The sequence below is a fragment of the Thamnophis elegans genome, chromosome 1 (assembly GCF_009769535.1).
Source record: "Thamnophis elegans isolate rThaEle1 chromosome 1, rThaEle1.pri, whole genome shotgun sequence".
NCBI classification, from domain to species: Eukaryota; Metazoa; Chordata; class Lepidosauria; order Squamata; family Colubridae; genus Thamnophis; species Thamnophis elegans.
In genome coordinates this window covers 91,039,625-91,183,803 of record NC_045541.1, presented here as the reverse complement: position 1 = coordinate 91,183,803, position 144,179 = coordinate 91,039,625, and the positions used below count along the sequence as shown (strand labels likewise).

General features: G+C 37.9%; 1 protein-coding gene across 1 annotated transcript; it reads left to right on the top strand.

The window, feature by feature from the left end:
- The first annotated feature begins 27,275 nt into the window (after nt 1-27,275).
- Nucleotides 27,276-123,591, top strand: KIAA1549L (KIAA1549 like). Its single transcript, XM_032209558.1, has 20 exons — nt 27,276-27,405; nt 30,199-30,783; nt 33,258-33,370; nt 34,541-34,760; nt 36,478-36,611; nt 39,375-39,537; nt 48,466-48,525; nt 50,200-50,351; nt 51,278-51,449; nt 57,300-57,463; nt 68,520-68,710; nt 70,027-70,154; nt 83,249-83,427; nt 87,048-87,262; nt 96,934-97,063; nt 104,003-104,353; nt 106,706-106,803; nt 108,083-108,231; nt 116,849-117,000; nt 123,310-123,591. Exons 1-20 carry the CDS (start codon nt 27,276-27,278, stop codon nt 123,589-123,591), a joined length of 3,768 nt encoding a protein of 1,255 aa, XP_032065449.1.
- The last annotated feature ends 20,588 nt before the right edge of the window (nt 123,592-144,179 follow it).

Here is a 144,179-nt window from a genome sequence, read left to right as displayed (position 1 = left end):
AATAGTAGAAAATCAGAGCAAATAGAGATCCTATTTGATTTTATTATGCTTCACTTTATTCATAGATACTGCATTTTTTTACAAGACCCTCTACCAGCAAAAAGTTGCTGAAGCCCAGATGATATTTAGCATTTTAGGAATAAAATATTTTTTAATTATGGTATGTACACCATATTTTAGACATACTGCTATTGCACACTTAATAGACTGCTGTATAATGTAAACATATACTAAACAAATCCCCCAAAATAGAGCCATGATAAAAATAAAGAGTATAAGTTGTACATGAATTGGATGTAATAAAAGCAAGGGTGTTTTGTAAAGAGGCACATATTGAATGATGTTGGTGTAAACTATATTTAACAATATCTTTTATGTGGAATCCTTCTGGAGAGAATGTGTTTTGTTGTTCTGGGTTTTTTTTGTTTCCTTCTAATCCCAAAATGCTAGGGAATTCCTGGAAAGTGTCCATACCAATTAATAGGCATAAGGATAAAGCACATTTACAAACCATTCAAAAGACAATAGAAAAAGAAAAAACAGGATACATTCCCTGCAGCCAATATCCAGATAAGCAGAGATTAACACCAGACCACCAATCAAGTAGAAAATAATGCCCTAATCTAGGAACTACCAAGGAGAAAACTACAACCTTACCAAATTGGCAGGGCAAACCAAAACACGTTTGCACCGATGATGTTACCTAGCAAGCAAATGAAATGTCTGCAAGAGAACACTGAGGATTCCACAGTTCAACCCTGAACTACATATACTGTCTTCTCTTTTTTTTGGATGATCTTTTCCTTTACATAATCCACACTTTAATTCACTTTCTTTATGTCTCTCACTGTGTTTTTTAAACATCAAAATTGTGACAATTTTGTCTGAATATTTTTCAGATATTTTTAGCTAGGAAAAATGGATCTCAGAGAATATACCATTTTCCTGTAGTTTTGGCGGGAGGGAGGGGCTACAACAGGGTTTAGTCACAGGCTGATTGGTCCAGAGACTGAGGGATTTTTCTTAAATATCCTCCTTTCCCTCTCGGCTTCCAGTTTCCTCTGTCTTTGGTCCAAGCACTAGCTGTGGCTCCAGTGAGCTACGATTAAAGTATTGATTCGATTAATTGGATATCCTAAATTTGATTAAAACAGATTGTGGCCAGAAGAGACTGTTTGAGTCTCCCGGAGAAAGAGGGGGGGCTTGCCTCCTACCTTGCGGCCAGTCAGTAAACTGCCGGCTCCTTCAGAGCTCAGCAGCGGCAGTTTCTCAAGTTACAGTCTCCGCAGCTCAAGCGCGGCCTCTAGCGACTTAAGATTTACTGCTTGGCCGATCTGCTTTCAGTGCCGCTGCCGGAGCTTTGCCGTGGCTTCAAAGAGCTGCCGTGGCCTGATTTACTATCGAAGGCCGTGCCTGTTTAAATTAGCCAAATGGTGTGGCGCGGCACGTGGAGACTGGTGGACAGCGAATCTGGGCGCAGGAGTCTCAAGGACTCGGCTCGTTGCGAGGCTAATCCCTCAGAGCCAATTTTCAGAGCCCTATGATCGCCTGTTTCACCACCCATGAGATGCGGTGGACATTTTTGGTGTGACCTCGTGGGCGGCGGCCTCTTGCTGCAATACCAGCAGCGGCCTGCTTCGGGGCTGTGGATCGGGGCCCGCAGGCAACAAGATTCTCTTAGTTTCTGCAGCGCGGCAAGGGATCAAGGCTGCCAGACAATCGCAGTCCATCCGATAGACACGTGAATGAGGCATGGCCTTCACAGTTCCAGAACCACAGGCCCAAGGAGATCTAGCGAAGGAGGGCCAGGGCAGACTTAGGCCCAGGGCAGCGGCCTCCAGGCCCACAGCCGATCAGTGCTCTTCCAGAGCAGCCTCTAGAGATAAATCCAGAAGATAAAAAGCCCTGGAAAAACTGGTGGTTAGGGCAGAAAGGCTGGTGCAGGCAACTAGGCCTGAATCCCCCAGCAGATCTAGATTTCCGATTGGGCCCCATTCTCAAACCTCTGGATTGCCCCCTAGGGGCTTCAGTCTTTCCTCTCCCTCTATTTCCCCTGCAAGGCCCCGCAGGAGGTGGCTTCTCCTTATCCCCCATCTCACCTAGAACCTATAGGGAAAGGATGGAGGACCCAGGAGAAGGGGGATCCCAGGACTACCTACCGGCAGCCCAACTGGTCCCCCGAGGGTCTCCATCATGGGGCCCTTCCGAGGAGGATTTAGAGGATTTAGACCAGTTGCCTGATAGCATCAGGAGACTCATCTCTGCAGCTATATCTAGGGGTATTTCCTCGAGCCCAGCCCAGAGGGATAGTTCCTCCCAAGGGGTGCCCAGACCACCAGCGGATTCCAGGTGGAGGTTCCCCTCTTCTTCCACAGGACACGATTATCCTAGGACTCCCCCTTCAGTGGTCTGTGAGGGTTCCATCTTGGGGAAGGTCACACACCCAGACTTGGGGTTTTCATAGGATGAGGATTCCGCTCTCCCAGAGGCCCCAGCATTTCCGAGGCTTTTTCCTCCCCCCACTTTCAAGCCTATGTTACACAAGGCCAAAAAGACTACTCAGATTGGCACGGGGGCTCCGCCAGTCTCCTGGCACAGGGATCCCAACTTAGCCATGTTTTTAAATCCCAACATGGATAAGAGGAGGTTCTAGCCCCTTCCATTTTCCTGGAAGTGGTACAGAATCAGTGGGCGAGACCTTCCTTGCCCAATATCGGAAGCAATGATAAGCGTTATTACAATATGGAGCAGGCCTTTTCTCAAGTTTTGCAACTTCCCAAGGTAGATGCCCTGGTGACCCTTTTGGCTAATGCATCCACAGTAGTCTCGGGTGACATGGCCGACAAGCTGAAGCCAGAGGACAAGCGTGTGGAGCTTACCGTTCATAAGAACTTAAACGCTTCTGCCTGGGCCATTAAGACGGCTGCAGCAGCATCCTATTTCAACCACACAACGGTCATGTGGCTCTGGCAGCTACAAGACTGCATCCCGATCCAAGATGAGCGTCTTCACCAAGACCTCACTAAGATCATTTCAGCTACCCAGTTCTTTTCGGACACCACCCTGGATTCCATTAAATTTGCGTCCAGAGCTCTATCCACCTCTGTGACTGCAAGGAGACTCCTGTGGCTGCACAATTGGCAAATGGACAAGTCCAAATGGAACCTGGCGGCGGCCCCATTCACTGGCCCTACCCTTTCTGAAGCTTCCCTGATCCCATCCTTGTGGAAAACAAGGATAAAAAGGTCCTACCTTCAAATGCTAAGAAGCCGGACAACTGTTTGTCTTCATATCGTAGGCCTTCATCCTTCAGGCCGCCTGACCAGGACTACTGCCAACAGCAGTAAGCCCCCTACAGGTATGATAGACAGAGTCAGCGGCTGTTCTACCAAGATAGGAATAGATTTCAAGATCAATCCAAATGGCCCTTTCATGGAGGGGGTGGCCGCTCTTTCTGCAGGGGGAAATGACTCCTACCCGAGTCAACCCATAGGCGGCCACCTAGCATCCTTCGCGGACCAGTGGGAATCAGATAACATCAGATGCTTGGGTCAGGTTGACAGTCAGGGAAGGTCTCCGTCTGGAGTTCCTCTCCCCTCCCCCGATGCTCTTCAGGGACCAAGAAAGGCGCCGTCTAATGATCCTGGCAGTCCAGCATCTGCTGAACATTCAGGCAGTCGAGCCGGTTCCTCTGGAGGAGTATGGGCAAGGCATGTACTTGAACCTCTTTGTCGTCCCGAAGAGCTCCAGGGGATGGAGAGCGATCCTAGACTTGAAGCGTCTGAATTCATTCCTGGTATACTGGCGCTTCAAGATGTCCTCTCTCAAATCCATATTACTGGGGATAAGACAGGGAGACTTCATGGCGTCAATAGACTTAAGCTAGGCATACTTACACATTCTGATTCGGCCAACCCACCGCAAATTCCTTCATTTTTCCCATGGAGGTAATCATTTTCAGTACAGGGCACTCCCATTTGGCCTTGCCTCTGCCCCCCTGCACGTTCACAAAAGTCCTGGCGGTGATGGCGGCTCATCTGCACCCTGCTGGTAAGACACTATTGTTACCTCGATGACGTGCTCGTCCTAGCCCACTCCCGAATGCAGGCAAATCTGGATCTGCAGATCACCATCTGGACACTACAGTCCCTGGGGTTTTCCATCAACTTCCCCAGGAGCCATCTCTCTCCATCAACAAAAATCCTACACTTAGGCACAGTGATAGACTCGAGATCAGGGCTAGTCCATCTTTCACCAGAATGTCTGACAAGTCTGCAAACCTAGGCACGGCATGTCCGCGCAAGTCAGTCAGCTTCCATCCTGCCCTTGGCACAATTACTGGGCAAGATGGTGTCGTGCATAGGGATCATCCTGTGGGCCCACCTACACTCTAGAACACTTCAGTGGATGCTCATTCCATTCCAACGACAGTGGATGAGCAACTCCTTGCGTTCCATTCATCTACCACTGGGCCTCCGCTTGTCCCTGAGGTGGGAGTTGTCCCCGTCCTTGAACTGCGGGTCCGAATTCTGAGAACTGGACTGCATCTCCAACACGACGGACACCAGCCTCTTCGGCTAGGGAGAGGTGATGGAGACTAGCCTGGCGCAGGGACGATAGTCAAAGTCCAACCTTCGCCACAACATCAATTGGTTGGAGCTGAATGCGGCCCGCCTGGCCCTTCTTCACTTTCGAGACTTGATAGCCAATTGACATGTCCTCCTCCTGATGGACAATGTGGCAGCAAAGGCTCACATAAATCGTCAAGGGGGGACTCATTCCAAAAGCCTGTGGCAAGAAGCTCGGAGGTTTGGCTTATAGGCAGAAAGGAACTTGGTGACCATCACGTCAAAGCACATCTTGGGCATTGCCAATCACCAAGCCGACTGGTTGAGCCAGAGATATTTCACAAGATCTGCCTCCATTTTGGCGATCCGCTGATGGACTTGTTTGCCAGCCCGACCAACGCCCAACCCTTCCTCGTTATCTCCACCATCGAGGCAGCCAGGCGCCCGTCATCCACTCGAATTTATAATTCCACATGGTCAACGTTTGTGTCCTGGTGTGGGAGGTTCTACATTTCCCCGGCTTCAGACTCGGTCGCCCAGGTCCTCAAATTTTTACAACACGGTCTGGACTGTGGCCTCTCTCATAACACCCTACGGAGGCAGATGGCTGCCCTCTCTTCGGTCTTAGCGGGGAAGGGTCATTGGTCACTAACTCAATCAACGTTGGTGAAGTGTTTTCTCAAAGGGGTAGCGAACCTATGTCCTCCTCCCATACACAGGTTCCCCACGTGGGATCTCTCACTGGTTCTTAGAGCCCTTATTGGAGCCCCCTTCGAACTATTGAGGATTGTACACCTTAGGTTCTTAACCCTGAAGGTAATCTTCCTTGTCATTGTCACCTCGGCTAGATGGATTTCCGAATTCGGCGCCTTTCATCCAAGGAGGATTTGTGCCATGTCTACCAAGACAGGGTTGTCCTGAGGCTAGATCCAACCTTTCTTCCAAAGGTTAACTCTCTGGTTCCATAGATTGCAGGAGGTTGTTCTTCCAAACTTCTGTCCTTCCCCTTCCCACGAGAGGAGGTCCGCTGGTATTGTCTAGATGTCCGCTGCCCCCCCATGCATTTATCTGACATGTACATCTCCTATCAGACAGACCCTGTTCCTGTCCTTCCAACCTAGCACGCTGCGGTGCTAGGGTGTCGTCGGCCACCATAGGCATGTGGCTGCGACGGCCATCATGGAGGGCCTATCAAGCGTACAACCAGGTCCCACCGCAGGGCATTCTGCCCACTCCAGTAGAAGTGCAGTTACCACAGCCGCATGGGCTACCAGGTTCCGCTGGAGGATATTTGTAGGGTGGCCACCTGGGCCTCACCATCCCCCTTTATTCACACTATCGACTCGATCGTTTCGCTTTGGGGGACGCGCCCTTTGGCCATTGGTGCTCCAACAGGTGGTGACCCCTCTCCCCCCGGAGTCAACGGCCTGCCTTGGACTTACCTTGGGTATGTCCCGGTTGTAGCCCCTCTGCCATAAATTACAGGAAAAGGAACGTTGGTCCTTACCTGAACGTTTCTTTCTGGTAGTAAAGGCGGGAGAAGCTACTTCCCACCCATGATTGATCAGATGGTGGTCGGGATAGTCGATGTCTTTTCTCTGTATGTGTGATGTGTTTTCCTTGCATCACATTGTCAGCTTCTCCATTCGACCTCGTGAAAATAGGAGCCGAGAGGGAAAGGAGGATACTTAAGAAAATCCCTCAGCTCTGGACCAATTCAGGCTGTGACTAACCCCTGTTGTAGCCCCTCCCGCCTTTACTGCAGAAAAGAACGTTCAGGTAAAGACCAACGTTCTGTTTTGACTTATATGGCTCTTGTGCAGTCTGGAGGAGTTTTCAATGTTTCAGCAGCCTCCACTGGTGTGGTTAAAAAAATTTAAAAGCCCATAAGTTTATTACTGAATCATGTATTAAACAGTTGCTGCAGTAATTGAAGATGCTAGCATATAGTATGTAGATTTCAGGCAGCGTATGCATGATCTGTCTTTTGTTCATGACTGTAAAACTGCAAAGGAAGAAGTATGGCAAAGGAGAGAAAGCAAGTGCACAATGAAAGCAGGGTGATTAACCAGAATCTAATGTATTTAATTCTCAGATTCAGGTGTTGCATAAGAAATCTGAAAGAGTATCCAGAGTTACAAAAAACTGGGTTGAAGTACAGAGAATCATAACCATGACTAACAGTCAAGCAGCTATCTTAGCCCGTAGGTTGCTGATAACACGAGACTGTCAGACAACCAGCTTAAATACTGCAATAGAGAATTTTTGTCTGAGCTAGGAGTTGTTAATTTCCTAGCAAAAAGTCTTAAATCATGCAAGATCTGTCCCAGTTTTTACTGCACATTATCTCTGCAGTCCAGTATTTTCCTAGACTTTGGGGGAGAATGACTGACCTTAATATCTTCATCTTTGGCAGCATTGGTTTGGTTTGCTTCAGCTTGTGAGCTGTGTTTCAGCTGAATCTTCTGAGGCTTTCTTCCAATGACTTTCCTCAGATAGAATTCCTCAGATGAGATTCATCAAATGTAGGCACAACAGTGTCTTAAGTTGCATAAGGTAGTCCTTGACTTACAATAGTTTACTTAGTGACTGTTCAAAATTACAACAGCAGTGAAAAATATGATTTATGACTGTATTTCACAAGTTACGACCTTTGCAACATCCTCAACGATCATGTGATCAAATTCAGATGCTTAGCAATTGGTTCTTATTTATGACAGTTGCAGTGTCCCAGATTCATGTGATCCACTTTTGTGACTGACTGGAAAACAAAGTCAACAGGGGAGCAGATTCATTTAACAACTGGGCTACTAACTTACTAACTACGTGATTCACTTAACTTGTGGCAAAAAGATTAAATGCCTCACTTAGCAACAGAAAATGTTGGGCACAATTTTGGTCGTAAGTTGAGGACTACCTCTAGTATATCTTCAGAGTTACTTCTCACCTCGGTTAGGTTAAGATGCTTCTGTTTGGATAAAGCATCTCTCAGAGGAGAAGAATTTGGACTGACGTTCAATCTTGGTAGATTTTCATTTTTTTTGCCAAAAAAATCCATTTATGTGATTTCATAATTTGCTAGGGATCATATATTAATATGGAAAGCGCTTGGATTATTTTTTTATATCATGCACTCTTTTATGAATGCCCATTAAAAACACTTTGCACTGAGCTTCAACAAAAATAAATGTCCTTTAGGAAGCAGAGGCTAAATTAAGAGTGCTTTAATTGACACTTAGGCCAATAGAGCTACAGAAAGTTTGTCATAGGTAGTAATACTTGTATTATTACAATTAATTAATACTTATGACTAATAAAAGTAATGTTCTAAATAAGCCAGAGTGCTGTAAAGATTGAGGAAAAGTTATTCTGAGTGAATCCTAATTTACTTATTGTTGTCAATGGAAATCTAGGCAACCTAGTAATAGTTGTACTAGCTAATCTTAGTGGGAGTTATGTGTAGGTTTGGGACTTAAGGTTTATACTGGACTGAAAGAGAACAAATCAATATAAACAAAATATTACAAATTAGTTCCAGATTAGTTGCTTTGTCACTGCAGCTTTTATAAATCAGGACCATGGATAGTCCCAGTAAGTACTGCTTACTGATCTAAAGGACGAAGTCTCAGAGAAGGGAATGAGAACAGTTATGCATGAGGAAGGCATCATGATCAAACTTTGGAATAGGTGCCCATGGAAGAGATCTGACTGTAAAGTCTCCTGCTCTTTTTGTTGCCTGGAGTAATATAAATGGTGAATTGGAAGTAAATCATGGGTCTGACATTGAGGGAAAACTCTGGCAAAGCGGTATAAATGGACTGTTATACCCCATATATGGATAGCACTGTAACCATCTGAATTTGAATATTCCTTGAACAATAGTGAACTGATATGGGAATATTAGGTTCCAGAATGAATGTACAAGCTTATGAAAGAGGTTTTTTATATTACTAATGGAAGGACAAATAATCTTAAAAAAACAACCTCTCCCACAGTTGTAGAGTCTTCAACTTCAGCCAAAGGTTTTTGAAGATCTAAGAAGTGTGGAGAAAATAAATAAGTAATCAATAAATGCCACTTCCATTTTTTCAGCATTTGAATCAAGGCTATATAATTTATTTCAAAATATATTCATTTTGATTAGCAATTTCAATTATTTATTTTCACTGTTCATGACCTACAATGAAAATGCGGGTTCCATTATGGTCATAAGTTGAGGACTACTTGTGTTCTTATGAAATAAACCAATGCAAGGTGTTTGAAGGCAGTATTTCTATTAGGTAATAGAAAGTGTTTGGTCCCTACAATGAAATGCTTACTTTATATAGTTTCAATATTTTTTGTATATATCTACTATATGTAGTTACTTATGCATATATTAAGGGTCTTGGATAGTAAATTAGGTAAAGTTAAAAAGTAAAGGTTTTCTCTGTACAGTCATATCTGATGCACATCTCCATTTCTTACTTGAGGATCCAGTTATTCTGAAGATGCTTCCATGGTCATTGTGGCCAGCAAGATTATATTCCAAGCCATACAGAATGCTGTCACCTTTCCACCAAGTGATAGCTATTTCTTTTGCATTGCATGCTTTTGAACTGTTAGGTGGACAGGAGCTGGGGCAAGGAAGGGGAGCTCGCCCCATCATGGGTTCAGGGGTTCGAACTGCCAATCTTCCAGTTTACAAGTCCACTGTCTTAACACTAGGTCACTGCATCCAGTGGATAGTAAATAAGTAAATGAAATTATTATTAGTGGTAGTATATATGTGGACTTTTAAAAGGATTGATTTAATATGTTGTTAATTTGGAGATTTCTAAAGCATGAATAATTATTTCTAGTATTAATAGGTACCTTAGCAATAGGTATTTATTTTAAACCTTAAATACAATAATATCTTACATACTATATCTAACCAGTTATACCCATTATTTTTCTGATGGGGCAGCTGACATACTTCTGAATTATGATTTTGTTCTATAAAGTCTAAATAAAATAAAATAATGATTATATATCAAAAAACTTTTGCATTGTTCATTGCCAATGCTTTGTAATTTTCTGCCTGCTTCGGCCAACTGGCTGCCCTTGGCAGTGCCAGCAAGAATTAGGGAAGCAGCCTACTAATGATGCCTTTGGGAGAGGACATCAGTAGTGCTGAACGGAGCTTTAAGTTTCGTGCTATAAGCTCAAATTCAATGTCATTATCATCTTAAGGAGAACAGTTCCACTTGGTTCATACATTATTAAGATGTTGCCTATGCAAATACAAAGCAATCCCAAAGCCGTACGTTGTTTGCATTTGTCATTATATACAGGCTACTTGCTACTTTATGAGCAAGCAATGGAGAAGATTACGCCATAACAACAGCACATCTAGAATCCCAAAAATTAGGAAATACAGTCGGTGTGCCTGTGTCAGATACCTTGTTAGGGCTAGGAGGAGCCTTGGTGGCACAGTGATTAGAATGCAATATTGCAATCTAACCTGTCAACTGCCAGGAGTTTGATCCTGACCAGCTAAAGGTTGACTGACCCTCTCATCCTTCTGAGGTCGGTAAAATGAGGACCAGACTATTGGAGTCAATATGCTGACATTGTAAACTGTTCAGAGAGTGCTATAAAGCACTATGGGTCAGTATGTAAGTCCTGTTGCTATTGCTGTTGATAGCGGAGGAGAGGAAGTACTAATCCTTGGGCTGATTGGTAGCAATGTGCTTAAAAGGGTATGAGATGAGACATAGGGGAGGCGATAGCTGGTATTAGTCCAGCTGAATATGAGAAAGGGCATTGCTTCCCTTCTTCCAGCATTTGAATTTAGTTAAAAAATAGTCTCTGGATAAAGAAAAGTCAGAGTAGGTAAGGCTAACTTTAAAGACGTCTAAGAAGCAGAAGTTATGCATATGGGACTGTTCAAGAAAGATTGAATGCTCATGAATTTATTGATTTGGACTAGTCTGGTAAATGATTTTCCAGCAGGTCAACTATCCATCCTTTTACATGTAAATTGGAGTTACATCAGTGACTGGATATAACAGCCTTTATTTTTTAGAGGTTAGCACATTCTGCGAATAATAGCAAAATTACAGATTCAAATATTGTCTTCCCCTCTACAATATAGATAGCTGAGCTGCTTCTAATTCTTCAATTTCTTCTTTGTTAGCATTCTTATGCATTTAAAAATGGGACACTGTGAAGTTTTGAACCAAATATTATTTCAGAAAAAGAGAGCCATTGCTTTTATTTTTGTATTTTGAAATGGATTTCAATCTTGAAATGTATTGAATTAATTTACATTGTAAGAACAATTCAAAGTGAATCATATAACAATTAAAATGAAAAATAGTTTGCTTTTCCATTCTGGGAAATGTAAAAGCTAGTTAGCATATCTATATATACCTATATATCTACATTTGGAGCTGCAAGAATTCACTGACAATTAACAGGGGTCCTGACAAGGATTTTTAACATCTCCCTGCAATAGGCTAGAGTCCCATCATGCTTAAAAGCAGCCAACAATTATCCCAATTCCGAAAAAGCAGCCATAAATAGCTTGAATGACTATAGACCCATTGCACTGATGTCTATAGTGATGAAGTGCTTTGAGAGACTGGTCCTACACCTCAGGTCCTGTCTTCCACCAAATTTTGATCAACACCAGTTTGCTATAGAAGCAACAGGTCGACAGGGGACGCCATCCCCACTGTTCTACATATTGCACTGAGCCACCTTGAGAAATCTGGGAATTATTTTATAGACTATAGCTCGGCCTTTAACCACCATTCTCATTGGAAAAGTGACTGAGCTGAATTTCCCTCCCCTCACTTGTGAATGGATCAAAGACTTCCTGACGGATTGTCCACAAACAGTAAGGATTGGGTCCTTTACATCTTCCACGCTGAAGCTCAGCACAGGCTCCCCTCACGGCTGTGTGCTGAGCCCCTACCTGTACTCGTTGTATACATATGACTGCATATCCTCTGATCCATCCAACATCATAATAAAGTTTGTAGATGAAACAACGGTGCTGGGTCTCATAACTGGAGAGGATAAATCAGCATACAGGGAAGAAGTCCAGAAGGTATCCGCATGGTGCTCAAGAAACAACTTACATCTAAATACTAGTAAGACAAAGGAGATGGTACTAGATTTCCGGAAGCACAGAGAGGAGCCTGCCCTACTGTTTATCGAGGGGGACTGTGTAGAGAGGGTTTTTTCTTTTAAATTCTTGGGAGTGCTTATTAGTCAAGATCTCACCTGGAAAAACAACACATCTCTGGTGATTGGAAATGGCCCAACAGAGACTTCATTTCCTTAGAGTCCTGCAAAAAAATCAGGTGGAACAACGGCTGATGACCTCTTTCTATCGGTCCACCATAAAAAGTGTCCTCACATATTGCATTATAGTATGGTATGCTGGTTTAACTGCTGCGGACAGGAAGACCCTACAGATAGTGATCGATTTGGCACAAGAAACCATTGGTTTCCCTGTGACACCACTGGATATCACCAGGTCTCGTTGCTTTAGCAGAGTAAGGAAGATACTCAGAGATGATTCACACCCTGGTCAGTGTCTCTTTGCACTTCTACCATCGGGCAGAAGACATCAAAGTATAGCCAGCTGAACAAATAGGTTTAAAGATGTTTCTATCCTTGGACTATCAAACTTTTAAATACAACCACAATCACTCCATGCACACGCTAGTTTTTCTTTCTTTCTTTTTTCGTTTCTGCTATAATTTTGCACCAGTGAGGTTAAAACCAATTTCGTTGTATTTAAGTACAATGACAATAAAGATTATACTTATACCTATAGAGGAGGATTGTAGATATTATGTATTATATATATTATGTATAATTATGTGGGGCTTACATTTTGTCTAGCTTTTACTCTATCCCCTTTTTGTCTACTATCTTTTCTTAAGTCCCTTATCTTCAGATACATTGAAATAGGTCAAACAGACTGAGAACTCTGGGAATTGAAGCTTGTACAGTAGAGGTTGGGAAAGTTTGGTGTAGAGATAAGCCCCTACTAAAAGTACAGATGGATTTTCTCATTTCTTGTTTGCTTTATCTGTGTTCATCTTTGTATGCCACATTTTTGGTTCCATTTCATTTCCAAAAGCAGTTAATTATACAGTTCCATTCCCTCCCCCCAATTGCTGTCATGTTAATAACTTTAATAACATTGGAAACATAGGATTAATGTACTGGCAACTTGAAAATGGTCTGGTATTCCCTTTATTATGAAAGGTTGATGGCTTTCTAATTATTAATCTGTTATCTTGTCTTCCCTGCCAGCTTTCTTAAAATGAGTCCCTGCCTTCAGTGACAGAGTTGCTTAGGCAGAGACAGTAGATTTTCAGATGCATGAGATACCATCATAGAAAATAAAACTACCATTCCAGTTATTAATCTGTATATTTCTTGCACATTAAGGACATGATCAAGCATATTTATGTTTTATTGAATAAAGTAAAGGATTGTAGATTTTAAAGAGCTTTAATTTAGCTGGATTGTGTCAGTGTTCTGAGATAGTGTAACTGTAAGTAGAGAAATTAAAATGGAGTGTTCTTTATATTGCTGGATAATCTTCTATACATTTTCCTTAAAAAACATTTTTATTGAATTATTAGATATTGTAAAATACAAAACACACAAGTAAATAGCATGGAGAGTAAGTAAAGCAGTGGGGAGGATAAGAAGGGAAGAGAAATGAGAAAGGATAAGAAAAAGTAAAAGAAGCATTGAATTCCGACTCTCTGTTGCAGTAAAATAAGGCATTAACATCAAATCACAACTTTTTGCTTTTTCATAATAATATGAACAAGCCATTTCTGTAAAGATCTATCAATCTATTTGATAAAACCCCAAATCAAAGTTTCATTCTTTTCTACTTCAAGCACGAAGTTCAGAAGTGGTTTCCATGTGGAAACAAAAGTACTTATGTTCTTTTCTTTAATCAAAGTAGTCAATTCTGCCATTTCAGCCAACTCTATCAACTTCTGCAACCATTTGTCCATAGTAGGAATCGAAGTGTCCTTCCATTTTAGTGCCTACAATAGTCTTGCTGCTATCAACATATATAATAACAAAGTTCCATTTTTTTATCAATTCCTCCAGAATAAGAGGTTACTTGAATTAGAGGGCCATGAATTAAGGTTTGGATGACACGGCTCTTTATGATATGATAAAAGTAAAGTTAGTGTTGATTTTGGTAATCATTTTGTTAGATATGCCATACTAAGAGTTTGGAATAAATATAAAATAAGGCTCTCTACAAAGTTGCCCCTTTGAGTGTCATTCCAGAAGATTTCTAAAGAAAAGAAATGGTAGCAAAGCCAGACAGGTGTATGATAAAATTTTATATCTCAGCTCTGATGGCCCAATACTAACATCGAGGGAAGAACTTGAATCAGAAGGTTATGTTTGCCATTGGTTTACTTATCAATGACTGAAAGAAAGATTTAAACTGGATAAAAAATGCTATGGATTTTACTTTGTTAAAAATGAACTGGAAATTTCATTATGTGGCAACCATGAACATATTATCACTAAGATCTATAAAATATTATTGCAATTAAAATTGGAAAATGGTCATGTAAATATTATATGATTCAATGGGCAAGGGATTTTGGATTAATGTGATGCTTGAACAATGGGAAAATATGTGGACAAAGGTTTGAAATTTACATTAAATTATAATCTAAAAGAAAATTTCTATAAGATGAGGTATCATTGGTATTTAACACCAGATAAGTTATCTAAGAAGTATAAAATGTATGTCAAATGAATGTTGAAAGTATAAAAGTAAAGAAGGGACTTTTTATCTTCTATCCATTTTCCTGTTTGGATTTCTAAATTGTTTATTCCAAAAACTCCCCGAAAGACTTTTGATTGTTGAGATCGCATTTGACTAACATACGTTCACAATGCCAAATTGTTTTTTAATTAAGATAAAATATGAACATTCCGTCCTTCCCAGCGCTGGTAGGAATCCACCCTGCATTATCTGCACATAGAAATATTTCTGGATTGATATTCATATTTATGTTAACACCTTATTTTATTTATAAAAGCCAGCTTATGCCTAATATGACTAAATCCTTCAGTTTTTCCATTAATATTTCTATTCCTTCTAAGGGATCTTGATTCAAGATTATCAGCAAACTCTTGTAATGTATAAGTTACTTTTTTCCTGTGCACTGCTTGGAGAGTCCAAGCAATGGGTTAAATTAGTCTGGTTGTCCTAGGACTGAGGCATCTTTTCCTTGGCCACACCTCCTGGTGCTGCTCAATGCCAGATTTTTTCATCAGCCTGGCCCGTTTAAGGACTAAAACTGTTAGCTCCAGCTACAACCAATTTAATCCAGAGTTTGGACTTTCCTTTTTTTGTTTTTCTTCTTTTTCCTTGTTGCCTGTGATTTTCTATCTAGCCTAAATCCATTTTTTTCTTTCAGTCTTATTCCTTTCTGATTGATATCCCTTTAAACTACGCCGAGGTGGCACAGTGGTTAAATGCAGCACTGCAGGCTACTTCAGCTGACTGCAGTTTTGCAGTTCGGCTGTTCAAATCTCACCGGTTCAAGGTTGACTCAGCCTTCCATCCTTCCGAGGTGGAGATTGTTGGGGCAATATGCTGACTCTGTAACTGCTCAGAGAGGCTGAAAGCCCTATGAAGCGGTATATAAGTCTAACTGCTATTGCTATTGCTAAACTTCATGGTTTTGCTGCCTTCTTGCTGTTGAGACTCGGAGGTAGGAGCAGCATGGGTGGTGGTGTGCTGCTGTCTGCGCAGTTAAAGGATAGCAGTGGTCAATTAATTGGCTTCCTGGACAGGCCAGCGCTAGTGGCAATCATCGGCGATACTCTGAAGCGGCGCCGGCCGGAGGAGTCGCATGGCCGCTTCGTTAAGCTCCCGGGTGCCATTTTGTCAGTTCTCCTTCATCCCCTCAAGCAGTGGACATTTTAGATCAGCTTTTTTGCATCTTTTTAAAAAGGACAAACTGCTGACAGCCGCGCTCCTGCAGATTGCCGCTGAGTGGCCAGCTGACCTTCGGGTCTCCGGAAGGGTCACTGCCATTCAAAAAACAGCTTCGAAGGCAGCGTTGGTGTTTTGGCAGCCTGACTGTCATCCTCCGGCACAGAGAGGACTGACTTGCCTCTCAGCTGATTTGCCTCTCTGCCTTATCTGCTGGGACTCACAGTCAGTCAGGTTGCGTTTCACCTCTTCAAACCTCCTGCCCCGGTTTTCCTTGGTGGATTCATTGCAATTAACCTTGGCTGTTCACAGACTTGGGAGGTTTCCCCTTGTCTTTGAGTGGGATTGTGATTGCCCTGGGTGGAACCCACCTTAACTCACACCTGTTCTCTTTTTTTTTTTTTTATTAAATATTTTTTTTAGTTTTAGTTTAAAACTGATACAACATCTTTCTTAATATATCAATCAATTACAGATAATACAGAAAAAGACAAAAACAACAATCAGAAAGACAAAACAAAACACAGGTGTCTATTATGAAAAAAATAAGAAGTATATCAACTGGTTACAACATGTTTTGGTGCTTCTCTTCCATTGACTCCTATTAATTCAAGTATCTTAACTCGAATATTTGCCATATCAACATCATTATACCTCCGGTTTTAATTATTATAATTATTTAAACATCCTTCATCCTTAGTTATGCTAGGGGATTAGTCCATAACACATGCTGGCAGTTCATTTACTTATTTGTAAAATCCTCTATTATCATCAAATCCTCATATTCTATTTTAACTAAACATCCATAATATTCAATTATATCATATATCCTAACATTTTCCCAATATTGATTAACATTTAATTATATGGGTTTTATTTAGTTTTTTAATAGTGCTAATTATTATAGTTAATACTCTTTATGTATAACCTAAAGGTGTTCTCATATCCAATTGTTAGTTATCATATCGACTCCACATTATACACATTACTATTAATATCAATTATTATTCAGCAATATCTGTTACACAAAAAAGCAATTATTTTAGCTAAACATCCATAATATTCAATTATATCATATATCATAACATTTTCCCAGTATTAATTAACATTTGATTGTACGGATTCTATTTAGTTTTTTAATAGTGCTAATTATTATAGTTAATACTCTTTATGTGTAATCTAAAAGTATTTTCTCATATCCAATTGTTAATTATCATATCAACTCCACATTATATACATTGCTATCAATATCAATTATTATTCAACAATATTTATTACACAAAAAAGCAATTAGGTTTAACTAGTTTTCAATTGTATTCAACAATCTATCAGCCAGTTCCAAATTATATATATTGCTATCCATATCAGTCATTATTCAGCTATATCTATTACAAATTAAAGTAATCCAATCTAGCTAATTTTAAATTATATTGTCCCATCTGTCAGCCTGTGTCCCTCCAGCCACAAGGTTTCCTCCGTCCAGTAACCATTCGTTGAATAAGTTTACCAAATGTTTCCATAAGCAAGTCCAAACAAAAATATTTCGGCACCTTTGGATTCTGAATGTCAGTGATGAAATAATAAAGTTGTTCTTGGCTTATAAAGCTTCCCAATTTAACTTTAATTCTCAAGGGTGGATTCTCCATTCCTTCTGCACACTGTTTCTTTAAAAGAATTGTCTTTATGGCTTCCCCCTCCTTCTCTTCCTCTGAGATAGACCAGACACCATTTCTCATATTTTCCGTTTGTGTTTCAGGAACATTTAAGCATTCGACGTTCTCAGTTTTAGCTTCATATTTTAGAATCAATTGATCCAATTTTCTTTCCAATCTTTGGTAAGAATGAAAAAGTCCTCTACACGCAGAGAAAAGAGTCTGAAATGAAGTCTTAGAGGTATCTTGGGACGCCATGATGTGTCGTAGTTAAATAGAGGCTCTCTTTTTTTTTTTTTTTTTTTTCCCCAGAGGCTTCGAAGCACTTTTTACTTTTTTTTTTTTTTTAGTCTCTTACCGGCCGTCAATCTTATCTAATTGTAAACAAAGCTGGATAGTAAAGTAATAAAAATGTCGAATCGTGACGGACTAATTAGTAGGAGATAAGTTTTACGATCCACTTAGGGAGATTCAGAGGGGGGAGGGTATCGCGGAGTTTCTTGAAGCGTTTAAGAGGTAAAGTAACCACCAGTCATAAATCCATTAGAAAAGCTAATTCGCCGCTGATCTTCTTGTTGTTTGGTTTTGAATTAGCTTAATTTTTAACACGAACAATCTCTCTTGGATAATAAAATCAGCTTACCAGATGATATCACTTCTTCCATTCTTAGGGGCAACTGCAGTTTCAGTTAGCACGCAGCTAATCCAAAAAGGAATTGGCACGGGGAGTTAATACCCTCCCCCAGAGATTTGCGATTATCTCTGGGGTCCTGGGTCCCTCCCCACCTCCACTGTCGTCTTCGGGACAGCTGGGGTTCAAAGAACCCGTCCAAAAGTCCTTTGGTATAGAGGAATTTCAGGAGTAGCCTAAAACTCCATCTTCTCACTGCTAAGCCCCGCCTTCTTTCTTCAACTCACACCTGTTCTCAATTTGCATTACCACCAACCGTGCCTGTTCCAGCCACCGGAGTCTCCATCATTCCTGCCATTTTCCTACATCTGAATCCTGTCAATGGAGGTCCCTAGTACTGCAGCTATGGAGAAACCTGGATCCTCCTCTCCTCCTGACAGTAGACCAAGACCCTTCCAGGGCCCTAGCCAGGATCCATCTTTAGGCAAGGGCAAGGAAGGGCAGGGTGGCTAGTCAGAGTAATCACTCTTACCAACCATCATCCACAGCCGCAGATAGGGACGCAGCACGGAGGCAAAAGGCTCTCGAAAAGCAGTTCGAGAAGGCCCAGCGCCTCGCAGCAGGGGTCATACAGCAGATTCCCTCTGGGGCTGAGCATACCATTCCTCTGGTTCCTAGGGAGGTTCCGATGAGGATCATTGAGGAGGAGGTTGAGTCGCAGGATCTATCTCCGGATTGGTCCTTGCTAAATCCAGGATCTCCCGCACCTTATTCATCCTCTGAACTGGCTTCTGAAATTCCCTCGGGGGAGGCCCCAATACCATCTTCCATCAATCAGGGCTCCTCCTCTTCTAGGGGGAATGATCCTAGTGAGGCTCAGGAGCCGGAATTGTCCACCCACATGCAGGTGGTCATTGCCAGGGCCATTTCCCAAGGTATAGCCGAAGGCCTTCAAAAAAGGGACCAGGCCTCGGGCATGCTAGCCCCTCCTGTTCCCAGTCAGATGGCACCTATGTCCAGTAAGGAGGCACCTGCCCCCAGAAAGGAGGTGCCTGGCACCAGCAGCCGAACCCGACATCCTTCTCTGGAATCCTCTATTGTCAGAGAGGCCTCTGCTCTGGAGGATGCAGAACAGGAGGAACAGGAGCTCTCGGAGGATGAGGACCTTCCTCCAGAGGCTCCTGCCTTTTCCGGACTTTTCAAACCTAGCTTATTTAAGTCTATCTGGCACAAGGCCAAGAATGCTACCCAACTGGGGGTCAAGCCCAAAACAGGTCAAAGATCCTCAGATACGTCTATTTCCAACCCTAACGATAGCATTTTTAAGGTGCAGGCCCCTACACAGGACCTTGTGACTGTCTTTTCATGGATATTGTGCAGCGACAATGGGTCCAAGTGATGGGGACAAAAGACTATTCGGTCGAACCTGCACTGGAGGATGTCCTGGTCTTCCCTTCTGTGGACCCTCCCACAGCAGCCGTTATCTCAAACCCGGTCCTTCCTGCAGACCTAATGGAGGGCCTCAAGGCAGAGAACAGAAAGGCGGAGAAGGCCTGACATAAGACCCACCTAGCGGCAGCTTGAGCCATTAAGGCTTCTTCTTCCACATCCTTTTTCAATAGAACCTCCATTATATGGTTACAGGAACTACAAGCGAAGCTTCCGGCAGGTGACACTCGTCTCCGCCAGGATATGACAAAAATTATAGCTGCGGCGCAATATTCTGCCGACGCCTCCCTTAATGCGGCAAAGAGCACTGGCCTCCAATGTGATCTCTCACTGACTTGTTTGGCCTTTTCACTGGCAAGCTGATCAGAAGGCCAAGTGGAAGCTAGCTTCCGCCCCCTTCAAGGGAACCAAATTATTTGGGGAGGACTTGGACCCCTTTTTAATAGAATCAAAGGATAACATAAAATCCTGCCCAATCTGAACAAGAAACAGGATCGCAAGACCACTCCCTATTTCAGGAGGCAGTCCTTTCGATCGAATGACAACTCATTCAATTCCTCCTCAACCAGCAGGTCCCAGGACAGGCAGTCCTTTCGGGACAGGGACAGGCAGCAGTTCAACTACCGCAGGTTCAACCGCGGCGGGGCCTCTCACAGGCCTTTCCACAAATCCAAGTGACCATCAAAGTCCCCCTCCCATAGGGGGACGACTTCAACTGTTTGTCTCCCAATGGGAACTGACCACGAAGGATGCCTGGGTCCTGCAGATGATCAGGGAGGGACTTTCATTAGAGTTCATCTCCCGTCCTCCCAGGAACTTTATCCGATGCCCAACCCCCTCTTGTTCCCTCAAGAAGGAGCTCATGACCCAGGAGATTCACCATCTCCTGGAGATCAATGCACTAGAGCAGATTCTAGAATGGAGATGATTCTACTCCATCCTCTTTCTAGTACTCAAGAGCTCAGAGGGGTGGAGGGCAATCTTGGATCTCAAGAATCTCAACCATCACATTGCATACAGGAGGTTCAAGATGCAGTCCCTGCAGACGTAGGGATTTGCCTGGGGGAAATCTCCTAACGTCTATCAACTTGAAGGAGGCATACTTACACATCCCAATTCAACCTCAACACTGAAGGTTCCTGCAGTTCTTTTATGCCGGTCGATATTTGGCCTGTCGTTGGCACCCAGGACCTTCACAAAAATCTTCTCAATCCAGCGCACCTCAGCCACAGGCCCGTAAGGCTACAATGTTATCTGGATGACATTCTCTTCCAATCATCGTCCAGGGAATAGGCCTTAGGGACCTCCAGCTTACCATGAGGTTCCTCCAATCCCACAGGTTCTCCTTGAACCTGGAAAGAAGTCATATTTCCCCTTCAACCAGGATTCTCCACCTGGGGGCAGTGATAGACACCTCCACCTGCAGGGTGTTCCTCTCCCAGGACAGAATAGACAGTCTAGTCTCCCTAGTCCAAGAGATCCAAGAGTTGAGACAGGCTCCTGTGATTCTCCTCTCACAACTGTTGGGGAAGATGATTTCATGCATCTCGGTTGTCCCCTGGGCGTGCCTACATTCCTGGCAGTTGCAGTGGCTCCTGCCTCATCAGAGGGCCAACAGAAGCAACTCCCCTATGAAGGTCCACCTTCCTCTGGCTGTGAAGAGGTTCATCAAGTGGTGGCAATCAACTGCCTTGCAAAAAGGTCATCTCTTCAAGGAACCGATGAGAGTGGTCATCTCGACCAATGCCAGTCTAGCCAAATGGGGAGCTCACATGGGACATTGTGTGATCAGGGCAAGTGGTCTCCAGCTGAAGCCCATTTCAGCATCAACCTCCTAGAGCTACAGGCTACGAGACTCGCTCTGCGTCATTTTCAGAAGGATATTCGACACCAGCATGTGCTCCTGATGACAGACAATGTGGCCACCAAGGCACACATAAATCGCCAGGGCGGCACATGATCCAAGAAACTCATGGCGGAGGCAGAAGCCCTGGGCAGGTGGGCAGAGCATCACATCATGTCCATCCGCTCTAACCACATCTCAGGGGTCGACAACACCCAGGCGGATTGGTTGAGCAGGACCACCATAGACAATCTCCGCATCGATCCGGTCACTGCACCTATTCCCTGTATATTGGACTTTCTACAGGAGGGGCTCGCTCCTAATACCCTCCGATGCCAGGTGGCCACCTTATCCACCATTTGGTCTCGGGCTTCGGCCCAACCTCTCAGCAAGATACCAAAGGTTTGGTGTTTTCTCAAGGGCGCCTCCAACTTGCGCTCTCCAGTGGTCCATCAATATCCGACCTGGCAGTTGTCCAATAGTACTGCAGGCTATGACATCAGCTTCCTTTGAGCCTCTTCATATACCCTCAATCTGCCATCTGACTCTTAAGACAGTTTTTCAGTTGCAATAACATCTGCATGGCACATACCAGAACTGGCGACATTATCAGTCCAGGGAGACCTCTGTATCATACACCTGGATAGAGTTGTACTGCACCTGGATCTTGCCTTCATCCCAAAAGTTAACACCTGGTTCCATAGGGTGCAAGAGGTCATCTTGCCTGACTTCTGTCTGCGCCCCAGACACCCAAGGGAACGGGTCTGGCACACATTGGACATTAGACGGGCTCTGCGGACATACATCAAACAAACTGCTGAATTCCGCAAGTCAGAGGCCCTCTTTGTGTTGTTCCAGCCTGCGTCCATGGGTAAGAAGGTAACATCTTCTACTGTTGGCAGGTAGCTGAGAGCGTGCATCACAGCTGCATATGAACATCAGTCCAGGTCAGTACCTTGACACATCACCACTCATTCTTCGAGGAGCACAGCTACCTCTCCGGCCTGGGCAACCCAGGCTACCATAGACATCTGCAGAGTGGCTATGTGGCCATCACCATCACCCTTTATCAGGAACTATTAACTGGACATGTTTGCCTCGGCCGAGGCTTCATTCAGCAGGCGGGTCCTCCAGGGGGTTGTTTTTATGACCGAACCCCAGGACAGAACTTCTTTCCACTCTAGTGACACGTAACGTGGGTATGTCCCATTGCTTGGACTCTCAAGCAGTGCACAGGAAAATGATCATTGGCTTACCTGAAGGGTCCTTTTCTGTTCACTGCGGGAGAGTCCAACCCACCCTGGTTCTTCATGTCCAGGAATTCGAACTCAACTTGGACTTTCATCTTTTACATCATCACACTTCTAGCCTTCACTGGTTCCAGAACTCGTCAAAAATCTGGCGTTGAGCAGCACCAGGAGGTGTGGCCAAGGAAAAAGATTCCTCAGTACTAGGGCAAACAGACTAATTTAACCCATTGCTTGAACTCTCCCACAGTGCACAGAAAAGGACCCTTCAGGTAAGCCAATGGTCATTTTAATTTTCACTCCAGAAATTATCTCATCTCATCTTATATCTCAATTGAATACTTCCAAGACTAAAATAAATAGCAATGGTGACAAGGAGCATCCTTCTCTACTCCCATTCTGAATTTTATAAGCTTTTGTTTATTCGTCATTCACAATTACTGGTACCTTTGGTGAACTATAGGTCCGTTTTGCACATTGATAAAATTCTCAAAAAAACATATCTTCCAAAATGTTAAACAAGAAAGTCCTGTTAAATTATCAAAGATCTTTTCTGCGTCAAGAAAAATCAATACTGCTTGTTTTTCATTATGTTTCTCCAAGTATCCCAAAATATCCAATACATTTCTAATATTGTTTCTTAACTGTCTTTTGCATTAAAAAGACAGATTTTGATGAATAGTCCTGCAAATTAATTTCATTCTCTCAGTTAGAATCATTGTAAATAATTTATAATTACTATTCAGTAATGATATTGGGTGGTAACATTTTGTAGAGCTCAAATCTTGACTTTCTTAGTTATTAGTACAACTTTGGCCTCTATTCAACTGTCTTAAATAGAGTTCATCATATGTTGCAAAGGTTGTAGTAGTTCATCTTCAAAATAATTATATTGGTAAGACCATCTGGTCCAGGAACTTACTCTATTTTGACCTTTTTACAAAGTTTCCTTATTGTTATTCATGAATTGTTTCTGTTTTTCTGTGATCTTTGGTGAATTTTGTTTCTTTAAATATTCATCAGTCTTTGCCAGGGAATTTTATTTTTCTCCTTTGTATAATTTAGATTAATGTTAAGGAAATGTTTGTTGTATCTTTAAACTAACAGCTACTATGGTATTCCCATCTTGCATTTTTTATAGATTTTTTTGTTCTTTTTTCCTCAGTTTATATGCCAATCATTTCCTTGGTTTATTTGCAATTATTTTTCTTTTGCATAATTCATTTTTACCTCTATTTCACTTCTGCTTTCTGTTAATAAGGGCAACTGATGTTTTAAAAATTTAATTTGTTAACATCAAAGAGCAAAAGGAATTGATAGACAAAATAGTTTTAAAATTGAGAAAAAGTGAAATAATTGGATATCATTATGACTAATATGAATTTTATGTTATACCATACTAACTGTGTTGGGACATGAAATGAAATTAAGAAAGAATGTTAAGGTGGGGAAAAATTCCAGTTGTCATTCTTGGGGACATTTTCTTTGATAAAAATGAATGCTGTGCCATTAATAACATTTTTGTTTCAAACAACATCATTTTTGGCAATTGATGTACCATTTAAACAAAAGCAAAAATATATATCTAAGTTTATAGGGCAAGGGAAAAACCAAGAGTTAAATATAAAATATTTTAAGATGTGAAGTAATGCTGAGAATTGGGACTGCCTGATCTGAAATTTCACTTTGCAGTCTGCAGCTTAGTCTGGATGAAAGAAAAGAGTGGTTTTTCTACTAAGAAAAATGACAGTGTTAGAATTAAAAGCAAACAATCTGAGATTCAAACAGTGGTTTCCAAATATACAACTAGGAGCAAAATTTAAGGTAGATAATAGAACATTTTTGAATTTAGCGCTAGAGGACAGAGTTTGAAGTTGCACTATGTATAAATGTTGATGTGATTACTAAAATGTATAAATGTTTATTGAAATTTTAAACCAAAGAAGAATAAGTGAAGACTGTATGGGCTTTTGACATAAAGTATTGAAAGAACGGTGGGAACAGTGTTTAAACTGAAATTTACATAATTTAGGATTTTATAAAAATATTTGTATACTACTCTATAAAAATTATCTAGCATATATAAAGATATGTTGGAAATGTGAAAAACATAGAGCCGTGATGGTGAACCTATGGCACACTTGCCACTGGTGGCATGCAGAGCCATTTGTTAAGGCATGCAAGGCATTATGCTGTCAGCTCCAGCACACACAGCTGTTTTTTGCCCTCCCAAGGCTTTTCTGAACCCTCTGGAGAGCGAAAAACAACACAACGGACAAATCGGAAGTTTGTGAACGGACTTCCGATTTGCCCATAGGGCCGTTTTTCTTCCATTGGAAGCTTCAGGGAAGACTTCTGAAGCCTCCAGAGGATGAAAAATGGCCCCATGTGCTGTTTTTCTCCCTCCGGAGGGGGCAGGGAAGGCGGTTTTTGCTCTCCCCAGGCTCCTACAAAGCCTCTGGAGCCTGGGGAGGGTGAAAAATGGGTCCATCACACGCCAAAAGTGGGGGGGAGGTCAGGGGTCACACGCATGCACAAGGGGGTCACCTGCACATGCGGGAGGGCACGCACACATAGAATTATGGGTGTGGGCACGCCCATGCACGATCCCCCTGCACTCCCCTGCTTTTGGCACTTGAGAGTCGTTTTATCATGCCTGGTGCACTTATAAAAAAGCCATACATTTTTAGGTTCAAATACATATAATGATCCAAAGAATTTCAAAAATCAACATCAAACTGAAACAAAAACTTTTCTTGCTGGAATTAATGGACAGTCAATTAGAAAAGTGGGATAGATGAACAAAAATGGAGAGAATTTGAATTTCGCACATTGGTGGATTGATTGATGAAAGTGACAGAACTATCAGAGATGATAAAATCAACTTGTTTGATTATAGGAAGATCAATAAGTATATTTATTAATGGCTTGAAACCTCTTATGGACTTTTTGCTGAAAAAATTGAACTTGTGATTTATGTATTTGAAGATTGGAAAGGGTACTTTAAGAAGGAAAGAAGACAATTATGATGTTTTCTTAGAGAGGGAAGGTAAAATATAAATGTATCTGTAACTGCTGTCATGAAGACTGGAAGCCACTTTTTTTAGCATTTTCCTTTTCCTTGATTTCTTTTTCATGTTTCAACTATATTTCCTTATTCTTCTTTAATTTAAAATGTGTTCTGTTTTTAATTCTGTTGAAATTATATACATAATTACTGCTGGCAAGATAACACCTACAGCTGCTCTGTGAGGGAACCCAGCCAAGGCTGACAATATTCCTAGGCAGCATTGATTGCCAAGTCACCAATATATACTAGTCAGCATTTCTTTCATTTGTTTGGCTTTTGACTCCAACTTTCTTAATATGTTGGCATATTGCAGCTAATACAACATTGATAATTTTTCAAGAGCAACCTGGTCAAGGCTTTGTAGTTTATATAACTGATAACAGGGTTTGCAGTCATAGGCCTTTTAGGTATGTTAACTGCACTTATATTCACCTGTAATTTATCCTCGCTATCATACATTTTACCTTTTTGTACATTTACCAGTATCAATGAAACTGTGGCCCAGAACTTTATTATTATTATTATTATTTATCCCAGGAGCATTCTCTACTCTATAAGAACAATCTGTTCTCCCTGAGGAATAGCAGTAGACTTATATACCGCTTCATAGGGCTTTCAGCCCTCTCTAAGCGGTTTACAGAGAGTCAGCATATTGCCCCCAACAATCTGGGTCCTCATTTTACCCACCTCGGAAGGATGGAAGGCTGAGTCAACCCTGAGCCGGTGAGATTTGAACCGCTGAACTGCTGATCTAGCAGTAGCCTGCAGTGCTGCATTTAACCACTGCGCCACCTCGGCTCTTATAGGATTACTTACCATATCTTTTTATCTACATCTTGCGGATATACTTTGAGCCTCTTGTTTCCAACTTGTTGTGGCCCATCGGCTCTCAGCTAGCTGCAGAGTCAGACAAGGAGGAGGTGGAGGGAGAGCCTGGGCCAGCTTCGGAGCCTTTGGAAGGCTGTGATAAGGAAACAGCATCAGAAATAGAGGAAGAGCTGGGGCCTTCCATCTTCTCCCAGGTGGAGAGGCAGCGGAGCTGAGTGTGGGAGAGGAACAGATGGGATCCATCCCAGATGCATGTATACCCAGAGAGGAAAAGAGAGGAGAGCAAAGGAAAGCAATAAGCTGGCTCTCAGAGAAGGCAGACACAGACAATAGCCAGCCCCTCCCTGGCTGGGAAATAAATAGGAGGTGTATGGGAGTGGCTGGTTGTCATAGAAATCCGTTCACCGCTAGTATACAGCAAGCAATTTGCATTTCTTGGCTAAACCCACAATTGTTGGGACTAATTATGTTTGATTTTTGGTTTATCCATGTGAATAAAATACTGTTACTGCCCTGTTATAAAAACAGGTTTGTTTTACTCACGACTAAATGTCTTATCACTACTTGGGTCAGAACACAACTATGTTTTATTTGCAACATGACTAGATCCTGATGAATCCAGGAAACTGGATTTTTATGCTGATATAATCAATCCTTGACCAGTCTATGTTCCCATGTGATCTCAAATATAACTGTTCTATCTGAAAGAGAGCTAGAGATGGGTGCAATCCCTTTCTAAATAAATTCAAATGCATGTGTTCTGTTTTAATAGAAGTTTGGAAGGTTTTCATTACAAATGTATTATCTTTCAGGTGCTGAGCAACAACGGATAAATGTTGCTCCCTCTTCAGAACCTTTTACTAACTGGAGAGCTGTATTATCACCAACATGGCCTTCTAAAGAACTTGAGTCTTCCTCAGTGGGTGACATTTCAATGAGGCAAGCCTTGGAGAATGCTAATTTGCTTCAGATAATAAAAAGTACATTAGCGGGAACTCGGACCAGAACTATGGACCAAACTAGGCTTTTACCAACTCTCTATCAAGGCAGTGGCAGCAGTGCATCACAGGAACCTTCTGAGGTATCAACTGAATCACCAACGAAGCCTCAGGAAGCTGATGAAATGACTATTGTATCAGGTTTGCCTCAAATTAGTGTGCCCCCTGCATTGTCTACATCATCATCAGTGACACATACAGCTACAACTTTGTCATCTCAGATAATTCCATGTACAACATCTTCCATTTCAAGTGAAATCACATTAAGATCAAACATACTTCCAAACTTTCCATTATCACCCCCTTTGTCTTTGATAAAAGATACTCCTCATATTATTGTTGTTTCCAAGTCGTCTGTCTCATCTACCAAAATGCCTTTGTCCATAAATGTGAAACATTTACTCAGCACAAACACAGCTAAATCTAACTCGAATAAAAAATCAGGAAATTCATTGAGCACAACAAAATACGTGTTACCCAGAAAGGTTGGCAATGAATCTTGGGTTGCTACCCCCTCCTTTAGTTATAATTTTGAATTGATTAATAAGTATCCCATAGAAACAGCCAAGAGATATAGATATCCAAAGGATAGGAAATGGCATCCATTTGCTTTCCGTGCATTAATACCCAGTCAGATTTTTGATGTACTACCTACTCAGAAAGGTGCACTGAGTTTTAGGAAAAATAATTCTTTTTCTGAATTAATTCATAAAGCATCTTTTACCCCACCATTCACAAGTAAACCAATGGATATCACAACATCTCCAAAAAAAAGCAGCATGTATGTAACCACATTATACCCAATTCTTAAAAGCAGGAAAACAAGTCCGTGGATTTCTGCATCAGCTCCACATATCTCAGGTGCTCTGTCTTCATTATCAGAAACCATTACTGGTGCGTCCTCTATGATAACATCAATATCTACAGGAGAGAGAGCATTAATATCTCCTGAAAGTCAAAGGCTTTCTCATTTGAATAATATGTCTTCCCCAACAGTACAAACAATAAGAAAAGATAATGCAATAGTTCAAATACCAACATTGGCAACTGTTCCCACCTCCTATTCAATGGATGAGGTTCCTTCCTTAATTATGAGGACAAATTGGCCACCCTACATTGCAGCTCATTCTACTGTTTCAACCTCAGATCCTAAGTTTGTTTCAGAGACTAATTTAACAAATTCTCACATTACAGAATTAACCTGGGTTTTAAAAAAAGATACTCCTGATAGAAATTATGAAGCTACTGTATGGCCTCCTAATTTTTCTGTGGAGAAATTGTTGCAACAACAGTCTTTCACAAAGGATTCTACAGCGTTCACAGTTCTTGGTGCAAATAATATCCCTCTATACTGGTTTTGGGAGACACCGTCCACAAAGTTTCCTTTAACAATTCAGGTCAGCAAACAAGCACCTTGGCAAAAAATGCTTCCAAATGTTTTTTCACAAGAAAGAACAACCTTTACAACTTTTCCAGTTTCTTTGCCAAATTCTTTAAGAGACCTTTTGAAATCTCACTCTACTGTCACATCTATAACTCCACTTAATGATTCTATGAAGCTAAAACCAATAGAATCTGAAGAACAAAGCCCAAATCTTAGTTTAACAAAACAAGAGAAAAATTCAATAGTATTGACAACTTTAGGCTCACATTCAAAACATTTATCTCAGCCACTTTTCAATAATTCTGATGATGAACTTTCACATATGGCTGACACAACTTATAAAACTGCTATGACAACTTCAGACGTATATGATTTGGTCTCAGTTATCTCATCAGATGATCATTTGAGAACCCCAGCAACATTTTCCATGGGCCTTACTGATGACACTTCAGAAAGCAAGTTAGATATGTTAAATAAAGCTTTAGTTCCTCACTGGGACAATAGAGATTGGCAGTCCACTACCGATGGTAGGGCGTCTTTAGGAAAGAAGACAACTCAGATATTCCTAACCACAAAAGATATTGCAAGTCACACATCTTTAGAAAGAACATATTCAAAGATTCCTGCCTGGAAACAATCAACAAGTTATGTAAAAAACAAACCTTCAGGTTCTTCAGTAGCATCCATTAATACAACTGTAACATCTGCTCGGCAAGTTACAATTGTACCTTTCACTAAAATGAAGTCTAAAGGTTTCTCAGAATTTAATATACCGTTATCTTCCATAGAAACATCATATTCACCTTCTTTTCAAAACCAAAGTACCTTGTCACAGATCACAAAAATGCCATTATTACAATCAGAACGAAACATATATGCATCTCAAAGTTTTCTGAAAAATTTCACAGTTGGGAATATTAATTTCACTTCAGGTTATCAAAAACAGTCCTATTCTACATCTAAAAATTTCTCAGCTACTAGCATTCGAACATATAATCTGGATACATTTTCTACAACTTTGTCAACACATCCTCATTTATGGCTGTCTACTGACAAATTTCACAGGACACCCAAACCTCAGACAAATAACTCTGAAAAGTTGTTTGCCTCAACAAATACATTTTACACCTCACTTCCATTTTCATTGGCTTCTGAGTTCATTACTAAATTAACTGTTCCAGTAAATAATGAAGTTAGTACAATTAGTAATAAAAAAGTTCCCCCTAAATCAATTGTAAGCTCAGTGCCAACGTTAAATGTCACTGAAGAATACTCGATCATAAGAAAAACAACGGACTTTGTAAATAACTTTAACTTAGAAACACATAATCAATTGGGCAAACCATCTACAACATTAACTACTAGAATGTTGCACACAAACAATAAAAATAATGCCCAAGGTACAGTTAAAATACCTAATGAGATCACCACGATCACTCCATTGCAGACACATACCACTTTTGCAGCTATCATAACTTCTACCCATGCATCACAAACGCAGCTAACTTCTTTGTTGCCAACAACCAACTTTACTCATTCTGTCATTACAGTGTTACCGTCTGTGTCTCCTGGTGTATTATCATCTCTAGCAACTTCAGAAGCAACACCAGTTACAGGAAAATCAGCTCCAACATCACCAATGCTGACTTCATCCTTGTTCTCACTGAGTACTGACAATTCACCATCTGTGATGGCATTAAGCACGTTAAAGTCAACATTAGCAAAAAATAACACTGTCACAAAAATGGCACCAACTTTAAGCCCAGTAGTAATACATGCAAATTTCCCAGTTGTATCAAGGGATGGTTCTGTAATATCTGAATATATCACTAGTTCATCCCCAATTCAGAAATTTAATACAGCTTCAGTGCCCACAACACATGCACCCAGACAAACTGAAACATTACTTGACACCAAGAAATCCACAAGCCCAGACATCAGTAAAACATCAACTGCATACCCATTAACAATGACAGCAGCTTTGACATCTATTACAGCATCAGCGAAAACAGCTAGACTTCTCCCTACATCTGCTGAAAATGCTTCTGTTGCTGCTACTGAATCAGCTTTTGTTAATGTGACAACAGTTCTCCCTCTGGAATGCCAGCTGTCCAGAAACCTGCTTGTTAAGACAGGTATGAACATGTGTACATTTGGATGCTAGATATTGATTTTCATTATGAAAGTATAATGATTATTTCAGGATTTTTTTAAAAATTAGCATAGAAATTGAAAAGGATCACTACCGTAGTTTTTGGAATTTAAGATGCACCAGAGTATAAGATGCACCAAGATTTTGAAGAGGCAAATAAAAAAAAGGTGTTGCACTTTGCAAACCTCCCAAAAATTGTCATTTTTTTCTGAAAACGAGCCTGTTTTTTTTTTTAAAAAAAGGCATGAATAGCTTTTAGGAGGCTTGTAGAGTGCTCTTGGGGGGTGGGGGCCCAAAACCAAGAAAAAACCAGCCCATTTTTCGCAAAAATGGGCCTGTTTTTTTGTCAAAAAAAGGGCATGCATAGCCTTTAGGAGGCTTATAGAGTACTTCTAGGAACAGGGAGGGGGCAAAATTGAGCATTTCTGCCCTCCCCAGCACCCAGGAGCACCCTGAAAGCCTTCTAAAGGCTATGCACGGCCATTTTGGTGAAGGGAGTAGGGTTTCGGGAGGCAAAAATTGCTGTATTCAATGTATAAGATGAACCCAGATTTTCAGCCTCTTTTTTGAGGGGAAAAGGTCTGTCTTATACTCTAAAAAATACGGTAGGTGGATAGATAGTATTTTTTAAATCTTTTTTTTTTTTTTTTACACAGCATAGCTCAAAGTTCTTAAACTAGTGGTGCTTCCATTAATGCTGAATGGCTGAAAAGTCTGCTTAATCTCAAGGCCAAGAGTTATCTAGTACAGTGGCCCCCAACCTTTTGGGCACCAGGGCCTGTTCCTTGGAGAGAGTTTTTTCCATGGACCAGAGGAGTCATGGGTTCATGGGCTTCCGGCATCCTGCAGATGGGGCTTTGCTTGTTTGTGCGAAGCGGTTTCTGGCATGCTGTGGACTACTGTCAGTCCATGGACCTCTGATTTAGTAGATTGAGAATGTTGGGTATATTACATAGATGGGCACTATTTGATGGATAAGGGACAAAGTTTGATGTCAAGGAGTTCAGGTAGGGTATGTCCATATTATGCAAATAGGAAGGGCTAGGTTTGGGGAGATCTTTTTCTAATTCTGATATCCTTGTTATAAAGATTCCCTTACAATTTTCTTTACTTTCTCACCTTGAAATAGCAGGAAACTCCTTTCAGGTTTTAACAGTTTTGCATTCGACATGATGCCACATGTTTCCTAATTGTGTGAGATAGAAAGCGAACTGTCTAGCAAAGATTTTACAAACATACATGGTTTGTTCATCAAGCTTAAGACCTTTATAAATAATGTTACTGCCTCATTCCAACCATCAACTTTCTTTTAACTGAAACTAGACTTGGAATCATATTGATAAGGGTTCAAAGACACAGGTCTTTAATGAGTAAGGTATTACAAGAATTATTGAAGCAGTTAAGAATGGGTTTCAGCAATTGCTCAGTATAAAATATAAACCCTATTGTTAATAAATTCAATATTTATTATGTCTACCTCTTTCCCCCACCCATGTATTGCTGGTGGCTTGAGATCTCCTCCTTCAAGGAGCAGTTTTCATCTGTCCTCTTAACTTTACCTTGTTTGGTTCTGATCTTGCCAGAAGTCTTATACCTTCCTAATGTATAAGCTTATTAGGAAGATCCTAATTTGAACTGTATGAGAAGCATGCCTTCCCATGATTATGGGTAGGATTTGGGAATTGGGAACATTGTGTTTCTAGATGGGAAATTATGTCTTTGATTCTAGGCTTCTGTTTGAACATACTATTACCTCTGTTCCTGTGGATAATCTATGCCTGGAGATAAAGGATGGGACCAGCTAGGGAACATTGATTTCCTGAACCTCCGGATTCCACAAATGGCATTTTCTAAGGTGCTGGCAATATCAAGATCTGCTTAATTCCCCTGTATTGTCCTCTTCTTCCTCCAAGGCAGTTTTTCTCAAGCTGGCTCCTAGATTTCTGAGAGTTGCAGTACATTTGGAGAGTTTCAGGATAGGAGAAGTTGTTCTGAGGTCACACCACCAGATATTCTATTCATGAGAGCATTTGATGAAATGGATCCAGAACAATTACAAAATTGGAATTATGTATAAAAGCCAATTTTATTAAAAGGCCAAAATAAGGAGAGAAGACTTTGTCATCAAGTAGCAAATTAGGAAATCTCTATGAGAAGCTGCAGATTCTTTTAGGACAGAAATATTGCTCTAAGAAACGTTTATCAATAAGGATTTCTAATTATTTAATTATGATTATGATGACATAGTTGCTTTTGTTGGTTTAAAAGATTAACAATTAATAATGGTCTTTGATTGTAAACAATAATCTTTACCTGCGTTCAAATTTTCAGTACTGAATGTAAATTCCCTTGCAGAATTCAGTTTGTTTATAAATTATATGGCCAGGCATTGTAATTTGGAAAAAGAAATGGAGAACAAAGGATACTTGTAAATAAATATGCATCTTTACATTCTAGTATTGTTTCTGAATACAAGAAGACTGCTGCTGAGTGGCTCCTTGAAACAAAATGTCACTAAAGGTCTCACCCTGGCATTGCGTCAAGCTTTCAATCAAAATGTCAATGCACAAGTAAGCAAGTGTGATGTCTGTTTTATAATCAGATTAAGGACACAAGATAAGAGTTCTTTTTAATATCTTTGTGAAAATGTATAGAATTGGCAGAATTGTTGTGAATTACAAATATGAAAGCAAACTATTTTTATTTACCAGTTTCTTTTAGAATATATTTCCTTGATTTTAGGCAGATCAGAGCAGGAGCTTTGATAATTAAGATTGACAAATCTGTGCAGTTTGCAATGAACAATCTCTGGTTGAAAATGCAGTGTCCGGAATGGAACATGCAACTCATTCTAGTGAAATGGGACTTCTATTATTTTAGATATATATTTTAGCTAACAATTAACCAGTGGACTGGTTTGCCTTCAGAAGTTGTGATCGCTCCACCACTGGAGGCTTTTAAAAAGAGGTTGGGCAGTTAATTATCTGAAATGGTATAAGGTCTCCTGCTTGAACATAGGTTTGGACTAGAAAACCTCAAAGGCTTCTTCTAACTCTGTTATCCAGTTAACACCAGTTAATTTGTAGGCGAGGCAATAGATAAATCTGAAAAAGGGGAACACCATACAAAATTTACTTCCACAATATTTAAGGAGATACAATAGAGAGCTATTACTGTTATTAAGCTGTTCTCTGGTTTGCATAATATTTCGGTTTCTACAACTTTAGTATCCCTTCCATTTCTGTTTTTCCGTTATTCCAAAAGAATAATGGTCTGTATGCATTTGTAAAATGCATAGTTAGTATTCCATTCCAATGTTCCAGTGTCTTGTAAGGCAAGCTCTTAATTCATATTTGCATATAGTATAACATAGAACCAAGAAACTTATCATATGTATTTTGCTATAACAACTTGCATTTTTCCAAGACACTGTAACTGGTGCAGAGTTAGTAATATAGGACTAATGAATACTAAATTAGTCAACAAAGGGAATAATCCATTTGAAGTAAGTCAAGTCACCTAAGGCCAAGTGCTTTTCATTTATGCTCATTCTTCAATGAGTTTAAATTATTCATAATTTTATTGAAAGGGCAATTTTATCTTGATCATTTCTTTGAGATTAACAGTTTAATCTTTTTAGTTCCTTGAACAGAAGAGTCATACAGTTCTCTTAGTGATCTGAATCAAAAGTCTTAATTGTGAAGAATATGAAATGCATATTTATCTTTTTTATTTTTCAGATAGAAATTCTGGAACAATCAAACAATGTGACAGTTGGTTACTATGTTACTCAGGACAGACTCGTTTTCATACCTGCTGTGGTTATTGAAATGCTAATTGCTTATGGTGTTACTAATGCCACTTTAGATATTAGGAAACATGTGCCAAATCTTCATTCTGTTGCTGTCTTAGCCTTGCCATGGAACCCATTGCCAGCATATCATTTTCAGCTGAAAACAGGTAAACTTTCTCTAATATACAATCTCAGAGGTAATAGGGTTGTATCTGTTAGTACAGCTTCCAAATTGCATTGTTAGAACAGGAAGTAAAAAGGTCTTTGTACACCCAAGGTTCTTCTAAATTGGAGTGGGGAACTAAACTTGGCCCCAAAGACACTGTGCTCCAGTAATCAAAATACATTAGAAGTGGGTATTCCTCCCTTCCCTGTTTAAGGCTTGTTCTTCTGTCAGATAGTACTTGAGAACAATTGGGTCAATCTGCCCCTTGAAAATTAAGAGAGTGGCATTTAATTAGATAAAATTAGCTATTTTAATTGTCACAACGAATTAGCTAATAGAATTGCTTAAATTTGTTTTAAGCTACTAGGTCTGAAGCAACAAAGCACACTTTTTATATGTGTTACATCATTTGATTTTTGTTATTCTTTGTATCACACTATTTTCCTGCTCTTTAAAAAAGTTTTTAACACTCTTCAAAAAGGTTCACAGAATGGTTAACAAATATCACTATTAAAAGTGTCTGTTTTACATTTATCATCTAAAAACATGACACAGAAAGCAAAAGAGTTAAAGAGGAAGGAGTGAAAAAATCCAAACAATAGTACTGATATCATAATTAGTTGGATTAGAATTGATTTACTTGAAATAGAAACATAATACTTCATACTACTAGCATTACTAAGGTAGTCCTCAGGTTGTGACCAACATTGGGAGTGCAATTGCTATTGCTAAGAGATGTGGTTATAAAGTGTGATATCACATGACAACATCACATAGCGACAGCAATCCCAGGCACCCCGGTTGCCATTGTAACTTCAAGACATACAAGTCATTAAGCAGGGAGAGGTAGGAGCCTCAGGTAAGGAGTGTGGGGGTGCTGTGCGGGATGGCTGACACAGGTTGCATGCAAGTTGTGAGAGGGCTGGCATAGGCTGTGTGCAAGTCAGGGGAGGATGTGGGCTGATGGGGAGTATGGACAAAAAGTGGGAGCAACTTGTGACCTTTTTTGCTGGCTTCCCCATTGACTTTGCTTATGGAAAGCCAGCGGGAAAGTTTGCAAATAGTGATTATGTGACACAGCTTCCTATGACTAATCATGAACTGGGCACCTCAGTACCTGGATCATGACCATGTGATTGTGGGGGTGCTGCCCTGGCCAGACATTTGAGGATTGGCCATAAGTAACATTTATTCAGCACTGCCATAATTTCAAACAGTCACTGAACTAATGGTTGTTAAGCAAGATATACTTGTACTATATATTTAATGCTCTCTTTTAATGCCATAGTATGATAATCTTGTGCAATGAATTTTTTTCTGTTTATTTAGAAGTAAGTTTTGCATTCAGTGGGCTTAATCCTGATTAGTGTGAATGTGGCTGACGTCTGGGCTTGGAGCTAAGCATAGCTGGGAGAGCTCCATGAAATATCAGGCTAGGTAGGGCAGTAAAAATCATTCTAGAAGAAAGAAATGGCCAACCACTTCAGTACTGTTGCAAGAAGACTACCTGTTTGTGTTGATGAAGTCATCAGGATAAAGTCATCCTAATAAAAAGACGTTAATGGAAAATGGATGCCTTGGACATTATCTCAGGGGAAATATTACTTGGAAGCTTGACAATACGTTTGAATTGAAGAGACTTTGTTCTTCAAGATATGTGTAGAGTTGCAAGTTTTAACAAGGCAGAGAATAAAATGCAATGGCTCTTGTTCATCTAGAATTACAGTTTGTGGATGAATCAGACAACGTACAGTCATGCAGATTTGTTCAGACAATGGAACAAAGATTGCAGAGGGCATTTCAAGATGCTGAGAGGAAGGTCTTGAATACCACTAGCAAATTAAATATTCAGGTAAAACTTCTTATCTTTATCAAATTATTACTTCGTACAACAGGTGACGATTCTTTGCAGGTCTTATTTTTATCATATTGTTATCAGTATAATTGGAAGGGCAATATAAATATATTATATTATTACCATTTATTAAGAGAAAATTCATGATTCATATGACAGTTGTAATTTATTATTCATTTATTTTATTATCCATTTATTATCATTCTTCATTTATTTAATAGGTTTATATTCTGCCTCCTTTTTTTTTGTACAGGGGCTCAAAGAAGTATTCATGATGCTCTTTCTTTCTATTTTGGTCTGAGAGACTATGACCAGGCCAAAGTTACCCCAGTGAGATTTCATGGTTGAGAGTGGACTAGACTCTAGGTCTCCCTGTTCCTTGTCTAACACCTTAACCACTGCATATATGTATGGAATCTTACTTCCATGTTTATATAAACATGTACAAGGGCAGCTATTCTAACAAAATTGTGTTTCATTTCTATGCATCTCTCACACTTTTCCGTTCAATAAGCCACTTTCTTCGGAGCCCAAAGAATATTGTTGGTGGATTTAAAGGAATACTGTATGTGTGTCTGCTCTGGCAAATAGAATTTGAGATTTTGAGCTGCATTTTGTATTAAAAAAGATTCAGAAATGTAGAAATTTATTTATCCTCTCTGCAATTATTTATCTGCTAAGCAGATTGCATGAATGAGTGTTGATGATGGATTGGATGCCTGTTTTTTCTTGGTTTTCTTTTCTTTGTGTTTATTTTAGCCTCCCAGAGTTGTGTTCTACAAGATGTGTGGCTATATAAATATGTTAAATGAATGAATGAATGAATAAGTTAGCTAGCTGTTGTAGGATTCCCATGCATAGTAATTAGCAACAACAGGATTCATCTCAAAGTGGTCTCCTTAAAAAATTACAAAAATAACATCAAAATCCTGTTCAGTATCTGCAAAACCAATTGAATTGTGTTAACTGGCCAGTTCACAAAACAGATGGCATCAATTAAAGTGGTGTCTGTTTCCACATTTAAAAGTAATTTGTAGTTATTATTGAAAGATTACTTAAGAATATAGTGGTAAAATTTGCTGCATTTCTCAGATGCTGGTAAAACTGTACCAGTTACTTTTATTTCATGGATATTGGAATCTTTTAAAAGCTATAACTAAGTAAAATATTTGTGCCATCATAATTCTTTTTCCCCTAAAACCACCTACTGATTGATGAAGGAATCTTACAGCAATGTGTGTTACTAAATGGAGTAATGGCAGAATTCAATTATCATTTCAAACATTTTTCCAAGTTCAGTTAATTATATATTCAGTTCCAGATATGTAGTCGTATTCTATATACTGAGTGATAAAAATCAAAATAAAGTTTGATAGGATCCTTTCTAGTTGACTAGTCATGCCAGAAATCCACAGGGACATGCCAAAGGAAAGAAGTGTCAAAAATTTGGCTTGATAAGCTTGACTGGCAGAAGTGAACTGTTTCCTTTGTGTAGAAAGAGTATGAATCATATACAGTAATTGCTTTATGAAAAAAAAATCCTGAATTCAGAACAAGAAATAATTGATTTGGCATTTGAATATTTTTATATGAGCAAACTGATCTATATTATTATCAGTTTGAACTTTCAACACTTTTTAGTATCATATAAATATGTTCCTTTTGAAATATAATTTAATGATACTTAGAATAATATACCCTCAAAGCAGATAGAACAAGAAGCCAGCAATGAAGAAGAGTGATTAGGAGTGATTGGACCTGATACCTGTATATTCCCTCCCTTATATGTTTGTCCTTCATCAGTACAGAATCTTGTAATAGCATCTTCCTATCATAGATGAGATCTTTATCTCATTGTATTAAATCTGTTTGAGTTTTCTTACATTTATAATGTGCCTGTAAGCAAGAATTTGTTTGGTTGTTCCTTCAATTCATGCATGATGCACAGCATATTTTTGGGGGCATTTTTTAAATTAATAGAGATGAGGAAGAGTTATGTGTGCTCTTTTGCTTCTTCTTTGAGCATCAAGAAAGGATGGCAGTCTTGTCTGCCCCAGATGTTTGCTGCAGGTCTGTGTAATTAGACTTGCATAATATGCACTGAAAGCATGTGGTAAACTTTGTGGGCATAACATTACTCTGTTGAAAATGGCATTACCATGAAGACAAGACACATTTCCCATTTGAACTTCCTCCACTCCCTATTTGTTTTAATGGAAGAAACTTGAATGAAATATTGTCTCCCCCGTGCATGGAACATGCCATTTTTACTTCTCCTGCTTGTTCCCTCTCCCATTTCCTCCCAATTCTACTTTCCATAGTATAAAATTGGTTGTAATTTGTATAGTTGATAGCTCTGCAGATTAGATGGGTGGGAAAAACTATAAGAACAAATGAGATTTGAATGTTTTGAATGCTCAGATCTTAAAATGTAAAAATGGAGCAGAATCAAACATAACAACAGAAAAGTTACCATTTTCTTTCATATATACAGGCAAAAGGCCCATCATTATAAATATAAAGAATGTGCTTCCAAGATGAGTTTTTGTTTGTGAAATAGAAATATTCTTTTCTACTGCCTGTTGGGTTGGTTGGATTGTCTATCTAAAGAGTGAAAATACCTGGGCGCATGTGTCTTTTACAGTAATAGCATGATTAACATTTACCCTTGATCTTTGCACTATTATAATAATGGAAAGAGCAATAAATCAAAATGAATTTATCCACTCTGTCTCTATTGCAATTGTTTTATTTTTTCAGATCCTGAACACATCAAATGTGTCTCAGGCTGTCACTCTGTTTTATGTGGTGAGAAATGAAAGTACAGTCTTAAATGGCACAGTTTCAAGCAACCTTCTTAATCAGCTTTCAGCAGAACTAGTGGGATTCTATCTTACTTTCCCACCGCTAACTATTGCTGAAGGTAAGTCTTCTTTACATTACTCCCTATTTTATTGTTCTATCTTTATTTTATTAAAAAAAGTTAAAATACAAATTCAAAAAACTTCAAAAGTTTACTTTAAAAAAACCAAGAAAACACAAAACAAACAAAACATTAAAATGCATTGAAAAAAACCTAACACATATTATCCTCCCTATAACTATTTTTATAGTTATAATGTATACTGAAGATGGCATTTAATTTCGTTGTATGAGGTGCAATGACAATAAACTAAACTAAACTAAACTAGATGAGCACTGATTAATATATTACAACAATATTAATTTCTCACCCCTCGGGAAACACCCCCCCCCCCAATTTTAAACTGCTAAATCTATTTGCAAGTTATTAAGCCTGTCATGCATATACTATGTTAACGACCAATTAGTTAACAACAACAATAATAAAAAGATAAAATTAAAGTTTCAAAACCCTCTCTTTGGAACTGTTGTTGTAATCCAGGGGTCCTCAACCTATTGGGAACTGGGCCACCAAAATGGTGGGTGAGCATGTAAAACTTCATTTGTGCTTGCGTGGGAATTAGGTTGTGCACACTGCTACCCATCCGTGGAACCAAAAAGGGACCCCTGTTGTAATCAACTCGTAGAAAATTTACCAAGGCATCTATCTCCAGCTGGCCCAAAAGATAATAGTCATTCATCATGGATCAAATATGTTCTTTACATTGCCCTAATACTTGGTAATCATTCATATTAAATGAGGTTTCAGGTGATGATAACCCTTTGCTGGTCTTGACTGATCCCATAAAGCTAAGGAGGACTTCATTTGTTCCTCAAATAATAACAATAAATAGTAGAGCTGCAGGCTAGATTCTTAAAAAGGTATTCTGGGGAAAGGAGCAATTTATTTTCATATACTGCCATGACATGGACATGGACAGAATCAAACAGTCACTAAGAGGTGAGTTCAGTTCAAGAACATATTTACTAATAACTGATAGGCTATTTGGAAATATTTAGTATTTAAGAACCATTGATTTAGTTTGCTTCAGATAACAAATGTTAGTTTACTTTGCCAACCATCTTTCCTTAAAAGTGAATATAGGAAAAACCTCTTTTTAAAATGCATCTGAAAAGAAATACTGAAGGGGCTTAATAAAATTAAGTAGTACCAGTTCCCCAGACTGGTTTCTAAAGTATGTTATGAGGTATATGAAATGACTATTCAGTGACTTTGCTGGCAACCAAATTTTTATAAACATTGAACAATAGATTTAAAAGAACAATATGTATATTTTCCTGCACACTGCTTGGAGAGTCCAAGCTGTGGGTTATTTCAGTCTGGTTGTCCTGGAACTGATTCTAATCAAGTGACTTACTTTGTTGCAAAATATACTTTAAGTTGGATCCATTTCTATTCATTTGTTGATGGAACAAATTTTTCTTTGTAGTCTTTCAACATTATATACACCAAGAGGGGTTTTATACTAAACTTGGCACTTATGAAAATCTTTCAGAAATTATACCTTTTCATATTTCTTTTCATTATATTGCAGCCCTCTCCTGTTCTTTCACATAATATTTTTTTTTGCTTTTTTGCTATGTTATCTCATAAATCTGAAGAGCATACAAGGATGATGATTTCTCTTCTGTAAATATTAATCTAGAAAGAGTTTATTAATTTGCTACTGCATAATTTTAATTTATTGGTAAAGGCATGGAGCATTTTCATACTCTCAGTCCCTTTAGACAGTAAAATCTCCTTCATACATGATTTAAAAAGTCATAAATAGAATAAAATTGCTGCAATGAAAAATACTTTTGATAATTGATTGCTCAAAAAGATGTTTCTTCTTACATGGCTCATGTGAATATTGGCACATCAGTATACCTGTATTTTAAAATAAAATGCTGTTAATATTGCATTAATGTATTAATGAATGAATTAACATTTATACTGGACATATTATCTGTATGGATATGTATTGTTACATACAGTTATGGCTTTGTTGACTATGCACATCAGCTTTAACCAATCCAGATTGCAATTTTCATCTTCCTCAGCACGGTCAAAACATGTGGTTTGCACCAATTTGGGAAATAGTTATTTATTGAATGTTGTGTATTATAACCTGCCCACAATCTTGAAGGGCTCTTTGTGGCTTAGAGCAACCACAGAATAAATCATACTCCAAGGTAGATGCTCTCATTCAGTCAATCAGGGATGAAAGCTCATCAAAGGAACAACACAATTTTAATTTCTTAATAGAATATTGACAAGCAGGGGGCTACATGAAGCTTTATAAAGAAATTGGAGTTGCTGCAGAGGAGGCCTACTGCTTAGTCTAAATATCACCCCCTGGTTTAGCGACTGCGATCTATTCCTTAAAAGGAAAATATTATTAAGCAAAATGGTTGCTAAGTAAACACACATCTCTGAGAGAGGGAGAAGTGCTGTAAAGATCCCTGGTTGTTGCTGTCCCATTCAGTATTGTCTCCCACAATGATATATACCTGACATATTTTCTTTCTTTTCCCTCCTTTTTTTTGCCCCTCGCAGGGTATAGAGATTGCTTAAACAGACTGTTTCTTCCTGAAGCTGCTTTTCTGTGCAATATAGTGCTTCTCTAAATTTGCTAACATTTCACAGTGAAGGTTTTGGTAGTTATGCACACAAAATTTGGTCCTAAAGGTGTGCAAAGGTCAGAAAATATATTTTTTAATTTACATTTGTATTTGCGAACAGTTGTTAAATGAGGTAGCCATTAAACAAAGAGTGGCTGAACCTCATGAACCTTGCAAAGAGGGGGACTTTAACAGTTTAGAAGACCTGCCTGGAGGGGAGAGTAAATTCTGGTCTGAATGAGCATTCTTCTGACTAGTTTTATAATGACTTTTGTCTTCTCCTAGGCGCTGCTTGGAGTGTCCAAGCATGGGTTAACTTCAACTTGCTGCCCAAGGACTGAGTTCAAGGTTTGTGTAGCCATGCCCCTGCTCCCTTTAGAGGCTCAGTTTAAAAAACTCAGTCGCCCTAAAAGGATGCGGTTGGGGAGCTCCAGTCCTTGAGCATCAAGTTGGACTCTCCAAGCAGTGTGATTAGTGTAGCCTTTTCTCTTATTTTTATATAGAGTGGATTAGGTCATTTGTTATCTGGATGACATCCTGCTGATGTCATCATCCAGGGAGCAGGCGTGTCGGGATCTCAGTGTAATTCGTAATTCGTAATTTAATGAGCTTATATGCCGCCTAATCCCGGAGGACTCCGGGCGGCTTACAAATACGAAATAAAATAAAATTACAAATAGGGGAGAGAAACAAAAACAGTTTAAAAAACACAACATATATTTGGCTTAGCTGGGGGTTGGACCTGATTTATAGATCAGCAACCCCAGGTCTGTCGGAACAGCCAGGTTTTAGTGGCTTTTTGGAAGGCCGCGAGCGTGGGAAGGGTCCGGATCTCTGTTGGTAGCTCGTTCCACAGAGCCGGAATAGCTACAGAAAAGGCTCTCCCCCGAGTGGTCGCCAGCCGGCATTGTCCGGTCGATGGCACCCGGAGGAGGCCTAGCCTGTGGGTTCTAATCAGATGTTGGGAGGTATGTAGCAGGAGGCGTTCTCTCAGATATCCAGATCCAAGGCCATGTAGGGCTTTAAAGGTAATCACCAGCACTTTGTAGCGTGTCCAGAGACCAATAGGGAGCCAGTGCAGCTCGCGGAGGATAGGTATAACATGGGTGTACCAAGGTACACCCGATATCGCTCGCGTGGCTGCATTCTGGACCAACTGTAGTCTCCGAACACTCTTCAAGGGCAGCACCATGTAGAGTGCGTTGCAGTAATCAAGCCTTGAGGTGATGAGGGAATGAGTGACCATTCGAAGTGCCTCCCGGTCCAGATAGGGCCGCGACAGATGCACCAGGCGAACCTGGCCAAAAGCCCCCCTGGTCACAGCGGACAAATGATGTTCTAATGTCAGCTGCGGATCCAGGAGGACTCCCAAGTTGCGGGCCCTCTCTGAGGGGTGAAGACTTTCACCCCCCAGGCTGATAGATGGAGAATCTGGACTATCCTTGGGAGGAAACATCAATAGCTACTCGGTCTTGTCTGGATTGAGTGCCAGCTTGTTCACTCTCATCCAGACCCTAACAGCCTCCAGGCACTGGCACATCACTTCCACTGCTTCGCTGAGTTGGCACGGGGCGGACAGGTACAATTGAGTATCGTCCGCATATTGGTGGTGTTTAATCCCATGCCGGCGAATGATCTCACCCAGCGGCTTCATATAGATGTTAAATAGGAGGGGGGACAGGACCGAGCCCTATGGCACCCCATATTTGAGGGGCCTAGGGGTTGACCTCTGTCCTCCAACCAACACCAACTGTGATCTGTCTGAGAGGTAAGAGTAGAACCACCGTAAAACGGTGCCTCCCACTCCCACCTCCCCCAGTCGTCGCAGAAAGACACCATGGTCAATGGTATCGAAGGCCGCTGAGAGGTCAAGAAGCACCAGGATAGAGGAATGTCCTCTATCTCTGGCCCGCCAGAGATCATCAGTCAGCACAACCAAAGCAGTTTCGGTGGAGTAACCAGGCCTGAAACCCGACTGGAAGGAATCAAGATAATCAACATGTCACCATAAGCAACCTCGAACAACACGGCTTTTCCGTAAATCTGGAGAAAAGCCACCTGTCACCAACCACCAGAATCCACGGTGATCGACTCCAGACTCACACAAGAGAGAATAGACAACATCACATCCCTCGTGCGTCAGGTCTGTAGGTCCAGGTCAGCACCTCTCGTCACGGTAGCCCAGCTGCTGGGGAATTTGATCTTGTGCATCACAGTGGTCCCCTGGGCATGGCTGCATGCGCGGGAACTTCAATGGTTCCTGCTTCCGATTCAACGGCGCAAGGCCAGCAACTCCAAGAGGGTGGTGAGCGTTCCTCCACGACTGCTCCGGTCACTCAGATGGTGGCAGACAACGGCGCTGAAGAAGGAATTCCTCTTCAAGGAACCAGAATGCCTGGTAATAAAACAGACACCAGTTTGTACAGTTGGGGCGCCCACCTACAGACACACATGACACAGGGCAGATGATCTCTGGTGGAGCTTGCCCACAACATAAATTACCTGGAGCTCAGGGCTGCCAGATTAGCCCTGTGCCACTTCCAGCGGCTCATTGAGGGGTCTCACGTCCTCATATTGACAGACAATATTGCGACCAAGGCCTACGTCAATCACCAGGGCAGAACTTGATTGAAGGTCCTTATGTCGGAGGCAGAAGCCCTGGGGCAGTGGGTAGAATGCCATCTCCGGTCCATAAGGGCGGATCACATTTTGGGGGAGGAGAACATGACAGTGGACTGGCTCAGCAGAACCATCAGCAATTTGGAATGGCGGCTTCATCTGTCGCTGTTTCATCAACTGACCCAGAATCTCGGTCTTCCGACAATAGACCTGTTCATCAGTCCAGAGAACACACACCTCCCCCGTTTCTTTTCAAAATTCAAATGCTCCGGCGCGGAAGGGACAGGCGCTCTGATGCCGCTGGCCTCCCGGCCTGTTATACGGCTTTCCGCCTCTCTCACTGATCCCTCAGGTGATCAGGAAGATCTTGCTGGAGGGAGCCGAAGTACTGCTAGTCATACTGCACTGGCCAAGGAGGTCCTGGTTCGCCGACCTTGTCAGCCTGTCAGTGACCAAGCACTGGAACATACCTCAGGAGCACATCTCCCTCAGCCAAGGGGCCCTCCCACACACGGACCCTCAATGGCTCCAATTAGCAGTGTGGCAGTTGAGGGAGACCTCCTGAGGCAGGACAGCTGCTCTGACAAGATCATCCGCACCATCCAGGTGTCCAGGAGACCTTCTACTGTGCGGATCTATGATGCAACATGGACTATCTTCTCCTCTTGGTGTCACTGCCATCACATCAATGCCACAGCAGCGACTATTCCACAAATCCTGGACTACCTCCAGGAGGGGTTGGACAAGGGCTTCGCCCCCAACACACTTCGGAGGCAGACGGCAGCCCTAGCCACCATCTTGTCCAGAGATGATTCTCAACTGCTCAGCAGACACCCAAGGGTTCACAATTCCCTAAAGGGGGCTAACAACCTACGCCCTCCAATGGTACACCGTTACCCAACTTGGAACTTATCGATTGTCTTGCAAACCCTAACATCGCCACCAAAGCTGCCTTTCTCATAGGCATCACTTCAACGCGCAGAATTACAGCGCTAGCTGCGCTCTCTGTTAGAGAGGACCTTTGTGTTATACATTCGGACAGAGTCATTCTGCGATTGGATCCAGCATTTCTACCAAAAATTAACAGCTTATTCCACAGAACGTAGGAGGTCATCCTCCCCGACTCCTGCCTGCACCCCAGTCATCCCAGGGAGTGTGTGTGGCACAAATTGGATGTGCGCCACGCTGTGCGGGTATACAAAAAGAGGACAGCTTCTTTTCACAAGTCAGAATCGTTCTTCATATCATTCCAGCCCACCTCAATGGGCAGAAAGGTATCATTTTCCACCATAGGTTGTTGGCTGCACATGTGCATTAAGCTGGCTTACAAGCAACAATCCAGGCCTGTTCCTCCTTGTATAATAGCACACTCCATGAGGAGCTCTGTGACTATGGCCGCTTGGGCCACTCAAGCCTATTGACGAGATCTGTAGGACGGGTACCTGGTCCTCGCCGTCACCGTTCATTAAGAATTACAGACTGGACTCCTTTGCATCTGCAGAGGCTTCATTTGGAAGGAGAGTTTTACAGCGGGTCCTCGCGGCTCCTATTAACCAGGACTTTCCTTCTTCCCACCCTGGGACTACATAGCTTGGGTATGTCCCATGCTTGGACACTCCAAGCAGTGCCTAGGAGAATGACCATTGGCTTACCTGAATGGTCATTCTATGGGCACTGCAGGAGTATCTAACCCCACCCTGGGGTCACCTGCAGGTGTGTGAATCATCACCTCCATGGCATAGACCTTACTCCTTACAGTATCCTTCTAGGTATCATGCCTTCGTTTTTTAAATTGAGCCTCTAAAGGGAGCAGGAGGCGGGGGTACACGAACTTTGAACTCAGTCCTTGGGCAGCAAGCTGAAGTTAACCCACGCTTGGACACTCCCGCAGTGCCCAGAGAACGACCATTCAGGTAAGCCAACGGTCATTTTCAAGAGGTATTTACAAATCATGTGTGGAAAATAGGCAGGAATATCAGTTTTGCCATCTTGGATATATATAAAAAAGGTGGAGTACGATATGGGAGAAATAAATAACTCTTGTGAAAAAATAAATTTTGGAGTTTGAGTAAAATAACCTTGAACGTGTATACATAATTTGTAGTCATCAATCCAGAATATTAAAACAACTATAATGGAGCTCACATAGACCAGAGGTGTCAAACCCTCTTCCAGTAAAAATTGAGCTCAGGAGGCCACATGCGATCCTCCTGAGCTCTGTTTTCACTGGCAGAGGATTGCAGAAGGCCCTGGCAACTGAAAATGGAGTTCAGGAGCCTGTTTTTGCTGGCAAAGTGCTTGGGTCAGTCTTTTGTTGTTTCCAGGGTGACCTCATGGGCCAGATCTAAATACCATGTGGGCTGGATCTGGCCCCCGGGCCTTGAGTTTGACACCCCTGGTCTGTATGAACCCCATTATAGTTGTTTTAATATTTATTCAAACTCAAGTGCCCCCGACAGGAGAGATGTCAAGCTGACCGTGCCCACCCTGGCCACATCCACCCCAGCCCCTCGAGGTCAAACACAACCTTGATGCAGCCCTCAATGACACCCTTGGTGTAGACACATAAAGTAGTACCTTGAGACCCCTATTGCAGTCTAGAAGGGCGTCTTCAAATCTTGTTTTCATAAATCCGAGGCCATTTTTCTCCAGAGTATCCTCTCGTTCACTCATTTTCCAGAGAAGAGTCTTGTGGCAATCCTGTTCCTTGAATAGTTTGACCTGGCAAGAAGGCGTATGATGAAGAAAGAAATACTTTTTTCTAAAGAAAGAATTTATTTAGGGTTTTTTTTTAATAGAATAATTCAGTGAGTGTTATTAGTGACCTAGAAGAAATTGGAAGGAAGAAAAAAAGAAGAAATGAATAATTGCTGTCTCGAGAGGTTGATTTTAATCACTATTAATTCAAGAACTAATTGCTCCCTCCGCTCCAGGAATTCTCACAACTTCATAGAGACAAGCTCTCAATGAATGTAATAAGGAATCTATACTACAGCAAATTTTACTAATCCTAACTTGTGCCTAAATTTATAGTTGTAGCCCTGTTGCTTCTGTTTTGGGAAAATATATTTTCCCCCTTTCCTTGCTTTCAGTTGCTTCTGAAAGACAAAACTCCAACTACAAAATACTCCTTTAAAAAGAAAGCCAACCCTAAGAGAAGGAGACTATTTTCCTGATTGGCTTCTGGACATGATTTTCCCTGCCTTCTGTTGTCTCTGCCCATTACCTGGATGAATAGGATAGTTAACTTTTTTGTAACCCTTTGAACTGGTTTTGAAGTAGGTTTTCCTCACCTTCACTATAATCATATTTTAGTTCTCTTTTATTTTTACAGTTACCCAAAACCTGTTTAGCAAATTCTGAAGGGAATTATGACTTCAGTTTTTATGCCAGATAGGAGTAGCAATAAATTACATGTGGGGCTTGATTTCCAAAGAACATCATATATTTTCTCCGGTGCACAATTTATAATGTAACCTTATAAAACTTATTTGGAAAGTATAGATGACCTGTGTGATTTTCCCTTTGTATATGAACTTGACAATCTGATTCTGGAGCTTATTGAGACATTTAAAAATAAGGAATACTTGCATGCAGGGATTCCTGGTAATAAAACAAAACTGACATTTTGCAGATTTTTCGCATAGCACAAGAAAAAAAGACTAGTTGAGTATTTAATTGCTTTCTTTCCTGTTTTATTTTAAAGCCTTGGAATATCCAAATCTCGATACTTCAGAAGCAACTAGAGATTTCTGGGTGATTACAGGTAAAGGATTTTTTTTTTAAGACAGCATTTTTCTAATTTTCTTACCTTTAATTTTTTTTTCACATGAGAGAACCTTGACACTGTGAGGAATGTTAAAATGAGCATGATATCTGCCATTTTTAGGTGACTTCGTAAAGTATTAAATCGTCTAAGACTTCTGCAAATTATTGCCTTATTCAGTTAGTTCTTTGAAAAAACAACTATGAATTTCATATCCAAAAATAATACACGCAAGGTTTACAAGTTTCAGAATCTTAAAAATAACGAGGTATACAAAGTGTTGATTTATAAATACGTATTGGCCATATATACATCTGGCGGTCTCATAGCAACATACTTACACTGTTTCTCTCAGCATACATATGCGAAGGGTTGATGTTTTTTCCTGCCAGCTCTCCTTTTTCAACAATCTGCCCCCTACATACCAAACAACTCTACCAGTGAGATTAATTTCCTGAGAAAATCCAATTTGTCTAACGGAATAAAAGATGCATTCTTGGAAAAATACAAGAGGGGTTTGTTTATTTTTTTTCTTTTTGTGTTTGCTAAATCCTAGAACACAGAAGTTAAGAAAACATGAATAAACTTACTATGCATGGTTAACTAACAGTTTGCAAGTTGCATATTTTCTCTGCTTAAGAAAGTAAGAATATGGACAATTTTTTTTTTCCGCAATGCAACCGTGCTTCAGCACAATTCATTCATGTTGCAGTTTTGTGGAAAAATGTGGAACTTTCTAAATCTGCAGGTTTTGTGCTTTGGTTTAAATTACTTCCACAGAGAATATTTATCTCCTGAATTGAAACAAATACTTTGTTATGTAGCTGGTTACTTCCAATTTGTTTGGGCTGTAACATCAGTAGAAACCAGTCATTTCTTGGAGGGAGAAATATTTCTTGTGTTTCTATGATTCCCAGTGTAAATCTAATGGGATCCCTGTTCTCCATTTCTCAATAAATAAGCTACAGCTCTGTTTCTTTGGTCTTTTAGAGACCCCCCCCTCCTTTCGTACTTTCAAGTGTTGTTTGGGGTTTTAAAAATATACAATATTCAATATAGCATAGGAAATGTACATGTGTGCAGGTACTGTTTGTAATTTCACGGTGACCTTTAACAATTGTGATTACCCATGAGAACATTTTGTCCACATTTTTATGATCATTTTTAACATGGAAATTCATTTTTAAAAAATTGTAATTGTCATCTGTTCGTAATTTACAACGGCAGTCTCCACATGGAAATCAATATTTATCTCTCTCTCTCTCTCCCTCTCTCTCTCTCTCTCACACACACACATTCATTAATCAAAATAAAATGATGCTAATAAAACAACTATTTAACCTTTTAGAACAGAAGTGAAAAAGTATATAATCTTCTAATAAGAACAGCTATAAAATGGTATAAGCCAATGTCCACATTAGGATTTGTTGAATGTGCTTCCAAGCCATTTTTCAATAAGAACATTTTACAAATATGTTGCAGGATTAATATATATTTTAAATTCAAGGTCACAGGGTACTTGTACAAGTGTACAGGCCCTATGCTGGATTGAATATTGTACATTAAAAACCACACAACACTTGAAAATGTTGAAAGAAAAATATTTTTAAGCGTATATGTTTATATATCATTAACTCATTGCTGCAGTATGTATTTTCCTTCTATTTTTTGTAGTTTTACTAGGAGTTGACATTACATTGCTGGGGGTGAATAACCAAAGTTTTGCAAGACTCATGGAGCAACGTTTAGCACCACTGTTCATGATGTCTCATCAACAAGAAAGACGATTTAAACGAGCCACTACTATTGGCAGCTTTACTGTACAGGTAGAGACAAGAACTAAAGAAAATTCTTAAGTTTCTCCTTCTTTTGCAGTATTTTGGGGACTATCAACCAGAAACTTCATATTTTTACACAAACGTTTTCTGTTTTATGTAGGTAATATGAAATATTGTACCAAATATATTAATGTACCTCTAGCACACATAAATAAAGGTATTCCAGGTTTGGGGGAGGACTTTCCCCAATTACTGTTCCCTCTATTAGTTGGTTATCTGATTTGCACATGGTTGCATAAAAAGAAAATCTAAGAGCAAGATCTTGTTATTTAGTGTGTGAACCTAGGTGTCTGATCTGTTTTGATTGGAGCAAAGTTTATGAAGCACCAAGAAGCTGTAATCACTCAGATTAATTTAGTACCTAGGAACCAAAATGCAAATAAATTTGCAGTGGGCTATTATGTGAACATAGATCAAGTGACTTTCATAGATAACAAGACAACAGTGAAAGTTCTGCTTATCCTGACAGGTGAATAGAATGCAATGCAAATCCTGGCATTTAGTAGGTTTATACTCCTGTGTACTACAGAAGACAAATTTTGTATGTTTATTTTTGGTTCATCCATTTCTCTCAATAAATGAACTAATCCAGCCAGGTTTTGTTTGTGAGCTTTCTGCCAAGGAAATCAATTCCTGAACAAAGAGTTAGTGTCTGGAATACTGAGATTTGCAGCCCTGTCTATGTATAACTTGTCAATATAGGATACAAACAAGTTTCCCACTGGTATTTCTGAACTAAATAACTTCCTGAATATTCATGAATGTTGCAAATTTAATTGAAAATGTAATTTAAATGTACAAGCCTATTTACAAATTAATGTTGTTTTTTGCAGGATACAGAAATGAACATTAACCTTACAGATGTAATTGTTTTCTATGGTCTTTATTTGTGTGTGTGTGTGTGTGTTTTTAAGATGGTAAAAATGCAGCGAATTCCAGGTCCCCGTGAGCCTGCTGAATTGACTTACTATACTTTATACAATGGGAAACCTTTGTTGGGCACAATAGCTGCTAAACGTTTGACTACGGTTGATTCACAAAGGATGGCCTTGACCCTAGGATATGTTGTTCAAGTACAAGCTGATCGTAAGAAATATTTTCTTTGCTTCCCTCTTCCTCTTTTAGACGTTTAATTGTAATTCTTATGATTATTATGAAAATGTAACAAAAACCTTAAAGTGCCAGGGCTTATTAAAATGTTATCTTCTGTAGTTGCTTATTAGTTGCTTTTTTCTCTTTGAATACTATATCACATTCTTTAGAACAATATCATATGGAATATCTTCTGAGAATATAGGATGTATAAATATGTGTGTGAGAGTTTGATATGCTACTATAATTTACATTGACCTTTGGATTATAGGAAGTGTAAGCATGTCCTAATGTTTGCCTAGGTGAAGAATTAAAAGAAATCTTAGATTCAGCCTGTTTCAATGCAGTAAATGTGACATGGACTCTACAAATATACAGTCTTGATTCTGGATTGCATAGTGTACTGTCAATCTATTTTAGTGACTTCTTTCCTGCTGCCTGTTATGATTTTTGTTTTAGATTCATCTAATTTTTAAGAAATTGATAGATGAGAAGCTGCATGCTGTTATATTTGGTAATAAAAGATCTATGGTTTATATAACAACATTATTCCATATCCTGCTCATTTCTCAGAAGTCAGTGTGTGTGTTTGGATTGTCAATCTCCTGTCTTACTGAAGAAAGAGATAAATGATTTTGAGAACCTATGTACCTTCTTTGCTCTTTCCTTTACTTAAGCAAGCAACCTATATCTACCCTTAATCACAACAGTTATCTAGACTTTTCTGTAACTTTTTGTTATGTACAAAGTGAAATGGTGTAATGATAAGCTAGAGTTTAAAATTGTTTGAAATTGGTATCTTGTGTTTGCTTATTTGGAAACTGTGAGGAGTAGAATAGATAACTGAATTAGATAACCATTGCAGTACTTGCTGGTATAAAGGAGGATAAAGTGGCTGAATAAAACAGATCAATATCTGAACTTATTAAGTTTAGATTCTAATACTCTGAAGTAGGTCAACATATCTCCTCCAGAGCAAAGCATTTTAAAATTACAGTTAAGCATTGGCTCTTTGTCTATAGTTTCATCAAGACTGAAATTATGTATATCAATTGTAGACAAAGAAAGAAGTGTATGATAAATTATTCTAACATTGTAGATAATTTCTGTTTATTTCCACATATTGCAATGTATTCTAGATTGCAGAATATAATGTATTCTGGAATTCATTCAGTTACTGTGTTTCCCTGAAAATACGACCTGTCCTGAAACTAATGTCTTGTCACATTTTTCATGTGGGCAAAAATATAAGCCCACCCCCAAAAATAAGCCCCCTGGGAAACCTGAGGGGACCTGCTGGAAGACTCTGTCTGGAAGACTCTCTGTCCAGCAGCCGGCCCACAACCATAGAGTGCACTCCTAGAGCGGCCACTGCTGGAAGACTTGGCAGCCGAGTTTTGGAGTTTCGAAGCCGGAGAAAAGTTATGCTCGGAGCGCGGCGGGGCGGAACAGGCACTCGCGCAACCCCCTCTCTAGCTGGGCAGAGCTCCATGCACTGACCTAGGGGGTATCCCGAATATGCCAACCCACGGGAGCTGGGAAGCGGGCAGAGCACCACGTGCCTTAGGGATACCCCCTAGGTCAGTGAATGGCGCTCTTCCCGGCTGGAGAGGGGGTTTGCCGGGCGGCTGCTCGTGAGCATGGTCACCTCATGGCTGCTTCGCCCCTGAGGCTGTGCCCGGTTCTTCGGGAACCAGTTCGTAAGGGAGCAGCTGCCCGGCAACCCCAAAACAATACCACTCCCCCCTATAATAAGCCCAAGGCCATATTTCGTGAGGCAAAAGAAAATAAGACGATTTCTTATTTTCGGGGAAACACGGTAGTATTGTAGAGTTTATACCAGACAAAATAGTAAACTCTGACACAAATGAGAATTAAACAATTGCTTACTAATATGTTCTCATATTGGACCCAATAGAAATAGGAACTACTTTATATAAAATACACTATTGAACTAAGTATTATTTATGCAGACAGATAATAGCTCACCCAAATTCCTTTTGCATACCTGTGTTAGCACTTGGTTAAGCTACATATTTTTGGTACTTTTTATGTATTTATGTATTTGTATGTAATGAGGACTGTTATATTTTCAGAGCTGGTTTTCATAATAGTTGAAAACAGTAAGGTAATAAAAAAAATAAAAAACTAATAGGTTGTACCATCTCTATAAGTGTTAAGTGCAGGTAAAACCCATTTCAAATCAGTTGGGAAATAGAAATATTGTGAGAACATCTGTATATAATAGTTTAGCATTTTTTTCAATTTATGTATTGATTTCAGAGTACATAGGGAAGCTGAATAAAAGAAACTAATATGCAGCTTTGTTTCACAGACCAACTGAGTAAAGAAATCCCTTAGTTCTGTGTGCCTTCATCTCAGCTAGTGATTTAACAGTTGAAGGGACCTTGTAGGTCATCTAGTCCAACCCCCCCCGCCCGCCCAAGTAGGAGACCCTACACCATTTCTGAAAAATGGCAATCCAATCTCTTCTTGAAAGCCTCCAGTAATGAAGCTTCAACAACTTCCAATGGCAAGCTGTTCCATTGGTTGATTGTTCTCGCTGTCAGAAAATTTCTTCTTATTTCTAGGTTGAATCTCGCCTTGATTAGTTTCCATCCATTATTCATTGTCTGGCCTTCAGGTGCCTTTGAGAATCGCTTGACCCCTTCCTCTCTGTGGCAGCTCCTCAAATATTGGAACACTACTATCATGTGTCCCCTGGTCTTTCTCTTCACTAGACTAGCCATGCCCATTTTCTGTAGCCGTTCTTCATGTTTTAGTCTCCAGTCTCTTAATCATCCTGGTTGCTCTCTACACTTTTTCTAGAGTCTCAACATCTTTTCCAGAGTGTGGTGACCAAAACTGGATGCAATACTCCAAGTGTGATCTTGCTAAGGCTTTATAGGGTGGCATTAGAACTTATCTTGATCTTGATTGCATCCCTCTATTAATGCATCTTAGGATTGCATTGGCTTTTTTGGCTGCCGCTGCATACTGCTGGCTCATATTTAGCTGGTTGTCCACTAAGACTCCAAGCTCTCTCTCACAGTTAATGCTATTAAGACTGGTTTCACCCAGTCTATATGTGTATTTTTGGTTTTTCTTGCCTAAGTGTAAGACTTTACATTTCTCTACATTGAATTTCATTTTGTTAGATAGGGCTTGTTAAGATCTGTCAAGATCTACCTGGATCTTGAGCCTATCTTCTAGTTTATTAGCTATTCCTGCGAGCTTAGTATCATCTGCAAATTTGGTAAATTTCCCTTCTATTCTCTCATCTAAGTTGTTTGTGAAGTTATTGAAGAGTACGGGCCTAAGACAGAACCTTGTGGTACCCCACTCAGGGGTGGGATTCAGCCATTTTGGACCGGTTGGGGAGAACTGGTTGTTATGATTTTGTGTAGTTCAGAGAACTGGTAAAATTGACCAACGGCTAGCCCCACCCTATCATGCCATACCCTATATATTATCTTCGCCACGTGGTCCAGCTAATCTCTATGCCTGCTCTGCTCCCCAAAGGTAAGAATGCTGCCAACTCGCTCTTTGTCATGGGTCAGGGCCCAGGGACATGCCATTCCCTGGCTCTGACCTTGCCCCAGAGCCGCTGCCCACTTGCCGCCTGCCTCGGCCAGGTCAGGGAGCGTGCTGTTTCCCGGCTCCAGCTTTCACCAGGGCCTCTGCTTGCATGCCTCCCCCACTCTAGCCTCAAACTATGGACGTTTCTTCTTACCTAAAGCACTGCAGCGGAGATCTTGCAGCCCTCCCTTATTGAAGTTTGGTCGCTTGCGGAGACACTCCATGTGGTGTCCGGGTCAGCAGCTGCGTCTCTCTGCTGCTTCTCTTGCTGGAAGAGAGAGCGTCTCTTGTGCAATTTAGCAGCTGTGAGCTGCCACTTCCTCTAAGTCCCATCTGGAAAGTGTGAACACAGAGAAGCAGCAACCATTTTGAATGCTGCTTCTCTGTACCAGCGGCAGTTCACAGCTGCTAAATTGCACAAGAGATGCTTTCTCTCCCAGCAGGAGCAGCAGCAGAGAGCAGAGATGGATTGGAACAGGCCCCAAAAGGCTGCTTGGTCGACCCTTGTCACGTGGCAGAAGCCATGCATGTGCAGAAGCTGTGCGCGCACGCTCACATTTTTGGCGAACCAGTTGTTAAATGGGTTGAATCTCATCATTGACCCCACTGCTTTCTTCCCTCCATATAGATGTAGACTCATTAAGGACTACTTGTTGGATACAGTTTATCAGCCAATTACAAATTCATCTGGTGGTGATGCTATTTATCCCACATTTTTATTACCACGAAGTAGGTTGTGGTCTACTTTGTCGAATGCCTTGCTGAAGTCTATGTATATTATGTCCACAGTATTTCACTGTGGACAATCTAGTCACTATGTTGAAGAATGAAATAAGATTGGTTTGGCATGATCTGTTTTTAACAAACCCGTGGTAAATTGTTTTCTTAACATCTACAAAATTCTGCTGTTCCAAGCAATCTGCAAATTTTTAGTCAGATGATTGAAACATGACTTTATGCTCACATTTAGCAGATTAACCAGTCTACAATGTGTAGGTCCATATTTTCACACTCACAGTGGCCTGCCCTCATTCTCTCTGGATTTCAGCTGTAGTCTTGGTAAAAAGAGCCAAACATAAAGTTAGTAAATAAGCTTGAATAGGTGAGATCATGCAGATACTTTCATCCCCCCCCCCCCACCATAAAGTGAACTCATGGAAAGCACACATTAGTTTTCCAGTTGAAAATGCATAAAGGAACGCTGCTGCCACTCAAATTTGGTGGGCAGTTTATACTGTGGAAGTTTTGTTTTTAAGACCAAGACTCTTGTGCCACTCCTTCATGCATTTCAATTTAGATCCTAAAAGATGGATTTTGGAGTCACTTTTTGCCATGCCAACATACATATATATGTTGCATGGCCTTTAGAAGTCATATTAATAACAGCAGAAGATGCAAAACTATTCTAATAATGGCTAAAATTGATTTTCTCTTGCAACAGACTAACTTCATTTGTTTCAAAAGATATCTTTAAAAATAGTGGCAGAAAAACGTAGTACCATAGTAAAAGTCATTTTTATAGACTTTTTGACCACTTTAGTTCAAAAAGAAGCCCAAAGCTATGCTTTGAATACCAGTGTACAATATTCCCCATTTTTAGGTGCTAAGCTTATTTGTCAGATATCTTTATGTTGAAGCAGCAGCAACTGCTTCTTTGGGCAGAATGAATACTATGCTATAAATGATTTTATTTAATGAATAATGATACATTATTATCATTAAAATTAATGAATAAATCATTAATTTAATAAATCATTACATTAATGATTTAATGAATTTACAACAGTGGAGAGATTTTAATTTAAAAATTACATTAGATTGGTAGCCTCTAACAATAGAAGACTCATACGCACACATTCTTGTAATATGTTCCCTTATTTATAGTGTGTTAGTCCTATGCTTTTTTTTGTATAAATGTCTAAATAAAATTGATGCTGTTGAATATAATTGTGTGTGAGGGACAATCTATTTCTTTGTGATAGAGCATAGTTGGTATGCTTAGAAAAAACCTGTCAGAGGTTTTCAGTTAATATAGGAGAAATAGATTTTTTTTTAGACTGAACAAATAGACTAGCCTTTTCTAAACTGACATTCCCCTGATGCATTGTGAGACTAGCACCAAGAATTGCAGTCTCTGTTCATCTGGAAGGATTTTAGATTGGAGAAGGCTAGAGAAAAAATAATTCAGTCAAATGGATCATTGCTCTGATTCATTAAAGTAAACTTTATAAGTTTATTTCTTTCCTTTTCTCTTGATGTATGCAGCTGTAGTTAAAAACCCTCCCAACAATTTATGGATCATTGCAGCAGTGCTGGCTCCCATAGCAGTTGTTACAGTCATCATCCTTATCATCACAGCTGTTCTATGCAGGAAGAACAAAAATGACTTCAAGGCAGACACCATGATGAACTTGCCACAAAGAGCCAAGGTAGGCTATTTACGTCCTAGGCTCAGGCATATGAATTTGTTTCTTTAGACTTAACGTTCTTCGTCCATGTGTGCAAGATGAGTTAATTGTGCTGTGTTTAGACAAGTTTTACCAAGGCATTAATCTGTGTTCAAAGAAAGATTGAGACCATTCCTACTGACAAGAACTAGCATGATTGACATCCGAAAAGGCACCACTTGTTTTTGGTAATTGGATGAAAATGAAGTAAATATAGGCTTGTTAAGTGTCCCTGATTCGTAGTAAGAACTATATATTTTATCCTTTGTCCTTTTGTTCCATATCATAGAAAGTGACAGGTATTTTTTTAGTTAATTTCTATAACCGGAAGCATGCTAAGCTTTAGAGTTCTCCAACTCATCAGTGATCATTCAGAGAATTGCAAGTAATGGGCAATATCACATGGACCTTGTATGTCAAGACTATTAAGACACATTAAAGCACCTTTTAATTCTGTTTTTTTTTTTACTTTACAAGTGAATTTTGTAAGAAGGAGATAGGCATGTGGCATCAGATGGCTTGTTTTATTATTTCTGCATCAAAATTACGGTTGAATAAATTAGTTTCACTTGCTGACAGAAGCAAAGCCTATTTTATTTTTGTTGTAAGAATGGTGCTATTATTTCAGTATTTAAAACTATAAAGGCTGGAAAATTGTGCGTGTGTGTGTAAAAGTATAAATCCTATGCAGCATACATGATTCAGAATCCATCACCCACAAAATGTCATGTGGCCACTTTTCAACTTTCTTGCCTTTCTAGTTCCCTAAAGCTGCATGTTGCTTAATTGGAGTAACCTAAAAATGTATTAATATCTATTTACTACAATATAAAAACTATAAATAAACCCATAATATTAGGATAGCATGGTTGCAAAGAAATATAGACATTTATTCATTTATTGAGTCAGCATATCAAACCAAGCTGGTCCCACCGGTTCCACCACAAATGCACGAACGACAAAAGCGCATCTGACTAAACCGCGGTGACAAAACCGCGCCATCAAAACCGCGGAGACGAATGAGCGCTGAAGCGCACCGACAACAGCGCGCCAACATAACCCTAAACCTAACCCTAACCCTAACCCTAACCCTAAACCTAACCCTAAACCTTACCTTAACTTAAATCGCGCTTCTGTCGGCGCGCTGTTGTCGGCGTGCTGTTGTCGGCGCGCTTTTGACATCACGGTTTTAGCGCCGCGGTTTTGTCGGCGCTCTTTTGACGTTCGCGCTTATGTCCTGCCCCGGGTCCCACCATTCTAAAATCATGGAGAAAATCTTCTGTTCAATATCTAGATTCATATCGTGGATTTCAGATTCTGAAGTAAGTGATTTTTAATATCTGCCTTAATTGAATTTAGGGCAGTTGGTCTCATTTTCTTTAAAAAAATCTTCAATAGTTATTAAAATAACTTTATAATGACATAAAATCACTATTCTGTCATAATAATAATATCATAATAATAATTATATCATAATAATAATTTATGTATAATACAAAGATGTTTTATGTTAAAATCTGACAATGCAGTTTTTATTTTATTTTAATGAAGAAATAGTAGAAAAAAAAGGTAGCAGTGGCTCAGTGGCTAAGATGCTGAGCTTGTCAATCAGAAGGTCGGTAGTTCAGTGGTTCGAATACCTAGCACCGCATAATGGAGTGAGTTCCCTTTACTTGTCCCAGCTTCTGCAAACCTAGCAATTCAATACCTTTGGTGGGAAGGTAATAGTGTTTTGTGCTCCTTCAGCATTTAGTCATGCCAGCCACAAGACCACGGAGACATCTTCAGATATTGCTGGCTCTTTGATTTTGTAGTAGAGATGAGCATGGCCCCCTAGAATCTGGAATGACTAGCACATATATGCATGGGGAACCTTTACCTTTACGTTTAGAACTATTTAGAAGACTAATCAATTAGACCGTGGCACGACAAAACCGCGCTGGTCAAAATCGCGGCGATAAAATTGCGGCGCTAAAGCCGCGACGTCATCACTGCGCGACAACAGCGCGGCAATAGAAGGGCGCTTTAAAACGGCGCCGCGGCAGAAAGCTGACTTCAATTAAGGTAAGCGTTAGGATTAGGTTTAGGGGTTAGGTTTAGGGTTAGGTTTAGCGTTAGGGTTAGGTTTAGGGTTAGGTTTAGGGTACTGAGTGCTTGGGAATGCGCAATTTTGCCCTCCGCGATTATGTCATCGCGGTAGGGTCGCGTTTTTCCCTAGTGCTTAGAACGGCGCAAATTAGTCTTCACGCTTATGTCTCCGCGCAGAAGGACTTCGCGGATTTGTGGTGGAACCCAATTAAACAGCTTAATTAGATTGAGACTATTTTTAGTTATTACTATCTTAATTGTTTTAAAGTTGCAGAAATATGACATTTGAACAAATGCTGGAGAGATCAGTAATTCCCTTCTCCCCCAACATATTGTGACTATACAGTGATCTATTTAATATTATCTTTTGAGTATCAAAACATATCGTAATTGGAGGATGTAAGAACTTTGCCAAATTGAGAGACCGAGATAGATTATAGTTTGATAAATTGCAGCTATCCTCTCCAGTGTGAGTTAGTTATGGCTCCCCTTTTGCTTTAAAACTTGACAGTAACTGTATTTAAGTATGTGAGTAATATTTACATTATGTTGGGAATACTTTTATTATTCCCGAATGGCATTGCCTCACAGGCTGGCCCTGCAGTAAGTCTGAGGAGAGGGAATCCTTTCATTCAGAAAAATGGCTCCCATCTGAAGCATTTTCTCATAGATTCCTCTGATTTCTCTGCTGTACTATTAATTTGTATTGATTAATATATTGTTTTCATTTTAACTTCATTGAACATTGATTTATCATAAAGGAAAAGTAGCCAATTGTTAAATATAAAAGTTTCACAGTGTATGTAGTTGTTAATAATAGTGCATATCATATTTAAATATGCTATTTAAAAAAAATGACTGACACTCCTTCTGGATGAAAAATCAGATTTGCAATAGGATTACTTTATTGTTTTAAAATCCTGTTTACTGTTGCTTATATTTTGAATATGGCTGTTAAGAACATTTTGGTGCATTATTTTTAAGAATGTGCAATCCAAGTTGGTGATGAGAAATCTCGGTATTTTGTGTTGCTTGCAAAATATGTGTCTGTGTCTGTTTTCCTTGCCCGGCTTGCTCTGATTTCAGTTCTCAGAGGGGAACACAGTGCATAGAGCTGCGTAATCAGTCCTGTATTCCTGCTTCTAACAGCATTCTGTACACAGCAGCTCTTTGCACAGAAGGCCTGCCTACTGGACCATTTCATAAAAATCCTCCCTCAGTGAATGGATCTCAGCAGTTCATTAAACCTTCAGATTAAACACTGCAGTGCATGGCGACCAAGAGGAGAAAGGTTTTGCTGCACCTCTGAGACTGCACTGTAGGAAGAGTTCCTTAAAGGAATCGAGACAAATGACGTGTCATTTGAGAGAGATCAGTGGCTTTTTGAAAAAGAGTGCAGCATCTTGAGACTACTTTGATTTCTTTACCGTCTTCATTGATTTTGCTTCAAATGACTTTAATTACAATATGGTTTTTTTCTTTCTTTCTCCACAGAATAATCAATATATGCATTTCTCTTCTTTTTATATTTGTTGAAAATGAGCATAGCCAAATTTAGTTTTTACCTGATGCAACCTGAATATGATAAAAGACTGGATTATTTAATCTGAGTGCACTGGAACTCTTTTTATTTTTAATCTTTTGACTCCATTACTATAACAGTGCATCCTTTGTTCCTTGTTAATTAATAGCATCAATTTGCAGCAAATGATTTTAAATTTGAAACTCGAGAGGACGTGCCTTACTTTATGCCAAGTCAATAAACTTATTCCAGTTTAAAACTAACGAAAGCCCCATTTTAAAATGGTCAGATAAAAAGGGCTGCAACAGTTGGAAGTTGGTGCACCAGTTGCGGCCCTATTTGGACCGGGAGGCACTTCAAACAGTCACTCACGCCCTCATCACCTCAAGACTGGATTACTGTAATGTGCTCTACTTGGGGCTGCCCCTGAAAAGTGTTCGGAGACTATAATTAGTCCAGAATGCAGCCGCGCAAGCGATATTGGGTGTACCAAGGTACACCCATACTACACCTATCCTCCACGAGCTGCACTGGCTTCCCATTGGTCTCCGAGCACGATTCAAGGTGCTGGTTATCACCTTTAAAGCCCTACATGGCCTAGGACCCGGATACCTTCGAGACCGTCTTCTGCCGCATACCTCCCTAAGACCAATACGATCGCACAGGATGGGCCTTCTCCGGGTGCCTTCAGCTGGACAATGCCAGCTGGCGACGCCTCGGAGTAGGGCCTTCTCTGTTGCCGCTCCGGCCCTATGGAATGAGCTACCCCCAGAGATCCGGACCCTACCCACTCTCATGGCCTTCTGTAAAGCTATTAAAACCCAGCTTTTCCGGCAGGCCTGGGGCTGTTGACCTCTTTATTGAGGTCCAGCCCCCCTTTGACTGGGTGCATGTTGTGTTTCTTCTTAATCTTGTTGTATCTTATTGTTTTAATTCTTTTTTAATATTTTTCATTTCCGTAAGCTGCCCGGAGGCCTATAAATTCAATACATGAAATGAAATTAAATTAAAAACTGGGGGGAGGGGGGAGCTTCTTTTGAAACAAGAAATAGAGCAGTTCCAGCCAATTAATAATTTATCTGCCAGTCCATTAGCCTCTTCCCACATCCTGCTGTGCTGCCTCATTGTGGTGGGGAAGGGATGTTCCTGGGAAGAATGAACAAGAACACTGGAATGTATGCCAAGAATATATGACCCCAACAGGGTCACCCAAAGGGTGAAGTTCCTACTAGTTTTGCGGCTAAAGGAAGGAGACATCTATTTCGGCAGCAGCAATATAGGAAGTTGCTGGAGGTGGGTTATCACTTTAAGCATATTTTCATATTGTGTGGAAAAGGCAATGGTAAAAACCACTGCTTTATTTTACCAAGGAAACCACATGGATAGACAAGAAAAGGTAACTGATAACATCAAGTCAGATAAAGAGTCCCTCAAGTTGGATAGCTGTCAATATGCTGTTGAGGAAGAGCAGAGGATCTTTCAGAGTAAAAAAATGTTTATACAACGGTCAGATTAAAGCCTTTGGGATTTTTGTTTTTGCTGATGATGTTGTCATGCAGGAAAAGGAAAGTAAAAGCTGCAAAGAAAGAATAATAGTGGAATATAAATTTAAGAAGCATTAACATTGGAAAGCTCAACGTACTGAAAAATGAAATGAAACAACTAAAATGGATATTTTAGACATCAGCGTGAAACGGACTGGAATTGGGTGCTTTCAGTCAGAAGATCGCTCTGTTACTACTCAGGGCAGAAAAAACAAAGAAGGAACAATATAGTTTCATGGTTAAAAAGGATGTAGCTGTAGCAGTTCTTGGGTATAATGCAGTTGGTATAATATCAATTAGATTTCATGGACAATTCTTTAATATAACCCTTATCTGAGTTTGTGCTTCAACTACTGATGCAGATGAAGAAGAAAGTTGCTATGGTCATGTTCAGTTTAAAAGCTGAACAGGATGTGCCGTTTATGAATGGAGATTAGAATGCCAAAATTGGAAACAGTATAGAGGAAAATGTAGTTGAACAGTATGGCCTAGAAAAGAGAAATGAAGTGGTATGATTTAATAGTTTCTGCCAATCCAGTGATTTCTTCATTACTAATGCAGTCTTTTAGCAACCAAAAGTTGCTTATGTATAGGGACATCAGCAGATGGAGTACACAGAATTCAAATTGACTTTATTACTGGCACAGGGAAGTGGAAGAGCTAAATTATAACAGCAAAGATGTGGCTAAAGCTGACTGTAAAGATATAGATGGAAATTGACAGAGAAAAACAAAGTCTACTAAAAGATTTCCAAACTCAAAAAGACATTTTTATCTGAAATTGCTATGCTTAAGGTATTTCAGTGAAGAGATAGCAACAAATTCAAAGAAGATAAAGGAAATATTCAGAAAAAGAGTACCAGACACTGAAATTCTGTGCAATAGAGTTACCCATATCCAAGATTAGTGTTGCTTTACAAAACTCTAGTAAGATCACACCTGGGAAACTGCAACCAATTTTGGTCACCATGCTACCAAAAAAGTTGTTGAGACTTTGAAAAAGTTCAAAAAGAGCAGCTAAGATGATCAAAGGCCTGGAGACTAAACCATATGAAGAATGTAGGTTTTGGGTTTGGTTAGTCTAAAGAAAAGAAGAATTAGGGGTGACATTGGATTTATTATTACATTTATATGCCGCCCTTTTCCCCGAAGGGGACTCATGATAGCAGTATTCCAGTATTTGAGGGGTTGCCACAAAGAAGAGGGGATCAAATTATTCTCCAAAGCACCAGAGGGCAGGACAAGAAACAATGGATGGAAATTAATTAAAGAGAGAAGCAACTGGAATTAAGGAGAAACTTTCTAACAGTGAGGATAATTAAACAGTGGGACAGCTTGCCTTCAGAAATCATGGTGCTCCATCACTGGAGGTTTTTGAGAAGAGACTAGAGTCACTTGTCTGAAATAGTATAGGTTCTCCTGTTGAGCAGTGGGCTGGATGAGAAGACCTCCAAAGTGCCTTCCAGATTCTATTCTACTCTAATCTACCCTACCCTACCCTATCCTATATCATCTCTTAGACAGTATTTCCTACTAGCACAAACCTCTGACACTAGAAGATGAAATTAGATCAGCACTCTGATCATTAGCAGGTCAGAAGTTTTCTGGAGTTAATGGAATACAGGTAGTCCTTGACATATGACCACAATTGAGCCCAAAATTTATGTTGCTGAATGAGACATTTGTTAAGTGATTTTACAACCTTTCTTGTCACAGTTGTAAATCACTGCAGCTAAGTTAGTCACACCTTTGTTAAATGAATCTAGCTTCCCCATTGACTTTGGTTGTCAGAAGGTCACAAAAGCTGATCACCTGACCCCAGGACACGGTCATAAATATGAACCAGTTGCCAAGAGTTTGAATTCTAACCATGAGGATGGTGCAATAGTCATGAGTATGAAAAATGGTCATGTCACTTTTTTCAATGCTGCTGCATTATTATCTTAACAGCTGCAATGATTCATTTAAGAACTATGGCAAGAAAGGTTGCAAAATGGGACAAAACTCATTTAACAACTGCCTCGCTTAACAACAAAATTTTGGGGCTCAATTGTGGTCATACGTTGAGGTCTATTGTATTGTTTCTACGAGACAACACCAACTTGATGTAACATAACTGATCAGCAGTTTGAATCAAGCAAGTGTTGGTGATAGTCCTTCCAAGCAAATTTAATGTGAGGGTTACTCAGGCCTATTCTTCTGCATGGTTCAAATTGCTGTTAGATATCTAGTTCTGAGTTGGGTAGTTTCAGTTCTAACCAAACTTCCATATTTCCATAGCAGTGATGCCCTTTCAGAATCTTCACTACCTTGGTGAATGTATAAGTAGAGATTTGCAAACAGAGAACTTTTTGGCACATATTGCATCCTGATTATAAATCTGTATACCAGAAAATAGTAATGCAAAGCTGATTAACAGTTGGAGTCTCTGTAGTTTTATAGACTCTTAATGTTGAGCCAAAAATCAGGCCAAATAGGATGAAATTGGAGGAATAGGAGGAAAGGGAACTCTCCCAATACAATTTCCACATAAGCAGCGGGTCCCTATCCTAGAGAATTCACAGTTCCTGTTTATCAGCAGGTAGAGGTGTGACCAGGAATTATGATTAGTGTGCTAGTTGCAGCTCTACTTGAGGAGAGAAGCCTCATCTACAATAATTCATGTTGTATTACCACCTATTGCAATGAACTTTACATTAAGTTGCCGTTAAAAGATATTCTTGCAATTTGCAACTGGTCCAGAATCTGCAATTGGTCCACAAAGCGGTTGCCTACAAGTTTATTGGTGTTCATGGCAAGCTATTCATAGGCTACCAGTTAAGTTTCCAGGTAAAATTTAAGATGCTATTGACCTACATATTCATTTATGACTTGTATCTGGATACTTTCAGGTCCATATGCTCCAACCATCATCAGCCCAACCAATTGGAACAGCTAGAGGGAAACTTCCTTGAATCTCACATTTCTAAGAGATTTATGTGACTAAGATTAGTTAGTGATACTTTTTTAAGGAAGTGATGAGCTTCAAACCAGGCACCTGATGGAGATCAGGTTGGCATTCTCCTTGTCAGTTTTGCTGAAAATTTTTTAAAAAAGTTATTTTTGAGGACTTACTTTGAACCTATGTGAGATTGATAGGGTTATCATCCTATTTAGTCTTTTTGTTTTGATTGGTTTTAGCCCATCATGGATGTTTTAATTTTTGTTTAGATAATGTCTAAGCTGCCAAGAGTTGTTGCAGCAGGGTAGAAGAAAAATAAAATTAAAAATTAATGTATGATAACATTTTGATAATTAATTGATTATTGACTTGACACATCTTGTTTATATTTAAAAATGAAAACATATTATGCCTGTTAAGAATTGAGAAAGGATGAGAAACTTTGCCTGTACTTATTCAATCTGTTATATTTTTCTTTTAAAAAATAAAGAATTGAAAACTATAGATGTAATTTGGGTACAGATATATAGATGATAGGTGCATGTGTGATTCGTGTATAGATGCTATCAACTGTTTATTTCAACAAAGTAATGAATAATTTCAGGTTGCAGGAAAAGTAAAGTTTTTATGGACCAACTTTTTGAACATTGAGATGTCCAGCATTTTTAAAAAGGATGTTTGGGTTCATAGGAAAAGTTGTTCTTGTGATAAAAGTAATTTAAAACCATTGCGGGTTTCATTCACCATAGAACCATCAGATTCAAATCTTATTGGCCCTATAAGCATTCATTAAGCAAAAGAGCTGTAGTGGTATAGTGGTTAGAATGCAATATTGCAGGCTAATTCTGCTGACTGTCAGCAATTCGATCCTGACGAGGTTGACTCTGCCTGCCATCCTTCCGAGGTTGGTAAAATGAGAACCCAGATTGTTGGGGCAATAGGTTGACTCTGTAAACTGCTTAAAGAGGGACTGTAAAACACTGAGAAGCAATATGTAAGTCTAAGTATTATTGCTATTGCAAATTGTTAAGACTGGAGAAGAAAAGATGATGCTAATACTTCTATTCCTCCTAGGATTTTGTTCAGTAAAATAGTAACGGATGTTTTCCTGTTGTTTTTTTCCTCGTTTATTTTGTGTCACATAGAAATAGGGATTTTCTATTCTGATTAAGTAATCTTACCCATATATGAATAGTGACAAGTTTCAAAGGTGCTAATATTTAGTCACAGTTCAGTTTCTGCAGAAATGAATTGTTTTTATATTCTAAAGTTTATATACAGACACATATTATACACAAGCTGACTGTACAGATTCATAGTATTATTTCAGTTGATTTTGTTCCACAATTGGAGTGTTAGTGGATCGTAGACCTACATCAAAATAAGCTTTCTGTTTTCTTTTCAGAACTAGTTCCAGGATTACCCTATTTTACTTCTGCACACACAGCTACTAATCCTGGTCCAACCGTATTAATTAGTAATGAAAAGGGGAGAGGTTTCCCACTAAAATTACCATATTTTTTGGAGTATAAGACGCACCGAGGTTTTGAAGAGGCAAATTTTAAAAAAAAGTTTTTGCACTCTACAAACCTCCCAAAAATGGCCCGTTTTTTTTTTTAAAAAAAACAGGCCTGTTTTATGTAAAAAAAAAAATGCCATGGATAGCCTTTAGGAGGCTTATAGAGTTGTCCTGAGGGCTGGGGAGCCAAAACTGAGCAAAAAACAGCCTTTGCTCATTTCTGCCCTCCCCAGCCCCCAGGAGCTCTCTGAAAGCCTTCTGCAGACTCTGCACGGCCATTTTGGTGAAGGGGGTGGGGTTTGGGGAGGCTGAATTCAGTGTATAAGATGCACCCAGATTTTCAGCCTCTTTTTTGAGGGAAAAAGGTGCTTCTTATACTCCTAAAAATACGGTATATATATTTATAGTTCTGGCAATGGTTGTTAAGGCATCCTATTTTTTTCCATTCCAATCCCAAATATATGACAATATATTTGGACAGTGGATGTTATAGTTCTACCCCTTAAATTTACTTTACATATTGTGAAACTGTCCTGCTTCCCAAGAACACCTTCCTATGATACCAAAGGGAAAGCCATAAAACTTAAGCTAAGCACTTAAATTATCTTCCTTTTGCTCAAATTTAAGATGTGTGATAGTTACAGATACATTTTTGATTAAAAAAAATTGAAATAAGAATTCTGTTTCCATTTGTTTTAAACCATGTGTTACAAATTGTAACAGCTCAGTTTAAACTACTATTTTAGAACCGGTGTACTTGTGTAATATGTAATACATCTGTTATGTAATTTATTGTCATAAGAATAGTTAATATTTACATGAAGCAGATGGTATTGTGGATAACAGACAATTGTGTCCCACTGGTAAAGTTTAAAAATGGATATGTTCCAAGATGTAGTTTAAAAGTGTGAAATACTGGTTTCTATTTTGTAGTTTACAAGATTAATATTTCAAGGCAAGTAATTTTTGCAAGGTCAAAAGTATATTTTCTTTTCTACTTGTCTGAATCTTTTTGTTGATTTCAGTCCAGTAAGTCAGTAGCTGTTTAAAAGTAAACTTGTGCCAGATCGAATATCATCCTGTGATGCTTTTCAAATGCTCACTTGTTGTTTGCAGTGTTTTCTTTTTTTACCACCACTGTTCCTGGAATCTCTTGCCTTTGTTGCCATTTTAACTGCAACTCATATGAGGATATTAGGGATGCTAAGAAGTTGAATCCCATCAGTCACACCAGCCAAAAATGGAGGCATGAAATTTGACTAATCTTACTTTGTTTAAACAGTAGATGTTATATTTTGTGGGGGAAAATATAGCTTTAAGTTCAGCTTTAAAATACTTAAAGTGAATACCAATTCATTAAGTACATACTTTCATCACTTTTAGATACATGCAATGTATATCATTGAGTCCCCACTTTTTTTCCAGCCGGTTCAAGGTTTTGACTACGCCAAGCAACATTTAGGCCAACAAGGGACTGAGGATGATGTTTTGCCTGTTACCCAAGAGACTGTAGTTTTGCCTGTTCCGGTGAGAGATGCCCCTGCATCCCAGGAAAGGGAAATCGTTCAGGATGGGAGCACAGCAAAAACTGCCAAGTCCAATGACACAAGAAAGAGGTGAGCAAGATCAGCAGAAATACTAGGGATTAGATGGTTGACAGATTTTTGTAATGGTTTCCGTGCTTACAATTTCAGTCTTTTCAAACACACAAAAATCTGCTCAAACATCTGTGGCACAGATATAGTTTTAAACACTTAGATTTTTAAACAAGATATCAAGAAAAATAATGCATTGTTAAAATATCTGCATGTGTGAGACCTAATCAACCTGTTTTGAATGGAATTATAGTGCTGCAAAGAAATTGGTTCATATTTGAGGGATGCCCTAGACACCCAATTGGTTCCACAATACAGAAATCCTTTTCTAATTTCACATTGGTGCACAAGATCCAAAGCCATCTGAACAAGGACAGTGACATAGAAGAGATTACAAATTTTGACTTCATCTCCAGCCAACTATTTTGCTGTTACACTTACACCTGTTCATTCTTTGCTGTTATACTTAGATCTAGACATTAGATGAACTGTTCCAATCCAAGTAAGGATGAGTGAAATGAATTATATTCAAAATAGAGTTCATAATCATGGCTTGTTTTAATAAGGCATAGGAGTGTGGTGGTTGGTTTATGGCTATTTTTAAAATGTAAGCAGATTGTTCCTGTTTTCTTGCAGGTTTGACTATTAAACCAGCTGTGCCCTGCTGCTTGCTTTACTGTTTGAAAATGTGTACATAATATTTACACAGGCTGTGAACAGGAATATGAATCCACATCTGAATATCTTAGTTATACATTCACAAAAGGAAATCTTGCAATGGTTAAAAAAAAGCTTTCTCCCTCTTTCCAGAGACTATTAAACATTTTAGATTATTAGTGCCCTTTAGCCTAGTGCTATTTTTGAAATATGGCTAAAGATGAATTCCCTACCGGGAAATATTCTTTATTTCTCTTCTGATTATATAAAAAGCCATGGAATGAGTCTGTAGCAATATGCTAAACCAATATTAGAATAAAGATGCATGTATTGAGAATTATTTATTTAATGGCCTCTATGTGAGGGGAAAAAAAACCTTTATCTTTTTTTGCTGCAAGATTTTCCCTTTATTATTGTGAGCTTATAAAGAAAACAATAGCCACGCATAGAGATTGTTCTGACTTCTGGTTGTTATAACAACCCCCTCCCCTGGAAATACTATGGATGCCTTCCTGCTGTTTTTATGTTTCTTCATTGCAACGTACTATAAATATTTATTTGTCCATAAAAATCAGGCTTGGAATAGGCGGTGATGCAGGCCAAACAAATGCAATAACCTTGAAATGACAAATATGCAGTAAAAACTTAGTCTTCTTCCTTGTTGCTATGGTTACTTGCAGCCGGTCGCTGAGTGAAAATGGTTCTGTCATCAGCAACGAATCAGGAAAGCACAATTCAGGCCGAGGCTCTCCACAGAAAGTTACAGCACAGCAGAAAGTGACAAAAGAGGAAGGAAGAAAAAGAAATGGTGAGAATGCCCTGGTGAATGATCTACTAAATTACGTTCCATTTCTCCCATGGAGATTGATTACCATAGAAAATAGAATACTGAATATAATATTACAGTTAATTAGAATTAAAGCCATATACCTATATGTCTATAATGCACTTCTCTTTTTTTCTTTTTTCTTTTTGTTTATTTATAACCCTTATTTGATTTCTGTAGACCACCTCTTTAGTATGACCTCGATGTTTAGTCACTGCTACATTTCCTGGTGTATTAGGAAAAAAATAGGGCAGCATGGTCTGAATCTAAATTTGATTTATAACACATGCTTTTCCATTTCTATTTTGATGTTGCTTTAATTGGGCCAAATTTGTTAACATCCCTTAATTTTGTTGATTAAGTATAAAAATTGTGGTACCAAGTTGTAACATGCTGTTGTCTTTCTCCGTGGTCCTAATAAGAGAAGTAGGCTTTTGATTTAAGTTGCCAGCTATGTTTAATGACAACTGGATATTAATTTTCAGTATGCTATATGATGTTGTTCATGTTGTGTAAAGTGTTACTTCTTTTGTCTTAAACCCTAGAAATAAATTGTAATAAACAATGTCTTTTGCTGATGAAAATGATATAATATGAAATTTCGCAACTTAAAATGGGTAAAAAGAACTGCGTTAAATGTATATGTGAGAAGCAGTATACAGTTGAATTAATATACTCTTAAAATCTTAGGATCATCCTCAAACTGCTTAATATTGAAAACTTACATGATATTATAGAATATTTTTCTCAATATATTGGTCAAAAGTGATGCTATTAAATGTGAACAAGCTAGTAGTATTGTGCATAAGAATTTATATTTGTGTATAATTGATAAATTTATACATTTCCAGAAAAGTGTCCACAAATTTTAGTATTGCCAGATATGTATACTAACTATTCACAGCAAGTGATCTCTAGTATTAATTTTCATAAAGTTTAAGTCTTTAAAGATTTTCTGAAAAAAAACCACTGCATGTTACTTTACATTCATAATATTTTAATGTGCTAAAAGACTGTGTTTTAAAAATCCTTTCTTGAATCATTCCGGATTGCCATCTTATTTTTATTATATGATCATGATATGTTGTTTTCTGTGTGTTTATTTTTTATTTAGTTTTTGTTTTTATGCCTCAAAAATAGCATTTTAAATAAAACTGTATTAATGTTTCATTTGATCAAGCTCATCATAATTCTGATCAATCTTTACAATGTAGATAATTGTTATTGAAATTCATTCACCAGGAGATTCTTATTTAAACAAGAAAATCTTTGTATTAAGTTGCATCCACTTGTAAACTTATTTAAAGCAAAGCTATTGAAATCATGAGAGTAAGATATTTATAGCTAATATATAAGAAGAGCTCTGCAGGGCAAGAGCATCCAACGGCATTTTAGCCTGAATGGGAGGATAATAGTTCCTTTAATTGTTACTTCCTGGTAACCAGTATTTTAGCCATACTGTCTGTGTTTTAGGAGTAGCAAATAGTCATTACTATTTACTAACACATCCAGTCCTCATTTAATATCATCCAAATTGGTTTCCATTACCACAACTGCTGATAGCAAATGTCAATTTATGTGGTATATATTATCCTGAATCATTCTATCCACATTACCTAGGAGATACACAATTTTATAAACTACCAAAATTCCCATTACACTCCTTCTTATGTTAAAGAGCTTAAATAGCTGTATTCTTTCCTTTTAAGGCAGAGATCCCCCAACCCCCCAGGCCGCAGCCCAGTGCCATGCTGCAGCCCATTCAGAACTGGGCTGTGGAAGTGGTGTGCGCGAGTGTACACATGAAGCTGCACTTGTGAAAGTAGTGCATGCATGTGCGCAAAAACATCCCTTCTCCCCTCCCCACCCAACGGCCTCCGCCAAGCTGGAAAGATTGGGGACCACTGTTTTAGGGGAACTGCCCTGACCAATTAACATTTTGGTTGTTTTTTGGGGGTATGTTTTCTCTCTTATAATTTTTTAAGGTACCAAGTGCTTCAAGTACTGTATTTTTTGGAGTATAAGATGCACTCCCCCCCAAAAAAGAGGGTGAAAATTTGGGTGCATCTTATACACTGATTGTAGTCCCACCCACCCACCGGCCCCCACCCTTTGGCCTCTGCCTTCCAGCAATTTACCTCCTTGTAGCAAACAGCAAACAACATGTTTCAATTTCAGTTTAGCCTGATTAGCACAAGAAAAAAATATCTGTCTCTGCCTCCCAGCAATTTGCCTCCTTGCAGCCAACAGCGTGTTTCAATTTCAACACAGCCTGATTAGCACAAGCAGCTGATTGTTGGTTGGATTGGCCTCCCAACCATCAGCTGTTTCAGGCTGCAGGGATTGCCATAGCCTATTGCCACCTCCATGCACCCCGTTTTCATCCTCCGCACAGACCATTTTCGGCCTCTGTGCACCCCATTTTCCACCTGTTCCAGGTGGTGGGGATCAGAATGGGCGGGAAATGGGGCACATGGAGGCTGAAAATGGGGCACACGGAGGCAGCAATAGGTAATGGCAATCCCTGCAGCCTGAGACAGCTGATAGTCAGGAGGCCGATCCAACTGACAATCAGCTGCTTGTGCTAATCAAGCTGTACTGAAGCTGAAACTGAAACAGGCTGTTTGCTGTTTGAACTCTCTGAAAGTTTACCATTTCAATTTTATTACTACGAATAGTTTATCATTAGGTAACATGGCCACTTCATTGCTTAACCCCAACTCGAGGTATTTATATATAAGTTAAAAAGCATACCAGTCCCTGTGGAAATCTTTATAGATCATCTTTGCACATCTTGCCAATATTAAAATTGGCGTTTCCCCTATTCTCTGTTTTGTTTGTTACAAGTTGCCAATCTATAAGAATACTTGTTGATATACCCAATGGCAGCTGGATTTGTTCAGTATTTTTTTCAAGAAGAACTTTGTCAAAGGCTTTTGAAAAACCAAGTGTGCAGTGCATTTTTATTTGCCTTATAGGCATACTTTCAAAGAGATGCCCACTTCTGTCTGGCTCAACTTAGCCCTATTGCAAAAATAAATATTTTGCTGAACAATACAGTGCAATTGCAAACATAGCATACAATATTTGTTCAGTCTTTCCAGGCTTCGTGATTGTTGATAAAATACAAAAAAGATTAAACTCAGTGTGAAAAAACTCAATATAAATCTGCTGTGAGAATGCTAAGCCTGAATTTAATCCAGTAACTATAAACATTTTATTAGGAAGTTATCAATCATCTTGCTCCAGGGGTATTGCAATTAATATTCCTCAGCAAATAGAAGGAAAGGGCAAGTGTTTACTTGCAGCAATTTCCCCTTTTTCCTTTAAGTTCTGTCTCTCCCAAGTTTCCTTCATGGTGGCTGCTTTCATTCCTATTTCACTGATGGAACCGATTTATTCACACATTCATTAAGTGATGTGAACTAACTTAGATACCTAGTGAGAATAAATAATGAAGGTTAGAAATCAATCCTCCTTTTAGAGAAAAGGTCCTACAAGAACCCATAGAAAAGTTAAAAATGTTAACTAAACTATATGGATGAATTTTTGTTTTTGCTTGTCCCAAGTTTTCTTGCAGTTTGGGGCAAGAAAGAAAGAGAGGAATAATGATGGCTTTACATACTTACAATAATACAATACAATAGCAGAGTTGGAAGGGACCTTGGAGGTCTTCTAGTCCAACCCCCTGCCTAGGCAGGAAACCCTATACCATTTCAGACAGATGGCTATCCAACATCTTCTTAAAGACTTCCAGTGTTGGGGCATCCACAACTTCTGGAAGCAAACTGTTCCACTGATTAATTGTTCTAACTGTGAGGAAATTTCTCCTCAGTTCTAAGTTGCTTCTCGCCTTTCCACCCATTGCTTCTTGTTCTACCATCTGGTGGCTAAATTATTCTAAAATATGACTAACTCAATATTAAAAACTGTAAATATTTAATGCTGATAAATAATAGCAGTAATTGTTATTTAGTATGATTAAAATCAGTATTGATATATCAATATAATATCTATCGAAATTGACAATAAACACTAAAATAACAATACAAATATATAATGTGGAATATAAATGTAATAAATATAATATATAAATGCAACATAAATGTAATAAAATAATTTATCATGAAACTCTCCCCCTTTAAAGTAGTAAGATCAATTAAATAGTCTAGCAAGTTTGGACAATATGCTATATGTTATGTTACTTAAGAATATATATACCTCAGAATCAGATACAACATCCACATCATTTCCAACTGAGTCAATAAAATCATATGCCATGCCAAAACTATTTTAAATAAAGATATGAAATTAATCAAGTATTGCATTTATTTTTCAAAATGAATGTACAATTTTTTTATTATTTAAGTTTTGTACCCTATCTTTTCTAACTAACGTTAACTTTAAAAAGATGTTACATCAGACTACAATACAAGTAATTAAATGAAGACTAAAATAAGTGTTTTGGCATATTGAGTTTTTTATATTTCTTTCTTATATTTCTTCCTTAGTTGAGAACTTGCTCCTCAGCTTACTTACGCATTAACTGTTTGTTGCTTTTATGGTTTATTCATTCACTGCTCCATCTTCAGTTTTTTTCACAGGGGGCAGGGCTTCCTTCCTTCCTTCCTTCCTTCCTTCCCTCCCTCCACTCCTTTGGCCTCCAATTTTGATCCAATTCGCAATTCATATACTTTTTCTACCACCATCTCATCAAGCGGAATCACACACACACACACACATACGTTCTTTGGGGGGGTTGAATTACTCTGCCTCACAGCAAAGACGCGGCGCAAAGTTGGCGCAGCATGTGTTCGGCCCCCGCTTGCGCCGAATCAAATCCGCAGCTGGCGGGATCAGGGGGTTGCATTGCAAAGCCGCCAGTCCTCTTGCTTCTTCTCCTTCTTTGCCGGTGGAGCCGGCAACACTCCTGCTGGCGCCCCCGCCCATGCCAGTGGCGGTGGTGCCTCCCTCTCCGCTGGAGCACCTCAGCTGGGCTCTGGTTTACCCCTGCCGCTGCCTTCACCTCTGCCGCTTTCCTACTAGCTCCCGCGGCCTTATGGCTCCTCAAAAGCATGGCAGAGGAGGAAGGGGGAGGGATAACGCGGGGGTCAGCTCAGGTGCTCCGCGTGGAGGGAGAGGCACCACTGCCACGGGCGGCTCATCAAAACAAGTCTGGGGAGGTCCTTTGCCGGCAGCCAGTTCTAGCCGCCTGCAAAGGACTTCCCCACGTTTGCTTTGGTAGAAATCTCTGCGCGGCAGTTAGAAACTGCTGCACGGGGGTTTCTTGCCACGTGCGTGGCCGCGCAGCCGCGCACCTTAGAGGGAACAGTGTTCTTCATATGTTTTAGTCTCTAGTCCCCTAATCATTTTTGTTGCTTTTCTCTGCACTCTTTGCAGAGTCTCCACATCTTTTCTACATCATGGCGACCAGAACTGAATGTAGTATTCCAAGTGTGGCCTTAGTAAGGCATTATAAAGTGGTATTAACACTTCACATTATCTTGATTCTATCCCTCTATTTATGCAGCCTAGAACTGTGTTGGCTTTTTTGGCAGCTGCTGCACACTGCTGGCTCATATTTAAATGGTTGTCCACTAGGACTCCAAGATCCCTTTCACAGTTACTACTATTGAGCAAGGTACCACCTATACCAGTGATGGGCAACCTTTTTGGCGTAGTGTGTCAAAAATCGGCAAAAAATCGAGCATAACTCGCGTTGTGTGTCACTTCGACAAAAACATAATTTTGCGCAATTTATAGTTTAAACTACAAAAATGTATAATTGCAATATATAATTGTATTTAATAAACCAAAAACAAATTATTTAACATACCTGCTTAGTAACTTCTTTGTTCATCAGTCGATTTCGTATGTTGCCCTTGATATTATTGAACTTGTTTGGGGTGCCATAAACCAGGTCTGTGGAGTCGGCTGCTTCCAGCTCCACGTCCTCATCAACATGCCGCTCCAGCCCGCCCCTGCTATGAATATTCCTAGTGACGCGAGGGTGAAGAATATGAATATTCATAGCGGGGGCGGGCCGGAGCGGCATGTTGATGAGGACGTGGAGCTGGAAGCAGCAGACTCCACAGCCTTGCCGTGAACTGAGATAAGTGTGGTGTGGTCGTAACCGACAGTCCCAGGAGTAGACTCTCTGTGCCGGCCTGACTGGAGAGAGGCGCGCACTGTTCCCGCGCTCCTCTCCTGCGGGTCCTCCCTCGCCGCGCTGATGACGTGTATGCGCACGGCACGCACGCCTTACCAGCAGCCCCTGTGCTCAGAAAGGGGCGGCGGCGATATAGTAAGTGAGTGTGGGCGGGGGAGATCACACGTCCGCCCTCCCGTTCCTCCAGCACATATTCTTTCATCCTCGGCGGCCGTGCAGGAGCCGAGGATGAATCGCATGAAATCCTGTGCGTGTCACCCCAAATGGCTACGCGTGTCAGCACTGACACGCGTGTCATAGGTTCGCCATCACTGACCTATACTGTACCTGTGCATTTTGTTTTTCTTGCCTAAATGTAGAATCTTACTCTTTTCACCATTGAATTTCATTTTATTAGATCGTGCCCAATGTTCAAGTTTGTCAAGATCCTTCTGTATCTTGAGCCTATCTTCTGGAGTGTTGGCTATTCCTGCCAGCTTGGTGTCATCTGCAAATTTGATGAGTTCCCCATTTATTCCCTCATCCAAATCGTTGATGAAGATGTTGAAGAGTACTGGGCTAAAACAGAGCCTTGGGGTACTCCACTGCATACTTCCCTCCATGTAGATGCAGTTCCATTGACGACTACACGTTGAGTGCAGCTGGTCAGCCAGTTATGAATCCAACCCACATTCTTCTACTTTATCTAGTAGTAGGTTATCAAATGCCTTACTGAAGTCCAAGTAAACTATATCGACAGCATTCCTCTGGTCCACTAATTTTGTCACATTATCTAAGAATGCAATAAGATTAGTCTGGCATGATCTGTTTTTGACAAACCCATGTTGGCTTTTGGCTATTACTTTGTTTGCTTCTAGGTGTTCGCTAATTCATTGCTTGATTATTTTTTCCAGAATCTTTCCTGGTATTGAGGTCAGGCTGATAGGTCTGTGGTTTCCTGGATCTATTTTTTTTTCCTTTTTTGAAGATGGGAGCCACATCAGCTCCTTTCCAGTCCTCTGGTAGTTCCCCAGTGTTCCAGGATCTCTGAAAGATATAATTCAGTGGTTCTGAGATCTCGTCTGCCAGTTCCTTCAGAACCTTGGGGTGTAATCCATCCAGTCCTGGTGATTTGAACTCGTCTAGGGTAGACAGGTGATCACTTACTGTTTTCTTCCCTATTTCAATTTGTGTTCCTAATCTGATTTTTGTGGTGCTGTTTTTGATAGTTTCGATTGTTTTATCCCTTTGTATAAAGACAGATGCAAAACATGAGTTAAATAGTTCTGCTTTCTCCCTGTTGCTTGTCATCTCCTTGCCACTTTCTCATAGCAATGGACCAATTGTTTTCTTAACCTTTTTCTTGTTTTTAACATATTGGAAGAAGCTTTTTTTTGTTAATTTTTACTTTTGTGGCAAGCCTTTCTTCATTGTGAGCCTTAGCTTTCCTCACTTCATCTTTACAGGCTTGTGCTATTTGCTGATATTCTGCCTTAGTTATGTCCCCCTCTTTCCACTTTTTATACTTATCTTTTTTGTCTTTCAATTTGTTAGAGAGTTCTTTATGCAGCCATGCTGGTTTCTTTTGGGAGCTGTTATTTTTCTTCTTCATTGGTATTGTGCTAGACTGGGCTTTTGTAATCTCATTTTTCAAAATTTCCCAAGCTTCTTGAGTTGTTTTCCTCTTGAGGATTCTCATCCATGGAATTTTTCCCAAGCTCTCTCTAAATTTATTGAAATTAGCTTTCTTAAAGTCCAAGACTCTAGTTTGACTTTGTTCTACTACTTGTGTTTGCATAATGTTGAATTCCAATATTGCATGGTCACTTGCCCCCAGGGTTCCTGTGACTTCAACACCTTCTATCATTTCCTCTCTGTTAGTGAGAATTAAGTCCAATATGGCTGATCCCCTTGTTCCCTTCTCTAGTTTTTGGGAAACAACGTCTGCTAGGTTTATTAGGAACCTGTTGGATCTTCCACTTGGTGCCGAGTTTGTTTCCCAGTTGATGTCAGGGTAGTTAAAATCTCCCATTACTATTGTGGCATGCTTCCTACATACCTTAGTTATCTGACTAGCAAAAAGTTCATCTACTTCCTCTGCTTGGTTGGGTGGCCTGTAGTATAGACCTATGGCAATGTCATCCCCCCCCAACCTTTAATGCATTCAAGATAGTTATCATCATTGTTGTGCTCTATTTATGTAGAGATGTAGTTATTTCTTATATATAGTGCAACTCCACCTCCTCTTTTATTTGGTCTATTTCTTTTAAATAATTTAAATCCTTCTAGCTGTATGTTCCATTCATCGGTTTCATCCCACCAAGTTTCTGTAATGGCAATAATATCGTATCTGTCCTCTTTTACTTGAATTTCTAATTCACCCTGTTTATTCCTCATACTCTGTGCATTGGTGTATAGACATTTGAGTCCATGTTGATTGACCTTGTGTTTACTGTCTACAAAACCTGTGTTATGCCTGACTGCCCCTATTTTCTTGCCACTTGTATGATTCATGCACATGGTATGGCAGTCACTATTAAATTATTTGATTATAGACAGTATTTTGACTCTCTCCCAAGTTCTTTATTAACTTTATTATTAGTCAACTAGATAAAAATGCTCCTTTCTCCTTGATAAGTCTAAGGGATAATTTGAGAGATCTAATATAACCTCAGTAAATTAAGCAAGTATAGAAGTAAAATACTTCTGCCTCTTGCAGAATAACTGAGTTGAAATATAGTTTCAGTTCTGAATTATAGACAGATAGAACCAAATACTGAGAAAAGGAAACAGAGCTGAAAGAATACATAAATTCAGGAAGATCTTATTCAAGTCAAAGTCACCTAGTTAAACCAGATGAATTCATTTTTATAGGTACAGTTAATAGCTCATTCAGTTGTGTTTTCAGTCTAAACCAGTAGCTTCTGTCAGTAGCTTGTGCTCAGTTTTGGAGTGTCATGCCATATTCCATCTGTACATATTCAGTGTGCCAAGTATATGATACTCCCTGCCTTTGAAGCGAGTGTCCCCGTCCCCCCCAAATATACATGGGAAAAAAAGTTCATATTAGAACAGTAAATGATAAGAACAAGCAATTGGAACAATCCAAACAGCTAGTTGATACAGTGTTTTAGTTCCAGAAGTGATTTTACAAATCCAATTAATAAGACTGTAAATTTATGAATATTTTGATAAATTAGCTGAGCAACCTTTAAAGGCAAGAATTAAACATATATTATCTCTTAAGAAAATGAGGAAAACTGTATTTTCCATTCACATTGGTTTATTTAGGAAATCAAATATAAGACTGGTTCATTGGTTGTCATAGTAGCAAACCAATTTTAAATCCTGTTTCTCTGATTAAGAGGAAAGTGGCATCTCATGATAGGCTTTAATCTTCTTAAAACTTTCCTAATTTAGACATATAACATCTTACCAAGACGTGTGAATGAAGGAATACACATTTGAAGAACTAGTAGAGGCAGAAAGGTCGAACTGTAGAACTTGTTATTAGGATTGGGAATTTAATTTAATAATGGGAAACTAATTTAAACCCTGTCCTTTCCAGTTTAATTACGAAAAACATTTTTCATGGGTCATTGGGTAATCATTTCCCACCGAAGTATTTTTAATGCTGTTCCATTTTTATGTGATATCTATAATATTCATTTCCCAAATTTAATTAAGGCAGTCTTCAAAGCTTCTAAGACTTGTCAAATTCATGTAATAAACAGATGAGCTAATGTATGAGTAGGACTCTTCATTTGATGTCTTATATTCAGACCTCATTGCGTGCCATTTTAATCTTATTTTAAAATAGATGGGCAACAGGCTCCTGCATTGTTACACTGAAAAGAATTTAGTGGCACTTGTAAATAACTTGTAAATTCTTTGAAACCTTAAAAATTTCTCTCCCCCCCTTCCTTTCTTTCTCTCTAACTCATTTGACTTCTTTTAATTGCCATTTTAATGCATATTCTATATATTTTATGGATGTATTGTCAAAGACGTCAATGACTCATGAGTGTAGGGAGGACCAGGGGAACCAGGTCAGAGGTTAGCAAACATGCAAGGAGCCAGGGAAGGGGCACTTTATGAAGCAATATGTGAGCTTCTCTGCTGATTTTCTCTTAGATTTTGCTTGTGGGGAAGGTTAACAAACAGTGATAATATGACCATGGGACACTGCAACTGTCATAAGTGTGAGCTGGTTCCTTAGCACACAAATCGCAACTATGTGACTGCGGGGATGGTACAACAGCTGGAACTTTAGAAATGAGTGGTCAGTACTTCAAGGGCTACAGATTAGGGCAGAGACAGCTTTCCTGGAGTTCCTGATTTGTGTTCATAACTTGCAATTTCAAACCCTAACCTGAAAGAAAAAAACATTACACAACAGTTTTCTTGGATTTCCAACTTAGCATCCTTTAACTTCAAATAAGCATGTATAAATTTGGACTCAAAATGTTTGTTCCGTAAGTTGGAGGTGGGATGAGGTGCATGCAATTTTGTGCAGTGCCACATGATATTCCTTTCCTATAAACATCATTGATCTTGGCAGCATAAGAGTGTCGGTACAAATATGCAGAATCTTTTTTTTTAATGAACTGCAGTTTCTATAGTAACTATTCTATTTTCTAGTAAATGCTTACCTGAGCTTTGGAAAGAGAAGTTGGATGTAATGAATATAAAGGATGCTGTAGAGGTGATTACAAGCAAAGGGTAAAACAGTAGCTTTAGATAAAGACTATGCTAAGCTTCCTTCAGCTTTATGATATTTATCACAATGCACAGTTTGGTTGAACAGCTGTTGTTTTAAATGGGAAGGAAAATTTGTCATAATCCTTTACAAGTGAATTTCAAAATGTAAGATATCACATTTTTTGGGTAGGAATGAATTCTTCTCAAAACCAATTATAAATATAATTTAAATTCCTAACGAATTATGAGATGTCCCATCTCAGTGGAGCATGAATTATCACATCAAGTCATATATATGATGGGGAAACTGAAGATGTCATTGTGATGGATTCAAACCTATGTCTTTCCCCGTAAATTCACAAAAACTGCACCAAAAATTCTGATTATGCTCACCTTCTCAAGAACCTACAGTACTAATAAAATAAAATAAAAAAGAGAAATAATTCATTGCTATGTTCAACCCATCTTGATTTCTGCATATAGCATTATAATGCTCTTATTTTGCCTACATGGTTTTAAGGTAGAAAATTAGTTTTTGACATTTTATTAACACATTGTATTAATATTTACATTTACCCTATCCAAAGGATGATCTTACTTTCAGGAAACATTCTTGTTATCAGCAAATTATAACAGTGGCACATTTATAAGAAAAATGCTGCTGCTACTACTGTAGCTGTTCTGATTATAAAGCTAATTTATTAGATGCCGCACATTTTGGCTTCAGGTAGCTTTTTAACAGAATGAAAGGAAAATGAATGAATGTTGCCTTATGGCACGGAAGCTGTGAATCCTTGTTTAAGCACTAAAGATGAAATAATGGACTGATTTAGCTCCTTTACTTGCATTCACTTTGGAGAAATATATACTTTAGCTCATCTGAGGCAGAAGGAAAATTGCAGAAGACAGAGGAGAATATTCCTCCTCTGGGAATTTTACTACAATCTTAAAGTGAACCAAAGCATCACAAATGTTGAAAAAGTATTTGAGAATTTGCAACTATAAAATCTATATATTTAGATTTCAACGTGTGTGTGTGTGTGTGTGTGTGTGAGTGTGTGTGTGAGTGAAATGGTTATTTTATTCGTAAAAATACACCAGGAAATTTCAGATTAAGAAATTAGAAAAACATCCTCTAAAAAGGCAGTGGCAAACCACTTCCATGTTGTTGCCAAGAAATCTTCATAGCCATTACATGTAGTTATCAGGAATTAAACTTAATGGTAGAAAACCTTTACCTTTAATTTATATGTTTTCATCCCCTTGGTCTGATTATTTTAAATGTTCTCCTGTAGTGGGATGAAGAGTTATATTTATGAGGATTTTATAAACATTCCTATCTTTAATGGGATACATTGTGATCTAGAGTTTCTGATTTTGTGCCATGCAGAAGTAGTTTAGATAGGACAAAACTAGGAAAGAACATGCAGGAAAGAAATGAAAGCACAGCCGCTATTCTCCAATTGAATATGTGGAGGGAAAGGGAACAGGGTTTTTCTTGGATTGGAGCAATCTCTGAAAGATTGAATAATCCAACCATGAGATGACTAGGGCCTGATGATTGAGTGCAGGGAGTCCTGATCCAGGAAAGGACCCAATTGGCACACAATATGAAGTTGTGCAAAGGTTCTCCTTGTTGCAACTGCCACCTATTCTTCAAGTCAGAGTTGGAATCCAGGATAACCCTCAAGTTGTGATCCAGATCTGTCTGGGGGCGTTCCATCTCATCCAGAGTCAAAGATGGCAACATCTCAGATCCCAGAACCCTGTGTAACCAAACGCATTTGGTCTTCCCAGGGTTCAGTTGAAGCCTTTTGTCCCCCATGCAGGCCCCAACAGGCTCCAGGCACCACAAGAGGGTAGCCATAGCATTGCTTGGCTCACCAAGAGCGAAATATAGAGTTGAGTATCATCAGCATATTGTAGATCCCTCAAATGGTGGTAGAGTGGCAGATGTTTCTCTACCAGGGCACAAAGAAAAAATATCTGTTGCGAACCCCACATAGGCACCAGGAAGAACATTAAGGAATTGCAGGATCATAAAAAGGTATATAGTATAACATTAGAAGGAAAAATAAATATAGTTTTCATTTCTGTGATAATTCTAGGTAGAAGAATGAGCTTTCCAGTTTACTGTATCTAGCATAGTTCATTTTTACTTTCTCCCACAGTGGCCCACATGTAAAATGCCAAAATAATATACTGACTAAATTTTAATTTATTTTAGTGCCTTTAAGTGATGAAGAGGATGGAAGCATGCTGTTTGACAATGTGGCTAAATCTGCCATTGATCCCTTTGACACATCTTCTGGATCTGTACAGTTGATTGCAATAAAGCCTGTAGCTTTGCCTCCTGCACAGCCAGGAACAGAGAGGACCCAAGATACAGCTATTCTTAATGGGGAGGTAAGACTATATCTCATAATTGGTTTTCTGTTATATGTTGAGGATATCTGTTAAAGAAGTGATATGAGGAGGGGATGCTCAATAATGGGACTACTAAGCCAATTGGTGACTTGGCAGCAAAGACAAAAAATTGTGTGTGGAATCGTCCAGTGATTCTGGCAACAATTCTGAGAGGCAGATCAAAGTCATTTCAGCCAGTCCTTTCTTCCGAATATGTTTTCCTCTGTTACCTTGTTGAAATGATAAATATGCACCATTCTTAGAGGAGAAATTCTTTTTTCCCCTTTGCCATCTGTATTTAAAGTATAATGTTAGAGGCTTCTCAGAGCCTGGGAAAGTAGAAAACATTTTGCAGTGTACCATTAGCTCAGAACAATTGCACATTGTCCCGTTATCAGGAAAACAGTTAGGATCTCTCTTGTCCATCCAACAATTGGTAGCAAGGTGATTAAGAAGTCCCTGACTGAGCAAGTTTAAAGATAAATTGTGCGTTAAAATGAAAGTATCCAGTTGTCTAAATTTTTCTGTATGCTAATCTTTTTTCTCTTTCAATAAATATTTTAAAAAAGGTTTCTAAGAATTTTGTTTTCTGTTACCAAGAGCATGACACATAGTGTCAAATGGAAGAAAAAATATCTCATAGATTAATCTTCATCAAATTAATTGCATCAAATGTGTGTAAATGTATACAATGAAAAAATAATGCTTGTTCAGTTTCACCATTAAATAAGTGAAACCCAAATAGCATTATTTTTCTTTATTTACCTTTACACATAGTAAAATACTTTGATTGTTAAAGATTAGCTTTTAGAAAGAAAACAATTTTTAGATGATGAAATGGAAGGATGGCAAATCCTTCCATTTCATCATAGTTTTATTCTCATGCAACTACTCTCAACAATGTAGCTTTTATGAAGAGAGCTTTTAGATAATGAATATGAAATTCTGATTCAAGATTATATTATAAAAATTTCCATAGATGTCATATTCTAAATTATGAAAGAAAGCATGAATATAATTGCATATAATTGTGAACATATTCCCCTGTGGGGAAGATAAAAGAAAACAAGAGGATAAGAAGGATAATGAAGCTTACTGCAGGTTATGTACATACTGTATGTCAAGATGTTTTGCTTAAGGAGGACATTCCAAGGGGAGTGTTGTGTTTGTATTTATACTACATCTATTCTTCTCCTAAACTACCATCTATAGTTTATATTACCTTCAGCTATGCCTTGATATGTGAATGTGTAATCAGATTCTTCTTTATTCTTAAATAATCTTTCAAAACTCTGCTGAAATTTGTTCTTTTTACCTCTGCTGTGATAAGGTAATTTGAGAACCTTTAATACACAAAAACTGCCCAGTCACACAGAGTTATTCAGTTCTACATTGCATGGTTTAGACTGCGGTTATATTATAGTGCATTCCATTGAGCCTCCATTTTGGGACATGGCATAGACCACTAGTGTTATTTACTGACACTGAATTTTGACATTTTTCTTCTTATGTCATATCCATTATTGGATGTTGACGATCATGTTAGCGATCCTATTTTTACCAACAGCGGCATGAAAAAGTGCTGCTGAGTTTTCTCCAAACCAGTCCTTGAGATTTTGAAGCCATGAGTTTTGACATAGTTGCATGTAAAAATGTTGTAATTCAAAATCATTTTTTTTGGGGGGGGGGGGGATTTTTTTCTCCACTTTTTCTTGCAGAATTCTTATAGCTTAGAAATATTCTTGGGTCTCCTGTATATTCAGATTTTTCTACAAATTTAGATTAATATTCAAATCGGGGCTGTGAATGCCATTCCAAACTTTTTTCCTTCTTTCTTGTAAATATTTTGTGGTTGATTTGTAGATATGCTTCAGACGTGTCTTGCTGACCTATACAAGCTTTATTATTTCTTTTAGTTTCATTGATTATGGGACATGAGCTTCTATGGATTCAAGTGACTTATATAAACAATCATCTGTAAATGTTCACATTGTGTGTGAAGATAGCTGCCTCTTTTCTAATGTACCTAAGGTCACGGGAATCCTGAGAAAAAGATTCTTATCACCATCACCATATTCTATACTGAGATACATTGATTCTAAACTGAAAATAGTTAATAAGAATTTGCTGGAATTCTATCACTTTCCCTTTCCCCTTAATAAATCTTATTAAAGAGATTTCTGTAATTCTCTTTAGTAATTTGAAAAGACAACTATTAGCCAGAGTATTCTCTTCAGATGCTTCACTCAAGAAAAATATTATGTGATTGAATATGAAGGTACAGTTTTTGATTCCAAGTAAATCCAAAGCACTTAAGAGCCCAAATGGGCCATCTCGAGTTGACTGGATGGACTATATACATTGAATGAATTAATAAACATAATAAAATAAACAAATGTTCCATGTTTATCAGGGTTTTCTTTTTATGTTTTGGTGAAATCAATTGAATTCTGATAGCTTTCCTAAGTTTATGCAGTTCTATACAGTGGATCTATAGATAGCTTCTCCAACTAAAGCTTTTATCTGCTGTGATCTGTGGGTTCTGTTCTGCATGTAGCTTCCATTTCTTAATCGTGGTCTCATAACTGAAATTGCCATCTGAAACTTTTAGAGATTTTTAATAGTCTTTCCTGGGTTTTTAAGAGTAAATTGTCTTTTTTTCAAATGTCCAGTTGCTTAGAGAAGTCCATGATTGTTGAAAATAGGGAACCACAAGAGGTTGGAACATGAGTGTCAAACTGAAGGCCCAGGCCCTGGATCTGCCCATGGGGTACTTAGATCTGGCCTGCGGCGCTCTCAAGCTCCGTTTTCACTGGCAGAGGGTTGCAGGAGGCTGTGGCAGCTGAAACGGAGCTCGGGAGCCTGTTTTCACTGGCAGAGCACTCGGGCCTCCACAGGTGCCCCTGACAGGAGTTATGTCAAGCTTGCCACACCCACCCTCCCCCCCAAGGTCAAGCACAACCCTGATGTGGCCCCCAATGAAATCGAGTTTGACACCCCTGGATTAAAAGATCAGATAATTTGTTCATCAATATTATTCTCTTCACCTGGTAATTGTAGGCCTAAGTAGTTAATCACCATTTGAGAACTGTTAGCAGCTCTGTAGGTTTTTTTGAAGCAATGGAATTAACTAGAAGGGCATCCAAATGTCCTTCAGCTTTCATATTCAGTTTTTATTTTGAATAAGTAAATGGAAGCATCTAAATAGTAATCATGCATTCAGATTTGTAGAAAGATATCGTATTCAATCATGTAACTCATTGAGATTATGCTTGTTTAATTAGAAATACTTAAAACATTTATTTAAAACAAAATTTGACCAAGATTGCTGAAGTGTTAGCATTAAACTATTACTGATTCAGTACTCTTTTCCATTTTTAAACAATTACTATAAGCAATGGATCTGACATTACTGCCTTCATTTGGATTGAGTGACCGCTACATGTATGTGGAGCATCACACTTTATCTGAAAGCCTTAAAAATAATTGTTAAAAAGTTCTGAATAGTGTGGTTGAATGAACTCCAACTGTGTTTATTGTTTCAAAGAATTAGTCACCTTAAAAACTCATAGTCTAATTTTATTAATTTGTATATTTTCCCTTTTAAATTTTATTGTCAGATTAACAAAGCCTTGAAACAGAAGTCTGATATAGAACACTATCGCAACAAATTGCGATTGAAAGCCAAGCGGAAAGGCTATTATGATTTCCCACAAATTGACAACAAGGGCTTGGCAGATAGAAAAAAGATGTATGAAAAAACACAAAATGAAATAGACAATATTCTGGATCCTGATACAGATGGATCCTCTCCATTTGTAGAGCCCAAAAACAGGTGAGTAGCTTTTCTATGTATATTTGTAGACTGTCATGCAAATCTTCATGTTCCATAAAAAAGACAAAATGTGCAAATAGCTGTCTTGGTGTCATATGGTAGGTGTTAATGTGAAGTGACAAGTTCATTTGCATATGAATAGTGTTTTTGTGGTGTGCCATCTTCTGCTGAATGAGTTGTCATATTTTTAGTTGATAGGTGCATCATTTTTGAAGTAATAAAAGTGGAACAAGATGTTAATTTTTAAAAGCTGAAAAGCAGTATGTTTAAATGGAATAGTGTTCTATCTTTTCTGTTGATTATGACTGAAAATTTCTGTTACTTCCCACTATTAAGAGTGGGAATAAGGGCTCAGGTGGCGCAGTGGTTAAATGCAGCACTGCAGGCTACTGCTAGATCAGCAGGTCAGCGGTTCAAATCTCACCGGCTCAGGGTTGACTCAGCCTTCCATCCTTCCGAGGTGGGTAAAATGAGGACCCAGATTGTTGGGGGCAATATGCTGACTCTCTGTAAACCGCTTAGAGAGGCCTGAAAGGCCTATGAAGCGGTATATAAGTCTACTGCTATTGCTATTGCTATTGCTCAGCCCCAATAATTTCTCTCCTATTCTGTTATAACATTCATAAAAACAGGATGCAAAAAATAAAATAAAAAGTCAGTTTTCAGGGTATTAGTCAGTATTCATTTTATAATGTAGTAATAATACTGCAAAAGACTGTTATAGGGATCTCCTTAACAGCTTGTGAGTTAGACCCGACATGCATAGCAAAAGATAAAATAGTTCCTGAATTACATAGAAAGCCCTTTTAAAATTAATACAGATTACTGTAGAAATATAAATGGAACAATGGATAGATTCATATAATTTATGTAAAGAATATGATGAAGTAATTGAATCATGACTAAAAATTAGAAAGAATCAAATGTGTAAAAATAATATTATCCATATTATTACCTATGTGGAAATTTATTTGCTTCTGCAGATTGTAGAAGAAATCATGGAAAATATTTTTCAACATAAATTTTCATGTTTGTTACACTAGAAAAATAGATTGTTATTAAGTGACAGCCATGGTTGTTAAGCAGTTTCATGAAAATATGAAAGTAAAATGTGGCCATGTAATTGGGCAATATTTCAAACAGCCATAAATACGGCCATGTTGCCAAGTCCTGAAGTTTGGTCATGTGATTATGGGGCTGGAGGGAGGACAATCATTGCAACTTCAGATTCAGGTCTCAAGTCTTCTTTTTCAAGTAACTTCAAATGGTCACTTAGCAATAAGTTGTAAGTCAAAGACTACCTGTAATTTAAAAATATGGTTCTTACAAAATGAGTGAAAGTATAACAAAAAAGATAATATAAGGTATAATATATTGTTGCAATAATTATCTAATGTAAGCATTATACACATATATATCTGTGCACTTTTGTGTATTCATTTCTAATAATCTTATATAGCTGTCATTTTTTAACCTATATTATTTTGAATATATGACTCCCATATTTTGTTGTATTTATCCATACAAAGTTTATATCTATATGTTATCCTGTGCTGTCCTGCTCACTCACATGCATACATAACAGTGGTTTAGTGGGTTTATTAATATTACCCAGCAATTCCTTTCACCAAAACCCCAGAACTGTCCCCATTAAGTATAGCCAAAAGCAGACAAATGCTAGTCTACAGAGCAATGGCCAATGAGTCCACAAGGCACTTGAAAGATAAAACCAGCAGGCAAAATTAAATCCACAATACAAGAGGATTCATGAGGCAAGAAAAGTCCAGAGTTCACACGGCATGATCTAAAGTCAAGGCACACAGGTAGGAAATGAACATGTTCCCAGCATTGCCTCCATCTGTCTGCTGTGTTAAATAGCCAGTTTCTAGTGCAGCCCATCAAGAAGGTTTAGGCTTCCTCCTCATGAAGAATTGGGTTGAACTTCACTGCTCCGGCCTTTTCTCTGCCTTACATGTTCTTGGATCAGGTGCAGAAGGCAGTTTCTCATCGCTGACCAGCTGAAGCTGCATGCTTTCCCCATCTGAAGTCTCAGGGCTGTCCTGACGCAGCTGTGCTTCAGCTAAATCCTTCTCAGATGGCTGCTCGGAGCCATTGACTCCCCTCCATATGTGCCTGGACTGGTTCATACTCCTCAGAGCTGACATCTGGAGAGGTATCTGTGGAAGCATCAGGGGGAGTCATCACAAATCCACTCATAAGTAGCAAATGTAATCAAATCTTCAGTCCATTAATTAAATTGGACTATACATTTATATTTCCAGTGTTGCATTGTGAGTCTTTTAGCTATAATAAGGGCATGAAGAATCCATTTAGAAATGGTACATGTTATTTTAATTATTTAGTTATTTTAATTAAATAACTAGTTATTTAATTCAAAGATTATTACTGTTTCTTCCCAGAAATACGACATGTCCTGAAAATAAGACTAAGCTTGATTTTTGGGCTGCCCTTAATATACATCCTCCCTCAAAAATAAGCCCTAGTAAAGGGATGGGCGTGGCCAGCTTCTTGGCCCCTTAATCAGATAGATGAGCCGCTCTATTCACAAAACAGCTGATTCGTAGGTGTCACTTAGGCCTCCAGCAAGAATGGTCGCTTTTACAGCCAATTGTGGCTGCAAAAGAACACAGAGGCCAAGTGGCACACCCCACACGCCTCACGTCCTCCTTACCTAATGGTGACAATCACAGCAGGCAATTCTGTCAACGGAACAGGAAAGGAAGGCATGGAAATCCATACATTCCAACATGAATGGGACCATACGGGTGGGGCCAGTGGGCTTGCTGCCTCCTGCACCTGAAAAATAATAAGATCTCCCCGAAAATAAGGCCAAGCCCTTATTTTGGGAGTCAAAAGGAAATAAGATCCTGTCAGAGAAACACGGTATCTTCTGAAAAATTCATTTTTTTTTTAGTTACAGTTATATCTTTTGCTATTTTCTCCCAAAACATTAAATGTAGAACAGTGTAAAAATATCTGTTTTAAAGAAGTATTATACTTCTTATATATCTAACCCAATGCTGTTCTAGGCTGTCCTTTTTTGTACAGGCCAAATGTTAAACTCTAAATCTATTTTTTGTTGTATGTGAAATGAAAAGAAAATTTGTCCAGGTGACTACTTTGCAACACTTCGATTAGAATCCAAAGATATCAAGGGCCCAAATTTTTGAATGGGAAGCATATACATGTTATAACCAAAGTAGAATGATTATGCATCATAGAAAAATAAGATTAAAAATAAGAAGGAAAATTATTTGAAAGATGAATTGAAATATTTTCGGGTGTAGATGGTTAGATGTCCATGTACTGCTATATATAAATACAGAGGAAGAATTGTTTAAAGCAAAAGAAAGACAGGGCAATGATTCCAGTTCTTAGAGGTGAAAGATATAAAATACATAAAACATCAAGAGATATAAATTGTCAATGTTTTAAATTTTTACTCAGAACTATATGGTAAACCACATAACAAATATATCAGATGATGATATAGAGGACTTTTAAAGTAGAATAAACGTAATTGTACTTAGATGATACACAGAAACAACTGTTATTTGCCTCAGTATTGGAGGCAGCTATTAAATAATTTTAAAAGTGGCAAGTGATAGAAAATATTTATAGATCTTTTGGTGCCAAAACTGTCAATGGTATGATGAAATACTTGATAAGGGAATATTATCAGAGACATTTAATCAGATTTATATTACAATAATAACAAAATCAGGTAAAGATTATATCCAATCTGCTCTCAGCTGTTCATTGATTATGTTGATACAAAGATCTTAAATGCAGCGTTAGCAAATAGATTACAGCAAGTGTTACCATTCGTGATTAAAAATGATCAAGTAGGTATTATATAAACTAAACAAACAGCAGGTAATATTAGGTTAGTTAGATAGATTTAACATATTTTTTTAAAAAGACCATTTGTAATCCTGTCATTAGATGGCAAAAAAACCTTTGACAAAATACATAGACAGTACATGTTTTCTCTTTGTACTAAACACTTTAGTCATCTTGAAAGGGAATGGATATTCCTGTTTCTTGTTCTGTATTTTCTTTCTTTTATTGAAAGAAATGACAATCATTCTCTGAATTATGATGATTGTCACCAAAATGCATTATGCAGACAGACCTTCAATATTTATTTGTATGTTTTGTATACATTACACCAAAAACAAATTGGGTTGCACATTGTATAAGAACCAGCTCAAGTCTTATACACAGTTCTCTGAGTATTTCTTGCCATATGTTCAATTTTTTAAATCCTTACATTATTTTCCATGTTTACCTCAGCCAGCCCTGTGCTTATGCCTCTTGTTAGTACTAATACTTCCTTCATTAGTAAGCCATCTCTATTTCAGCTAATTATAATCTGAAGACAATTTCACAAAGGTTGCTGTTCATTATAATCAGTGTTGTAATATACCTCTATCTTCTTTCCCATTAATAGTTTCACAATTAGATCAAGGAATGCCTAATAATCTTTCTGAAAACAGTGTCATTATTTAATCACTTGAGTGTGCAACTGGTGTCAGCCCATTATTGCTGTCTTATATGTATAAGAATAAGAGTAACAGCAAAGAAAAATTAAGGAGGCTCATAATATTTTGATTAAAATACACTATGAAAAATTGAGGTTTGTTTCATATGATGGTCTGTCATCCCAGCTTTTCAGTTTTGCTTTGATAAAAAAAGCACTTTCAGGAATTTTTATCATTGCCATTTATTTTGGTTTACTGGTTGGAACAGTTAATTTCAGAATTTAGCCTCTCTCTGGGTTTCCACTTGAAACTATTATTTTGATTCCATTGAAATCCTGTCCCAGCACTGAGATTATCCTTATTTCTTGGGAAATAATTCTGGGTTTTGGGCTCAAAAGATGGCGAGTAAGATCTCGCTGAAACGTTGCCAAGACAATCTCCATCTTACATGGGAAAAGACCCAAATACAACAAGACCAGCATACCTACACCTGTGAAAATCTACAAAAGATTTAGCCCTCCTCCCTTACATCAAAGGCACCACTGATAAAATCAGCAAAATTCTCCACAAACACAATATCAAGACAGTCTTCAACACTGACCAAAAAAATGGCCAACATCTTAAGAAACCCCAAAGACAAAATCCAGCTAGAAAACCAAGGAGTCTACGAAATACCATGCAAAATCTTCCCTGCAACATACATAGGACAAACGAACAGGAGAATAAATGCATGCATCACAGAACACAAGAACGCAGTAAGAAAAAAAGAAAAAGCTTCCTCCCTTTTCCAGCACCTTAAAGCTATAGGACATGAAATTAATTTTGAAGGAACCAGGTTAATCTCCAAAACAGAACACTTCAAGAAGAGAATAATTATGGAAGCTATCGAAATAGAGAAACACCCCCACAACATGAATAAATGTGACGATACCTCCTGCCTACCAGACATCTGGAAACCAGCCCTACTCAACAAACGAGCCACACCCAGCACCCAGGCCGTTACAACACGAAACAACAATAGACACACAGCCAGCACCAATCAGCAGCAATCTACCAATCATGATACAACCACACAACCAATCATTCCATTTACTGAAACAAAGCCAGCACTCCACACACCCCCAACAAGATTTATAGAAAGACGGCAGCTCCGATCACACTTTAAGCCCAAAACCCAACCTGAAGATGGCGAGTGAGACCTCGCTGAAACGTTGCCAAAACAATCTCAATCTTACATGGGAAAAGACCTGAATAACAAGACCAGCATACCTATACCCGTGAAAATCTACGAAAACACACACATATATACACACACACACACACTAAATATATATAAATATATATATATATATATAATATAGATAGAATTTTAATTATTCTATCTGTTAAAACTCATACTGTAGTTAATTACAGTTTAAAAATAGCTAGAAAATCAATTTTGAGATTATCTGGGCTTCCCATAGTAGAATATTATTATTGATCAACTTAGTCCTGATCAAGCAGAGCTAAGTTTATATGACTTAATCAGACAAATCTTCTTGGCACTTTCTTGATTTTAAACTTTTTTTATTAGAAATAATTTTGTCTTTCTGTTCTTGCTCTTTTACGAAGTTCTGTTATCTGTTAGGGATTTTGGAGAAATCAGTTGAGGTTCCCAACATAGGCAGTAATCTATTTTTAGAGAAATTTTTAATAGAATTCAAATAAAGAGTGGTAGTTATTGCTTGGCTATTGGAGATGCAATACAAAAATTGAAACAATAATGTATAGGATCTGTGGTCATTCTACTGCTGCCACAGTTGAAGTTGATGCTCACAAAATTATTAACATAACTATAGATTGTTCACTGTGTGTAAAGATAGTATATCATCTTCTTGGCTAGATCTCCAGTATTTTAAATCTGTCAAATCTCCAAGAACTGCGAACATAGTTCATGCAAAGCTTATCAAAATAATTATTATATAACTTTAGAAGTAGAAATATTTAGCTGCATTGCAGTAATGCTGACACAGTAATTCATTGTTGTGTTTGATAATATTTAAACTTGTTTTTTTCCAAAAAGAGGCAATGAAAAAGATTTCTGCTGTTTTATGATTTTTTTTTCAGCTGGTCCACTTTGATGAAACAGTCATATTTATGTTGAAAGGAACAAAGAATTCCTGGTGGTGATGGTGGTGGTGGTGGTGGTGGTGGTGGTGGTGTGTGTGCGTGTGCGTGTATCTATATACTGTATCATCTATATCTATATCATCTATCTATCTATCCATCCATCCATCCATCCATCCATCCATCCATCCATCCATCCATCTATGTATATTTTTTTCCATCCTACCTGGAGAAGAATAGAAGAAACAATGAACTGTAGTCTATTCTTCTTCAGTGGGAAGTTTGGATTCTCAGGTTCTCAAATAGACTCTGTTTGTATTTGTTGCAAACTTTATGTTTTAACATAAAGATGTACTCTCAGTATGTGTAAAATGAGGATATATCTGCACAGTTAATTACTGTCACCTGTGAGTTTACTAATTCAGAGTGATATGAAGTGCCATAACTGCTTAATCTTGATAAAGAAAAATAAGACAATGTTTGTTTTATTACTTATTTATTAATTTGATTTAGATCTACACTACTACAAAGTAACTCCATATTTGCAAAATACATAGTGTAGGTACGTTAGAGAGTCCTTTCTCAGTAGTCAGATAGTCAGTAATATATTCCATACAACACTTAATTGAACTTTTATATTAAGCAGATTTGATACCTTGCCTTCTGCCCTTCTGACAGAAATTCAATAGTACATTTATATAAGAGGATATCTACTCTTGACCTCTGAGAGAAATTGAATTGATTGTGCACATTTTCTAATGTCCTTTATATTCACATGTGGTACAAAGTTTAATTATAGTACTTTTAATCTCCAGGCATCACAAAACACCATCACAACAATCTTATTCTCTGCCTTTAACAGATACCTCAGAAATACCCTTACTATTATAGGAAAGTAGTAGAATTCTGATCACTATTGCTGTTTAGTGGGTATTAGCATAGTCTCTGCTGTTGTCTGGAATTTTATTGATGCTATACTGTTAAATGTCAATTTGGTTACATTACGAAGGAGTGGCCATGAAAGCTAATAAATTTTGAATTCATCTACTGCCAGTACTCTTATTTTTTGCAATAAAATTATATTATTTAGTTTAAAATTTCAATAAGCATTGAAACATAATTCAGATATTTTAGATTTAGTTGTTTTAGTAATTTAACATTTATTTGATTAACAGTCTTCAGAGGAGAGAAAATTATTGAACTTATCCTCTGAGTTTGTTATAATTTTCTTTCATAGCTTGATCAATATTATATTTTGTGTGTAATTCATAATGTTCCATATTATTCACAATTTGATAATATTTTGATTAAATGTCCCACATTTGACACTATCACATAAAATTCCATCAGGTTCAGTATCTTGTAAATTAGGAAAGGTACTTCTGAGAATCTCCAACACATAAAAATGCTATGATGGTAGATAATCACTCTGTCTTCTTCCTTTTGATTATGTCTAAGTTCTGCTAGTTGGTTCAGTTAACCTGATTCTTTGGGTGCCTTGCCTACTTTTCTTGAAATCAGCTAAACATTACAAATTAAATAGAGCTATTTATTTGGACATGTTACCTCTGATCCAACCAATTCTCAAATGTTTCCCATTTACTTAGAACTTTAATGGTTTCTAAAAACCTTTCTCTAAAATATAAATATGAGAATTATGAGCAAATGAATAAATGTAAGGCACATATGAATATAAGCACATATGAAGAATGGTTGCAGGAATTGGATGTGTCCAGTCTAGTGAAAAGAAGAACTAGGGGAGACATGATAGCAGTGTTCCAATATTTCAGGGGCTGTCACAAATATGAGGGGGTCAAACTATTTTCCAAAGCACCAGAAGGAAAAATAAGAAACAATGGATGAAAACTAATCAAGGAGAGAAGCAACATAGAACTAAGGAGAAATTTGCCAACAGTGAGAACACCAACCAGTGGAATAGTTTACCTTCAATAGTTGTGGGGGGCCCATTGCTGGAGGCTTTCAAGAAAAGACTAGACAGCCATTTGTCTGAAATGGTATAAAATCTCCTGCTTGAGCAGCGGGTTGGACTAGATGATATTTGAGGTCCCTTCCAATTCTTATTCTGTGTTCTATGTTCTACGTTCACATATTTTGCTGTTTCAAGTGAGGAAGAAGGACATGCAATCAAATTCAATAGAAAACCAGAGAAATGCCTTGAAGAAGAATGTACAGTCTGTGAAGGTTTTGCAATCTGTTATATATAATCTGTTAAATTCTTCCAATATATGATGTTTAAAGTACACAGTCGTTTTGTTAAAATTCAATTCAATTCAATTCTTTCATTTATACAATTTTAAAAGCATTGTTTATATTTAATTTTGTGTTATGGCTACTGTGTAACAGAAAATCAGCTTAAATCGATTTGTGGGTCCCATGATCAAATTAGCAAATTTGATAGGCATGGAGATAAAGCACAGTTCAATTAATTTTCTTTTGTTTTGTTTATTGAATTAATATTTATCAGATGTCAATTTAATTTGGATTGTGGGCAGTAGCCAACATTGTTTGAATGGATTTTCACACAAAAGGAGATCACCTGCTCTCTGTTCTCTTGCAACGCCTCAATCTACCTCAGGACTACCTCAGGAAGTCTAAAATGTTCTAGAGTGGTGGACTCCATCCACCTATAAATGGACATAATAAAATCCAGTCCTATTTACAATATTTGGTTTTAGCATACAAATAAATTAAATCTACAATCTACAATCTAGATTAGGAGTTTGGATTAAGTTGTCACTTATCTGAATGACCAGCTAATTTAATTTAAAGATTGTCAGGTTATTATCATTATTACCTTCTATGAATGTAGATATATTCACAAGGCAATATCTAGTTTACACCCAGGTTTCTACCATCACAAAAAATGCATATTTTGAGCCAAAGAGCGCTTAGTTGATGCTGTAGATTTTGAATTGATACATATAGATATCAATTATGCCACTAATAATTGTTCATAAATCAATATAGGCTAAATATCAAAGCAATTTATTAATGTTTTGTCCTGTTTTATTCACATGTAAATATTTCCTTTTTTTATAGGCAGCAAACAAAGACCTCAGTTTACCGAAGCAGACAATCTTTGAACAGTCCTAGTCCAGGAGAAACTGAAATGGATCTTCTAGTTACACGTGAAAGACAGAGACGTGGTATCCGCAATAGTGGATATGATGTAAGTGTATGGAAACTGCATTTGTTGCGCATATTGCAATGTTAATAAATTGCTTTAGAAGGATTACAGTAATTATAAAGTTTATCTTAACAAAATGATATATTTAAATGTTTGCAGCTTTGAGTCTGCAATGGGAATCAATATTTTGCAAAAGGTTTATAAAATCTGCTCCTGAAATCAGGTTGAATGTTATATGTTCATTTTTATGGATTTAGAAGATTTATGTATTTTCTCCCAAAAAAATTTAAACTGACCGTCATTTGTATGTTTCAGCACAGTTGTGAATTATTACTTATACTTTCTGTTGAGATGCTTAATTTACATTCACATTGGCATCCTTCAGTCTCAAAAGACTATGGTATCGTGCTCTGGAAAGAGGTTCTAATGTAGCATCTAGTGTGGCTTAAAAGTCTAGTTTGGGAGTGGCAATCCCTTCCACACTGAGGGCAGATACATTCTGCCCAGCCCCCAGATTTCGCTGGTTCTGGGACTGTCTCTTTGCCTCAGCCTGCTGAACAAGTGTCTCTTCGAATTGGAGAAGGCCATGCTGCGTCTTTAGCCTCCAACAATCAGAGGTCAAGGTTTCCCATCTGTTAATGTCCATTCCCAAGGCCTCTAGATCCCGCTTGCAGATATCCTTATATTGCAGCTGTGGCCCCCTCTGGGGCGCTTTCCCTGCACTAATTCTCCATACAGGAGATCTTTCGGAATCCGACTATCAGCCATTCTCACAACATGCCCAAGCCAGTGTCGACGTTGCTGTTTCAATAGTGTATACATGCTAGAAATTTCAGCACTTTCCAGGATCTGTGCTGTTTGGAACTTTGTCATGCCAGGTGATGCCAAATATTAATTATTACAATTATTAATTATTTTGTAGCAGCAGCCTACTACAAAAGTCCTAGCAAGAACATATTGAGATATTTGTAGTACACTTAAAAAGCTACTTCCTAAGAATCTCAGTTTGCTTACCTAGTTTCTTTTGATTAAGTTGCTAAAACTTTAGACAGCCTTCCACAGTGCGGTGACTTAAAATGAATTGGATAATAACAGGTTTACATGACATATGGACTGCGGTCTGCATGTGACCTGCCAAGTAACCTTGTGCAGCCAGCCAGCATTTTTTGAAAACTGAAGAAATGCTAAGTATACTATTTATTTGGAAGCGAACCTTACAGTGTGTGTTGTGTATTGTGAAATATCCCCCCCAAATATAATACCTGATGAAATTGTGGGATAAAACATCATGCCCTTGCCAAATTAAACTATAATGAGAAAAAAATCAAAACTGCCAGTTTACTGGGGCAGCGGGGGGGGGGATCTCTCTAGTGAAAAACAGATTTTCAAGAATATAAACACTGAAAATGGGATTGTTATTGAAATGATCTTTAAAATTGCAAGAGAGATAACTGTTGATGGAAAATGTTTTACAGTAGGCAGCTTTTTAAAGCAGTGTACTGTATACCAATAGCTGTGCCCAATTTTTTGCCGAGAAAAGAAAGCAATATTTGTGTGCAGCATTTTGTTAATATAAAAGGTGAAGTAATAAAGTTTCTTGAAAATGAATTAGAAAAATTTAACAGCTCGTAAATTAAGAGTGGAACTGTAATATCTTTTTATTTTGCAATGTCACAACTCTGAATCTGAATAATCTGAATCTTCCCAGATTCAAGGAAAAGATCAACTAATCTTTAATATGTATAATTCAATAAAAGCATTAAAATGAAATTATATATTTTGAAGGGACAACTCAAAAAAGCAGAACTGGATCAGTTTCTTATTTATATTCAGCATAGTCCTTATCAGGTGCACTGAGTTAGGAAAAAACTAAGGAGAACATTTTAGCCTTCTGATTGAGGAATTTCATGAAACATTTGCTTTGACCGAAGAATATGCTCAGTTAAATATGATTAAAAATCCATTTTCTGCAAATCTAGAAGAAAAACCTATAGATTTTAAACAGAAATAATCCAGTTTTCATTGTTATATACTTATAAATCAAAATTTAAGGAGAACAAATGTTTAGAAAAGGAAAAATTTACTGACTAAAACTGAGAAAAACCTTTTGCATTTTTGGAAACCTATTTATATGCAAACAAACATTTTAAACAGTTTAAGAATATCAACTTTGCATTTAACCCAATAAAAAAGTATTGCTGAAAAAATGATGCAATATAATGCATTTATTTATTCATGTTTTTGTACTACATACATAGTATCACAGTCTTCATATTTTCTAGTAATAACCTAATTTTCTCCAGACTCTTCCTTTGTGAACTGTGGTATTTTAATGTATCAGTGTGATCCTTTCTCCTATTTGATTTGGCTGGATTAAAAATTTTCCATTCTAATACAGGTAGTCATTCTGGCCAAGGCATTGGAATCCTAGAGCAACACAGGGCCTGATGTTAGACAAGATGCATTACGGAGTTATAGACTAAATTTCAGGTTCTTACATAATGGTAGTTCAGTGCCCCAGATACTTGTTCTTTCTTATAATAGATATACAGACTAAATGGATGTGACTATACTTTGTTATATAAATAATTTATGTCCAAGTTTCTTGATACCAACTTAAGTTGCACTATGTTTTACTTTATTTACTTTATTTATTTATTTATTTTGTCAAGTATGAATTAGATAACAGATATAAGTATAGACATGATTATGAATACATGAAATGAATACGAGCGCAAGGGAATATTAGGACAGGGACAATAGGCATGTTGTTGCGCTTACGCACGCCCCTTAAAGCAGTGGTGAAATTCAATTTTTTTTACTGCTGGTTCTGTGGGCGTGGCAGGGGAAGGACACTGCAAAATCTCAATTTCCTCCCCACTCCTGGGGGAAGGATATTGCAAAATCTCCATTCCCACCCGACTCTGGGGCCAGAGGTGGTATTTTCCAGTTCTCCAAACTACTCAAAATTTCCGCTACCGGTTCTCCAGAACCTGTCAGAACCTGCTGAATTTCACCGCCTTAAAGACTTCTTAGGAATGGGGTGAGGTCGATAGTAAACAGTCTAAGGTTCTTCTTTGAATGGGTACTTCTTCATTGAATGTGTGACGAAAATTCTTTCAGTTATATTCCTAGCTATTTGATAGATAGGAGATTTCGATTTATTTATTATGTAGCATCAAGTTGTTTTTTACTTGTAGTGACCATCTGAATAGATTTTCTCCATGATGTTCTAGTCTTAACCTGTTTTTTCAGATAAAGTCTTCTAATGGAGCACTCATAGTCACTGTAATTGAGTTCATCCGCCTTGCTGCTCGTCATACTCTTCTTTTTTTCCCTTCCACCTTTCCCAGCATTGCAGCATTTTCTAGACAGCATATGTCCAAAGGAGGATATTTGAATTTCGTCATTTGTGCCTTGAATGAAAATTCCAAATTAATTTGTTTGATAATCCATTGATTTATTTTCTTGCCTGTTCATAGTATTCTCAGAGGGCTTCTCCAGCACCAAAGCTCAAAGGAGTCATGCTCTTCCTAGCCTTCTTCTTTAGATGATTGTTTGAATCAGTGTTTCTTGAACACTGGAATCTTAGTGTCCGTTAAATCAATATGTTGAAAAATAATACAATATTAAAATTTCATCAAACAGTCATGAGACATAATAGGTGCAATGAATGCATCATGTTTACTTTTTAATAATGAAAACGTTGAGAAATATAACCCATGCAAACAAACTCATTTGCCATATTCTATAATTTTTAAAAGTTGGAAGGGTCTTGAGAGAAAACAAGGTTAAGAAACACTGATCAAAATCATGGAGAAGTTTAAGGGAAAGACAAGAGAAAATGGGAGCTAGTTCTTAAACATCAGAATTCTTACTATATTACAGTATTTAATGTCTTTTGTCACAAACTCGGATAAGTAAGCTGGTATGAAACTATTAAAGATATATTTTATCAATGAGACCAAATGTAAAGCCCTATCAGCTATAGTATTCAAAATTGCTATGACATAGTCCTCTGCAATAGTAAAATTTCTCCTTCTTTCTTTGCATTGCCTTTTGTGTTTAAATATACAATGAAATTCCATTTTAATGGATTAATTGGAATACTGTTTATTAAACAAGGAAGCATATCATCACAGTGATTTATGTTTTCAGGATAACATTATTATTAAAATAATGCAAAATATTACAGCTGAGCAATGATATCATTACGTAAAAGCCATAAATTGGCACAGTAGATATGATTGATATTATGCAAATGATGTAAATTATCAGGGAAATTTGCTCCATCAAATGCATGGTCCATTTCATGCAAGGACCATTCATTAAGATCCAGTAAATCAAATGTTATTGTAGTATAAGCACGGGTAGAATGATCTAATGGAGATAAAAGTAATTAAGCATTTTGTTTACTATAGAAGGAAACTTAGGGTTTTCTCTCTCTCTCCCTCCAGTTTCTAAGGTGATTTGGAATTATGTCATAATCAGATCACAGGTGTATTTGGAACTATGCCAAGAAATCAAACCATTGATCTATTTAGTTACCAGTTTTCACCAGCCAGTTTCTTCAATGTGGGCTGATTTATATTTGGTTTTTGCCTTTTATATTGTGTACATTCATCATATTTCTCTGATTTCTAGAACCCAAATACTGAAAATAAAAATAAAAATAGCAGTGCTTATGAGATAATAAATAATCTTGCTGCCTGTTGAAGTATAGTGATTCTTTGCTATACTTGTCAGGATTCAGAAAACAGAGACATCAACTGTGAAAGGATTGTCTGTGTTTTCACATTATGTGTCACAGTACATAAATCATAATATGAAATGCATTTAGGTTTATAGTGTGCTATGCTTCATTGTGCTTCATTGCAGCAGCAACGTAAAGGAACAATCTATGGTATGAGATAAAGCTGGATTTGCTGTAGTTATTCATACATAGAATTTCCCTGACTGCCGTATTCCCTTGTGCATGTTTCCTTTGCAATTGGGTCATTCTGTATTTTTGTTACATTAGTATTATAAAAGCAGATTTAAATATTATGGACACTGGTTTGTACCATGCTTCATTTCTGTTATGTTTATTTCATCTTTCTATATCTCTCTATTTTTTTTTTACTATAGGATAGGATATAGTGATTGTGGTACAGAACTAATTCAGAAATAGTGACTAGACCCCAATTATCAAATCATCTTAATCACTGGAAGGACACAAATCCATAACTTATTGGTCCCAACCAATTATTAAAAAATCATTACAAGTACAAATCAATTAAGTACTTGATGCGGTTTGATCAGTTTAACACAAATCAAATAAATATGTCTTCCACCAGCAACAACATGGAAGCAACCTCTTTTCTTTGCCTATGTGGGCTTTTGAGGCATCTTATTTATTTATGCCCGCAAAGAGGATCCTACGTAGTAGTCAATGTCACCTATTTATTTAATGAACCTCTTGTCCTTTAACAAGTATGGTTTAATTTTTAACTCTTTTAGAATTACTACTTTGATCTGGTGGGAAGCCTCATTATCTTTAGTGATTTAGGAAGTAATGTGGGCAAGAGCAGGAACTCCTGTTATACACTTAAGTGTATACACCTTGCTTGTAAAATACAAAGGCAAAAGTGAAACTAAATAGTGAGAGTGGATGCAAGAGGGTTTGTGCAAGTATGTAGGAAATCAATACACCTAGGAGACAATTACAAGAATTAAATCTACAAGAAGGCAAAGGCAAACCACTTCTGTGTTACTGCCAAGAAATTTGAATGAAACATTAAGTTCCAACTGGTTTCAAGATGATGATACCCTCCAGGTTGAAACATTTGTCTAGTTATTAGATAGGAATATCAGATTTTTAGTTATGTATTTTATTCAGCTTCGCTTTATTGATGTTTGTATGTTAATGTTAGTTGATTTGAACTTTCCTTTTAAAGAGAAAAATGGAATATAAACATGTATACAATGAAATACAATTTGTGTTGGTAGTTTAAGAGAAAGCTAATTTTAGCTGAAAGCTGAAAAAATACAAACTTTTTAAATATCTAAGTCTATTCATAACTATGAATTCATTGACAGTCCTTGTGACTCGATGTAGAGAATATTAAGGCATAAAATAGGTATTATTATCATATATTTGTAACATTTGTAATCTTTATAGGATATAGATTTCTTAAGCAACTAGAAATTCATTGAAATCAAAGCTAGCTGTTCTCTTTTTCTTTCAATACAAAACATTCTTAGTTATTAATATAAAATAGTTAATAACAGTCTATATCGGGGTAGTCAACCTTTTTATACCTACCGCCCACTTTTGTATCTCTGTTAATAGTAAAATTTTCTAACCGCCCACCGGTTCCACAGTAATGGAGATTTATAAAGTAGGGAAGTAACCTTACTTTATAAAATTTATAAAGCAGAGTTACAGCAAAACCCTACCACCTACCATGAAAGCTGGAACGCCCACTAGTGGGTGGTAGGGACCAGGTTGACTACCACTGGTCTATATTCATCTTTGCCTGATTATAATTTCTCTTAAGTATTTTCTTCTTTAAAACAAATAGTGAATAGCAATGACTGTGGCATTTATAAAAATGTAAAAGTGACTTAACAAAGGTTTGTTGCCAGTGTAAGTTCTATGCTTGAATGGAAATATGCACCTGATCCAACACCATATCTCTATCACTTCTCTAATTAAATGATTATAATGAGTGGGGAGGGAAATTAAGAATTGAATAGGAAGAATGAAAGCAAGCTTGGGATCTCTTGTACTTGTTGATTTCCTTGCTTCCTTGGGATGCTGTCCTAGTGTTTTTCTAACACAGGATGTAGCTTTTTTCTGCTATCTTTTAAAATAACAGAGCTCATAAAAGGGGTTTAAGAAGATGAGTGAACATATCTGCTCATTGTACACATGTATGAACGCCATCATAAAAAATGATTGCAACAATCTCCATTAAACACTTATATTTTATCCAACAGACTGAGCCTGAAATGATAGAAGAAACAAATATTGACCGTGTCAATGAATCTCGAAATTATACCAGAGCCCATCAAGCAAAAGGTCATTCAGAGACTTCAACTCTGAGTTCTCAGCCATCTATTGATGAAGTTAGGCAACAGATGCACATGTTACTAGAGGAAGCCTTTAGTTTGGCTTCAGCAGGTCATGGAGGACAGAACAGGCAACAAGACACTTACAATTCTGGACAGAATTTGCCATATTCTGAAGTTGTGACCAGTGCTCCTGGTACCATGTCTCGGCCTAGAGGTGGAATACAGTGGGTGCCAACATATAGACCAGAAGTGTATCAGTACAGTTTACCACGACCTGTAAGTGATCAGTTACATATGATACATAAAGAGCTATTGTGGGCTTGGTTCATATGTTTTCAAGGAAAATCCATTTGTGTTGGTTGAATATGTATCCATTTCACTGCAGAACCTTTGTATATGTCATACAGTGTTTTACATGCCTTTTAAAAACCTTGTCTTTAAAATCACATTGTATTTTTCGTGTAAGGTTATGTGTGTGATCTTGGAGTTACATATTCGTGCAAGATGAATTATCAAACTAGACAATTAACCTGGTATGAGGTAATAGCATAAATGCAGTAAAAGTAAACAGTATTTTTCAAGGTATAGACAATATTGGAAGTTACATGCTTCCTTTCATTGTTCTGGTTCCTCTAACTGAGGCTAGAGTATCAGTAACAGCAATAGCACTTATATGCCTCTTCACAGTGCTCTACAGCCATCTCTAAATGGTTTACAAAGTCAGCATATTGCCTCCGACATTCTGGGTCCTCATTTTACTGACCTTAGATGGATAGAAAGCTGACTCAACCTGGTGAAATTTGAACTGCCAAACGGCTGGCAGCCCACAGTCAGCAAAAGAAGCCTATAATGCTGCATTTTAACCACTGTGCCACCACAGCTCTATCTTGAGTTAGAGGGAGCAAGAGGGATAGACTGACAGACTCATTCACAAAAACTCTATGTAGTATTACTAGTGGCATGGAGTGTGTTCATGAATATATACTACCAGAAAAGAGCCCAGTGACAAAAAAAACTTTCATGTTAAATCAACTCTATGAAGATAAGACAGGTAAAATTTATGCCTGCAGTGTGCTTTGCATTCAAGTGAGATACATGTTCTATTACGTTTAATTATGTTCAGAATGAGTAGAATCATAAAATATTTTAATTATGTATTTGAAACAGTTACTGGCTTTCTCCTTCACTCAAAAAACAAAAAGAGGTCATTATTTATGCCATTAATTTCCCTTATGATAATGATAAAATAAAAGTCATTTGTTCACATGTGTGGGATGGGATGCAGATGATTAGATATTTTTTTTAAAAAAGAGACAAGAATATTACAAATTAGTGTTTTCTTTGTGATTTTGTATGTGTGAAACTCTTTTAAGTATGCTGTATGGCATAAATTCTACGGCTCATTAATCCTGAATGATTATCAACCAAGTCATAGATATGCAATTTTAAACTAGATCTTTTCCTTCTCTGACAAAGGAAGAATGAGAAACACTTCAGTGTGTCTGTTTAAAACTAGGTTGTGAAATTGTAAAATGAACAAAATTTTGCCAGACGATTGAAGAAAAAAACTTATTGTTCATATCCTAATAGATAATGCGGTTTTATAAAAAGACCTATGATAAAATATGGCACAAATATGTATGTAGAATTACATAATTTCAAGGCCATCGTATGTAACTAAATGGAACTTTCAGTCTGTCCAAACCAAACCAGTCCTAGTTACCATAATAGTTTATTTAATTTTTCAGCAATATAAAAGCAGCATGGTTGATGTTGCTTCATTTTATTGGGTTTGTTAAATATATGAGAATCAACAATCTGTCAGATGACTTAAAATTACTCAATGAGATATCAATATTGTTTCCTTCTACTTATCACTGATTTAATGTATTCATGTGTTATTTTCAGCTTCCAGTTATTAGGCAACATGATTTAAAACTTGCTTACTGGACATGTGTATTGAAATCAGTTCAACCGACATCCATACCACAATTTATTCTCATATCAGTGTATGCTTGCAAGCAATGGAAAAATAAATGCTTATTGTGATCTCTTGTTTCTTTAATTAGAGCAACTTGTACAAAAAGCTGTTCACCAAAAAAGGGTATAATAGGAATAAATATTAAGAATATTTATGGTATAAAATTTGATGTAAGAAAAACAGAAGTGCAAAAGAGGAATTCATACTCATTTAATCTGAGTTGCTATGAGCAATTTAAAACAAATATAACTTACTCGTAATGTTTCATGGGTTTTCCCAAAGAAACTTAATTTGAGATTTAACTTTTGACAAATGAGGAGAATGAAAATGGGGGATCCCCAAATTGAATTATAACTAATTTTTATATATGTTAAATATTCTTATCTTGAAAAAAGATTCACTCTTGGTAAAATTATATGTATAATATTTTACAAAATTAATGAGAACTTTTGAACACATTGAAAGGCTTACTTTTTAATTATTTAAAGACATTTTTTTAATTATTAGGCTTTTGAGATCGCTACCTTTGAATAGAATGTATTCTGGGATTCCATCAAACACACTTCTTCTATAATGCAGAGAAACAATCTAGTGTTATTTTAATAATGGAATTTTTTTTTGAGGAAACGTTTCTGATTTCTTCCCAGGCATACAGGTTTTCTCCACTCCCTGAAATGGTGATGGGTTCTCCACCTCCTCCTGTGCCTCCCAGAACAGGACCTGTTGCTATAACTTCTCTTAGGAGGTACTGCAGAAATTTCAAATTTTCTTAGTTATTAATGCTGAAGCTCAATTATACTACTGTGAAGCTAGCTTCTTATATTTAACGTGCTGTGTACTTATACTTTTGAAATTCAATCAAATGGTATAATTTCATGTATAATGTTATGATTAAATATTTTAAAACTATATATCTATGTTTGGATACAAACTTTTTAGATATGTAAAAATATGCAAAATCTATTCTCTAGTATTGTCTCAACCATGATTTTAAATCCTTGATTACAAAGGTATAATCTCTGGCTGACCGTGCTATAAAAAAATTGAAAAATTAATAGAACACCCCATTTTTTTCCTGAAATAACCAAATACTGGCAGCACAAGATCAGTGGATAATTTAATATTTTCGAGGGAGGGGGGGTGGCAATCAAGAAAAATTTAGAACATTTTACTATAATATTATTTATGTAAATTGGGTAATCATAACAAATGTAGACAGGTTTTAACATACTGTTAACATACTTTAAATATTTAGTGCACAATTCTCTGCTCATTTTTATTGTGGATATTGCCTTTTAAATTTTATATTCTCAGATCAAATTAATTTAATAATGCACTTCATGCATGTGTGGCTGATTGTTGTTGTGTGGTTCAGTCTTACAAAATTACTTGGTCTGACAAACTGCTTTTTTAGAAAAACCCACTTTGGATATACTGCAAAGCCACCACATAGTACGAATGATATATTTTCACAGTGCATTGGCATAAGAATACATAAGCAGCTGAGCTATCCTCATTGACTGTCAGTGATGTCATCATAGTTATTCAAAACTATCAATGAGCACTGGCAGCCAGCCTCATAATTCATTGTCAGATAGAATGAAAATAAGAGTAAGCTTAGCATGCATCTAGCAAATATATCTAACAAAAGGTATGTCATTATTAACATTCATGTTTTTAAATGTTATAATTAGAATTGTTTACATCTATATAGGTGTTTTCTGGTGTTTACATTACCATATCAAAATGCAGGACAGGATAATTACCTAAAGCAAACTTAGTTTGAAGCAGTGGTCAGCAAAGCTGATATGATTAGCTATTAGTGAGAAATGTCAAAATGATAATATTTTCTCTATCTTCCATCACAAACTTTTAAAGAAATCCTGCTGCTCTAGATGAAGTAGTTCTGCTTTTTGATAATGTACATCAAAGTACTTAAATGTGCAGCTCCAGAATAAATGGGTTCTAGACTTTGACCAAGGTATATTTGACATTGACTAATGTTTCCAATATGTATTGTACAGGTCAACATCTGATATTGGCAGCAAGACAAGAGTATCAGAGTCCAGTGGGACTGAACAGATACAGCCACATGATCATGTCCCTTTTGTCCCAGTATCAAAAGCCCCAGTAACTGTGGCTCCATTGGATCAATCAGCTTTGAATTACTCAGGTGAAAAACGCATGCGGTACAAACAGAGACCACATCTAAGTCTGTATGGCATAGAGACAAGTGTATGAGATCTAACAAATACCCTTGTTTAAAACTGTGTTAATGGTTCTCTTGAAGGCTTGAGGAGGAGGATTGATAAAAGGATCCCCACACATACCTTCATTTATCACACGAAGTATATTTCTAACACGTAGGAGAGGCATGGAGAGAAAGGATATGATCTCTCTCTATTTGAAGCACCTGTAATTAGCATCTTTCTAAGACAGGACCTTGGAACTGCTACTGTGTTATAGGACAGAAAACAGATGGCCATGTAACATAGTCTTTTTTCTTTTTTTGCAGTGATTACTTTTGAGCTGAATGCATGTGTGTAGATTCAAAAGCCAGGCACTTTTTAGAAAAAACTAGGGGAAATTACTGTTTTTGGCATAGTGTATTGAAGCCAATCTGAACTGATGGTAAATGTCATGTGGCTGTTTCATGATGTCTACAGCTTCCAAGCTCTAGGTCCTTGCAAAGTGTTTAAAAGTGAATTTGGTAATGGTATTCGAGTTGGTAATTGAGGTTTCCAATATGGCAAATCTATTCAGATTAACTCCATTTGTCATTAATAAGCTGAATATGATTATACATGCAGCCATATTTGCCACAAGGAGCTTCACCAGATGATATTACGGTAACACATGAAACTTCCTCATGCTGAGTTAAATCAGTTCATCTGTCTCCAGGTATGATTAGCTCTCCAGGATTTCAGACATCTTTTCATACTGCCTGAGACCCTTTAACTGAATATAGTAATGACTGATTCTGAAACATGCAAAGGAAAAGTAATTATATTATTATTTGCAGAAGACTTTGAGAGGGTGAGAAGATTAGTGGTTGTATTCTACCATTGACTTGTACCTCAAGACATTTATTTGATTCAGTAGAATTATGAACCAACAATAATTCTTTGTTTAAAACGGAGCAAAAGACTGCAGTCTATCAAATACTTTGGATTTATACATCCTAAATGTTTGTATATGCCTGTGTTTGAATGAGTTTGGAATATATCTTGTTTTACATTGTAAATCTCCAACTTCATTGGTGTTCCTGATATTTCATATTATTGCAGCTCATGAGTTAAGACTTTAGAGGAAAATTATTCTGATTGGTCAATAATTCAGCTAATGAAAAATGTATTGTTTTCAAAGAAATAATAGTTATGTTGCTAGTTTGTTTAATGTGCTTATTTGGATAATAAAGAGATTTAGAAGAAGCAGATTTTTTTAAAAGGGTGCTGTTACTAAATATTTATTCTTAACTTAACTGTATGATGAAAGGAAGGTAAGCGAACTAGCAGTTTAATCATGTGCAAAAGGCATGATGTAGATTTATTTTTCTTCTTCTTTTTTTAACTAAATTGCTTTTTTCCCTATCTCAGTCTCATCGGTAGACAAAAAACAGTAAATTATTATCCCCCAAGTTTTGGAAAAATTTTCTCTGAAGTGTTTCTTGAAAATTAAACTTTGTAAATTAGATAATAGCTTTTAAAATAAAAGCTTGTTCCTACTCTCAATGACCAATTTAGGTAAATAAAATGGAAAAAGTGTGTAGGGAGAACAGCTAACTTGCTTATTGATTAAACAGTATTACTTGATGCCACAATTTTTCTTTGGATTTTCATCCTTTACATTTTGTGGTTTAATACATGCTGTGTTCAAATACCAACCTTAGCATGGCTGGCTGGGGGATTCTGGGAGTTGAAATTCATGAGATTAAAAGTTGCCAGAGTTGGACACCCCTGCCCTGTCTTTTATCTGCTATTGTAACATTTGCCCTTCCCCCTTCCCAAAGGAAATAACAATACTTCTCTTCTGCTGGTTTTTCTTTAGATGGTATTACTAGCAGTAAATGTCAGTGGAATGAAATTGCATCTATAGCCATTAATCTGATTTCCACAATAAAAAATAGTCAACAATGTATTATGAAGTTTATGAAGTGCTTAACTAATGGAACATACATTTTTATCCTACTGATTAGACGTGCCATTACTTTAAATTTCTTGAAGTTGTTATTAAAGAGGAGGAAATGACTTTTCTTAATTGTTAACATTTGGAAAAATCTTGAGAGAAATGACACTGGCTGAATGAATTGCTGGATGTAACAAATGTTTCCCTTTGTTTTTTTAAATCTGAAAATATAAAAATGAGTGCTACTATAATGTTTCCTACATATGGAATATATTTTTTAAAATCTAATTTAATAGTCTTTGTAAGATCAGCATGTAATAATACATCAACAGTTAATAGCTTTTTCTTAAACAGATGTGCCCTAAAAAGTACAACATAAATAAAAGCAGCTTAGGCCACACTTTTAGGTGTGCTTACATGGAACCAATGAGTATAATTATATATACAAGCATTATATACTTGTATAGCCTTATAGTTATACTAAATATAATTATACTTGGTATAATATAGTATTATATTTATACGAAGTATACTTTCATGGAAAACAATGGAACATGTAATGTTCAATGATTGGGATAAGTTTCTCTCTCTCTCTCTCTCTCTCTCTCTCTCTCTCCCTCCCTCCCTCCCTCCCTCCCTCCCTCTCTCCCTCTCTCTCTCTCTCTCTCCCCTCTCTCTGTCTCCCTCTCTCTATCTCTCTCTCTCTGTCTCTCTCTATCTCTTTCTCTCTCCATCTTTACAAACAAAGGGCTTGAAAGAAGTTTCACTATATTGCCTTAGGTTATGATCCAGTGGCGCGTTGAAGAATTTTACTTAACTTTAGGCATGTAAATAGTCTCCGTGGGGGCCACTCGGTACAGTTTGCATGTTGTCAAGAGATGCTTAATGCTTGTGTGCTCTTTTACTCATAGGTCTCATTAGCTTTAAAGGCTTTTTTCCCTTATTTTTTTCATCAGTTATTATGCTTCTGGGCAGTGTTCTGCCACAGATAGCATGTCATGGCAGCTTCTGAAAAATATTCTTTTGATGAACATTTCTGGAACTGATCTGTAATAGGATTGCACAAAATTGTTACAGATTATTCACCCTCTGTAGTTTCCTAGCACAGTGATTTTAACCTACATTTTGGGATATGTCACTTTATCCTATCTTTGAAATAATTTATTCGTTCAGCTCCTCCTTTTATTCTTGCTACTTTATTCTTAGTTCTAATTTTTATTGCCTAAAAACAGGGTGACTCTACCCAGAATATTCCTCTTTGAACATCACAAATATTTTGGAAACCATGTACTAATAATTTCTTGGTTTTGGTTTGTTTTTAAAAACAAGATAGAATAATGCATATTACATGCTTGTTTAATGTTTAAATGTTGGTCAGTTTAGAATTTCAAGAGTGATACTTCAAAATGGATATTTTTGATGCAGAGGTATCTGTGTGTGACTCATTAGTAAAGCATTATTGCTATGATTATATTTATATATTATCAATAGAACAAGCTGAGATTTTTGGGGCCCTCTCTGGAAAAGATGGAATGTAAGATATTGTCACTAAGATAGAATGCTGACGTCTATAGTTTTATGGAAGAAAAGAACAATATGATGAACTAATTTCAATTAGATCTACTGAAAACAGTAAACTTAAGTTATTACTACTGTGCACTATTTGAGTTTAGTGAGCATACTCGCTAAATAAATTTGACTCTAGCTCCATAATTAAAGCTTAGATTTAATACAGAATGTGTATTAATCTTGCCTCAGATTTAACTGAGATGGGTAACATTATTATTGACATGTGGACATTTGAAAAATCTTTAATTATACAGGTAGTCATCATTTAGTTATCACAACTGGCACTGACAACTCTGTGGTTAAGTGAAGTGTTACTAAGTCAAAGTGTGACTGTGCTTATGATCTTACTTCAATTTTCTTTTGCTTTAAGGATTTGTTGTAAAGTTATTTTTTTAAATCACCACTTAGTGGTGGTAACCACTAGCGGTGATAACTAAGAATGATTGTTAAATTAGGGAGTCACTAAATGAGGACTACCTGAATTGAGTTTTGCCAGTTTTCTTAGGAAGAAATATGTTAAAGAATTGTGTAGATAATTCAGCATTACTCCATGTTTGCAAAAATATTCTAGCTTCCTATTTTCTGGGAATAAATCAGTGTTGGTTTATAAAAAACTAATGAATGAATAAGATTAATATGCCCTAAGAATAAGGGGCTGATTTTGAGAATCCCAGAGATATTTTAATTTGCCTTTTGTTTGAATGCTGAATGCTGACATAGTTATCTCACTTTACTCTTTCAGAAAAAGCAGAACATAGAAAAGGAGATAGAGTAAGCCAAAGAAATTAATTTCATGAGATAAGAAAGAAAATGCAACTAACCTAATTCATTATAGCTCTGCATACCTTTTGATCTTTGCAAAACAATTCTTGCTTCCACCACACCCCACATAGATTCATACATTGACTTCTGTTGTTTAGCCGATAACATCAAAATGGAGAAAATAGAGTGGGCATCAGAATTTCATTTTTAATGTGTGTCAATGTATACACAGAAAAAGTGACAATAAGGGTTATATAATCTCTTAATTGTAATTTCAATCAGTGTTAGTTTTCAACATATTTTTTTTGCTATAAAAACTTTGCAGCTTGAGTATGGCTTAAATAAATATGGAAGTTAACGGAGATGGGGTGGTTGGAAGATATTTGGATAATATTTCCATTTTAACCTACTCATAGTTGATGTTTCGAAAGTTGGCATAAACATTTTCACATACAGTACATCAATTTGTAATTCCAAGGCAGATCTCAGCTTCTTTCTTTAGAAAAAAAGGCATAAAGAAGCACTAGTGGACTGCATGTGGCTTTCAAGAAGTCATGAAGCTGTGAAGTTCGGAGGAATTTTTGCACTCTAGAATCCTATCCCTTTAGATCCCATAGAGCTTCTAACACAGATAAATGATTACAAGAAGGTAGATGGTTTCATTTATAACTGGAACTTGCAAGAATATATGAATACTTCCATCTGATTAGGTCATCGTATTTTCTTTAAATCACCAAAAATAACAAAAACATGCAGACTAAAATAAAGATCAGCAATTCAACTGGCATTACTAACTACAAGAAATAATTTGGGATTCTCTAACCATTTTGACTACCTCAGAAAAGAGAATCTGGAACAATAACAAATTTCATCTTGATTTCTAATCCTACTAGGAAATTTTGAGGGAATAAATGAGAATTGAGCCATATATTCTGTTTGAATAGGTAAAATATACCCTGAAATTGGCCTAGGGATTAGAACTGCTTTATCTTCACTGATGTTTCTTACATGCTTCTATAGTGAATCTGAACTATAAGGGATTCATAATGTTAGCATGAAATTCCCAAAGTCTAAGCAAATTTCAGTAAGTTGTTTGTAGGAGAATAAACCATCTATAACAACTTCACAGTTTTAAAATGCCTACTGCTACTACTACTGCCACCACCAGTATTTTAAGATTTCTGCTTGGCCACATGAGTCTGGTTAAGTGGTCTGCACAATCATGATCACAGTTCTTCCCTTTTTCAGGAGAAAAAGTTTGAAAATGCAAGTTACATAATTTGTATTGATGGTGACTTTTATACGGGTTCTAATTCTGAGTTATCTTTTCATATTTACACTAGAGCAGTGGGTTTTCCCTTGCTTCTTTTCTTTGTTTAACTTGAGGATAGAATAAATGCTCACTGCTGGTCTTCTACTCAAGTTCAGAACGGTGGAGAAAAGTTTCCATTCCCCCCTCTCCTAACCCTCTAAACATGGATTAAAAAATTCTAAAATTCTGCTCTATTTGTGTTTTGCATCCTTCTAGTTCTGGGGGATGCATATTTATAATTGTGACTACTCAAGGGAAAATTACAATTGGTCCAGCAGGATAGCAGATCCTCACTAACCTTATTCTGGATTTAATGTTACAAGCCATCTTTGTGATTGTAAAGTGTGGTGTAAATATACAGCTGTGGTATAAATATTGGTACTGGAAATGCCTTTAAGCAGTAAAATATTTTCTAATTTCATAATTTACTTGTGTTAAATCTAATCATTCCAACCTATGGATTCAAGGGACTTTGTTTGTAATATGATGTCTCTGTTTTATTATTATTATGACTATTATTACTACTATTATTATTACTATTGGAATGGCTCTTTTTAGAATTGTTGAGGCCCATCAGGTTAAATATACCGTATGCTATATTCATTCACGGGTTTATTCATCGACAGAAGAAATAATTTCATGAAACCTTTCAAATTCAGAGTTTAAGGTCTCACCTCAGAGAGATCTTAAAGAGACATAACTCAAGGAACATACAATATGGGGCTAACTTCTAATATTCTCTCCCAAATGAAGGTTGTTTGGTTGGTTTATTTGGTTCCTTTTATAACTTGTAAACCCATAAGCAACATTTGCGCAAACTTGAGAAGCCCATTGTAGACAAAGAAGGCTGGAAAACTATGTTGTAAATTGAAATGGAAAAATGGAACTTTGTCTTATTAAAATACATTGTTTCTGTTTAACATTCTATGTGTGTGAAGTGTTTTGTTTTGAGATACTCAAACATATTTGTCAATAAGACACAAAAAGAGAGCAGTTTCGTTTAATAAATATGCTCTTGCAAAGGAAATAGCAACTGATGACAATAATGTAACAATCATGGCAGGTGTTAAGTGCTATTCACTGGTTGTTGTAATCTGTATAAATTCCTACGTAAACGTTAAATGGAGGTAAGAGGCATAAGGAACACAAGTTTGAAGGATCTTATGAGAACCACATTGGCATTAGTACATTTTGCATAGATGCTCTGATGAACTAAAGAAAGAAGGAAAATAAAATTATAGTATTCATAAATAAATATGATGGTGAATTTAGAACTTAAATTGATGGAGTAATTCTTGAGTCCTTTACTTAATGAGTTTTCACAAGAAGGTTACAATAAATTTTATCAAATTCTGTAATATATAAAACTGAAATATTATTCCAAGAGAGGTATATTACATATACTAAAGATAGTTGTAACAAAATTAGCATATGCAGACAGTTTCAAAATTAACATTGCTCTGGAGATATTTTCCTTAGGAAGAAAACTAGATGTTTTTATATTTACAGAAGAATAAGTTCCATTGAATTCAGTTAGTTTATATGGATAAGATTAGGCTCCAAAAGTTATATCAATAGCAACCACAAAAGATCCTAACAGTATGCCAAAGCAAAGACCAAACTACATTCGATTCAGAAAATAAAATATTAATAGCACATGCTACTGGCTGTCTCCCGAACATGGATATTTTCTTTTCAGCAAAAGAAAAAAAGAAAAGGAAACCTGGCTCTATTGAGCTTGCATACTTAATTATTTAAAATTTGAGTTACAGAAAAAATGATGGGAAACTTGAAACATTTAAACCCCTAACATGTGAATAATTGCTGTCTTTGGTCTCTAAGAGCAGTGCTTCATGACCAGAAGATAACAGTGGGTTCATTTTAAAAAAAAAATACTTTGCAACATTTTTGCTGGGAACAGTAATGTGATAGCAGCAATTTGAGGAGTGCGTCCCAGAAGATACCAGTGACAGTCACTGAAAAATCTATTTATTTGTCAACTGATGAAGAAGGTCATCTCTGTGGACAAGTAAACTCTTAATGAAGACATTAGAAAGCATCAGAAAACAGAAAGATTGTGACTATATTTGTTTTGAGATATAGTTATATATAAACTTACTCGGATTTTTCTCTGGAATTGAAGATTTAAATAACATTAAATTCACATTAAAGCAGGTCAGGGATGCTTTGCGAGTTGACAGCTAGGTTATTTGAACTATTTAAAGTCTGACACACACAACATAAGTCAGTCATATCTATGTTATTCCCTCATTCTTTAATAATCCAAGAATTTTGCTCAAAACGTGACTAAACACAAAATTTCACAGAATTTGAAAGATTTGCAAACATGCAAAAGCAGTGTTACACACAAATATATTTAACACAAACATATTTCACAAAATCGAAACAGATGGTTACTGTGCTTTCCAGAAACTCTTAATCCTATTGTGATTGCTCATTGTTCAATAATACTCTGTTGAAAATGAACTATGTTGATGTTTCAGCTAATAATTGTACAAAAGAAGCAACACATTTAGAGAAACACAAGAATCTATTTGGTTTCTCATATCACATATACATTTTGTATACTCGCAAGTTTTATTTGAAACATGCCCAGGAACATCTCTTTCTACTCTTCATAAATCCAAAAATATGCATCTGCATTGTGCTGCTTACTGATGGAAATAATGAATGAAAAGCTGGTACAGTAATTCATTTGGACAATGAACAAGTACCACTATTAGTTGCATGAATATAGTGCTGCCGTCTTCGCTGTATCACATGGAATGTCAGTACTGATCTCTCTTTATATAGGTGCCGTCTCTTCCACATTCCACAATAGTGGCAACATGGCACTAGGTGCAGATGCAGTAATATACATGATCTACTTTTGGCAAGAAATTCTCCATCGCCACTTAAACAATGGGATCTTCTATTTTGAACATCTCAGATGTCCTTTAAAATGTTCCTCTGTGATTAAAATGTGTTTCGATGACTAACTACCTTCCCTATTTTTTGATAGGAAATACAGTTCCAGCAGTGTTTGCCATCCCAGCAGCAAACCGACCTGGGTTCACAGGTTATTTCTTCCCTGCAACACCTGCAGCATACAGAAATCAGGCTTGGATGTCTTATGCTGGAGACTATGATATCCCAGGACAATGGGCTGACTCGGTAATTGAGCAGATTTTATTTTACTACTTGTATCTCCGAGTAAACTGATATATACAGGTAGTCCTCGACGTATGATCACAATTGAGCCCAATATTTATGTTGCTAAGTGAGACATTTGTTAAGTGAATTTTGCCCTATTTTACAATTTTTTTGCCAATGTTGTTAAGTGAATCATTGCAGTTGGTAAGTGAATCTGATTTACCCATTGACTTTGCTTGTCAGAAAGTCACAAAAGGTGATCACCTGATCCTGGCACACTTCAACGTTCATAAATGTGAGTCAGTTGTCAACTGTCTGAATTCTGATGATGTGGCCATGGGAATGCTGCAATGGTTGTAAGTGTGAAAAATGGTCATAAGTCCCTTTTTTCAGTGATGTAACTTTGAATAGCCACTAAATGAACTGTTGTAAGTCGAGGACTATCTGTATTCCTTTTAAAAAAATTTATTGTTGTTATTATTTCAAGAAAAAAAAACTTGATAGAAATACACTAAATTCAACAAGAATATTGATTAATGACTTGCAATTAAATAGCAGTTTGAAGAAATCATATGGCCAATACAAATAGTATACAACAAACAACTTAAGAGTAGTATAAGATATATGATACTCAATTTCTGGCCAAGAGATATCTCTACTGAACTATAAAAATATTCAAATATAAAAATTATGTTTAAAAATTGAGTTAAAATAAATTTAACACAATTGAATTAGAATAAACACAAAATAAATGAGAGAAAAACCTAAATAGCAAACAATACACTAAGAATAGTATAAATTATGTGTAGACTATGTGACTGATTAACATACAAAATTCGGGACTCCAAATGTAGGTTTTAGCACAAATTTAAAAAGCTGTCATTGTTTTTCGAAGATTTGCATTCAAATAATAAAAGTGAAGAGAAGAGCACATTCACATATGTAATGGAATGTGAATGATACTGGTTACACAATTGCTGATTGTATTACTCAGCTATCTAGCCATTTCCAGAAGAGAACTTAAAGCATGATGTTACAGTACAACAACCGGAAGCTCACTTTGCTAATGTTCATTAATGTTTTAGGTTCCTTTTATAAAACGTTATTACTGCAAAATAACAAATAGTTGTTACATGCATTGTTGAATTTTTCTAGTATGCGAAAACTGGGTTTAAGCTGAGTATTAGAATTATAAAATACATATTAGAATAACAGTTGGAAGGGACCTTGGAGATCTTCTAGTCCATCTTCTTGCTCAAGCAGGAAATCCGATACCATTTCAGACAAACTGTTGCCCAATCTGATGGTGATTTCCCAAAATAATTGGAAAACAACACAAAGTTAAGAATTATATGGTTTCAGTGATCAAGTGAGATATACAATGCCAAAACAGACTTTACATAATAATTATTAATACATAATCTACTAAATACATGTAGTTTTTGACTTACAACAATTGAGCCACAAATTTCTGTTGCTAAATGAGACATTTGTTACGTGAGTTTTTCCTCATTTTACGACTTTTCTTGCCACAGTTGTTAATCATTGCAATTATTATATCAGTAACCTGGTTGTAAATCTGGCTTCCCCATTGACTTTGCTTATGAGAAGATTACAAAAAGTGGTCACATGACCTGTGATACTGCAACTGTCATAAATATGAGTCAGTTGCCAAGTGTCTGAATTTCGATCATGTGACAATTAGGATGCTGCAATGGTCATAAGTGTTAAAAACAGTCATAGGTTAGTGTGTAACTTCGAATGGTGCTGTTGTAACTTCGAACAATCACTAAATGAACTGTTGTAAGTTGAGGACTCCCTGTATTTAGTTCTTCTACTTCATGGTATTGATGAAGATATGGTTTACATTGGTTTTCTTCTGATAGAGTTTGTAAATTAAATAATAATGATAATCGGTGCACTGGATGCCATGTCAACAAATCTTGGGTGGCGGTTAGAAAATCCTTGCATTGACTAAATTTCCATCAGCCAATTGCCAAAGGACCACATTGCTTGAATTCACACATTTACTACGCCCATACATTACAACATGCTAGTTTCTTCAGAAGAACTTGATGCATATGAAGGCCAGTACCAGAAAAAGAACTGGCAATTGTGACATTGCCAGTCACAACTCAATTTTTATAAACAGATAGTAATAAAAATTTAGATATTATATGTTGTCCGACTCCCAGTGAATCTGAGCAGTTTACAGATTACTAAATTATTTAAAAACAAGGAAATGAGGAAAAAAACCAACAACAACAACCAAAAATATGGATGGAAACAAAGATTCACTGTGTATAAAATCTTGTATGGAAAATATTTAGTGGGTTGGTGGTGCTTTCTTTTACATGAAAATGACTAGGAAATCAGCACTGAGAGAATTCTGCTCTAGCATTGTGTATAAATCACCTTGTAAGCTTTTAAATGAAGAGTTGAAATAGATTTTTTTAAAAAAATGAATAAATTGAGACCCCCCCCCCACTTTTTTTTTTAAAAAGAGTAAAATAGAGGACTCCAGTACTTAATTTTGGATGTCAGGATGGTGTTCTAGATCATTTATTTTTGGAAGAGTCTAAAACACCATCTTATATGTATTAGTCTCTGTAAAATACAAGCTGCAAATGAAATACAAATTAACTATTAAAATAATAGTACATTCTCTCCTTAGAGACCACAATCTGTTTCTTAAATCAGTAACAAAATGGTCACTAAGCAAAATGGTTGCTAAGTAAACTTATGACTGGGAAAGAGAGATGCCATGTAGATCAGTGGTTCCTGCCATCTCATTCAGATAAAGTTATCTTGTGCAGTGTCCTGTTCCTGACCCATTTATTTCTGGTTTCTCCCCCCTCCCCCAAGATAGAGAGACTGGATATACAAACCATAACTCTTTCTGCTTTTCTAGGCAGTGCAGCTCTTTCCTAAAAAATGCTAACTGCAAATTAAGAAGTGAAGTTTATGATCTTAATTATTTGATTAAAACTCTTTGCTTTGTACTTCCTGAAACTAACTAGACTTTAATCAGTTTCACACTGACCATTTTGTTTTTAGCTTCATGAAATTTAGTTGTAAATGTACAAATTGATCAAAAAAATATTTATTATTATTACCATCATAATATTTTTTGAATGGCTGCTAAATGAGCTAGACACTAAATAAAGAATGGTTGTAAAAACAAAAATCAACAAAAAGTGATAAAATAAATGTTATCAATAAAAGTTATCGCAATTTATCTACTTTAAATCCTTCTGATATCTGTAAATAAGACAACCATATATCCCTCTGCCATCAATTGTTCTCTTTATTTCATATCCCCCTTGACAGAATTCTAATATTCAAAATATTTTAATTTGTGTTGGTCTATTATTTCTTGGGTATAGAATGTTTCTTATGTTGAGAGCTGTAAAGATATTTTTGGGGCACAGCCTGGATTTGCATTTATTCCATAGTTTCAATATGGCATATATAACAATGATTTTTGACATCAGCATTACCTTTATCATATAACAAATATCCATTCAACCCAAATCTCATGTTATATTCTTTTAACTCTAAAAGTCTTGTATTTCCCAGCAATACCCACTCTTTCATGCAAATCAAACAACAAGCTGCAAAGTACAATTTCTAATCAGGTAACATTTTTCTTTCGAAAATACATTATCCTTTGGGTGACATGTTATCTCTACCGTTTATATTTAGAAAAAAGTAGAAGAATTTTTTGATAATGGCAACAATGATCTTATGAAACAATGCAGATTTGCAGAGGTTTTGGTTGATAAAAGTGTTAGAATCTCTGGATTTCTCAGCATTGTAGTTCTGCTTTACCATTTTTATGGGCCTGAACTAGAGAAATACTGGCCTCTAGTGCTTTATTCCAAGATGTAGGTTTTTTAACAAGTTTAGCTTAACATTAGTTGAGTAATAGGGGTGTAGTTTGATTTTATCTTTAAAACATTGGGTGCCTCGTAAATTTTTATTGTAGTTACCCCTTCTGTGAACATCATGCGTCTAGTTTAAGATACCCAAACACACGCACGGACGCACACACACACACATGTTGTAGTTGTTAATTATATCCTTTTGACTTTCTGCCAACCAAACCTGGTTGTGGGCTAGCATTGTGATTGAACTCCATTGTTTGTTTTCTTTTTGCTACTTATTTTTGGGAGCTTTTTTCCCACTTAGCTTTCTTCTCTTGACATTTTCTGTTTTTATTTGTAAGCTCCCCTCCCCCCCCGGTCAGGTGATCTCAAAATTGAAGTAATAAGTAATAAATGAAAGAAGATAAATGTTAACTTTGAAAGTTTTTTTAAAAAATAGCAGACTTTGTAGAGCCCTCTTTATGAAATTTAAGGAGGATACTTATTGTGCTAGGTATCAGCAAGAGTACTTCAGGAACAGAGAAGGAATTATTTCCTATTCACTGCTTCTGATCTGTTTATTGAGGGAGATAATGAAATTTATGCTTTAAATTCTCCAATAAATTGTATAATGGAAAAGGAAGACAGCTGGAAAAGATTTGAGAAGCTGAAAAAAAGTTTTGAAAATGAAAATTGATTGAAGTCCTTGCCTAACATGAAAAGAAATCATATACACACAAACTTTTAACAAAAACATATATTCTGGTACTCAAAGCTTTCTGACTTGGATATGAAATAGAAAAGTGAACTGCTCCCATTTAATGGCTACATCTGTGCTGTAAATACTAAGATGACCACTAGCTCATAGCAAAGATATGGAGTTTTCTGTACATAATCTAGTGGTTGCCCAGATTTCACAATCCATGTCCAGTAACCCCTTTCTAAGCAATATTTTTTCTCCAAACTAGTGTGAAGATTTCCTTACATACTTTTTTATATCACGTGAATAGAAAAATAAATCTTTTGCTATATCAATTCTCCTCTTTCTGCAATTTCTTTATCTGAAAAAATTGCCTTGGGCTTTAAACAAATATTATGTTCTCTTTTATGTGTATTGTATCAATTTGAATGAAACATCTGTTTTGAAAGGGAATAATGTTCCATAATTTTTGAGAAAAAGTAAATAAATTAATATCTTTCCAATAAAATATCCTTAAAAATTGTCATATATAGGAACTATTGACTTCACTAGTAAGATTATTAGGAAAAGGGGGTATATAACCTATTATTAGCTTCAATCTTTAGCTTTAATTTAGTTATTAAATGAGTAGACATTGACTATTATACAAAATTTATGCAGAACAAAATAGCAATAGCACTCAGACTTATATACTGGTTTACGGTGCTTTGTTACATCCTTCTCTAAGCAGTTTACAGAGTCAGCATATTACCCCCAACAATTTGGGCCCTCATTTTTACCGACCTCGGAAGGATGGAAGGTTGAGTCAACCTTGAGCCTGGTGAGATTCAATCTGCCAAATTGCACGCAGTCAGCAGTCAACAGTCAACAGAAGTAGCCTGCAGTACTGCACTCTAACCACTGGTTAATCTCTAGATTTTAATGTTTTGTTTTCAGATTCTACTTGAACCCACCTCTATAGCATGCAGAGATTTAAAAAATTAACAAAAAACCAATAGAATAATATCCAGAATATCTATTCTACTACTTCCAAACTAATTCAAAGCCTTATTATCTTATGTAATATGATAGTCTTATATATTCAGAAAAGACATCTTTGTTTTAATTCAGTGAATTAGGATTCAATATGTTGATAATAAACCTTTTCTGTTTTGAAGATGGGGCAATGCCACAGGGACATGTACCCTCATGTCCAAGGAAAAGAGAAGCCTCATTCCAATTAGAGAAGTTAGTACCATGTTTCCCCGAAAATAAAGACAGTGTCTTTATTTTCTTTTGATCCCCAAAATAAGGACTTGGCCTTATTTTTGGGGAGGTCTTATTATTTTTGAAGTGCAGAGGTGGCGAGTGTGGTCACCTCATGGCTGCTGCTGTGATGCAATATTTTCAGAGAGGTCTTATTTTTGGGGGAGGGTTTATTTTAGCACATGCACTTAAAAGCCTAATTGGGCTTATTATCCAGGGAGGTCTTATTTTCAGGAAAACGGTACCTCTCTCGGTATGGCTCACAGTATGGCTCTACTATGTTCCATCAGATTACTGAGGAATGGAAAACAATTGATTTGACAAGGAGCTTATTTATTTCTGATGAAAATGATTTCATTCAGTGATTTCCACTCAAAAATGGCATTTCCTTTGGAGTAATCAAACTGATTATTTTACAGCTTTTCCCAAGTGATATATTTATATGAGGTAGGGACTGCAGCTGTTCTGTGTTGTTGTTTAAGTGAGAGGAGTTCACGTTCTACTTAAAATCTTCTGTAGGTTCCACACCCTGGCTACCTAGAAGCACATTCACATCCACCCTATGAGCACAACTGTCTTTCGATGCTTCATCCTCAGTATGGTGAATCAGCAGATTTGTATCCAAGTCTGGAAGAAGCTCTGCACTCTGCTACAGTTGGATCTCATCAAAGCATAATAGAAAATGATGCTTCAATCAACCCTGTCCACAATCTTTCTACAACTGCCTTGGTGAAGGCAATAAGAGAAGAAGTAGCAAAGTTAGCCAAGAAGCAGACAGAAATGTTTGAATTTCAGGTTTGATGGGTTTCTGCTCTGTAGGTTTTCATCATTAGGAAACCTATAGCTTTTAAATTAAATGCCCTGTTTTTCCCAATTCTGATAGAGTCAATATTGGACCTTTTAAAGTAATAGCCACTATAACATCAATTCCATGCCTGTTACAATAACTATTCCCTGGCATTCTGCATAAAACATTGATATATTATAAGCAAGTGTTCATCACATGTATCTTGTTTGATGACATTTCTACCACTGTAAACATTTGTTAAACCAAATGCCTGCTTTCTATTCCATATACAAAGTGCTGGGGAAGCACAAATATAGACCTCTCTGTAGCAACATCTGCATGTAAAAAGTAAGTTTTATCTTTCTGGATCAAGAGGAAACTAATACTGTGATAATTAAAGGACATGTATTCTTTAATTAGTGGTCAAGTAAGTTACATTTTGGAACACAGTATAAAGACTGAGTATAACAAAGCAATAGAGCTCAGCTTTTGCTAGAAACCACATTTTGGACCACAAGAATTTGATACGTATGAACTTCAGAGTGCTTTCTTAATATCCTCAAACCTTGATCATTGTTTATAATCCAAAAACCAAGGGAGGGGGGAAAGAGCTGGTAAGAAGTATACTAGTATAATTAGTGTCTAAGTGCTGATATAATGTTACCTTTGAAAGTTTTCAATAGTGTCTCTGTTGACTGTAAAAAGGAAAAGAAACTTGACCAAAAATACAGGTGTTAAAAGCTCTTGGAATCTTCCAGTGAAACCAAATTCTCTACGTCTACTATATTCAAAAAGAATTTCATATTGAACAAAGTGAAAATGGTGAATCTGAGAACCTTGAGTCTCGAGTTCTCAAATGAGAACTCAAGTTGGGAATAATGAATGTACTTTTAAAAAAAACAACCTGTGCTTAAGACAAAGCTCTATTCTTTTTTCTTGAGTAAATAATGACACGGCTATGCAAAACATGTGAAGAAAACCCATGATCAGAGTTTTGGCCATGTAGTCACTGGGCAGGAAATGAGCATGGCTCAAGAGAATGTTACTTTTATAGCCTGACATCAATATTAAGGTTGTGAATAATCAAACTAGTTGGTTACTTGAATAAAATAATATGCTGTAAATATGTTGCTGAAGTATTTCAACAAATTGTTCTGTTGAAATTGTTGATATTGAAAATGATTTTGTCAAATCTAGAATTATATATTTTGAAGGATAAATGTAATTCACTGTTTTATTGCAGTAAGATGAAAATAACATGTGGAATGAAAGAGTTGAATGCAAATATGCTGATTCATTTAGGATAGCTTCAAAAATGGCAGACTGTTAAGAGAAAAATATTCATTTATAATGCAATCTTCAGAAGAGCTAAGATTGTTTATGGGATAACAAGTTGGACGAATGGATTTTTTGTTGGAATAAAAAATACCCTTTAGCCAACTCATTTCTTCAGTATTCGCTTTGTGTTGTTTTGTGATAATTTCTTTTTCTTTTCTTTTCTTTTGTTATTTTATAATCCTTTACTAAAGTAGATAAAGGGGTAATGAGGTTGTACATACATTACAAACTTAACCATCACACTATTCTTTTTTGGGGGTAAGCAACAGAATGCAAAGCACAGAAAAGGTGTAAGAAATTGTAAGCCTGAAAGTTTAAAAAATAGTAAAACAAGGTTTAAAACAAGGTTTAAAACAAGAAACACCGTTTCTCTTTTTAACATGTACTTCATAAGCATCCAATTGCCATTTGACTGAATTTTAATGTTTTTTTTTTAAACATATCTAACTGACTTCAATACTCCTAAGCATAGCTGTCTTTGTTTTTTGTTTTTGTTTGCTGGGCGCGGGGCAATGTTTTATTCCTTGCAACAGATCACTTAATATCTGTTCTATTAGCATATGCACATCTTAAAATGTCTTTATTTCTCCCATTTGTAACATTCAACCAAGGTAGTCCTTGTTTAGCAACTGCCTGGGACAATGGCAGTTACTATGGTGATGAAAAAGTAACTATATGACTACCGTATTTTCACCCATATAACCCGCCCACGCAAATAACCCGCCCACGTGAATAACCTACAGATTTTCAAAATTGTGTAAAATGTTTCCCGTATACCCCGCCCACTTATATAACCCGCAACGAGTAAGCCGTCGGCAAACATTACATTAGCGCTATTCCATCGGACCTACCCATTAAAACCAATCGGAGGAGAAAGCCTGGGCGAGCTGGGGAGGGGTTGGAGGAACTCAACTCAAGGGAGAGATCTTGAAATTCAATAGAAAAAAAAATGCTTGGGTTTCGGGACGCCTTCGTGAAAACCCCACCCCTGGCTATGGGCGAAGCGACCAGGAAGAAGCAGGAGGTGAGAGGAAGCCCGGATTCTGCAGCCCCTCGCCTTCTCTGGGCTTGGAAGTCCGGCAGGAAGGGAAGGGGAGCAGGCGGCGGTGCGGCGGTGCGGCTGTGGCTCCGTTTTCACACACACACACACCCCTCCCTTCTTCTACTTTGCTCTGCGAAAGGGCTTCACTGCCGAAGCATTTTGGTTTAAAAAAAAAAGCACCGTCCCTTTCTCTCTCCAGTTAACAGGGCCAACCCAAGTGGTGCATTTTATCTGGGAGACGCCACGCAACAAGGGAATCTCCTTTTGGGGGGGGGTGTGAGACGCTGACAGAAAAAGGGCAAGCAGTGGCCGTGTGAGGCGGCCTTGAGAGCTCCAAACGACCTACCGTACTGGCTGGTGAGGTTAGTTCTCTAAAGGCCGTTGAAAGCTCCGGGGAAACCCCTTTTTCCGCCCTTGGAGCCCCCGGTGCTTCCTCAACCCCCCCCACACTTTTTCCTCTTTGGTTCACCCCACCCCCGCCCTCAAGGGCCCGGGACTCTGGGAAAGTGTGCAGCTGGGGGGCTGGGGAGGAGAGAGCGTCTACCGTTCCTCACGGGAGGCACTTCGAGCCCCACCGTATCTGAGAGGCTCTTAGTCGTCGGTGTGGGAGAGGAGAGAAAGGTTAAAATGTTTTTGAAACATAAAAAGAATCCTTTGTGGGCAAACTTAAAGCTGCTGGGCTGCACGGGCTTGCTGTAAATTGAGGGCATGTTTTGCCTTTATTTATTTTGCCGCCTCCCCTTCCTCGGAGGGGAACGCTCGGAGCAAAAGGGACCCCCGCCTCGTTAAAGCCGCATCCGACGCTTCACCTACAAACGATCCCGATTCTCCCGCGTCCTTCCTTCCTTCCCTCCCTTCAATGTACCGTACTCTTCCTATAAAGAGAAGGGAAGCGTGAACAAACTCCGGGCAGGAGATGGGCTCGCGTAGAGGTACCAGAAGTTTAACCGTTTCACCTAAGCCACAGCTCGTCCTCTCTTGGGACAGCCTTCCGCCGACATTAAAACGATGCGTGAACTTGCGAAAAACTGTGGCAGGCACGGAAGGGAGGGAGGGAGGGAAAAAAGAAGCGAGAAACGGATATTTTCTCCCTCTCGTGAAGGGGGGAGGATCTGGTGCTTTCCGGCTCGGGCTCCTTTTCTCCCTTTTCCTGCTTGGGTTTCGGGACGCCTTCGTGAAAACCCCACCCCTGGCTATGGGCGAAGCGACCAGGAAGAAGCAGGAGGTGGGAGGAAGCCCGGATTCTGCAGCCCCTCGCCTTCTCTGGGCTTGGAAGTCCGGCAGGAAGGGAAGGGGAGCAGGCGGCGCGGCTGTGGCTCCGTTTTCACACACACACACACCCCTCCCTTCTTCTGCTTTGCTCTGTGAAAGGGCTTCACTGCCGAAGCATTTTGGTTTACAAAAAAAAACACCATCCCTTTCTCTCTCCAGTTAACAGGGCCAACCCAAGTGGTGCATTTTATCTGGGAGCCGCCCATAGCCAGGGGTGGGGTTTTCACGAAGGCGTCCCGAAACCCAAGCAGGAAAAGGGAGAAAAGGAGCCCGAGCCGGAAAGCACCAGATCCTCCCCCCTTCACGAGAGGGAGAAAATATCCGTTTCTCGCTTCTTTTTTCCCTCCCTCCCTCCCTTCCGTGCCTGCCACAGTTTTTCGCAAGTTCACGCATCGTTTTAATGTCGGCGGAAGGCTGTCCCAAGAGAGGACGAGCTGTGGCTTAGGTGAAACGGTTAAACTTCTGGTACCTCTACGCGAGCCCATCTCCTGCCCGGAGTTTGTTCACGCTTCCCTTCTCTTTATAGGAAGAGTACGGTACATTGAAGGGAGGGAAGGAAGGAAGGACGCGGGAGAATCGGGATCGTTTGTAGGTGAAGCGTCGGATGCGGCTTTAATGAGGCGGGGGTCCCTTTTGCTCCGAGCGTTCCCCTCCGAGGAAGGGAAGGGGAGGCGGCAAAATAAATAAAGACAAAACATGCCCTCAATTTACAGCAAGCCCGTGCAGCCCAGCAGCTTTAAGTTTGCCCACAAAGGATTCTTTTTATGTTTCAAAAACATTTTAACCTTTCTCTCCTCTCCCACACCGACGACTAAGAGCCTCTCAGATACGGTGGGGCTCGAAGTGCCTCCCGTGAGGAACGGTAGACGCTCTCTCCTCCCCAGCCCCCCAGCTGCACACTTTCCCAGAGTCCCGGGCCCTTGAGGGCGGGGGTGGGGTGAACCAAAGAGGAAAAAGTGTGGGGGGGTTGAGGAAGCACCGGGGGCTCCGAGGGCGGAAAAAGGGGTTTCCCCGGAGCTTTCAACGGCCTTTAGAGAACTAACCTCGCCAGCCAGTACGGTAGGTCGTTTGGAGCTCTCAAGGCCGCCTCACACGGCCACTGCTTGCCCTTTTTCTGTCAGCGTCTCACACCCCCCCCAAAAGGAGATTCCCTCATTGCGTGGCGTCTCCCAGATAAAATGCACCACTTGGGTTGGCCCTGTTAACTGGAGAGAGAAAGGGACGGTGTTTTTTTTTTAAAACCAAAATGCTTCGGCAGTGAAGCCCTTTCACAGAGCAAAGCAGAAGAAGGGAGGGGTGTGTGTGTGTGTGAAAACGGAGCCACAGCCGCACCGCCGCACCGCCGCCTGCTCCCCTTCCCTTCCTGCCGGACTTCCAAGCCCAGAGAAGGCGAGGGGCTGCAGAATCCGGGCTTCCTCTCACCTCCTGCTTCTTCCTGGTCGCTTCGCCCATAGCCAGGGGTGGGGTTTTCACGAAGGCGTCCCGAAACCCAAGCAGGAAAAGGGAGAAAAGGAGCCCGAGCCGCCGAGCCAGCCCACTGCCGCGAGGAAAGTGGTGGTCCCAAGCTCTCCCTTTAGTTAATCTGTGTAAAATATTTTATGTATACACCGCCCACTTTTATACCCCGCAGGGGGGGGGGGGCGCTGTGCATGTATAAACGCATATAACCCGTGGGTTATATGGGTGAAAATACGGTAATGTCTGTATTTATGACCTTTGCAATATTGCTTTCTCAGTCGTGTTCACCATTATACTCAATGTGTCTGTGGCTGACCCATTTTTCACTTTACTCCAGAGTGGAGAGAACTATACAAGCTAACTTTTCCTAAGCTGTTTTTTTCCCCCGCAGGGAAACACTCCCTTAAAAGGGCCAGTTAGAAATTAACAAGCTCAGGTCTGTGATCTTAATTACTTGATTAGTGCTCTCACATGGGTAAAAACTGGCTGAAACTGACCAGATCCTAAATCAATTTCACGCTTTTGTTTGCCTCCTAAGCAGTTCACTAAGGAAAGAGCCCTTCATAGGGTATTCCTTTTGATGTGTATTCCCTATTGTGCGCCTACTTACACACTTGTAATTCCTTCCTCTCCAATAAATGTAAATACAAACCTCAATTATCCCAGTGCTGGGGTGAACATTTCAAATTTAGCAACTATATCACTTACTCACTGAGTGATTGCAATCACTAAAAAAGGTCTATCTATAATCTATGTTTGTGATGGTGAACCTCTGGCACGTGTGGCATGCAGAGCCCTCTGTGGGCATGTGCGTCATCGCCCCAGCTCAGCCAGCTGGTCATCGGGTTTCTGAGGCGCACATGCATACCAGCCAGCTGGTTATCAGGTTTCCAGCGCTCTGGCACATGGGCACCATCCAGTTTGGGCACTGTGCCTAAAAGGTTCGCCATCACTGATCTATGTGTCCTATTTTTTTTGTCATTTATGCATAACTTTCAACTTTTTATTTTCTCTTGACAGACACCAATACTTTTGACTCGAATGCCTTCATTTGAATTGCTCTGTCATAAAATTTATCTACTTGTAAATCATTCATATTTTCAGCTGATAATCACATGGCTGAATACTTTCATCGTGTTCCTCCTGCTCGGTATACAGTAAGCAATTCACACACAATTTACTTCATCATAACCACTAATCACTTTCAGTAACCATACTCATGTAGAACTGAATAATTCAAAACTGTAGACTTTTTAAAATAAATATGCGCTAAATAAATGTACAGTGAACATTTTTTTTTACATTCATACAAGGTGCTGAAGGGTAAGGTTGTGGTATGTAATACCTTATTTAGCCCTTTTGGCTCATTTCCAAAACACATTTTTATTTTGATGAAAATTTCTTTTATTCATCTTCAGGCTCTTTCATTTCTCTACAAGTATCAGTTCATCTTCATTCTTTCTTTCCCCTTCTACTTTCACAGACAAAGAACGCACCTTTTTTTCCCTTAAATTTCTTATATTTCAGTGATTAATTCATGTTCTTGAATATTTACTTCTCTTACATTCAAGAACAGCTTTCTATGTGCTATGTGCTATTTAGTACTACCTTTTCAGCCATAATTACCTCTATATCACATGCAAAATACTTTGCTAATGTATGCTTAATTTTAGTTTAAACAAATTTTGGGCAGTATATCGTAAATGCAATCAAATCCCAGTTTTTTTCAACTCTGAAACCAATACACATTCTGCATTCCATCAACTAGATATAAGCCGTTATTGACACTCAGTATACAATTTGCAAGTTGAAAAAACAGTTTTACAAGCCAGGGAGCCAGGAAACTCAAAATCTGTATCCACATATTTTTCAGCAAAGCAATTAAAAAAAACATTCTCAAGATTGCTAATTAATTGCTTATGCACATTATGATCTCATAAAAAATCTTAGTAATGCAAACTTTTCATATTTCTTTCTTTTTTATTATCTTACAGATGTAACAAAAACAAAATATATTTTTCTAATCCCTATGTATATAATATGTAAATTACTCAACCGACGAGAATAGTAGTTAATCATCAAGAAACCTCAAAAAAATAATTATATACCAATTTTATGATTTTAGGTTCTGTAGAACCAGAAGTATTGCTATGATATTTTTGCTGCAAAAATGTTACGTATAAATGTATGTATGAATATCTATGTGTATATATGCATATACAGTAGGCATGTGTAAAAATCCAGCAGTCATCAATATTAAACTATAATGTGGAAGCTTGGTGGAAATACATGCAGATTCTTGATATCACTGAGTTCATTCCAAAGCCTCTGTCATATTGTTCAAAGAAACTGAACCATCAGAGCTGGTCTTTTCTGAAAGACAAACTAGGTGAAAGCCATCTTCCTAGGCATGTCTTGGTGCCACAAAAACTCTGGATTGCTTGCATTTATGGGAACCTTAAAGTAAGAGTCTCAGGCTGGAACTTTTTCAATTGCACTGTCTTAAAGGCATTTTTAATTAACTGCAAATAATAGAATGCCTGTAAAAGTGTTTCACTACTAACTGTCAGCGTTCCAAATACCATGCAGAATTAAATCAGACTCGAAGGCAAAACTATGCTTAAAGTTCCAATTTAATAAGACAGGCATGTTGGCATGTTGGGATTCCAACTCTGGAAGTTATATCAGAATCCCACCCAGTTAAAAGTTCATGATCTTGTCCCCACACCCACAGTCCATCACATGGTCCAATCTTCTTCTTCCACGTTGGCAACTACGCCCAACTGCTTCCATTCAGGTGTGAAAGTGTGGAGACAAAGGATGACCTTGACTTCTAGTAAAGAATGAAAAACAATACATTCCACAATCCTACTCCTTCTATTCCCCCTCCCATCGGCTAAACAGCATAATGAAATCAGAGAAAGTGTGGCAGGCCAAAATTCTAAAAGAAATATAAATGGAGGCCTGACACTAACACATTGGGATCTTGAATCTCAGGCATGTAGATTTTTAGGTGCCAAGTGCTTTTAGCAACAAGCATTTTAACTTTGTGAATTGCATGAGTTATCATCTAGTACACAATTAGTCAACAGTCATTTAAATAATGCATCAAAGAAGCAATATTCATCCTACAAGGTTTTTTATATTGCTTTCCACGATACCCATATTCTGTATCTATCTGCTCATTCATACTTAGCTAATTTATGTCTGCAGTTCTCTTGTTTCTAGCCCTTTATATCTTTATGCCTTCAAGAAAGAGATTTTTCTTTAAATTAAATTTCCACAACCTTCATAGTAATTGAATTGTCAGGTCTCAGTTTTATGGAGCCCCTGTTAAATAAAAATCCTGAGAGCTAGGGTAGATTTTATGGAGAAATCAAGACACTCAATAATCTACTTTTTGATGAAGCTTCTATATATAAGTTGAAATCTACATCCTGGATTTTTATATAGAGATTCTAATAACTAAATAAGTTCTGGATTTAGGAAATAATACATTTTTTTTCAGATGAGAAACACAAAGAGTGTGATAAGCAACTACCAAAATATATCTTTTTTTAGCTATTTAAAGAACCGCCTACATTTGCATTCTTACACACTTAATTCCATTTGACGGAGAACAATAAAACTGAGAGATATAAAACTGGTCCATAATTCAGGCTAGGAAATGCAGTTAAGGCTTGGTATACAACTGACCTTGTACATCTTTGCTGATATACTGCAGACATCTCAATCTCCTTCCTATTCATATCAGATCTATTCTCTCTCAATAAAATAAACAGTTGTATCTCCCTGCGTGTTGTGAGTACCTTCTGCTGGCTTTTATATATTGCAGCAGTGCAATAAGAGATAAAATCACAGTACTGTAAAATGTATGGCCTTTTAACTGTGCACATGACTGAACATCCTTGCTGATGCTAGTCACTCAGTCCTCCAAGTAATTTTTCTGTGCAGTATGTGCATGTCAGAATTTTTGAGAGACTCATAAAGAAAATGGGCACATGTGCATGTATGAGCTCAGGGAGGCCTGGGGAAGGAAAGACTGGTGAGTGTATGCAAGCAAGAGGAGGTACATGTGTGTACAGGTGAGCAAAGTGGGGGGGAAGAGAACGTGTCTGTATGAGTAAGTGAAGGAAGCAAAGAAGGTGTGACAGTAGGGGGAGAGATACTTTCAAAGGACTTGTGACAATCCCTGTTGACTTCCCCATTAACTTTGCTTTTGCGAAGCAGGAAAGGAAAGTCACAAATGGCGATTGTGACTGTGGTACAGCTGGTTCATCACCACTTCAGATAGAACCTGTATCAAAATTCAGATCACTTCATTTTTAACATCTTACAAAAGAAAGGCATAAATTATACTAATATGTTACATATCCGCACACATTAGTCAATTTATGATTTTTATATACTATACATAAAAAAACCCTTATTTTCTTAAACTGATTTCAATATGTAGTTTAATGTAAGACCATATACCCTGTTTACCAACAACATACAAGCTCCTTACTGGTATCATTGCAAACCAAATTTATGGATACTTGGAAAGAAATAACTTGCTTCCTCTAGAACAGAAAGGATGCCGCAAAAATTCAAGAGGAACAAAGGACCAACTGCTGACTGACAAGCTAATCCTAAAGAATTTAAAGAAAAGACGAACCAACCTGTTCGTGGCTTGGATAGACTATAAGAAAGGGTTTGATTCAGTTCCCCATAGCTGGATCAAGAAATGCCTGAAAATCTTTGGCATCAGCAGCAACATACAAAAATTCATGGAAACTTCAATGAACCTCTGGAAAACGAAGCTTATAGCTAATGAAGAAGAACTGGGTGAAGTTGAAATTAAAGGAGGCATTTTCCAGGGCGATTCCCTTTCACCCCTACTTTTTATACTCTAAATGCTACCACTGACAATCATTTTGAAGAAGATGAACTGTGGATATGAACTTGCAAAGAAAGGACTTAAAATCTTGCACTTGGTGTACATGGATGATTTGAAACTGTTTGCTAAAACAAAAGCTGAACTGAATTTATTAATTGAAAGCACAAAAGAATTTAGCCAAGACATTGGTATGCAGTTTGGAATTGACAAATGTGCAACAATGGCAACCAAAGCAGGCAAGATCATAGAAGATGATGGAATAGAACTTGAGAATGAAGAAATGATAAAGGCAGTAAAACCAGAAGAAGGCTACAAGTACTTGGGGATTTTAGAGGCCTCTGACTTAATGCATAATAAAGTCAAGGAATTAACTTCAGCCAAGTACATTAGACGAATTCGCAAGATATTAAAGTCCAAATTGAGTAGAGGAAACATCATAAGAGACATAAATACCTGGGCTATACCTGTGATTCGATACTCTGCAGGAATAATTGACTGGACCCAGATGGAGTTGGGCAATTTGGACAGAAAAACAAGGAAGCTTATGACAATGAATTATGCTTTGCACCCTAAAAGTGATGTTTACCGATTATATCTACCAAGAGCAGAGGGTGGTCGAGGACTCCTACAAGTAAAACAGATTGTAGAAGAAGAAAAACACAACTTGAATGATTACATCCAGAAAAGTGAAGAACCAATGATTAAGGAAGTAAATAAAGGAGACCTTTTAAAGACAACTAAGTCAAAAGCTGAATATAAGAAAGAAGTAATTGAGAAGCAAGCTGAAAATGGGAAAAACAAAGCTATGCATAGCCAATACTTGAAAAGTATTGAAGGCAAAGCTGACCAAAAGCTAACTTGGAACTGGTTAAGATCAGGAGCACTGAAAAAAGAAACAGAAGGCTTTATTTTGGCAGCTAAAGAACAAGCCTTAGCCACAAACTACATGAATGCAAAAATTCAACATGTTACCACCAACAGCAAATGTCGCCTCTGTAATGAGAAAGACGAGACAGTCGACCACTTGATCAGTGGATGCAGCAAAATTTCACAAACTGACTACCTACAATGCCATGACTGCGTTGCTACGATCATTCACTGGAAATTGTGCCAAAAGTTTGGATTTGAGTACAAAAAAAACCATTGGGAACATCAGGTTCAGAAGGTTTTAGAGAATGAGAAAGTCAAGATCTTGTGGGACTTCAGAATTCAGACTGACAGGCACTTGTCCCACAACACAGCTGACATAACAATAGTTGAAAAGAAAAAAGTATGGTTCATTGACATTGCAATACCTGGAGATGCACACATTGAAGATAAACAGCAAGGAAAAATCACAAAGTACCGGGACTTGCAAATTGAAGTTGAGCGATTGTGGAAAAAGAAATTGTGTGTTGTCCCGATTGTAATTGGAGCCCTTGGAGCAATACCTAAAGGGCTACCTCACTATTTGGAAATTTTAAATTTATCAGACTTGAACATTCTGATTCTACAAAAAACCACCCTACTTGGAAAAACTTATATCCTTCGACGTTACCTTAACAGTTCCTAGGTCCTTGGTTAGGACTCGAACTGTTAAGCTACCAACCAGCCCCAAAGGCTGTGAATCTCACCAAAGGTTAACATAATAATAATAATAATAATAATAATAATAATAATAATAATAATATATTATATTATAAAAATGCCATTAAGGCCAAAATCGAAAAATCCTCTGATGATGCCAAATGCAGACTTTGCAAAGAAGCTGATGAAACTGTTGATTACATACTCAGCTGCTGTAAAAAAATCGCGCAGACTGATTATAAATTGCGGCACAATTCAGTAGCACAAATGATCCATTGGAATTTGTGCAAAAATTATAATATTAAAACAGCAACAAACTGGTGGGAACATCAGCCTCAAAAAGTCACCGAAAATCAGATGGTCAAGATCTTGTGGGATTTCCGTATACAAACCGACAAAATACTGGCGCATAATACACCAGACATCACACTGGTTGAGAAAAATAAGGTCACAATCATAGACATCGCAATACCAGGTGATAGCAGGGTCGCCGAGAAGGAACATGAAAAAATCGCAAGATACCAGGACTTAAAAATCGAAATTCAACGACTATGGCACAAACCAGCAGTGGTAATTCCAGTGGTAATTGGCACACTGGGTGCTATTCCAAAAGCACTGGAATTACATTTAAAACAGTTAAAAATTGACAAAATCACCATCAGTCAAATGCAAAAAGCCGCACTGCTTGGATCTGCACGCATATTACGAAAATACGTTACGACATCCTAGGCCCCTGGGTGGGGCCCGACTAGTAACCAATGCCAAATCCGGCGAAACAACTGGCCGCTGTGATACAATTGTACAATAATAATAATAATAATAATAATAATAATAATAATAATAATAATAATAATAATTGCCGGTCCCAAGCCCGGATGAGAAAGAAGGAGGGTTGGGGTCAGGTTGGCATCTGGTCCCGTAAAAAAAAACCCCGCCAACCCATACAATATGGTGAAAAAAACAAATAAGAATTCCATACCGCATCGGTCGTTGCGCGGGTTAACAAGGGCCGTGGCGGATGTTGGGGTCCCTGGATGTTGGGGTCCCGTCGACAAGTGGGCTACAAGTGGACCAGCCAACAAAATGACAAAAATATAGTGCAGATGAAAACCGTGCCATAATGGCCTGTTACTACAACTCAGAGCCAGAAAAAAGAGGCTATTTAAAGCGAATGTATGAATTATGGAAACAACAATATCCAGATTCAAATGTTAGTGAACAACGACTAGCAGATCAAAGGCGATTTATTATACGGAATAAAGTGTTTAGTGAAGTTGAACATGAGGAAATTCAGGCAAATTGCAAAACCCAAAAAACAATATCACAAGCGGAAATAACTGATATTCAAGACACAACTAAAGACATTATAGTAGAACTCCCAGAAGAAGCTCTTGGGGAGGAAATAACATCACCACCACTAGAACCAGTTATCACTGAACCAACTGATGAACTAACTCAAAAACAAAAAGAATTGAAGGATAAGATCATGGAACATTTTCTGCTTAATGAGGAAAGGCAACGTTTACCATCACTAAAAACTATGCCTAAGAAAATTTTGGCCCCTATCATGAAAATGGTTAATGCAGTGTTTTCAACAATTGAACCGGGATCCATCTTGGAAACAAACCAGTTAATGTACAGCGCAGCTGTTATAGTCACTAATGAACTAGGCATTAAAATTAAAGTACCTAGTCACACAACAGAAAAAGCATCAAAGCCAAAGTGGAAAATCCGTTTAGAACAAAAAATCAAAAAATTAAGGGCAGATGCTAGTAACTTAAAGAACATGCATGAGCAACGGCTTAAAAACAACAAAATCATAGATCGGCTAATCAGAAGATATAGATTGGATATAAGAAACATCAATGAAGCTATAGAGATTGTAAAACAGCAGATAACAGCAACAGCTAGGAAAATTGAAAGATATGAGGCGCGGATCATCCAATATAAACAAAATCAGCAATTTCGATCAGACCAACAGCGTTTTTATCAAAGTCTTAATGGGAATGGTGACACCAAAAGTGAAAAACCAGAAAAGCAGGCCACAGTTGAATTCTGGAGAGAATTGTGGGAAAATGCAAAGGACTACAATAAGGAAGCAAAGTGGATAGATGACTTTGAGAAAAGCATTGGCAATAAACAAATGCAAGTATTAGAAATAACAACTGAGATGGTCAAAAATCGAGTAAAAATGTAAAGCATTGGACATCACCTGGAAATGACCAATTACATGATTTCTGGCTCAAATATCTGACCAGTGTACATGCAATATTGGCCAGGCAACTGAACGAAATTTTACAAAAAGGTCAAATTGATGAATGGTTGACAACTGGAAAAACATACTTGATTCAGAAAGATGCAACTAAGATGGAACAATACCTGAAAACTACAGACCAATAACATGTTTGCCAACAATCTTCAAATTACTCACAGGCATTGTTGCAGATAACATTATGAATTATTTGGAAACAAACAACATCTTGCCAGTAGAACAAAAAGGCAACAAAAGAAGAAGCAGGGGCACAAAAGATCAGCTGCTAATTGATAAAATGATATTATAAAATTGTAAGAAAAGAAAAACGAACTTGAATATGGTCTGGATTGATTACAAAAAGGCACTCGACTCATTGCCACACAATTGGATCATAAAATGCTTAGAAACAACTGGCATTAGCAAAAATATTACATCCTTTACTGAAAAGGCAATGAAACAATGGAGAACTGAGTTGGCAGTAGGGAATGAGATCTACGGAATGGTTAATATCAAGCAAGGAATTTTCCAGGGTGATTCACTTTCACCTCTTCTCTTCATCATCGCAATGATCCCACTATCAGTAATCTTAAAAAAAAATGAAAAAATGAAATTAGGCTATCAAACAGCCAAAGAAGCTGAAAAAAATTGTATTTATTATATATGGATGATTTGAAACTCTATGGAAAGTCAGAAATAGAAATCCAATCACTGACAGAGTCGAGTATTCAGCAACCATATTTCCATGCAGTTTGGCATGGAAAAATCCATAAAAAGGGGCAAAATCACTTTATGTGAGGGAATTGAAATGCCCAATGGCCAACTAATTAAATGCAATGAAAATGAAGCCTACAAATACTTAGGCATTCTGCAGTTGGATAACATCAAACATGGAGAAGTAAAAACTGTTGTTAGGAGAGAATACACCAACGGAGTTAGGAAAATTTTGAAATCTAAATTGAATGGTAGAAATACAATGAAGGCCATGAATACCTGGGCAATACCAGTTATAAGATACACAGCTGGTATAGTTAACTGGACACAAGCTGATTTGGACATTTTGGACCAAAAAACCAGGAAACTAATGACAATGCACTACAGTTTACATCCACGTGGTGACACTGATAGACTATACCTGCTCCGAAAATCAGGTGGCAGAGGATTATTACAAGTGAAGCAAATAGTTGAAGAAGAAAAACATGCACTGGCTGATTATTTAAAAGAAAGTCAAGAACATCTATTAATCGAAGAAAAGAACAAAAATCTACTGAAGGTCCAACAGACGAAACAAGAATACAGAAAAGATGTGATAAAATCAAGAATGGAGAGTTGGCAGAACAAAGCATTGCATGGCAAATTTCTGGAAAAAATAAAAGATAAAGTGGACAGTGAAAAAACTTGGTTATGGTTAACAGTAGGTACATTAAAGAAAGAAACAGAGTCACTAATCCTAGCTGCGCAGCAAGCTATCTGCACAAATGCCATTAAGGCCAAAATCAAAAAATCCTCTGATGATGGCAAATGCAGACTTTGCAAAGAAGCTGATGAAACTGTTGATCACATACTCAGCTGCTGTAAAAAAAATCGTGCAGACTGATTATAAATTGCAGCACAATTCAGTAGCACAAATGATCCACTGGAATTTGTGCAAAAATTATAATATTAAAATAACAAACTGGTGGGAACATAAGCCTGAAAAAGTCACTGAAAATCAGATGGTCAAGATCTTATGGGATTTTCATATACAAACGGACAAAATACTGGCACATAATACACCAGACATCACACTTGTTGAGCAAAATAAGGTTACAATTATAGACATCACAATACTAGGTGATAGCAGGGTTGACGAGAAGGAACATGAAAAAAATCGTGAAATATCAGGATTTAAAAATTGAAATTCAATGATTATGGCACAAACCAGCAGTGGTAATTTCAGTGGTAATTGGCACACTGGGTGCTATTCCAAAAGCACTGGAATTACATTTAAAACAGTTAAAAATAGACAAAATCACCATCAGTCAAATGCAAAAAGCCGCACTTCTTGGATCTGCACGCTTATTACGAAAATACGTTACAATGTCCTAGGCCCCTGGGTGGGGCCTGACTGGTAATCAATGCCAAATCCGGCGAAACAACTGGCCGCTGTGATACAATTCTGTTGTTGCGATAACAACAGTGATTTTTCAAATTTGGATTCTTATCAGAAAATTACAAGACCTAAATATGATGTTTCTATGTTTCTGATTAGTAATTAATAAAATCCTGTGGTTAATACTATATTCCAAAATTTATTAATTTTAGTGCATAGTCAGCAAGTATTAAAAAGATAACTCTTGTCCTGATAACCTCTCCAATATTCATTTATACTTTTTATTATGCATAAAGTTTTTACTAGGGTAAGATCCCAATGATATAAAATCTTTAAATACGTTTCCTCCAAAACTGCAGGAGGTGGGGTGGGAATCTAGGAATGGTGTTTTCTATTCATATGTCCATTAATCTTATATTTCTCAAAATCTAATTTTCCTATTTTATTCAAAGACTATATTATATTAATACTTTATATGTCCCTTTTTACCATTAAAGCATATATTTAAAAGGGGTTCAATTTCTGTAAATGGTTTCGTGCAGTGATGGTCAACCTTTTAGACACCAAATGTCAAAACTGCATGCATTTGCATGCCCTAACTAAAAGGTGCAAATGTGCACATGTGTGTGCATGTAATCATGCATGCACGGACATTCATGGACATATGCAGCAGAGACCTGAAGATCAGCTGGCCAAGAGGAGGCAGGGCATCCCAATACCAGCAGCGCGGCAAGAGGTAAGATCTTTTTATTTTGTGAGCTTCTGTTTTGTCGTTTGCTGGGAAATGGAAGCTCATGGAAGAAACGCCATGGAGATCTGACCTGGGGCGACAATGCATGTGCCAGCAGAGAGGGCTCTGTGTGCAACCTCTGACATGCATGCTATAGGTTCACCATCACGGGTCTAGTGGATAGGTAAAAATCATTTGATTTTCCAAAAATAGTGTTAGTCTGCATCCATTGTAATTAATTTCATTTAGCTTTTTCTACCTTCTGCATTAGCTTACAATACAATGCAATTTATATATAAATATTTTATATGATGTAGCCTTTTTCTTTCCAGCCAGCATGTTTCATCTTGTCTCTGTTAAAAATATAGGATTTACATTCAATATTCAAAGACCCATATTTGATTTACATGTCTTAAGCTATCTGTTGTAAAGATTGCAGATCTTTTCTAGAAATCCTGTTTTACTTAAAAACGTACAATCCACATTAATATTTTTTCATATCCGGCATCCATTTGGGTTCTCCTTGGTTAAAATCATGATTGGTTGTTGACACTGGAATGAATAAGTATAATTTCAAATTTTTAACACTCTGTCCTCTCTAATATAGCAACTGCGGCTGTTTGAACCAAATCAAACACAGAACAGAAACTCATTCTTAAAATTTTGCAACAGAGAAGAATTACCCAGAGAATTGAGCAAGTATTGTTTTCAATTTTCAAGGTCAGGCTGACTTTCCTCTGTTCTATATTTTAGTGAGATCTTGTGCCTAAATATAGTTTATTTACTTTGTCCCTATTTACATTCATTACAGCAGAAATGAATGCAATTTTCTTTTAAAGTAACAGTGCTTTTAAACAATTACAACTTCAATACATATAATCCAACTTCAAATTGAGTGTGAATCAAGTATGATTCAGTCTACAAAAAGTATTATTGGCTGTTCTGTCAACGGCAGGCCTGCAGAACTATACAAGTGACAAAAGTATTACGCAGAAGATTCCATTATGTTCGTCTATACAGCATTGCACACAGCATCCCAAAGTCTGTGATTGGGATTCCCTCAGTCCTGCCCAAGGTCACAAGATGGAAAACACACTGCATTTGTTTTTCCCCTGTACTTATCCACTGAATATTTACAATTCCCTGTAACCGTGCATTGATTGTTCAACTTGCCAGACATCAGGTGGTAGCAAAAAAGTATTATTCTTTGTACTGCTTAACTGCCAAATAGCCCCCAATAACCACCCTAGCCCCACCAGTGAAGCCACTCTGGAACTGAACAATTGTTTTCATAGCTTCCCCCTAGGAGAAAATACGCAGATACCCACAAAAGAGGATCCATCAATAGTTTCTTAAAAAAAACCCCCACACACAAGCCAGCATTCCTGCAACAAGAAGAAGAGTATTGCAGATTTCCCTAACGAAAAAAAGGCAAATATTGGTGATAAGAGATCCAATTCTTAGGTGAACAGAAACTATAGTCTGCAGACCAGGCAGTCAATTTAGGGAAGCACATTGTCTCTTTGGAGCAAAAATCAAAGATGTAACTAAGTACCTTATTAAAGTAATCAACCCCATTGATATATTACCCCTTTCTTCTCCTACAAGTGGAGACCAATGATACAACAATGAATCTGAAAACAACAACAAGAGATTATGAACAGCTAGGGAAGAAAGTTAAAGAATCAGGAGCATAAATGATGTTTTCACCTATACTTCTAACAAAAGGCCAACATCCAATGAGGGAGCAAAGGATTTTAGAAAGGAACCTTTGTTTTAAAAACTGGTGTTCCTAGACCATGGTCTGCATTACCTACATGAAGGGCTACTGGCAAGGGATGGGCTACACCTCACTAGAACTGGAAACAATATATTTGGAAAATGATTGGCTCATCTTATCAAAGGAGCTTTAAACTAAAATTGGCGGGGAGGGGGGTCAATCTTCATGAACACATAACCTTATTCCAAGCAAAACCCATTATATAACCAATCACATAAGCAGTAGGAGTAAAGAGAAAAGAAATAAAAAGAAAAACATAATGAAGTAGAGATTGATGGGAAGGATGGAAATCACAGTTACAAAGTAGGAGATATAAGAAACATACCCAAGCTCTATAAAGGACTCAAGCGCCTATACACTAATGCTCAAAGTTTAGGGAACCAACAGAGTGAACTTGAAGAATTAGTACATGAAGGCAGATATGATATAATTTGCCATTACTAAAACTTGGTGGAATAAAATTCATGATTGGGATGTACTGATGGAAGGATATAAACTATTCAAAAGAAACAGACCTAACAAAAGAGGAGGTGGAGTTGCATTATATTTAAAAGATCATTACATCTCTACAAAAATACACAAAATCAAAGATAAAAACCTAGAATCCATATGGGTCAATATAAAAGGAACAAAGAATAACATTGCTATCATAGGCATACACTAGAGGCAACCGAACCAAGCAGAAGAAATGGATGAATTCTTTGCCAATCAATTAACAATGCATTTAGGAAACATACCACAGTAGTAATGAGAGACTTTAACTACCCTGATATTAACTGGGAGACAAACTCTGCAGCAAGTGGGAGATTGAACAGATTCCTAACAATTTAGCTGACAATTTTGTCATCCAAAAGATATGGAAGGGAACTAGAGGAAAAGCTATACTGGGTATTCTTACTAATAGAGAAGAAGTGATAGAAGGAGTTGAAATTGCCAGAACCTTGGGCAAGAGTGACCATGTCCTATTGAAATTCAACATAATGCAAGCACAAGCAATAGAATATAATCTAACCAGTGTCTTAAACTTTAAAAGAACTGATTTTAACAAACTCAGAGGGAGCCTAAGAAAAAAAATCCATGGATAAAAATCCTAAAGGGGAAACCAACTCAAGAAGCATGGGAAACACTGAAAAATATGATATAAAAACCCAGTCCAACACAATGCCACTGAAAAAGAACAAGAATTCCAAGAAGAAACCAGCATGGTTGCACAAAGACCTCTGATAAATTGAAAGACAAAAAGGATAAGTAAAAAAAAAATGGAAAGGGGGACACATAACTAAAGCAGCATATCAGCAGATAGCCTGAATCTGCAAAGAAGTCAGGAAAGCAAAGGCTCAGATTGAACAAAGACCTACAACAAAAGTCAAATATAATAAAAATGTTTCTTTCAACATACAAATAACAAGAAAAAAGTCAAGGAAACAGTCGGTCCACTAAAGAGAAAAGATGGAAAGGAAGTAACAGGCACTAGGGAGAAAACAGCTGCTGAGTGCTTAACTCATTCTTTGCATCAGTCTTTGTGTAAAAAGAAACTAGCCCAACCTACGAAAAACACAACTGTAAAAGACAGACTAGAAATAAAAACTAAAATAAGCAAGAAAAAGCTCAGGATCCAAAAAGATCTGGATAGACTTGAAGAATGGGCCTATCAAACAACATGAAATTTAATGTGGAGAAAAGCAAGGTTTTACACATAAGCAAGAAAAAACAAAGGTACAAGTACAGATTAGGTGAAATGTGGCTCAAAAACAGTAATTCTGTGAGGGACCTTGGCATCTTAGGGAACAATCACTTAACAATGTGTGGCAGGAGCCAAAAAAGCTAATACAGTCCTTTGAGGCATAGAATCAAAATCACCATTTTATGAATTCTTAGTAAGGCCACACCTGGAATACTGCATCCAGTTTTGGTCACCACATTATAAAAAAATGTTGAGACTGGAAAAAGTGCAAAGAAGAGCAACTAAGATGATTAAGGGCCTGGAGACAAAATCATACGTAGAACCGTTGCATGAATTGGGTATGGCTACTTTAGAGAAAAGAAGGACTAGGGGTGTCATGATAGCAGTATTCCAGTATTTGAAGGGCTACCACAAAGAAGAGGGGGTCAATTTATTTTCCAAAGTACCAGATGGTAGGACAAGAAACAATAGATTGAAACTATTCAAGGAGAGAAGCAACCTGGAATTAAG

Bases quoted from the DNA above. Each gene is read 5' to 3' on its own strand.
- KIAA1549L (XM_032209558.1), top strand. From the start codon at position 27,276: ATGGACCAAACTAGGCTTTTACCAACTCTCTATCAAGGCAGTGGCAGC. The intron at 27,406-30,198 runs GTTTGCCTCAAA...CTGTCATTACAG, and splicing joins TGAAATGACTATTGTATCAG to TGTTACCGTCTGTGTCTCCT. The intron at 57,464-68,519 runs GTAGGCTATTTA...CTTTTTTTCCAG, and splicing joins ACTTGCCACAAAGAGCCAAG to CCGGTTCAAGGTTTTGACTA.